The following is a 118,110-nucleotide window of genomic DNA, read 5'->3' on the forward strand; positions in this document are numbered from 1 at the left end:
GGCCTCTCACTGTTGTGGCCTCTCCCGTTGCAGAGCACAGGCTCCAGACGCGCAGGCTCAGCGGCCATGGCTCACGGGCCCAGCTGCTCCATGGCATGTGGGATCTTCCCTGACCGGGGCACGAACCTGTGTCCCCTGCATCGGCAGGCGGACTCTCAACCACTGCGCCACAAGGGAAGCCCTCCCACCTTGATTTCTGAGCCTCTTCGAGCACCACCTGGTTAACAATCAAATTCATACCTGGAATAGTGTCTTTGACCTTGGGCGAGTCTGCCCAAGTGCCTGGCCATTTTGTGGGACTCTGGGAGAAATAGCTTTGTTTGGAAACACGAAGAGATTGGGGGCTCCCTGAAACATTGGTGGGTCATATCTATACATGGGGCTTTTGTAGATTAAATAGTTTTTCCTGCTGGCCGCTGTCAGATTGGACAAACGTGTCTAGAAGGAATCGCATAAGCCCCCCACCTGAGCACCCACTGACCACCACGGCCCACCACAGAGGCCTCCCCATGCTTCTTTGCTCCCACGGTCACGGCTGTGTCCCCAGGTGTTGTTTTGCTTGGGTTTCTGTCTGCTTGTTTTCTGATCCAGTCCAGGATCTGATCTTGGGTCCCAGGGGCCCTTTGCCCTGCCCTTGGTCTCTGTTCACCTGGGCATTCCTCACAGCCCTGGCCTTGACATTGGGGTACTTTGCTTCTACCATCGATGTTCCTCACCTGGGCCCATCAGCCTTCAGCCACCCATCGCTTGAGTGACACTGTCTCACAGAGTGAGGTGATGGAGAGAGCTCAGCCAGCTTGGAAATGGGGGCTGGATTCGAATCCAGGCTCCACCTCTCACTAGCCCTGGGACCTGGGCAGAGTGTTTAAGAAGATAGAACTTCTGTTTCCTCATCTGCAAAGCAGGGATAATAAAACCCTCCTTGAGAGCTTGATGTGAGGATTACAGTTTTGCAGGGCATGGGTCTGGCCGTCTACAGCAGTCAGTAAGTGACAGCCCGTGGCACGCCCTCACCCTTACTGCTGACAGCGGCAGCGGGGAACCTCTCTGTGCACCTTAGCTGTGCGCTGCCTGGCCAGGCCTTTGTAAACAAGCACACTTAGCCACATAACCCAAGGAGCTGATCAGGAGGGGTGCGGGAGAGGAACTCCTACCGCGTCTGGGCGTTTTGCTGGGACCTCTGGTTTTCTCATTTAATCCTTCAAGAGCCCTAGGAGGGAGGCATTATTATTATAATCATTTTACAAAAGAGGGAGATGGGACTCAGGGCAGAAGGTAGTTGTAGACCTAAAGGCTGTAGAGCTGGGATCCAAACCCATGCCTGGAACCAGGCCCAGGATGAAGGTCAGGTTTCAATGGAAAAAAGAAGGTAAGAGGTGACTTGATTTTGAATCTATGGACCCTCTGACCCTCAATCTGGGAACAGGGTCAGAAGCAAAGCCTGGAGAGGGGGCAACCCTGCAGATGGAGGTTGAGTAGCCCCCCTTGTGGGGTGGGGGAGGGCTGGAGGGGCAGGGAGATGGGCAGGAATTTGGAGGCCTGTGGCGTCTGTTTCACAGTGGTTGGCACAAGTCCTGTACTCAACCCATCTGCCAACTCAGCACGGCAGCACCCAGGCTACGAGGAAGAAGCAGGAGATAGAGGAGGAGGCCAGTGGAAGGGGGCCCTCCAGTCTCTGCGAACAGCACACTTGAGCCTGTCCTGTCTCTCCTGCCACCTACTTCCCAGTCCCCCTTCCTTCTTCCCTCCAACCTGCAGCCACCTCCCCAGTCACTCTTACGTCTCTCACCAACACCCTGCACCCTCATTCCAAAATCACTCCCTCCTTCCTCCCTCTGGGATCTGAGGCCCAGAGAGGTGGCTCACCGGCCTGGAGACACACAGCCAGTCCACTGCCAGGACCCATCTCCAAGCATCTCGAGACCCTGTTCCCTACCCCAACAGCTGCCTCATTCGGAGGGGGGAGTTTAGGCCTGTCTTCTTTTCCCTCCCCCACAGGGGAGATGATTCAGCCCCATAAAATGACAATGTCTGTCCTCCATTTATAGGCAAGAGGCTGCCTGGCTTTTATAGAACCTTCACAGCCAGTCTGCTCAAGGGAATGCACTCTATCTCCAATCTCCCCAAGCTGTGAAACCAAAATACAGAAACAAAGGCCCTTCCTCAGGGGCCCCTAATCTCCGGCCAATCGTGGTCACGGAGCCCTCTCTCCCTGATCACACTTGCCCGGCTCGGGTTTAAAGCTGAGGGCACGGCAGACAAAGAGGGCAGCGGAGCAGGTGAAGACAGAGCGATTGTGTTGCCTGTTTAGTCTTATGGTCCCAGCCAGCTGGGAGGGGCAGGAGGTTCTGTTTCACCGTGGTCGGGCACAAGTTCTACACATCAAGGCTTGTTAATCCACCTGCCGGCTCAGCACAGGGCTCCCGGGCCAGGGGCATCCATGCTAGGAGGAAGGAGTGGAAGACAGTGGTGGTGGTGGGAGGGGAATATAAGAAAATAACAACTTTAGCATCAATATGGTACTCACTGCCCCCCATATCCTCTGATGGCGGTGGGGCTTGGGGATGGAGGGTAGAGACACTGCAGTCTCAGACCCCCTCCATGAGAGCAGACCCCAAGCCCTGGCTCCCCCACCCTGCTGCCCTGTGACCGGGCAAGCGTCCCTGGAGTCCCCTGGGAGTTCCCGAATGCGTACCTGGGCCTCCTGGTTTGGGTTAGGCGTTCTGCTCAAATATGTGCTATTAATGAGGACGTCACAATTGGAGACCCATCTCTGGTGCTGAGTGACTCCCAGGCTTGATGACAGTCATTTGTCACCCTCATTAACAAGTGCTGCCTCGTCTCTTGCAGATGCGTGACAAATGTGGCGGATACAGCCACCCGTAGCCCTGGGCAAGGAGCTGCCCATGGGGCTGGAGGAGAGGGAGAGGCTAGACTCTCAGCTCGGTGAGCTCCCACCCAGCCCTGCTGTCCCTCTTGGGCGGCACCTGCTCTCGGAACATGTAGGGAGGCAATACGGCCGAGGGGTTAACACTGGGCCTTGGCATTGGATGACTTTGGGTTCACATCTTGGCTCTGCCACTTCCTGTGGGTAACCTGATCTCTGTGAGCTGCCACGTCCCTATCTGTATGAAGGTGAGAATAAGAACAGTTGCACAGAGCTTCCAGCAGATCAAATGAGGTCAAGCTGTAAAGCCCCTGCTACACAGGGCCACCCGCACACAGAAGTGGGTATTATTACCGAGGCGTCGCATAAGGCAGAGCACAGAGGGTGTCGGACCAACATTGCCTCGTGAGGATGAGAAAATTCTGGCCCGACGGCACTGCTTCTGACAACCAGGGCAGCCTCTCCCTCCATCACTATTCTTGGAAAGACACTCAGAGCATCTCTGGAATTCCAAGGTACCTTATTTCCCTGCAGAGAAAGGGAGAAAGGAAAGGGACCTGCTTCATGCGCTCAGGAACCCGGGCTCCCAGCAGGGCCGCAGCAGCAGCAGGGGCAGTCTGCTGATGTGCCCCAGGCAGGACACGCATGTTCCCTTGGAGGAGCTGGAAATGGCCGGATTCCTCTCACACAGACTCTGTAATGATGTCTGGAGCAGATGGCAGGGGTGGGTGTTCCCAGCTGGGGTGACAGAGCCTCATTTGCCTGGAAATTCCCTCCAGTTCCAGGGAATCCCTTCCAGATGTTCTCACCCACAACCTCGCTGAACAAGAGCAGTGGGGACCTAAAGAGCCAGAGCTGGAAAGCTGAGCCAGCCTTTTACACAGGCAAAGAAAGCAGCCACCCATAAGTTCAGGCCAATGGCCGCCATATGTCCTCAGGAACCTGCCTACCACCACTTATACAAATCCAGGGCTCCACTATTAGATAGCCATTCCTTTGGATAAGGGAATTCTCTTCCAGGGAGAACGCCATCATTTCATCTCAGGGAGTTCTCTTCCAGTGTTTAATCCCCCTGCAAGGGATAACACATAAACCCTTGCCACTCAAATTGTGGTCCAGCAACACTGGACCACTCCCAGGCCCCACCCCAGAGCTACTGAATGAGACCGAATTTTAACAAGATGCTGCACTAAATCATTATTGTCCCTTAACTTTTTAGAATGCAAGCTCCCAGAGGGCAGGGGTTTTGTTCGTTTTGTTCACTACTATGTTATCAGTGCCCAAAGAGTTCCTGGCACAAAACTCGTGGGAAGATTTTTGAATAAGTGAATGAACACTATTTAGAGCCTAGTTCCCAATAGCCCTGAGGGAGAGGTACACAGGATGGGTAAGTTTTGATGTGGAGGGAAGGAGGAGGAATCAGAAGGGGACAGTACCAGGGGACAGTACCACTCCGAGGAGAGGGGGCTGGAAAGGAGGAGAGGGCGTGCCCAAAGTGTGGGAGCCCCCAAATACGCTTGATAAGTACTCCCAGACCCAGAAGGGAAAACAGGACTTGGGAAGAAATGAGACAAGTCCCTTCTCCCCCTTGAGGTCCTCTTCCTCAATCTGACCCTGCCGGCTACCTCCCCGGGGGGCTTTCTCCTTCAGGAGCCTCCCTCGAAACTCCCGACACCTTCAATGCTGCTGAACATGCCCCAGATGCCCTATTCCTGTGAAGGTATGTTCGGACCCTCTGCCCCTGTGTAGGCTGCTCCCTCCATGTCCCCATGAGGGGCCTTGGCCAATGGGGTGGGTCCTTGGAGGTGGCAGGCCCCACCACTGACTACCTAGTGATTGCCAAGTCGGGGAAACTAAGGCCCAATGAGACAAAGCAACGTGGCCAAGTTCATTCAGGTAGGAATGGCAGCCTAAAGCCCAGGGCTCTGCCTCTTGGATGGGTGTTCCCTCTGTCCCACCTTTGGACAGCTCAAGTGTCTCTCCTCTGGGTAGCCTAGTACCTGGCAACTAGGAGGTGGGGGAATTGTGGAATGAATGAGTGAGAAGAGCCCCACCGGGAGCGAAGAGAATGCTAAGCGCTTTACCCAGGTTAGTTCTCTGAACAAGCAACCCTGTGGTGGGGGACACTATTGTTAGCCCCATTCGCAGATGAAGAAATCGAGGCACAGGGTGATTAAGACATGAAACTTAATCTTGTTGGAGCTGGGATTTCAACATGTCTCTGCCTAACACTCTAAAGCCCCCGGTCCTCATCAGGATGCCATGCTGCCCTCTTTTTCGGTAAACGCTTTTCTTTGAAAGAGGCCACTGCTGTCTGGATGACTCTGGCACAGGCTCTGAGCCGGATGAGCTTCTAATTCACTTTGATGGTGAGCAGAGTGTGTCCCCACTGGCTCATGCAGGAGCCTGAGACTTCAAGGAATTCTTTTGGAATCCTCCTGGCCACCTGGGAGGCTCCAAATCCCCTGATTCACTCTCAGTGGCAGCTTTGATTCAAATACCAGCTCTTCTGCAGGGTTTCATGGACCCTTCGGTCTAAAATAGGACCCCATCCACCCCACCCCTCTCCTGTCTTCTTTCCCAGTTTGATTTTTCTCCATAGCATAAAGCATTGCCTAACCCTATCGCGTAGCCGTGAGTGGTGTTTGCTTTTTAAAAGTCTCCCCACTAGGATGTGACCTCCATGTGGTCAGGGACATTGGCTAGTTTCCTGCTCTCTCCCCGGGGCCCTGGCTCTTAGTAGGTGCTCAGGACCTACTGACCGAATGAATGTATCATCACAACGTGATACAGAAACAGCGCTTTTCTAAATTGGTAGGAGGTCGTAGGGATCCTGTCAGAGCTGTGCCTCTAGGAGTTTGTTAGTAAGAGTGAAAAGCCAACATTTACCAGAAGTTTAAAGAAATCACAGTGGATGGTTTGCTCACCCGTGAACACTTACTGAGCACTTCCACACGCCGGGCATCTGTGAACGAGCCAAGCCCCCGACCCAATACAACCAAGAGTTGTATTTTAGGGGGAGATGTACGTTAAACAATCCCCACAGATAAATATTCAAACTGCATTGTAATAGTGCTGGAGCTGATGGGGACCCTGACCTGGTTTGTGGCGAGAAGCCCAGATTTGAGGATTTCCCCCGACAAGGTCTCTCACAGATGTCTGCATTCTCATGGGTCTTCCTGAGTGTCAGCGAGGGGGCCACAGCTGCAGCTGGCATGCCCAGAGCTGCGCATGCCCAAGGGTGGGTTTAGCAGGGACAACTTCCATCATGACTGCTGAGGGGAAGACTTTCTCCAGGGAAGGATGGGCCCCACAGGACGGGGTTCAGCCTCACAGCATTAGGGGGTCTTAGAAGTCATCCACAAAGGACCCTCTCAGTCCAGGCTCCAGGAGCCTGCTTCTCTAGCTATAAACATGAGAACAAGATCTGCTTCCTTACAGACGAGGGACTGAACAGGAAGACGCAGGGAGGGATGTAGCTCGGTGCCTGGCTCACAGGAGCGGCCTGTGTGCGTCTCTAAATGTGGGACGAGGTGGAGGTTCCTGGGGAGGGGATACAGTGAAGGGTCAATGAAAGGAGAAATCAAAGACAGGGACTGGGATTATTCCATCTGGAGAGCAGATGGCTCATGTGCCTCGGTTTCTTAGTCTATAAAATGGGTCACTGACCAGTTGTTTTCACATGAAGGGCAGAACAAGGAGAAACGGACTTTAACCAAAGCAGAAAGATTTGCAGTCAGATAAGAGGAAGAACTTCTTAAATCTAGAAGAAAAATAAATAACTGAATAAGCCAATGAGAGGGAGGGGTAGGCTCCCTTGGAAACAGAATGATAAAGCTGGAAGGGACATGTCACGCCCCTACACACACACACACACACACACCCCTTGGATTTTAGTGAGACTCAGAAGGGAGGGTGGCCTGCCTTTGGTCAACAGTGGTCAGTAGTAGAGCTGAGGGTGGAACCCAGGGCTCCTCACTCCAGATCCAGGGCTCCCTCCGTCTTTGTCCACCCCACCCCCAATTCTGTTTTTCTAGGAAAGAGTGCCTAACACTGACTGGGTACTCACCACATGCCGGGCACTCTTCTAAGGCTCTCGGTAGAGTGTTAGGATTAATCCTCAAAGCAATCCTGCCTAATTGACACCATATCACAGATAGAGAAACTGAGGCACAGAGAAGCTGAGCAACAAACCCACAGTCATTCAGCGCAACAGGGACAGAGGGAGGATCTGTTCCCCGGGCCTTCTGACTTACCAGCTGGCTCTGCACCCTCTCTGCTCCCCAGCCTCCGTCCCAGGGATGGAGGCCTCTTTTTTGTTGAGGCGTCTATTTGTTCCAGCAAATCAGAGCTTCTTCCCAACCTGTTCGGAGCAGTGACCGCCATGGTTCCGTGTGATCGCGCTCAAAGTCCCCGAGCACTTCAGAAATGACAGTAATTTCCCTCTTCCCAACACCCCGGGGGATGGTTTCAGGCAGCACTTCCATAGGGTCACACAGGGCTCCACACTTAGAAGGAGGCTGCCTTTGGGTCAATGCAGTCTTCATACTTTTTAAACAGGTGTCCTGCATTTTTATTTTGCACTGGGTCTTACAAAGTATGTCCCCTGCCCTGATTCCAGACAAAGGTCCCTGACCTTCGTCTGAAGGGGTGGGGGCAGTGCTATTACAATGGGAGGATGGCCACCCAAGGTCTTCTCTGGCAGCAGGGGCCTCAGCTCTATGTCCCTCCCTCTCTCTTTCTCTCTCTCTGGCTCACTCTCGCTCTCCTTCCCGCTGGCTGTGGATGAACCAGCAGGGTCAGGCACAGAGGATGCTCTCTCCAGGCTCAGAGGTGACGACTCACCCTCAGGCTTCCTCGACAGCCTCCGGCTTCTTACTGACCCTGCTGGGCTTGGCTAAAGGCAGCCCATCTGGCTGCCCTGAGACAAGAAAAGGCACAAGAAAGCTCTGAGATCAGGCCAAACAGCATGTGGGAGAGAAACGCAGTGAAATGCTACACGTCGGATAAAAGGATGTGACCTAATTAGATCTCAGACATAAAATCTTGAGTTAAAAGAAGCATTTTGCTGAATGATACGACATTGTGACACTCTTTATGTGAAATGAACCACACACATACACACACACTCACAAAATACTGTATATTTTCCATGGGCCCAAATATTTTTAAGTGGAAGGATCACACCAAATTCATATAGTAATTGTTACCCCTGAAGGTGGGGCATCAAAGGGGAGATGATCTGTAACTGTATAACAATTTACAAGGAGTTGGCCTGTGTGATTTTATTTTAAGCACGGACATTCCAACTACGGGGCACAGGAGCGAGGCCAATCCTTTCCTTCCCAGGGTTCCAATAGTGCCCACTCCCAGGCTGCCGGTCCCACAGCGCTACTACCTCCCTCATCGTAGGTGATGCCCACAGTAATGCCATGAGGGGTAGGGCAGTTGTAATTATTATCCCCATTTTACACATGAGGCAACGGAGTCAGAAAGCTTCAGGGACTTGGCCATAGTCACAGAGCCAGGAAGTAGCAAACCAGGACTCTTGGGTCCTCCAAACCGAGTCAGGTACAGAGGGGGTGGCCTGGCCAGGGTCCAAGCAGCCATTTATGCCCCAGGAGCTATTCGGGGTTTGCAGGGTTTACAGTGTCCTTCCAGGCAGAGGCAGCTTCTCCTAGACTTGCTCAGAGTCTCTAAGCAGACAAGGAAGGTGCCCCCTTGCCCGCCCTTCCCTGTCCTTCTCCTCCTGAAACCCAGAGGTGGTCCCCTTCTTACTGTCTCGTGATGCGAGAAGCCACACCCAGACAGTAACAGCCAAACTACTTTGGCTTCTCTTCTCAGAAACTTCTCTTCCTGGGCTCCCAGCCCAGCTGTCTCTCTATACAGACTAAACCTTCCTTCCCCATCAAAACCCAGTCCTGAAGCATCTGCTTCTCCTGACTGGCTCCCCCTCTGGCTCCTCCTCCTTCCTGGTCCCTGATTGGCTCCCCCTCTGGCTCCTCCTCCTTCCTGGTCTCTGATTGGCTCCCCTTCTCTGGCTCCTCTCTCTCTCTGGACCGGCCTCCATAACTTCTTCTTCTTTTTTTTTAACATCTTTATTGGAGTATAATTGCTTTACAATGGTGTGTTAGTTTCTGCTTTACAACAAAGTAAATCAGTTATACATATACATATGTCCCCATATCTCTTCCCTCTTGCGTCTCCCTCCCTCCCACCCTCCCTATCCCACCCCTCTAGGGGGTCACAAAGCACCGAGCTGATCTCCCTGTGCTGTGCAGCTGCTTCCCACTAGCTATCTATTTTACATTTGGTAGTGTACATATGTCCATGCCACTCTCTCACTTCGTCCCAGCTTACCCTTCCCCCTCCCCGTGTCCTCAAGTCCATTCTCTAGTAGGTCTGCGTCTTTATTGCCGTCCTGCTCCTAGGTTCTTCATGACCATTTTTTTTTTTTTTTCTCGACAGAGGTTGCCCGAGGCTGAACTTACTGGACTACTGGGCTGTGCTTCTAGAGATATCAGTGCCTCGCTGGCCACAGAAAAACCCACCTGAGGAACCTGTTAAACACCCAGAGATGCTGAGTCATTAAGTCTGTGGTGGAGCCCAGAAATCTGTAGTTAAAATCCCAGGTGACGCTGGTATTTAAAAATCCCAGGTGACGCTGATATTCAGTGAAATTTGAAAATCACCAAACCTTTGAGTCAAAAGTTAGGGAAACCTAGACCCAAAGAGGTGAAGTTGCTTGTCCAAGGTCACACAGCTAATAAACTGAAAGCAAATATTTGGAGGCTACTCATCCCCCACATGACACCCTCTGCATGCTGCAGACACATGTGGCACAGAGGCGCGTATACACCCCACATATCCCCTCCAGAGCTGAGTGTCTAGGCTCATGTCCTGGGACCTGACTTAAATCTGGTCTCTTTACTTCTAGGCCACAGGACCCAAAGTCGGGGCCAGAGTAGTCCCTGTGGAGCGTGGAAGGACGGCAGTTTCTTGGTGAAAGGTATCACCCCTCAGGGGCCAGGACCTGGCATTATTCTGTTGCCCAGTCAGGGCCCAGGTAACACACCAAGCAGTGATGAAACTTGAGCTGCCCCTCCCTGTCCCCAGCTGTCCTGGGAGGCTCCAGTGGCCTGGCCCCTCAGCCACCTTCCCCAAGATTCAGGTGTCACACAACTGGGCCCCAAGCCAGGCTTCTGGTTCCCAGGCTCCCTCCCTCTCCCTCTCAAGCCAGTTGGGATCCCAGGAGATTTCAGTTCTCTCTGTAGGAAATGGCTGGGAGGCTCGGAGGGCAGTGGGAGGGTGCTGAGACCGTGGGGCCTGCCCTGGGCCCCAGGAGACCCTTTCCCTCTACCAGCAAGCCCTGAGTGGACAGGCTAGGTCTTCCAGGTCCTGCCACTCTGTACTGATGCTCCCAGGCCCTTCACTGCCAGCCTTGTGCCCTAGTGCCCCTCCCACCTTAGCCCTTGTCCTGATTCTCCTTGACATACTTGCTGATGGTCATGCCTTCCTAAAAACTGCAGTCCTGAACTTTCTAGTGTCCAGGGGAATTCTGAGAGCCAGTCCTCTGTTTCTCTGGCTCTGGGAACTGTTTATATTATCCTTGCAACTTTTCTGTAAATCTAAAATTCTTCCAAAATAATTGCATTCTCCGGATTGTGACCACACCCCCTCCTCTCTGGTACCCATGGTGGGGAGAGGGGGGCAGCAGAGACAGAAAGAAGGGCTATAAAATTCTTGACTCACACCAAAAAGAATGGCTAAAATAACAACAACAACAATAATAATAACTGGACAATACCAAAGCCTGGCTGAGTGAAGCAACTGGAACTCACATGCGTTGCTTTTGGGGAATGCAAAATGGTACAGCCACTTTTGAAAACAATTTGTCAGTTTCTTATGAAGTTAAACATACGCTCACCATACAACCCAGCGATCCAACTCATAGGTATTTACCCAAGGGAAATGAAAATTATATACATACAAAAACCTGTGCATGAATGTTTATAGAGACGTTATTCATAATCACCAAAAAGCCCCCCAAAGATCTTTCAACTGGTAAATGGATAAACAAAATGGCATATCCATGCAATGGGATACCCATACGCAGCAGTAAAAAGAAATGAAGTCTTTTTTTTTTTTAAGATTTTTTTTTCATGTGGACCAGTTTTAAAGTCTTTATTGAATTCATTACAATATTGCTTCTCTTTTATGTTTTTGGTGTTTTGGCGGCGAGGCGTGTGGGATCTTAGCTCCCCGACCAGGGATTGAACCCGCACCCCTTGCGTTGGAAGGTGAAGTCTTCACCACTGGACCACCAGGGAAGTCCTGAAATGAAGTTTTGATTCACGCAACAACATGGATGAATCTCAAGTGCATCTTACTAAGTGAAAGAAACCAGACCCCAAAAAACTACATGTCGTGTGAGTCTATTTATGTGACTTTCTGGAAAAGGCAAAACTGTAGGGATGGATCAGTGATTGTCTGGGCTGAAGATGGGGGAAGGGTTGACTATGAAGGGGCAGGTGGGAATTTTGGGGGGTGATGGAAATGTTCTGTGTCATGATTGTGGTGATGATTACATGATTGTCTGCATTTATCAAGACTCAAAGACATGTACACTATAAAGGCTGAATTTTACCGGATGTAAATTATACCATAGTTTTTTTTTTAAAGCCTCCCTCATGTCCCCACCTCACCTCCACAGTAGCTTTCTGCCACATCCCTGAGGCCTTAGTGCAAAAACCATAAAACTAAACCATGACTAAATGCAGTATGGGATCCAAGATTGGCTCCTGGAACAGAAGGAAGGATATTAGTGGAAAACCTGGTGAAATCCAAATAAATACTAAATCCAAATACTACTAATAGTAGTGTACCAATGTCATTTCTTTGTTGTGACAATGTATCATGGTAATGGAAGGTGTTAATATTTGGGGAAATTGAATGAGGGGCATAAGGGAACTGTTTATATTATCCTTGCAACTTTCCTGTAAATCTAAAATTCTTCCAAAATAATTGCATAATATAAATAATATATCCAATGTAAATAATGTATATTGTATATATGTAATTTTAAAAATCATTTTGGAATAATTAGTCCCAGCTCCTTTGCATAGAGAAATGAAGACACGTTCACACAAAAACGGGTACACAAATGTTCATAGCAACTTTAATTATAATAAACTGGAAACCACCTAGTTGTCCTTCAAAGGGAAATGGTTGAACTGTGGCATATCCTACCATGAAATACTAGGCAATCAAAAGGAATGAACTATTGATACACACAACAACCTGGATGAATCTGCAGAGAATTATGCTCAGTGAAAAAAAGCCAATCCCCAAAGGTTACACACTGTATGATTCCATTTATAACATTCTTGAAATGACAAAATTATAGAGATGAATACAGAATAGTGGTTGACACCCATTAAAGAGAGAGTAGGGTGGAAAGGGAAGTAGATGTGGCTATAAAATAACAACATGAAGATCCTCGTGGTGATGGAGATGTTCAGTGTCTTGCCTGTAGCAATGTCAGTATCCTGGTTGTGATATTCTTGTATGCTTTTGCAAGATGTTACCATTGGGGAGAACTGAGCAAAGGGCACGTGGGATTCCTCTGAATTAATTCTTACAATTGCATGTGAAGGTACAATTATCTCAAGACTGAAAGGTGTAAATAAATAAATTTAAACTTGGGAGAGAGGGGGAAAAAGGAAAAATAGCTGCTACTTCTCCAAGATGAAATAGGAATGGCCAAGGCTTCCAGACAGGCACCTGGACTCGCCTAGGATAGACTCGTGGAATCAGGAGAGTGGTCAGCTTCCTCAGTCTGCATCCGATCTCTTCCCTTCTCCAGCCTCAGGCAAGTCCTTTCACGCTCTCTCTCTCCTCTCCCCCGCCCAAATGGGGAGAAGCGGAAAAAAACCTCTAGCACTAAATCAGAGATAATTGTTCAGACAGCGAGTGCCTGCTCACAAGAGGATGTGCATTTTAATGGGAACAAGCCCTATTAAGCTAAAAAGTGAATCTCCAATAGTGAAATTGCTAAAGCAGCGGAGGAGGGAAGGCGTTGAATCTCCAATAGTGAAATTGCTGAAACGGCGGAGGAGGGAAGGTATTGAAGACACTTGAAAGGAAGGGAGGACTTCTTTGAACTCAGGAAAACCTGTCAGGTTTTTCAGCCAGGCTGATTCAGGCTAGCTGTGCCCAGCGAGCAGAAAGCAGAGACCTGAGCACCTGGGTAGGGGACAGGAGGTGGCAGGATGTAAATTTCAGTAGTGGATGGAAATGATTAGAAGCAGAGAGAACTGGGATTTGAAAAATACAAGACATGTGTTAATTTGTCCAGAACCTTTCATCCCCTTTTTTTTCTGGACAGAGAACTGTCCATTCCTGCTCTAGTTAGGGGATCTGCATGGAGTGGCCATCTTGCTAAAAATGATTGGTCTGGGTGTGATCACCTGATCAAAGCCTGGCCATTCATGGTCCTTTTCTGCTTCTGGGTCTCAATGATTGGTCGAGAAGGTGATGGGTAACCCAAGTCTGGCCAGTTGGAGTCTTTCCTTGTTAGTGTGTTTGTAACTGGAATTGGAGAGAAGAGCTTTTGTCCTCAGTGGAGTATTAGGCCTTGGAATAGCAGCATGGGAGGAGGTGTCTGAGCAGGAGGCGACACCCAGGGGATCAGAGATAAGACAGTAGGAGTGAGGCCTGGTGGCCCCAGAGGCCCTGGTTCTAGTCACTGCTGAGGCCGGCTGCATTTCTGCCCAGCCAGTGGTTTGGCTACTTGAGCCGTTAAGTCCCCTCCCTCCCCTTTTCTAGAAGCTGGAGCAGAGATGGGTCTGTACCAGGGGGAGGGGGTGGCTTGTGTGTGTGTGTGCAGCTGGCTCCCCACCAGAAAGTTCTGCGAAAAAGTCATCGGGGCTGTACTGAGGCTCTGAAACCCTGCACGCTGGAGAAGAAGATGCCGAGGAAGCCATACGTAGGGACAATCTTCCCACTTACTGAGTACCTGAGCTGGGCCAGATAGCACACCCTACAGAGTAGGTATTATTAGTCCATTCACAGATGAGAAAACTGAGGCTCACAATAGTACAGTAAGTTACTCAAGGTAACATGATAGTAAGAGGCAGAGCCAGGGTGGACACTCAGTTATTTCTGACTTGCAAGCTAGTTTCTTTCCAGTTTGCCACCCTATTCTCCAGGAGCACGAGGACTGCTCGCTAAGCAAGTCCCACCTGCTTAGGTTAAGCTTTTTACTATCTCAGACATCTCAGTTACTCTGAACCTGAAAACCAGAGGGTCCTGGTAGCCCAGGGCCTTGGTGGGTAAGATTTGGTGTCAGGTGGATGTCAGACAGTGTCCAGGCTGGATAGGGGACCCTGGGAAAGTTCCTTTACCTCCCTGAGCCTCAGTTTCCCCATCATCCACTGAATGAATAATAGTAACGCCCTCCTAGGGTCGTCATGTGGATTAAATGTGACAATGAATGGAAGCTTCTTAGCATATAGCTAGCGCTCTGGCAGAGCTCAGGGAGCAATCTCTGATCATTATGAAAGAGGAACCCAGGGCCAGACAGCTCCTGTCACCCTGTCATTCGTCTGATGTCCCCATTCCCCCAGGCTCTGACCTTCCTCCCCTCAAGCTCAGCCCTGCCCAGGCCATTCTTATCTAAACTTTCCCAAATGTCATGTCGCTCTTCGGTCTTTTTCTTCTTTATGCTCTGTGTCTTTATCTAGGTGACATTTTTCTTTCCTTCCACAGGGACTGTTATGAGAACAGGAGTGAAAATAACAACAGGGCCTCTGGCCAGGCTCCCTCCAAGAGCAGGAGGATATTTGGGCCTGGAGGCCCCCAGAGGGAGTCCCCAGGGAGAGGAGGGGCGGTGGGGGGAGAGACTGAGCTGAGGGAACACTGTGGGCAGCTCCACAGCTGAGTCAAAGGGCAGGCCTCCGTCTCCAGGAAAAACTCCACTGATGGAATCTCTCTTTTTTTTGGCCTCACTGCGCAGCTTGCGGGATCTTGGTTCCCTGACCAGGGATTGAACCTGGGCCCCAGCAGTGAAAGCGCCGAGTTCTAGCCACTGGACCGCCAGGGAGTCCCCTCCACTGACAGAATCTTAATATGATGAGTCAATGAAAATCAGCTCTGGAATTTTTGACAAACCTGAAGCCTTCCATGTAGGAACCTGGGGAGCAGATGAAGGAAACTTCTAGCACTTTCTGTCCACATGCAACTGTGCTGATTAGCTCAGTCAGATCAATGCTGTGGTTGGTGGACCCCCTTGTCTTAACAAGGGGTGTGAGGATTGTCTCTATGGCACCTGGTGCCCGGGACACATCAATTAGAACCTCAGTGAGGGTTGAATTCAGTGACAGAGACCCCTGCTCTCTGGAGAAATGAACAGCAAGGCCTTCGGAGAGGAGGTGTGAGTGGATGGCAGACTCACACCTCCCCATCCTCCAGGAACTGGCCACCCTCAGGCCTGGCCCCAGCATGCCCCAGCTTCTTCCCCACTCCTGGATTTAGCTAATTGGAGCAAAGGAGGACATCTGACTGGAGCTAGCCAGCCAGATTCTTCCTGCCAGGAATTTGAACTTTTTACCCAAGAGGATAGCGGGTGAGAGGCACAAATGGCGGCCCCTGGGTTTCTTACTCCTGAAGCCTGTCCATGGTCAGTCCACTGGGGGCTCTGCTTCTAGTTATCTGCGCCCCGAGGCCTGGCATGACAAAGCAGCCACTCTCTCCTTGTTCAGGGGGTTGTCATGACAGCAGGAAAGAGGAACATGGCCTTCCAGAAACAGACCCAGGAACAAAGACGTGCATAGAAAGAGTTTATTTGGGAGGTGCACGGAACACTGGTGTGGAGTGGGAAAATGCAACAGGGACAGGAAGCCAGCTGCCACTGTGGGTGGACGAACTTAATCCCAATGGGGAATCCCAAGTATGTGCTGAGGAACCTGCCTGCTAAGGGTGAGCCCACCTGAGGGGTGAGAGAGCTGGGGTATTTACATCTCAACTCCCCAGTCACTGATGGGGGCTGATGGGGGGGGTGGTTTGTAACTTCCGGGCGCTCGGGCCTGTTGAGAATGCAGGCAGACTGTCTTTTGGGGTCTAGAGAAAGTGCTCAGGCACCGAGATGCAGACGCTGCAGGTAAAAGAAAGGTCCAGGGGGTATGGGTGGGGGGCTGATGGAGTCCGCCTCCATGGGGAGTCATACTTAGCTCTTCAAGCTTCCACCTCGAAGTGATGCTCTCGTTTCCACACACTTGTCATTGGCCAAAGCCAGTCATGTGGTCATGCAGCGCTTCAAAGGCATGGAGGACGCAGTCGTACCGTGTACCTAGATGGTGGGACACCAGGGTGTTGGTGCACAGCCTACCGACAGCCACAGGGACCCAGTCTGCACTCTCACTGCTTCCACAGAAAGCGGCTGGACGGACTCTGTCATGAGACACCAGCAATCTTGTCCACTGGCCACATCTGGTCGCCTGCTGGAACTGCTTCCAGCTCCTCTCCTCCCCCCTGCAGCCCATTTTGGGTTTCCTCTCTCTGTTCTCTCCCTCTCTCTTCTCAGCAAAGTCATTTCCCGGTTGACCCTTAGCCCTCCCACCACAGCTGCCCCAGGAGAATGTCTCAGCTGTTCCTGTCTACCTCTCAGTCCAAGTAACCAAACACTCTGCAGTTTTCAAGCTGCACAGGCACCCCCTCCTTCTCCACCTCGCCTCATGTAAGGGGCTCTATCTTCAGTTCAACAGATGAGGAAACTGAAGCACAGAGGAAGTAAATGACCTGCTCAAGGATCCATGGTTCATGGAGGACCTGGGATTTGAAAGGCAGGTCTCCTGGCTCCTAGTCTAGCGCTCAGCCCTCCCCACATGGCTTTTCTGAGGTCAGTTCCTGACTCCACCCACCATCCTAGGGCCACCAATGACACCTTCCTCTCACCATCCTAACTGGCAAGCACTCCGTTATTCTGTTATTTCACAACTCCATGCCTTCACCTGTGCTATTCTCTCTTTGAAAGCCCATCTCCATCTCCAACAACCAGAGGGCAATCTTGAAGTTGTCCATCTCCCTCAGGCCACAAGTGCAGGAGCCCCTGGGTCGCCACCCTGCAGGCTGGAAAGGCTGGCAGGTGAACTCCTTCCACCTGTGGCTACAGCCTCTCAGATGCCAACTCTGTGGCTTATCGCCTAAAGTGCGGCCTAAACCTCCCTCCTTCCCATCAGCTCACTCCATTAGTTCAGTTACCTGCACCGGTGAAGCTCCACGTGCCTGTCAGTGTTGGCAGCTGGCGGCCGAGCCAAGGATCCCGAGCTTGCTGGCTCAGCCCCACCCCCTCTCTTGGGAGGGCAGGTGCCATCACACCATTCAAACTTTTCTTTCTGCAGCCTCTGCCTTCTATATCCCTAAGGACACTAGAAACTGCACTTCCTGGGGCATCCGTGTGTAGTCTCTATGCCGCACACTTAACCTGCATCGTCCTCCTCAACATGCACCCCCCATTCTATGGATGAGAAAACGGAGAATGAAATACATAAAGAATCAGAGAGAAGACTGTTCATTTCTCCACTCAAAGACTATTGATTAAGTACTTAACCATGTGCCAGTCGCTGTTCTAGGCACCAGGGACAGACAGACACAGGAGATAGATAATGAATGTCAAGTAATGATAACTGCTCTGGAGAAAAATAGAGCAGAGTCAGGGGATGCAGAGTGATGGCGGAGCTGCTTTAAAAGGGTAGCCAGGGGTTCTCTCTCTGAGGAGGTGATATTTGTTCAGAAACAACACCTGAAGCCCACGCACCTAGAGCCCGTGCTCCACAATGAGAGAAGCCACCGCAATGAGAAGCCTGTGCACCGGAATGAAGAGTAGCCCCCGCTCGCCGCAACTAGAGAAAGCCTGCATGCAACAACAAAGACCCAACGCAGCCAAAACTAAATAAATAAAAATAAATTTTTTAAAAATTTATTAAAAAAACCTTTGGGAGAAGAACATTCCAGGAGGAGGGAACAATGCATGGCAAGGCACTGCAGTGGGCATGAGCTTGGAGTGTCTGAGGAGCAGCAGGAAGGCCGGTGGCCAGGACAGAGTGAGGGAGAGGGAGAGAAGCGGGTGAGTGCAGAGGGGGGCCAGACCGTGTCGGGTCTTGTGCGAGTCAGGGTAAGCCAGCTGCTGTAACACATAGTAACCCAAGTTTTAATGGCTCAACACAATAAAGGTTCATTTTTTATGGCTTGGGCAACAGCTCAGTTATTGTCTTCAGAGTTGGAGTAGAGGGTGTTTGTTCCACACGCCCAGGGATCCAGGTGCCTCCTATCTTGGGGCTCTATCAACTTCTCAGAGTCCTCATTGGATCCCCCATATCTAGCTGGCAGATGCTCCCAGGGATGGGATGCAGCATGTGCACCACAGCACATGGGGAGTGGGGGGCCGAGAGTAGGTGGGAGACCTGCAGCTAGAAGCCAGCAGCCTGGATTCTGGTCTCATCGATGATGACCTTGCCGTGTGACTGCGGGACCCTCATCTGCCTTCTCTGGGTGTCACTGTTCTAGGTGGTAAGTTTCGGGGGTGGGTGGCTGTTGGACCTGATGACATTCTGTGATCTGAGCTGCTGAGGAAAGAAACCTTGTTAGATCCTCAGGCAGGAAAGCAGGACTCTACTCCCAGCCCAGGCTAGCCCAGAAGCGAGCAGAGAGAAGAGCCAGCTTTAGGATGGATAGAGGCAGGAGATGGTCCCAGCCTCTCTGGACAGGGGCTATGAAGGAGGCCGCTGCAGCGGGGCAGAAGCAGCTCATTGCACATGTCTACAGCAGTGTATACCAGCCTGCTCGGGGCAGAGGGGGTCCTCACCCTGGGAGGACTTCCCGGAGTGAGAATTCCTCTGGTTGGGAATGAGTGAAGCCTTGGGCAGACAGAGAACCATCTGGGCTCATTTCCACCCATGCACTCATTTCCTTCCTCATCCATCCTTTCCCGGAAGAAGATAGGGCTGTGATTGGGACCCAAGCTCAGGCTCATCCAGCCTCCCTTCTCTCCCCGGTGCTAGCCATCTCCCATCGTGGTGCATTCCGACTCCACACCCCCTGCTCCCAGGACTGAGCTCCTGCTGCCTTCTTTGGTCTAGAGAATCACAGCTTCTCATAAAACTGCAACATCCTCTCGAGGTGCTTCTGTTGTAGCCCAGGACACACAACCCCATCACAGGCTCTCAAAATCCAGCTTCTGATCCCTCTCCATGAGTAACTGTACCCACCTGGTCACAGCAGTCAAGTCAAAACCCCATGTCATGGTTCCCCTGGAGGGAGGGGCCCTGTGTCACCAGAAGGAACATGAGACAGGGCCTCTGGGAGCCAACAGGCCTGGAGAGGCCATTGGGGTTTCTGGCTTCCGTTCCATTTCTGCCCATCTTCCAGGCAGCCTGGGCAGCTGGCTCACTGAAGGCCAGCCTCTTAACTCATAGGCTGACTGCCTCTCTCTGACCACACCTTTCATCAATTCCAGGCCAGCCCCGGCCAGGCAAGGGCCTCCCAGCTGGCCTTGAGCTCCTCACCCACCCACTCCTTTCCAATCTCCACAAGGAACCCTCTCTGCAGCTTTGATTTTGGTTCCTCTTCCAAGAAGCCTCTTCTGGGTCTGTCTCTTCTTCCTCAGAAAGTGGTGCCAGGAGGCCTCTTTTATCCCTTGCTCTGAGATTCTCTGCTACCCCTCCTCTTCCTCCAGAAAGCCTTACCTGAGTAAGGGAGAGAAAGGAAAAAGGAGTCACACGTAACTGCCCGGCACCATCGCGTCTCCTCTGCTGGGCGCTCCATGTCAGGACCAGAGGGGGCAAGCGGCGTACCACCCACACCACCACTAAAACATCTTCCTTTTGCGAATCAGTCAAGCTCTTTCTAAAGTTTATACAGAAAAATCACCAAGCAAGAATAGGCAGAAACCTAAAAGAGAATAGTGAGGGGGCTCATACCGACGGGATATTTAAAACAGTGTAAAGCTATGGTGAGTAAAACAACATAAATAGACAAACAGATCAATGGAACAGAAAAAAAACCCAACTCTATCAGGAAAACAGCAGCAGCAATTTTGTATGTGGTGAAGGTCGTGTTTCAAATTACTGGAGATGAGATGGATTATTTATTGTGTAGCATGGAACAACTGGAAAAAAAATTTAGATCCCTGTCTCACACCTTATACTAAAATAAATGTCATATCCATCAAAGGCTTAAACAGAAAAGAAGAAAATGACACCAGAAAAATAATATTGAGATTTTAAACGTTAACTTGGAGGTAGGAAGACCTTTACAATGTGATACAATACCTAGAAGTCATAAAGAGAAGGTTGATAAGTTGGACTACATAAAAGTCAAGAATTTCTGCCATGGGAAAGAATACCACAAGCAAACAACAAGCTGGCATCTCTTAGCACCAGGCAAAGGGGTTGTTTTCTTAATATGTAAAGATTCCTCCAAATCCATAAGAAAAAGGAACAGCACTCCAGATGCAAAGTTAGCAAGTGAAGAGTATAAACAGACAGTTCACAAGGAAGGAAGAACAAACAGCTCTCAGACACATGAAAAGATGCTCAACTTCGCTCATGAAAGAAAAGCAAATTAGCCTACAAGGAGACAGCACTTTTTTTCACCTATCAAATCAGCAAAGATAAAAAATATTTGTTAACACACTTTTATATTGCTATATAACAGAGTGTAAATTGGTACAATCTCTGAAGAAGGCAATTTGACCCTAACAAAATTAAAAATTCATATGCCCTCTGACCCAGAAATTCTGCTCCCAAATATTTATCTCACAGATTAAGCACAGAAGTGGGTACTTGCAGGGCTGTTGTGTTGAAGCACCTCTTGTAAAACAAAAGGTTAGAAAATGATTTAAATTGTTAATAGAGGATTTACTAAATGAATTGTCCATAATATGGAATACCAGTAACTGTCTCAAAACTGTTTAAAAAATGTGGCTACTCTGTGCCAAACTGGAAAGATTTTCAAGACAAGTAAACTAGAAAAATCAAGGGGCAAAAGAATGTGTATAATATGTTACCTTTTCTGGGAGAACAAGAGTAATTTCCTCCTACGTGCACTGATTGACATAGACCGTCTCTGGAAGGATCTGTAAGAAAGTGGAGTGGTGGCTGCCTGTGGGGCGGGCCTAGGTGTGTGAACTGAAGGTGGCACTTTTCAGAGGAAACCGTTTTTGTAAGTTTTGGATTTTGTTCTGATTCTAACAAATAAAATCATTGAAAACAAAACCAAACCCAGTTCTTCCCATAGTCTAACAGCTTTCCTGTCATGATTGACCCTTATTTCTTGCTCATCATGTGTTGGTCTTCTTATTTCAAAGGCCACTCTGGGGTCTTCCCTGGTGGTCGAGTGGTTAAGACTCCGCACTCCCAAAGCAGGGGGCGTGGGTTCGATTCTTGGTCAGGGAACTAGATCCCTCATGCCACAACTAAAAGAGCCCGCATGCCAACTAAAGACCCTACGTTACCATGCGGCAGCTAAGACCCGGCGCAGCCAAATAAATAAATATTAAAAAAACAACAACAAAAAAATACCCCACTCTGATGGTTGGTGCCCATTACTCTCAAAAGCAAAAGCAAAAAAAAAACCAAAACATTTCCCGTGGGACCCCACCCACCTCTCAGAAATTAATGAAAAAATCTAGCTGCCCCTCCCACCACCCCAGCCCTAGCAAATTCCAAATCCCCAGCTGTTTCAAAGCATGGGCAAAGCCAAGGCCTGGACAGATTCGATTCCTTGGTATGTGTGTCTGGGGTGGGATGGTCTGCGGGGAATGAAGGGAATCTAACCACATGGGCGTGAATTTTCCCGGCTGAGAAGTACCTCATCCCCAGTAGAAAATGGAAACAGTTCCCAGGGAGCATGTGATTGCCCCAAGGCATCTGGCAAAGTTCCTGTTTGACCTGGAAAGTCATTCCTCCTTCCAACCATCATGTCCTAATCCCTTGCTTCACCAGCCAGCCCAGGCTGGGGTGCAGGGTGGCACCAGAGGGAGGGGAGCACACAGAGAGGCAGCGTGGCCCTGCTTGGAACAGCAGCCTGGGGGAGCCACAAGGAGTTTAGAAACGGCTGATGGTTCCCATGCCTGACTGAGCAACAGAATCACTGGGGGGAAACATTCAAAAATACAGATTCCCGGGAACTATACTCAATATTTTATAATAATCTATGAGGGAAAAGAATCTGAAAAAAAAAGATACATAGGTATGTATAACTGAATCACCTGCTGTACACCTGAAACTAACACAACATTGTAAATCAGCTATACTTCATTAAAAAAAACACCCTTTCATCTTTAAAAAATAAAATAAAAAGTAAAAAAATAGGGACTTCTCTGGTGGCGCAGTGGTTAAGAATCTGCCTGCCAATGCAGGGTACACGGGTTCGATCCCTGGTCTGGGAAGATCCCACATGCCGCGGAGCAACTAAGCCCGTGCACCACAACTACTGAGCCTGTGCTCTAGAGCCCGCGAGCCACAACTACTGAGTCTGTTTTCTAGAGACCGTGCGCCACAACTACTGAAGCTCGCGCACCTAGAGCCCGTGCTCCACAGCAAGAGAAGTCACTGCAGTGAGAAGCCCACGCACTGCAATGAAGAGTAGCCCTTGCTCGCCGCAACTGGAGAGAAAAGCCTGCGTGCAGCAACGAAGACCCAATGCAGCCAATAAATAAAGTAAATAAATAAAATTTTTAAAAAGTAAAATACAGTTTCCCAGGCCCCCTCCCCCCCTAGTGAAGCAGATCTTCCAGAGGATGGGGCCAGGAATTTGTATTTTAAAATATTTTTCTAGATGATTCCGATGCAGCCCACCGTCCAAGATGTGCTGACTGGGCCCCCAATCTAGGCCAAACCATTTATGGGACAGGTGGGGAAACTGAGTCACATAGAGTAGTAATTCGCCAAGGTCACCCAGAGAGCTGGTAGAGTGTCACCCACAGTCGAGCTTGTGCTGTGTGAACGTTCAGCACAGAAGTGTCCGGGAACTGATGGACTGCAGTCTCACTTAAGACCAACACCATGTATCAGCAGGGTGGGAGGTGGCCTGGCTGAGGTGTGACTGCAGGGACTCTCAACTCCAAAACCCTTAGTGGAGCAGAAAGAGGAGTTCACATTTCATGAGCATCCACTCTGTGCCACGCACTGTGCTGCACCACCTTGCCCCCAGTGTGCGTGTACTGATCACCACCACAGGCAGGCGTTCACACCCATTGTACAGAGGAGGAAGTTGAGGCTGAGTAATGCCAAGAACTCGTGAAGGCCCGGAGCCAGTGAGGCATGGAGCTTGTTGTCAACCCCGAGGTCTGTGGCTCTGAACTCAGTCTTTTCACGGCCCGACTGCTTTTCCCCAGATGGGGCTCTCAGATGGGATCCCACCTTGGACACCCAGGAGGCATTTGTTCCTTCGTTGACACAGAGTGGCTTCCCAGGGCTGTGAGCAAGGGTTGAAGCCACACAGAGCTGGGCTCAGTGCCTCTTACTTGCTGTGTGACTTTGGGCAGGTTACTTAACGTCCCTGAGTCTCCATTTCCTCGTGTGTAAAAGAGGTATAAGTTCAGCTAGTCCATAGGTTATTGGGAGAAGTCATTTCGTCATCAAAGTATAATGATATCTGACAATTCTTGAGCTCTTCTGATGTGCCAGTCACTGCACCGAGCACTTTATAAGCATTACTTCCTTTTGCCCCCACAACAGCCCTAAATGCCAGTGCTATTACTGCCTCATTTGATTTATGAGAAAACCGAGACTCAGAGAGGTTAAGTAATTTGTCCAAGGTCACACAGCAGAGTTGGGACTCAAGCCCAGAAATGGAGCTCTTAGCTACCACACTTTGAACTACATTTCAGTGCCATGCCTGGCACAAATGAATGCGAAGCCAATCCTAACTATTAGTAATATTAATATCCTGCCTCTGTCCTCAGAACAGAGAGCAAAGTTCGGGGTAAGAGGATATTAGTGAGGACATGTGGGAGAGGAGAACATATCTTAGCCCCTAGGAGGCTGATGTAGGTCACTGTGGCCCAGTTACTGATGTGAAAATAGGAGGTCTGTGCTAAAAAAAAAAAAAAAAAAAAAAGTCGCGTGGTCCCTGCTTCAGCAAAACACTCCTCTTGCCTTGTTTTGTCCCTGCCTGGTGAGATTCTATTTCCAGTTCCCTTTTGAAGAGTGATCAAGTCACTTAGGTGAGAGCCTGGCCACGTTATGAACACCAGGTGTAGCTGGGCTGACCCAGTCTGGCCTCGGGTAGTGAAGGAAAGTGTGAAATTGGCAGAGGGCTGAGAAATCCAGACTGTCACTCACTGCCCAGCGCTTAATTGCTTTAATTAAGGTTCAGGACTGCAGGTCAAAGGAACACATGATCATGGTTAAGGGGTGTAAACAGGGTCTTAAATCAATTTGTGATTAGGACTTCTCTGTTACTGACATCAGCTATTGGGTCTTTAGCTTGTGATGAATGCATTCCTGGAGAAGAGCTTTGTCCTAAAGGAGGCTCCGGGGCAGAGTGGGGGTCTTGGGAAAGCTGTTTGGAGAAGGTGTGACTTGCACACAGTCATGAAAAAAGATATGTGGGGATGGCAAAGAAGAAAGAAAGAGGAAAACTAGTTTAGTGCCTACTGTGCACCACGTTCATTTACATTCAGAACTCTGGATCATCCTCCCAATAATACTTGGAGATAAGTATGTGCTCCCCATTCTGCAGATGAGAAAACTGAGGCCCACAGCTGGCTCTAAATCTGGCCCGAGGTCACAGGGCTAAATAAGCAGCAAAGACGGAACAGAAAGATTAGCCAAGCGCCTCCCATGTCTGCCAAGTGCTTTGCCACTAATGTTTTCACAAACGTAATATTTAGGAAAACCCTAGAGCACGGGTGTGCTTCTCACCATTTTACAGAAGAGAAAACTGAAAACCAGAGTGTTTAAGGGGCTTGCTGGTGAGTGGTCTATGTTACAGTAAAATTCACGTTTTTTCCCGGTACCTCGGAGTCTCAGATTGCAAAGAATCCACAAATCTGTAGTGTATCAAACAACGACAGAATAAATACTACAGCTTTCGTGTTTGTGATTTTCAAATGTTTGTAAACTGCTGTTACATTGGATAAAAACAAATCAATTTTAAAGGGTAACAAATTCAGAGTTGCTTTTTCAACACTGTGTCCCTCCCCCTAATCTGGTCCCAGTCGATGGTGACCAAAATAAAACTGCTGAACCTTGGGGGTCTGAGACATGGGTTGATGATGTAAAAGGGCTTTCATAATGGAAAAAGTTGGGGGAACTTGCTTTGCCCTCTTTGGTAGGAGCATGTCTGGGAGGAAAGTGGGTACTCTTCCAAGGGAATGCATCTGACAATGGGGGGCCTGGACAAAGGGGCAAGGAGATACTGCTTCAACAAGGGGGTGGAGGCAGAGGGGCTGGGAAGGTGTATTCACTCTTCTGTGATGATGCTGATTCTGTGACAAGCCACCCCCCAGATCTCAGCGTCTTATAACAATGAGCTCATGAGTCTGCAGGCCGGCTGTGGTGGGATTCAGCTCTGCCCCACCTGTCTCTCATCCCGGGACCCAGGTTGAAGGAGCAGTGGCTGCACGAGGCATGCTCTTCTCAGGGTGCAGGGCTGGAGCCCAAGAGGCCAAGCCATCCAAGCAAGCACAGTTAAGACCTCCGCTTGGATGAGCTGCAATCTATCGGCAAAGCCACAGTCGGCAGGGCAGGGCAGTATACTCGGCTGCACAGTGACGCCGGGAGAGTGATATATGTTGAACGTAACACAGTATTCCATAAAGCGTGACTCTGCCTCCAGCCACCTGGGCGGGAAGGTCTGGAGGATCATTCTAGGGGAGCAGGTCCCAAGAAGCCAGAATTTAAAATCTGCAGTAGTTTTAGACCTGGACACCCGTGGCCATCACCTAACAAGTGTCAGGGATGGAGGCCATTTGGGGCCCTTTGCTGGGCCTGATTCTGAACCTGCTCTGCCCTTTGAGTTGTGGCTTCAGGCTTGGAGCCCCAGGATAGCTCAGCCAGTCCCGATCCAAGACTGTCTCCTGCCTCCCCACATGCCCATCTCTGGGGATTGCTCCCCAGCCAACTCGTAAAACATTCATTTCCCCTAATTCAAATATTTTCACCCATTAGAAGACTTGTTAATATTGTGTTTTAAGAAGCATTTAAAAGAAATCGTTCTCTGCTCTGGCTGGAGCCGTAGTTCGTAAATTATTGATTTCTGCCTTCAGGAGATGAGGATTGTCTTCCTTCTTGAACAGAAAAGATATTGCCCTGGCTGGGGTCTCAAGAGAGGCAAGTGGGAGCTGGTGCAGGAAGAGGGTCTTCACCCCCACCCAGGGCAAGGGAAGGAAGAAACATGCCCCGTTCTGTCTACCCTAAACGGGGTTCCAGTTCCTGGCTTTTCTCACCCTGGTTTGGGCAATGGGCCTGGCAGAATTCCTGCACTGCCTCTGGCCAGCTGTGTTACCCTGGGCCAGCTGCTTGGTGTCTCTGGGTTGTAGGCAATGTCCCTGTAAATATAGAGAATAGTGCTGCCTGCAGCTCAGGGCTGTAGGGAAGTGAGGAACGAATGAGATGATGCCTGAAGGAGTCACCATTACCCCCCAGGTCCTAGTAAGTGCACTTTTCTTCCTCCTTCCTGGGGCTTTAAGTTCCATCGGAACAGGGCACCCTGCACCTGCAGGCACCACATGCAGGCTCTGAAATCAGCGCTGGACTGTGCCTAGAGCAGGAAAAATTTCCAACCTGGGTTCGCCAGGGAGGCCCTCTGTGCTGCCTAGAGGCCCCCGCAGCGCAAGCCAGCAGTGCCCTTGAGCCTGGCTTGTTCACCCAGAGGTAGGAATGACCTTGATGAGGGTGTCTCTGAAGTGTGGGAGCCAGCGCAGCCCGCAGTGCTCAGTGCCAGGGTGGGAGCCGCTGTGCAGTCTGCCTTCTCCATGCCAGCCTTTGCCCCATCCTGTCATCCGCAGGGTGTCTATTAGCATCTCTCAACTTTTGCAAGGCGTGGTAAATCAGTCTCCCTGTATGGCAGTATTCACTGGAGACCAGAGAAAGGGACGTGGAGATATGGAAAAAGGCAGCTCAGAGCCCCAGGGAGCAGGGCTGGGGAGCACGTTGAGCTGGATCTGCTCGAGCCCAGAGGAGGAATCTGGGCATTTGACCCACTTTCCCTGCCATTGGCCATAGTCTGGGGTTCAGGCAGGGGGAGGTGGCAATGGGGGAAATGGGTGGCAATGGGGTCCCTGGCAGTGAAGGGCATGCACACTGGACACCAGGCCCTGGCCCAGCTTTGCTTCTCCCTGAGTAGACCAGTGCTTGGGCACACCCAGAAAGCCAGAATCAGAGCATCTTAGCCCCTGAGTGGAGAGACCTGGGAAGCCTGGAGTTTCTCAAGACAGTGACCCAGGTGCTCAGTAAATCATTCCTAAATATCAAGTGCAAAAGCTTTGAATGTTGTGATGTAAGTTAGGACAGAGGCGAGGGTATCCCTGCAATGCCATTTTTGGTCATCGTTCTGATGAGCTTTTTGGAGAGGGGGATAAGGGTTTGTGTTACTACAGCCCCTGGAGTAGTCCTGGAGTAGCCAGAGGGAGAGGCAAGCACGTGCACTCGTGGGTGGAAAAAGATAGACTGAAAGTCATTGATCTGGTTCAACCTCCCCAGTTGAGTGAAGAAACCCAGACAAGGTAAAATGTTTGGACAAAATCACACAGCAAGTTAGGACCCAAATTCCTATCCAATTCCTCTTCTGCTTCATCATTCTTGAAGAGCCGTAAGAGAGAAGGAGAGGAGGGGTGGGATCAAGGGGACGGAGAGACTAAGGAAGTATTCTGGCAGGAGATGGGGCAGAACTGAGCTTTGAAGGATGGGTGGATTTCAATCAATGGAGAAGAGCCCGGCGGGGAGACGGCATGGGCAGAAGTGGGCAGGGCAGAGGTAGACATTGAGGGTTCGTGAGTGAGTAATGCGACAATGAAGGTAAAGCTTAAAGTTCAGGCAGGGTCACTCTGGGAAGGGCCCTGTTTCCTTTTCCCAGGATCTACCCTGGGAGCCCTGCCTGCAAAGTGGTATCGAGGACTTGTACTCAGCCCCAGCCACTTGGCCTTCTCTGCCCGACTGCCTTTCTAAATCAATTCTCCCCGCCCCCTGACATGAAAGGGGAAGCCATACACCCGCCAGCCATGTGCCATGTGACTTTGCCCCCCTCCAGGCCACAGGGGCTTGGATGAGCGGTGGACGAGTGACTGCTTCATCTGTAGTCTGATTCAAGGGCACCAGAAATGCGCTCTCTTGAGAACATCACTGAGACACACAGAAACTATGGTCAGGAATGTGGACTGCAACCAAAAAGCTGTAACACAGGGAGAAGGCAGGGGCAGTTAAAATAGCTCTGTGCAAAGTGAATAGTCTGCTGGGCCCCAGGAGAAGGGCTGGAGTCTCAGACCTTCCAGCTCAGCCTCTGAGGCCCATCTCTGCTGCCCTGAGGTTGCCTGTTTTCTTTGCCAAACAGCAACACACCCAGGCAGTCAGTGAGTTACAGTTCCTGGTAACAAGCATGCCTTAAGTAGAACACAGCTCAGCCAGGGCAACCAGCCTTAGAAGTTGTGGCCCCAGCAGAAGCTACCCTAGTCCCCTGCATCTTGAATTAGCATCAGTGGTCCAGTGGGTAAGACTCCGCGCTCCCAGTGCAGGGGGTCCGGGTTTGATCCCTGGTCGGGGAACTAGATCCCACATGCATGCCACAACTAAGGGTCCGCATGCCACAACTAAGAGTCTGCATGCTGCAACTAAGAAGTTCAGATGCCACAATGAAGACCCAGCACAGCCAAAATAAATAAATAAAATAATAAATAAATATTTTTTTAAAAAAAAGACTTTAAAAGAAATGATCTCCATAGAGGCCCTGCTGCTCTCCCACCCCAAATGGCTGTTCCCCTTGGCCTTTGCCACTGTTGTTCCCTGTACACTTAGAGCCCAGCTCAAGACTCACTTCCCCCAAGAAATCTCTAATTACACCATCCTCACCTGACGACACCATCACTAAGCCCCAGACAAAATGGTAGCGCCAGAATGAGAGGGGCCATGAGAGGCAGCCCTTTATAATTTACAACATGCTTTAACTTCCATCGCAGGGCCTGAGTTTCACAGCTACTTGGGAGGATGCGGGGAGCTGCCTTATCTTCTCTTTACTGCTGGTGGGGAACAGGGCTGGGGCTCAAGCCCAGCTCTCCCAAATCCCATTCTGAGACCTTGTCCACTTCATCTCCTACAGTGGGTAACTCACTGCTGGGCATATAACTTGTCCTAAGAGCACTCAGAATTGTCTTTGTTAATTCACTAATTCAACTAAGATTTATGGAGCACTTTCTTCATGCCAGGTGCTTTTCTAGATACAGGAGATACTGCCATGACTAAAACCGACAAAAATCCCTACCCTTGTGAACCCTGCATTCTAGTGGAAGGAGGTATCCAATAAACATAAGAAATAAGTATAAGATACAGCATGTTAGATGGTGATAAGTAATAATGGGGAAAAAATAAAGTAGAAAAGGAGGATAGAAAATGCTGGGTGTGGGGTGACATTTTAAAATAGTGTGATCAGTGAAGCCTTACTGAGAAGGTGAAATATGAACAAATATTTAAAAGAGGTAAGGGAATTGGCCACCCAGATATATTGGGGGTGGGAGGGGAGCCTTCCATTTGAAGGGAATGGCATGTGCAAAGGCCCTGAGGCAGGTGATTGCCAGTCCTGCGTGGCTTGTGGCAATACCCCCTGCTCTTTTTCCTTGTATAGTTTGGCCTCTTCAGTTTATTTTGTCCTGCTGCTCCTTTCAAGGTGCTGGCCACAGAAGGAAGGCAACATCTTATAGCAGCCAAGATAATATTCCTAGCCCTATTTTCCAAAAAGAGAGGCCCAGACAGGCTATTGCTATGTCCAGTGACTAAGACAGACCCTTAAGAGTCTTTTTCCATGGCAGACTCTGCTCCAAAACTCAGGCCAGGACACTGGCCACTAGCTCCATCTTCTTCTGATGGATGTGCACCCAGTTCAGTAGCTTGGGGGTCATTGGCTACAGATTCCCTGAGACTTCTGTTCACCAACCTCACTGACTAAGAAGGACTAAAGAGATGAAGACAAAATACACAGGGAAGCACCAAAGAATGCAGATGGGACAAGATCAGGAAGACAATGCCGTATACACGAGTGACCTCAAGAGAGACCTGAGAATGTCAAGCCATCAGTGGGTACCCCCACTCCAACACCCCTGAGTTTCCATATTTCCTTGAGCAGGTAAGAATGTGCAAACCCCTTGCCTTCACCCACACTGTATTCCCTTCCCTGAGTCATATTCTCTTCGTCATCTACTCCCACTCAGAGTGACTCACTCATGTCAACAGACCCTGCATGCTTTCCCTACCCTTCCTGCAGTTCCCAAGACTGGCCCCTGGTGCATAAGGGGCTGGAGGGGGCAGGGAGTGGGGAGATTCAGCATTGGCTCCAGTGTTGATGCTGCTGGGCAGGGAGCAAGAGGGAGACCTGGAAATGAAGTCTCTGGAGCCCCCGAAAGGGAAGGCTCATGGATTTCTGCTAAAGGCAGAAAGTAGGGGAAAATTAGGGAAAAGTAGGGTAGAAACTGGGGCCGGAGGCAGTAAGTCAGAGATGGCTGGATTTACATGACTGGTGCAGTCCCGCTGCCCATCCAGATATGGCTGACTTTCCTCTGAGAAGGGCTTAGACTCTCTCCCAGGTACCCCTCCCAGCATTTCTTCTCCTGTCCCTAGCCATACCAAATGTGGCAGAATTTTCAGGGATGTCTAGGGGACACAGAATCCACTGGGACAGCAGTTGAGAATAATGAAACTGATGGACTGAAGAGAAAAATATTCCATTTCTCTTCCCCAACCCAGTATTTACCAAACATTGAAGCCCCATTCTCTTTTTTCCTGGCAGGGAAGCAATTACACAGCCTGACAGCCAGTCCCTGGGGCCTGGGCTGAGTTGGAGCTAATTACTAATAAACATTGAACTAATACTCTGGACCAAATTAAAACTAATTTGGATCAAACCAAAATGACTCAAATGAATTCCATCTCCATGGTCTCCTCCACACATATTCACACACTCACACCAACTTATGTCTGAGCCCTAAAGTCTCCCCAAATTTGGGAGTCCCAGGACAAAAACCCAACCCACAGAGACATGGCATCAGGACCAACATCTCTCTCGTTCTTATTGGAGTAACTCTAGATTCCAGCATGCAAGGCCCTGGTCGTCTGCCCACCCCACAGTCCTGCACCTCACCGGACACATCTCACACTCTCTTCAATCCTTTTTAAAGACATAACTAAGAAACCAATCATATGTTTACATTTCAAACGTAGCATTAGCACTTAAATTTAAACTGCACTGCTGCAGCCCTCTGGAGCCCACTCAGCTGTCCTGCTCCCCAAACACATTCAACTTGCCAATGACTGCTTCTGTCTTTACAATGTATGAGGACCCCCATCTCTCTGCAAATCCTGATTCAGTGCCTCTTCTGAAAGCTTCTATGAAGAAACCTTCTTGGGGAATCCTTGTCACGCACTGAATCAGGGTTTATGTCTTATCCCACATTCCCACCTGCACAAGCCTCCTCTTGGCATTACTTAGCCCCTTCCTGAAGCCTTGAGAGTGAAACCTTTGTCTGGAGGGGTGAAGATCTATTCTTTCTTCTCTATTTTCTCCTTCCAAGGTGATGAGGCTTTGGGGCTGGTCATACCCACTGCCTTTTCTCTTGAGAGTTAATAGAAATTAAAAAGGGTCTTGCCAGTGAGCCTGGCTCTGGTTAAGGTTTCAGGAAAGAGACGGGTGTAGGGTTCCTTTAGGGTCCGTGTTATCTAACCCAGCTCCACTGGTAAGAAACCAAATAAAATTGAAAGCAACAGTCCCATATGAGAATAAAGAGTATGCCCATGGATGGAAACTTTCCAGAGTGTTAGCTGTCAGGAAGTTAAGACTTCAGGGAGTGAGCTCGATGAACGGGTTCCATACATGTCCAAGGTGAGTAACGACCTAGCCAACATTTTCCGATTCACAGACTACAAGGATGAACCAGCAGGAACACTGCTCAACCATCCAGTCAATTCCTCTAGTTTAAAGGAGAAACTGAGACCAATAGACGTGCGACCTGCCCCTCATTCAGCAAGTTAGTCAGGGATCAGTGTTTTGGTCTGACGAAATACCAACTTTTCCAATTCCAGTGATAGAGCTAAAGCAATTCCTTTCCTCTGTGAGTAGTAGACCTTCACAAAGATACAGTCTGGATGAAGACATGGGCAAGGTGCCTCCTCCTATCCCTCCTGCAAATGAGTGGGGAAGGCAGGGAGGTCCCTAGCTAAAGAGGGAGAACCAAGTTGCAGCCTCTCCCCGTTCAAGGCAAGGGAGGGCACATGCTGAGGGTGGAGAAGGGGGATGGGCACTGTCGCCATGGGCCCAGGTCCTGAGAATGCTGCGGGCAGAGGAGGGATTGAGGAGGGACAGCACTCTCTCAGCAGTGACCTTCTGGAGCCTCCTGCTGAGAGGGACAGCTGGGCGTGACTATGACAAGCAGGGCTTGAGACCATGGCCATGCAGTCTGGGGCTGGGCACCCAGACAAAAATTGCCCACCGATCCTTTTTGTATTTTTATATAAATTTATTTATTTTTGGCTGCATTGGGTCTTTGTTGCTGCACGTGGGCTTTCTCTAGTTGCGGCGAGCGGGCTTCTCATTGCGGTGGCTTCTCTTGTTGCGGAACCCGGGCTACAGCCTTGCGGGCTTCAATGGTTGTGGCACGTGGGCTCAGTAGTTGTGGCTCGTGGGCTCTAGAGCACAGGCTCAGTAGTTGTGGCACACGGGCTTAGTTGCTCCGTGGCATGTGGGATCTTCCCAGACTAGGGCTCGAACCCGTGTCCCCTGCATTGGCAGGCGGATTCTTTTTTTTTTTTTTCGGTACGCGGGCCTCTCACTGCTGTGGCCTCTCCAGTTGCGGAGCACAGTCTCCGGACGTGCAGGCTCAGCGACCATGGCCCACGGGCCCAGCCGCTCCGCAGCACGTGGGATCCTCCCAGACCAGGTCACGAACCTGCGTCCCCTGCATCGGCAAGTGGAGTCCCAACCACTGCGCCACCAGGGAAGCCCGGCAGGTGGATTCTTAACCACTGCGCCACCAGGGAAGTCCCTGCCTACCAATCCTTTTTAAAGACATAACTAAGAAACCAATCATATGTTTACATTTCAAACGTAGCATTAGCACTTAAATTTAAACTGCACTGCTGCAGTTAGATCAACTGATTTTATATCCAAGACCTTTAGGCTTTAAATACTCTAGGGAAAGATATGGTGACTAAAGAAAGAACATTTCATTATAAAGTGGGGTTCCCCCCCCTTAAAGGGCATAGTTCCTAAAACAGGGCTTGTCTCAGGGATCTCTTTAACAAGATGGCCAGAGCCCTTCCCCCTGTGCAGTTTTCTGAGACCCATCATTATATGGACTGTTTAGGATTAATCCTGTGTGTTCTCACATGCGTGTTTTATTGTCTCCAGCTTGATTAAAAGACTGTTTATGGCAGGAACTGGGTTCCCTGTGTCCCCTGGGTTGTTCATAGTGCACAGCTGAGTGCCAGTGCGTGAACAGAAGCTCAGCGGCTGATTATTTCTGTGATTGTTTTTCAGCACCATGGACAGAACCTCGCCTCTCTTCCTCCTTTTCCCAGGCTGTTTGATTTCTTTCAAGACAAAGCCTCCAGCTGCCTCCTTGAGCGCTCAGCTCCCCTCAAACACGCCTTTCTCCTGGGGGGACTGCACCGGGAGCCAGAAGCCACACCATGCCAGGTGGGAGAAGAAAACGTGGGAGAAGGACCCTGGAAAGGAAGGGATTTCACTACATTGCTTGCTGTGCTTAGAATGAGAAGACCACCTGAATTTTGTGTCCCAGCCAGAGCCACAGTCCCCAAGCACCCCCAAGAGCTGCAGATACGCATCTCAATAGTGCCCAACATGGTCTGTAGTCACGGGGTTATAGGCCAACAGAACACCTGGCCACCTGGGGTGACGCTGGGATAGAGCCTGGGCTGGCCTGAGCTGGGGAGACCCTTGGCTTGGCAGAAGACGGACGGGATGAAGAACACATTTGGAATGCAGATAAGGAGAGAGTCAAAGGCTGATTGGGAAGGCAACCTCAGTCATTAAAGTCGGCAAAGCCCTGGGCAGGGGACAAGACAAGGGGCCAGCAGCTGAGGCCTGCAGGGACAATTCAGAGAAGATTCAAAGTGGAAAGTGCTGGCAGGTTCAAGACAAAGGTTGCAAATAATACTATGGGGCTGGGAGTTTCCTCTGGCTTTTTGATATTAGCTGTGGGGTGGAGATGGGTCACCACTTTAAAGAAGGGGTGCCAGGCTTCCCTGGTGGCGCAGTGGTTGAGAGTCCGCCTGCCGATGCAGGGGACGCGGGTTCGTGCCCCGGTCCGGGAAGATCCCCATGCCGCGGAGCGGCTGGGCCCATGAGCCATGGCTGCTGAGCCTGCGCGTCCGGAGCCTGTGCTCCGCAATGAGAGAGGCCACAACAGTGAGAGGCCCGCATACCACAAAAAAACAAACAAAAAGGGCTTCCCGGAGGGGTGCCAGTGTGACACATCACATGGCAGGAGAAAGATAGAATTTTCAGTGGGCAATAATCCAGCACCCAGTAGAGGTCAGATACTACCATTCTAAAGCTGGAATTAGTAAATTTGGTAATCCATGATCATTTCAAAAATCCGTTTGCTTACGGCATCTCCACTGTGGTGGATGCTCCACAGGCTGAGATAAAACAAATACAACCAGCACAACACACACACCAATTCCATTAAATTTATTGCCTCTCCTCCTCCTTTCACATTCTGCCTGCCCTTCAAGGCCCACTTGGAATCCTTCCTCATTCAGGAAGACTTCTAGGGCTAGAGTTAGCCTAGGTGCCAAGCATTTGTTTGCTGAATGGATGAGTGGATGGCCCTGGTGAGCATCGAATCTGGTGATTCTCAATTTTTTTGTATTGTCTTATAATAGGTTACCTGGGAAACAGACTCTGAAATGGAGATTTGTAAATTTCAATAAATTTACACATAGGAAACTTATTGAAAGTACTTTTGGCAGCAACACCTGGGAGTGAGGGCTGGGGAGGAGAGCGAACAAAGTGGGACTGGGCAGAGAGAGGAGTTGAACTGGGCTGAAGCGTCAACAAAATTCTCAGCCAGTTCTACAGGGAGCTCTGGAGCTGGGATGACACTTCTGAGTTGTCCTGTGCTGAGGCAAAAGCGATGGGTATTTACATCCCCACATTCAGAGTTGGATGCCGGCTGCCCCCAGGAAGCAGGAAGGTGGCATGACCTTGAGTGAGATGGCTGTTTTGGCTGAGGGCAAGTCCTGGAGAGGGACTCAGCTGACAGGCATCTGCCAGCACTCCCAACAGCTAGAGGAATGAAGACCTTGGTCCTGAAGAAGAGATCAGGGTGACACCTCACATCATCCACTACGTGGACCAACAACTTGGACCAACGGTTTGGACCACACTGGGTGGAGGGCACATATCAGAATCCCAGGAGGAGGCATAAAGAGTTGTCCAAGATGTTCTGTTACAACCTTACCCCCCCAAACACAGAGGCCATCATGATTAGGAACTGCTGATCTACTCCCACCTGCCCTGAGACAAAGGAGGTGATGTGCCCAGGGACACACAGCAGGTGAGCGGCTAGCGTGAAAGGAGCCCAGGTATTTGTGGGCTGCCATTGGGGTATGAGCCGCATTTCCCAAGTGAGCACCAAAAAAGCGGCACCCATGCCGCACCTGCTACTCAGCCTCTGTAATGATAAAAGCCTAGTAGACACCTGGTCCAGAGAAGATGGAGATGTGGTTGGCAGGTGGGGGTGGGAGAGGAGGTGCGTATGTCAATACGTGCGTGTGGAATTGGATTGGTTTTTAAAAGCAGTTATCATGTATGGATATGACCTTTGTGCTGTGTATACGTGACTTAACCTGAAGAACAAATCCTCTGATTCTTAATTAACCTTTTCATTTGAACCCCTTGACCAAGAAGCAAATGGAGGCTGGTGAACTGGAAATGACAGCCTCACCTCCCCCATGCCCCAACCTGGCCAGCCACCTAGGCTGGTAATTACCTTGGCCAAAGCTGGGAACTTTTTACAGGCTGATGAACAGATGAGCTCCTGCTAATAGCTGTGATAACCACAGAGCCCGGTCCTACCCTCCTCTCTTTCCTGATTACCTTCTGTGAAACCACAGAGCAGACGGTAAGAATATTTCTCTCTCTCTCTCCACCTCTCCCTCCCCTTTCCCCTCTCCCTCTCTCTCATTTCCTCCTTTTAATAAAAAGGAGATCATATAGGCTGAGGATCAGGAGAAATAGCATAAGGAAGGGAGACATTTGCCTGCAGAAGGCTCTCCCCTCCGGAAAACCAGATGCTTCGGCCATGTCCTTTAGCAGACCTGGCGAACGGCTGATGTTTCTGGAGAGTGCCCCTCAGTAGATGTCAAAGCAATTGGGAAGGCTGGCTCCTGGCCCACAGTCACATGGAGCGGGTGCGGAGGTGTCAGCAAGGTCTTTAGCCCTCAGGGCTCCCAGCAGAACTGAGCAAGGAGCAGCAGGGAAGAAAGGGAAAAATCGATGGGACAAAGAAAGGGATAGGAAGAGAAGGATGGGAGAAGGATGCAAGAGAGGAAGCAAAGGTTAGATACAGGGTATTATAGGGGGTCTGGGCATAGAAAACATGTCCTAACAGTGGCCTGGGTCTCTGCCACATCCCCCTGAGTTGGCTCGTTGTTTCTGCCTGGACTGTCTTCCCTGTGTCACTCGCCTCAAAATAATTATATTTTATAGTGATTCTATAATGGTGGAATCACATAAGAGTGCTTACTCTGGGCCAGGCCTGTGCTGAGCACTTTGTGTGTGCTATCACGAGTGAAGCCCAAGAAGCCCTACGAGGTAGACACCATTCTTCCCATTTTACAGGTGAACGAGCTAAAGCACAGAGAGGTTAAGAAACTTGCCCAGGGTTCACACAGCTAGTTCGAGATGGAGTCAGGCTTTGGAGCCAGGCAATCTGACTCTAGAGCCTAGCTCTTAATCATTCTGCCCAATTCCACCCAATTCCAATCCCCCAGAGCTCTGGGTACATTTCCTGTACCCAGATGTGCCTGATGTAACAGAAAGAGCATTAAATTTGAGCCCCAGCTCTGCCCCCACCCAGCTGTGCAACTGTGAGCCAGTTAACCTGCTTGTGCCTCAGCTTTCTCATCTGTGAAATGGGTATGAGAATACACATCCCGCTTACTGCACAGTACAGGTGCAGGGATTGAGTGAGATTATATTTGTGAAGGCTCTATGAAGCCCCCAAGGGCCTTGCGTTTGTCCACTTCCATTTTGTGAGCTCCTGCCAGGACATGGATGATCCTTGCATGGCTTATCTGAGCCCCTCTCACATGTGGTGGGCGCTCAGGAATTGTATGCTTCCTGTTGAGCAAATGAAGAAAGAAACAGAACACCCAAATCCTCTCTCCTTCCTCCTCCTGCCTCTCCTTCCTCTGCCTCCTGACCCCCCGGTCCCCTCTCCCCTCTCCTTCCTCTCTTCCCCTTCCCCTTCCTTCCTCCTCCTCCTTTTTCTCCTCCCCAAACCCCAGCCCGGCCCAGTATTCACATTCTAATGGGAAGACATCTGCCCTCTCTTTCCAATCCATCCCATGCTTTGCTTTGAGACCAAATTTTCAAAAGTACAACTGAGACCCCATCACAACCTGCTCAAAATCCAAAGTGCTCCGAGGAGAAAGTCTGAGCTTCTGAGCCTCTGCAGTCGGGCCCCACCTCTCTTTCTTGGCCTTGTTTCTCAAGACTTTTTTCCAGGATATTCCAGTCCTCACTCGCTTCTACTGTCAGTTTCTTCACCTGTAATAACATCATAGGTAATGAGCTAACGGTGCCTGATACATGGTTAGCGCTCAATAAATGTAATCAAGATGTTCAGTGAGGGCTTGCTCTGCTGTCTTGGAATCTCGCCTGAGGCCCCAAGGCTGAGGACTTCAGGTGTGAAGTGCCCACACGTTCTGAAGGGAGATGCCGAGCCACCCGGGTAGGACTCGTTAAGACTGGCCCCATGCTGGTTCTACAATGCTTGCCCCTTATACATTTCGGCCCGTGTGGAAGAGAAGGCTAGAGATGGAGGTGATGGGAGGGAGGTGGGTTTTTTCAGACTCCTCGGCTAATGGTGAGAGCTGGGGTAACCACGGACCCACCTGTCTCCATCTCCCCAAACCAAGTGAGGGCACTCCATTGGCCAGACACGACTGTGGACCTGGAATCAAAGATATCTTGGAAAAACTTGACCTGTGACCTCCCCTCCCCGCCAGAGCTGAGAAAATATAGAGACTAGGGCCCAACTCGCCCCTGAAAAAGTCTAAAGTCAAGAGACCAACTGGAGCAGACTGTGTCAATTAAGAGAGACCATTGAGCAGGGAACAATCCCCACCTGCCGGGTTTAGTGGGGCAAAGATGCCAAGTTTCTCCGAGGACCAGGTGGATGCAGGGGGAGGTGGATGGACAGGACCTGTGTTGAGACGGCGCACCCAAGAGGCCCCAAGGACCATCTCCTGGGGCGGGGAGGCGGCCCTGGCAGGAGGAGGCTATGTGAGTGACGAGGGGAGGAGCTTCTGGGGAGTCACAGAGTGGTCAAGGACCATACCTCACCCAGGGTGGTAGGATCGCTGGTTACTGTTTATTTATATTATCTTTTCCAGCACTAATTCTCAAACCTCCTCTAGAGGAGTGCTCCAGGTTAGACTAATATCCCACACAGAGTGCATTTCCCTTTGCTTATATTCTTTCCCCTGCCTGGAATGCCCATTCCACTCATGTCTACCACTTAAAACACAATCAGTTTCTTCAAGGCCAGGTTCAGTCTTGCTCCCCTGATGAAGCACTCGCTGATCTGGCCACCTAGATACCTGTCCTTTCTTTGAATTTGCTACTTACAGTAGCCATAGCTAGTTGCCTATGCCAGTATCCGCTGTCTTCTTATTTAAAAACAAAACCTCTTAATTTTAACTGAGTGGCACATGGCCACTCAGGATAAAGACTGATTTTCATAGCCTCCTTTGCTGCTAGGTATAGCCAATTAGATATAAACAGCAGTATTTAGAGCCAGCTTCTAAGAAACTTCCTTAAAAGTCTGCCGGTGTGTGTCCTTTAGCCCTGTTCTTCTTTGTTCCTTTATCCTTTAACATGCCTGGAATGCAGATGTAAGGTAGGGAGCTTAGCAGCCATTTTGGACCATGAGATGACCTTGGGGAACGGGAGCTACATGCAAGGATGATGGAGCAAAAGGAGAAGTATGGGTTCTTGACACTATGGGGCTATACTACAAGTTCTGGACTGCCTACCTATGCATTTTAAAAGAGAGAGAGATACTTCTATCCTGTTTAGGCCACTATTATTTTCAGTTTCTTATAGGAAGCAGCCAAACCCAATCCTAATTGATATACTGCCTAAATTACACACAAGCTAACACGGGTGAAAGTACCCAAAATAGTAAGTCCCATATGACAGCATATCTTTTCTCTCCTAACCTGTGACATCTCTGATATCATAGATTTACACAGTCTTTATACTGTCAATCAACTATGCATAGGTTTGTGTATCTCCAACTGTCTAAATATAGCTCCTATTATATAGTGCTTTTCAAAGTTATTTTCCTCCCGAGCTTCTTTAATCCTTCAAAGAATACATTACTTTTAACATATCTTACAGATGTGGTTCTGCAGGCTCCAGGGGAACTGAAGCAGGTCAGGTACCCAGGTCTGCTCTCTCCAGGTCCACTGCTGTTCCTCCTACCTCATCCCTACAGCCACTAGAACTAAGCTTCTTGATTCATTGTCATGTTTTTTCCATTACAATGAATGTGAACATTCTCTGGTATGCACACAGTAGGTGTTCAATAAATATATTATATGAAACCCCAAGAAGTTAAGTAATGCATCCAAGCGAGTTTCCGAGATACATCTCAACCAGGGGCTGGCAAACTAGCCTGCAGGCAATCTGGCCCACAGTCTGTTTTTGTAAAGCCCATGAGCTAAGAATGGTTTTTATATTTTTAAATGGTTATGGAAAAAGGAGAAGGAGAAGAAGAAAAGGGGGCAGGGGCAGGGGAAGGAAGAGGACAGGAACATGTAACAGAGACCACAGACATCCTGCAAAGCTTAAAGTTATCTGGCCCTTTACAGGAAAATTGTGCTGCCCCTGGGCTACTCCATCCTCGTGCAGCTAGATGTTTTATCCACTAGCAGCGCCTTCACCAGCTGCTGTCCCCTGAGAGACACGATGCCCAGAGAGCTTGGAGATCCTGCAGAGAGAGCCTGTGGGATTGACCTTCAGCCCTCTTGTGCCGGCCCCGGACGGAACCCCCAGGCCCTCCCACTCTCCGCAGCACCACCTCCTTCGGGATAGATGGGGATGAATGTTCTATCCCCCTCAACCACCCTAAGACTTGGAAACCTTTCTGATTCACTGGTCAAATACTCAAGCCCAATTGATTGAAAATTCATTGGCTTTTTTCCTGTAAAAAGAATAAATAAGTAAGCAAACCTCCGTGGCTGAGGCTATAAACTGAAGTGTGAAAGCCCAAACAGGCTGAAACCATCACAGGAAAAACCCTCAGCTCCACAGCATTTCTATTTCCAAAACTACCAGCCCTCTAGAAAGGAGGCTGAACGAGGTTGCCATTTCCAGTACCCCTGGCAGCATGTCCCCCATCAGATCCCTCAGTTATTCACTCAGTAGATGTTTCAGTGGTTAAGAGAACGGGGTTTGAAGTCAGACGATTTTTACCAGCTGTGTGGCCTTAGCTGGAGCACTTAACCTCTCTGAGCCTTGGTTTCCTCATCTGTAAAATAAGAATATTCACATTTACCTAGTAGGATATGCAAAGCACTCAATAGAGTACCTAGCCCTGGAGTGCCCAGTAAATGGAAGGTATGTATGTGATATTGTTACACTGACCAGCCCTCACTCTTTCTCCCCTCCGTCTTCCAACCCTCTTCTTTATTTCTCCCTCTTAATCACTCCTCAGTTACATGCGAAACCCCATCCTGGAAAGCAGTCCAACCTACCTCTCTAACTTGGCCCTCTCCTTTCTGGCCATGCCCCCAGCCTTGGCACCGAATCTTCCTTAAGCTGGCTCAGACCATCATCCTCCACGCCTCCTGCCAGGGGTCTCTCCATTCTTCTTTTCCTGCCTGTTGTCCAGGCCACCTTTTTGCCCTTTGCTGGCACATTGTAAATCTAGAAGCTAAAAAATCCATCTTTTATTTGACGTAGCATCTTGAGGAATTCGTCCGTTTTGAAAGCAGGGATTATGCCTTTCTTATTCTACTTACATCTCTGGAGCTGGGCCCATAGTAGGGGTTCAATGAGCATTGGCTGGTAGCCTGGCCAGGAGAGCAGACAACGACCAGCTCGTGGCCAGAGTGTCCCTGTCCCGTGACAGGTGTGAATCCCAAGAACCACTTGGACTTAGGGACTGGGCCAGGCCCAGACAAAGTTGTCCAGTTGGAGGGCTGCCTGATGTAATAGAAAAACATGTGGATTTGGAAGTGAGACATGTCTGGTTTGAATTTTGGCTTCACCTCTGTCTGTCTGAGTGTACTTGGACAAGTTGCGTCAGCTCTTTGAGCCTTGATGTCTTTATCTATAAAGTGGGATCAGTCTACACTGAGGTGCCTATTTACACCCACTAGGATGGCTATAATCAAAAAGACAGGTAATAACACATGTTGGTGAGAATATGGAGAAACTGGAACCCTATACACTTTGAATGGGAAATGGTGCGACCACTTTGGAAAACCATCTGGCCATCGCTCAAAAGTTTAAACACAGAGTTACCATATGACCCAGCAGTTGTATTCCCAGGGCTCTACCCAAAGAAATAAAAACATATGATCACACAAAAACTTGTACACAAATGCTTATTAGCAGTGTTATTCATAATAGCCAAAAACATGGAAACAATTCAAATGTCCATCAACTGATAAATAAACAAAATGTGGTATACCCATATAATGGAATATTATTTAGCCAGAAAAAGGAATGAAGTACTAATACATACTACAATATGTTTGGGTTTTTTTTTTTTTTTTTTTTTGGCCGCACCGCGAGGCTTGTGGGATCTTAGTTCCCCCACCAGGGATCAAACCCATGCCCCCTGCAGCGGAAGTATGGAATCCTAACCGCTGGACCGCCAGGGAATTCCCTACCTGCTACAACATGGACGAGCCTTGAAAACATTATGCTAAGTGAAAGAAGCCAGACACAAAAGATCACATATTGTATGAAGCTATTTACATGAAATGTCCAGAGTACGCAAATCCATAGAGACAGAGAGTAGATAAGTGGTTGCCAAGAGCTGGGGGAAGGTTGGGGGCTAAGAGTGAGGAAAATGTGCTTTTTTGGTGGGTGATGGAATGTTCTAAAATTATACAGTAGTGACAGCTGCACAACTCTGGGAATAGAATATAAACCATTGGATTGTACACTTCAAAATGGTGAATCGCATAGTCTGTGAATTTTAGCCCAACAAAGCCATTATTTTTTAAATGGGGTGGGCAAGACCTCCCCACCCACCTCTCAGGGTTCTTGTGAGGCTCAGAGGAGGACATTGTGCAGGGTCTTAGACACCGTGTCATGTTAGTACAAATAGGAAGGCTGGGGCCATGGCTCTTCATACAATGGAGCAGTTTGCTGCCCTCCCTTCTTTTCTGCTCTGACTTGGGACCCCCCAGGGTGAGAGTTGCTAAGGAGTGACACTGCCATCTGGCAATGACAAGAGGAGGTTCTGGGCCTCCAATATGTCCATCCACCCCAGAGCCGGGGAGGCAAGAAGTGTCTCCTCTCACACTGCAAACTGGGAGGGACCTGACCCCACCAGGACACTCGTTTGTGTCCCAAGGCTGCCTCTCACCTCATCAGAAAGCCTCAGAGCTCAGCTTTCTACCGGAGGAGGGAGGGGCCCGTGTAACTTCAGATCTGGGAGTAACTAGGAGCAAGGTAGGGGAGAAGAGGAGAGCTGTGGGTAACAGACCATACTTTGTTGTTGTTGTTGGCTGCACCGAGAGGCTTGTGGGATCTTAGTTCCCCGACCAGGGATTGAACCCAGACCCTCGGCAGTGAGAACACAGAGTCCTGACCACTGGACCTCCAGGGAATTCCCGACAGACCATAGTTTAAAGAAAGGTGGCTTCAGCCCTCTGAAACCTTTAGCAAGCATCAAATGCTAAAATAATGATGACAATGACTAATAGTTACCACGTGAGCATTTGCTAACTGCCAGGTACCATGCCAAGCAAATACACATGTATGTAATCATCACAAAGACCTTACGAGGCAGGGACATTGTTGATTCCAGTTTATAGAAGAGAAGATTGAGGCACAGAAGTTTCAAGTGAACTGCCCAAGATTGCACAGCTAGAAATGACAGAACCAGGATTTGAACCCTGGTAGCCTGGCTCTACTTCCTGTTTACTCATATGCTCTGTTAGACTGTGTAAACCCTATAGGCTGCACACAATGGAAGACCAAGGTTATTACTAAGCCTGTTCAATGGCCCTCCCCTCAAGGAAGTAGGTCTCAAACTTAACCAAGCATCAGAATCATCTGGGGGTGTGTGTGTGTGAAAAATACAGAGTCCTGGGCCCACCCCAGCGAAACTGATTCACTGAGCCTGGCAGACCAGGAATCTGCATTTGTGACCAGTATCCCAGGTGACCCCAATGAAAGCTGTTCCGGACATACTTGGAGACACTTGACCTCCCTGAATCAAGAACCAACTTTTGGGCCAGGCTGGCTAGGTCTGCCCCACGAGGTGGACGCTCCCTGCTGAGGCAACGCCACACTTATCCCAACCCCACTGCCCTCATCCAAGTCCTACCCATCTTTAAAGGCCCAGGTCGAGTTCTACATAGTGTCCTACGCCCTCCACAGGAGTTAGCAGACCACTCTGGTCTAAGTCCTTAACTCCTTATAGAGGAACCCGCACTGCTTCAGAACCTCATTCTAAGCTGCCTGATATTCCTACCTCAGCATCCCGTGGCTACAGGCTTTTTCTGATGAACTAGATCATTGCATGTGCCTTAAATGTAGAAGCTTTTATTTTCCTTGTATGTGTCCCCCACAGCTCATAGTAGGTTAGCATTCAGTAGAGACCTGTGGATTTGGTTACAGACCTCAAGTGCCAATACGCTCCTATTGCAATGATTAGCATGACCAATGTGCACAGCTGGCCAGTTCAACGTCTGCCTGCCCAGGGTCCCAGTCCAAGGGTCTGGATCCTTCCTCCATGGGATCCAGGTGATTTCTCCACGCCAGGCACCATTCTAGCACTGCGGGTCCAGAGGATGCACCCTCTCTGAGGGCTGACACAACCAAACAGCTCATTCTAATACCGCATCTTTGGGTGCAATTTTTCCCCCTGGGGACATCTGGCAGTGACTGGAGACATTTTCAGTTGTGACAACTGGCGTGGTCGGGCTACTGACATCTAGTGGGTAGAGGCGAGGGATGCTGTTAAACATCTTACAACGCACAGGACAGCCCTACAACAAAGCAGCCCCCAGCCCCAAATAACAGTTCCGAGGTTGAGAAAGTCTGCTCTAACAGAGTATGCCAAACCTGCAGCATAGCAACGACCGATGTTATTAATGAGAACCCAGAGGAAGGAACGATTAACTCCCAGGGAGTATAGGGGTGTTGGAGACGGATCGCAGAGGAGATGCTCAGTACCTATGAACTGACTGATGAGCGATGGATAGGAAGATTTTACCAGGCAGAGGCAGGGAGGAAGGAGAGGGTGCTCCTGGCTGCGAGGTGTCAGAGTGGCTGGCAGGTTTGGGAAGCTGTTGCTGAGTACAATGTGGCCAGAGTGCCTGGTGCTCACCACCCAGCACATCTGCTGCCATCTTATTCCCTCACTCATTTGATCAGCAAACTCTGACAGAGTGGCACGGGCAGCTCTGGCCCTGCTGGAATCATCCCCGATTCCGAATTAGTGATCTCTGAGCAAACAAGGTTTACTTCAACGGGTGTACAGGGTTGAGCTGAATGTGGCCGTTGAGCTGCAGTGAAAGGTGAGACCCCCTAGGTCTGCAGCTGTGAAAACATAGCAGTGGTATCATCTTAAAAGGCTACCATCTGAGGTTGATGTCTTCCTTCCCAGAACAATGAACGAGGGGTTTCCTGCTGTGGCACGTGAGGAAAATGGGTTTGAAAGAGTGTACGTGCTTCTCAAAGTTAGATAGGAATGAAAACACATTACAAAGCAATTCTGAAAAAAAAGAAGTAATTCTGGTAATGTTTGTCTCTTTAAAAAAAAAAATAACCAACTGTAGATGGCCCTGTTTATTTTAAATAGGTGTTCTCCTTGATGAGCTCATTTTGCCATCTCCTCTCATATCTCTCTTAGGTGTCTCTCTCTCTTGCTTTGGCTTCTCCACCTCTGTCTCTCTTCACATTGAGTGCCTGTGCGTGTGCATTGTGTGTACACGCTTCTCTTTTTTTGTCTGCATTTTTGTTTCTTTGAATCTGTTGCTCGCATTCTCTCTCTCTGCCTCTCTCTGGGTTTCGATATTTTTCTTATTTCTAGTCACCTGTTTCTGAGTCTGCTTCTCTCCCCCTTCCCCATTCCTTGAACCTCTTTCTCCTCCTCTGTCTTCAGCCTCTCTCAATAACTGACCACAGTAGATAACTGAAGTGTATTTCTATTACTGGTTGTATTTACCGACTAGAGTTACATGCTCCCCATTCTTGATTTTTAAAAGCAATCGATGGAAACGTTTTCTATTTCTCTCACCCTAATGTTCCCTGAAGGAAGCTGCATTTTACTTTCATCTTCCTCCATTGATTTATTTTTCTATTCTGTGGGTCACCCCTTGAGAGGAAAAAAATATAAGTTCTCCACTGTCCTTTCGCTGTATTTCAGCGACGAGCTGGCCCAGGCCCAGGGGGTGTGGAGGCACCGAGGCGCGTAACGCTGGGGAGACAGCAGTGAGGCTCTGGGTTGGGGGTGCCCCAGTGCGCTGCCACTGAGGGATTTTCTTGGTTGATCTGATTTTATCGGAGCCAAAACGTGCTTTGAGTTTAACAGGCAGCTCTGGAGGAATATCTACGGATTCCTAATTCATCACCACAGACTCCCCCTTCTTCAGTGTTGCCTGTAGTGGCTGGAGAGGGATAGAACATGATTGAAGATAGTCTCAGGGAGCAAATCTTTTACATCTTAAAAGGAGAGAGGGGCTTCCCTGGTGGCACAGTGGTTGAGAGTCCGCCTGCCGATGCAGGGGACACGGGTTCATGCCCCGGTCCGGGAGGATCCCACATGCCGCGGAGCGGCTGGGCCCGTGAGCCATGGCCGCTGAGCCTGCACGTCCGGAGCCTGTGCTCCGCAATGGGAGAGGCTACAGCAGTGAGGGGCCCGCGTACCGCAGAAAATAAAAAAGGAGAGAGATTTTCAGCCTGGCAGGAACATTGAACTAGATCCAGGAACTCTTCGAAGGTTTGCACTTTCCTCTTTGGCTCAGAACTTCGATATGCAGGATGCCTTTTTTGCTAGGTTATCGGGTCCAGCGCTCCGTTCGACCTCTTGCTGGAATTGACTTCTCCATCTTTCTGTCCTGGCCCTCATCCTGTCACTCCTGGACTCTCCCAGGGGTCATGATAAATAGAGTCACAGGACATGGAACATCGGGGATGAAAGGGTCCAGGCTAATTGCCTCGCCTGATAAAGGAGAAAACGAGTCTCAGAGGATGGAAATGATTTGCCCAAAAAGCACAAGGCTACCTGGTGGTGGATGTCCCCAGTACCCCCTACCTGGCTGGAGTCTGTGGACTAGATCCCCATCTCTGCTGACAGTTCCAGGATCTGGGGCACACGGCCAGCCTGGCAGCATGAGTGCGTCCATATGGCAGCCCTCAGGGACCATCCCCATGCATACATGATGCTCACCCCCCAGAAGGATCACAGATGACTCCCTGCCAAAGTGAAGGGGAAGGAGGAGGGGAAACTGCTGAAGCAATCACTCCTATGTCCACTTTCAGTCTCATTGAATTCAATTTCATTTATTGATGTATTAGTGTAAGCCAGGCTCTTTGCTAGAACTGGGGACAATAGGAAGTTGAGAGCTTTAGGCTGTAATACTGAGGTACATGTGAGGTGACAAAGGGGCAGAGAATCAGTCCTCTCTCCCAACTCAGTTGGGTAGGGGGGTGACTCCAGGAAAGCTTCCTGGAGGAGGTGATGTCACAAGAAGTAACTGGACTAACGTTCCATTGGACCCTTCCTCCGTGAGCTCCTGGTCAGGGCCTTCTAAGGAATACCATGGAAATGAAAGGCATTTTGACATATTAGCAATTCAGATCAAAGCACTTAATGTTTCCATCTCAGTCTCCAGACTCACTCACAAGCTGTGTGGCTACAGGCAAGTCACGTGACCTCCTGAGTCTCCCTTGAGTGCTCTGGGGCTGGGGTGAGTGTCCAGCTAGATGGATCTGGGAATGCAACTTGCACATTTTAAAGTGCTCCGACACTGTGGGCCATTATAGCCCTTAGGATTCCATTTAAATCCTCTGGCCTTGGAGTGCAGCTGAAAGCAAAGCCATACCCCTTCCCTGGAGGGCACAACAAAGGAGCAAAGAAGTAGGGCCTCAGACCCAGTGTCCTCGGACTCACCCTGAGCCTCTCCTGGCCTCCGTTTCCTCACCTGAGAAATGAGGGTGTTGGTCTTTTCCTTTAGCACGCAGAGGCCTGCGTGACCTCTGACCCTGACTGCCACTTCAGGCTAAGCCCCTAGCTCTGCCACTCTGGTGCACCACAGCGAGCAGGGGCTCTGCTCCATACAGGAACCAAGATGCTACACATATACAATAGAATATTACTCAGCCATAAAAAGAAACGAAATTGAGTTATTTGTAGCGAGGTGGATGGACCTAGAGTCTGTCATACAGGGTGTAGTAAGTCAGAAAGAGAAAAACAAACACCGTATGCTAACACATATATATGGAATCTAAAAAAAAAAAAAAAAATGGTTCTGAAGAACGTAGGGGCAGGACAGGAATAAAGACGCAGATGTAGAGAATGGACTTGAGGACATGGGGAGGGGGAAGGGTAAGCTGGGACGAAGTGAGAGAGTGGCATGGACATATATACACTACCAAATGTAAACTAGAGAGCTAGTGGGAAGCAGCCGCATAGCAGAGGGAGATAAGCTCCGTGTTTTGTGTCCACCTAGGGGGTGGGATAGGGAGGGTGGGAGGGAGGAGATATGGGGATACATGTATATGTATAGCTGATTCAGATAAAGCAGAAACTAACACACCATTGTAAAGCAATTATACTCCAATAAAGACGTTAAAAAAAAGAACCAAGATGCTGGAAATGAGCTCCATCCCCAAAAAGAGAGTGCAAGGGGAAAAAAGATCTGCCATTTTCCTCAAAATAAAAACAGAGGCAGATGGCTGGGAGGGTTTTCATGGCTAATTAAATATGCTTTAGCCTCTAAGTTAATTATGAAATGGTTCCTGCAGGGGGAACTCTGCTTTGCATGGAGTGGGTTCAGGTAAGTAGCCTGGGGAGGCTGCAGGGGCCCCCTTTGCATCTCTCTCCGACATGAATAAAAGGTCCTCCTGTCTAGGCCTCAGAGGCAACAGCAAAGGCCACCAGTTCAGGGGGTGACAGGAGTCACTCACTTCCCCAGGGCATTTGTAAAGAGAGAGGTACCAAACAGCAGAGCTGGGACTCCATAATTTCCTTTCGGAGAATTTCTTCTAAGGCCATTATCAGAAACCCAGACAAAGATTTCCTGGACGAGAATATTTGCCACAGCACCATTTATAATCGTGAAAAATAGGAAACCGCCTAGACGCCCGCAAATAGAGAACTGGCTACGTAAATTCTGATACAACCAGACAATGAAATATCATGTAGTCATTAAGATGGCGTTTTTGAAAACTAGATAATGACATAGGGAAAAGCTCTGGTTGTATAAAATGAAAAGAGCAAGATGCAGAATTGTATATAACGTACCACCTAATCTTATAAATAGTTGTGCACAGGAAAAAAAAAAGGGGTGGCACGTTAAACGCTAATAATGATTATTTTTGAGAGAGAAGATTCTGGGAGCTTTTGCTTCTTTCCATGAGCACCTTTCTGTATTTTCTTAATTCTTTGCAATGAGCATGTATTACTCTCATAGTCGGGAAAATAATAAAATTTTGTAAATGCCAGAACCACTTATAATGGATTTCCGAGTGGGCCTGAACAATTTTTCACACCTCCTTTGAAGTCAATGAACTTTACTAAAATGTGAGATTCCAGGATCGATAAAGCTGGGTAAGAGTTTATTTTCTAGAACTCTCGAGGGCAGGTGCTTTCAACGGGCAGCACTGCACGTTAATTGCCCATTCCCACTGGTGGAAGGAGTATGACATGGCGTCTGGCTCTGTCAGCTCTGACAAATGCCCAGGGGTCTGGGGGAGAGGAGGTAGGCAGGAGTTCCTGGAACCACCTAATCTAAGGACTTGAGGCCTTGGGACTAACGAGGTTGGCAAGCATACAGCTGAGGGGTTCCGAGTAAGAGAAATCTTTATGGTCTGGAGAAGCATAAGGATGAGAAGAAGGTCAAGGGTGAAATCCCAGTCTGGCCAGGACCATAATACTGGACTCTCCTTGGTCTCTGGAACCTCCTTGGAGTCCCCAGAATTATGTAGGGACAGTGGTAGCCAGGCTGACCTGTAGAAGCTGAGAAGGTATGATTGACCTCACATGCCTACTGGCAAGACAGGCATAGGGGATGGAAATAGAAAAAAAATTCACCAATGTTCATATGATCCAAACACCACTTGACATTATGACAGCTGCCACCCCCTGTCAATTTAGCAAGCCCCCGTCACTAAAACAACTCACATCCCAGAATTTAAAAGTAGGGGGCGGGCTTCCCTGATGGCGCAGTGGTTGGGAATCTGCCTGGCAATGCAGGGGACACGGGTTCGAGCCCTAGTCTGGGAAGATCCCACATGCCGCGGGGCAACTAAGCCCGTGAGCCACAACTACTGAGCCTGCACTCTAGAGTCCGTGAGCCACAACTACTGAGCCTGTGCGTCTGGAGCCTGTGCTCCGCAACGGGAGAGGCCGCGACAGTGAGAGGCCCGTACACCGCGATGAAGAGTGGCCCCCGCTCGCCACAACTAGAGAAAGCCCTCGCACAGAAACGAAGACTCAACACAGCTATAAATAAATAAACAAATAAATAAATTTATAAAAAAAAAAAGTAGGGGGCATTACCACAAGAGGGGAAGGAAGGAATTCTGTGTTTTGTCCTTATGAAGCGCTCTCTGGTGATGGTACTCCGTCTCTGGGCCCAGTGGTTGCTTCTATATACAAAGCCATCCCATTATTATGTGAAAGTCTCCATCAGGACTCTCTTGATGTTTCATTGCCACTCATGCTGCTCAACGTCACATGTGTCTTCTCCAGTTTCTAGAATCTAGCCAACAAAGTAAGGAGAATACCAAGATCACATAAACCCTAACTGTGAGGAGAATGAAGAACTCCAACTCGACCTAACTAACCACAATCACAGGAGACGTCAAAGAAATGAGGGATAAAAGAATTAGAGATGTTAGTGAGGGTTATCAGCTATGATGCAAGACACTCTCCAGGGGAACAAAAGAAGGGAGGGGTCCAGGCCACAGTGAGGAAGCAGCCTTGAGTATCTGCTGTCCCCTGTAACTTCTTAAGCAGGGTGCACAGCAGAACTCACCACAATTCCCCTTAAGAATCACCTCCTTTGAAGCTTCTGCTACAGGAAGGAACAGCAATTATGAAAAGCACTCTCAAATCTCTCTCCCCGCAATCCAGCATGACATAGACCTGGCCCATCACCAAAACTTTTCAAAGTAGCCCATTTTCCTTTGAAGACCATCTTAATTTTAAAGTGAATTTTTTAAAAAATATGACATTTTATAAATGGTTGCTTTATAGCCAGCTCTCTTGGAATGGGTCTTCTATTAAGGGGAAGGCTACCTGTCTCCAAGTTCATGGTAACAAATTGTGCTTTCAACAAACAGATCATGACCTGAACCCAGAAACATGTGCCAGCCTCAGTGGTCTTTGCCTCTCGAGCCATTGCCATCGTCATATTACATTGGACTTTAACATCCCTAAATTGATTTTCCTTCGCCAGATTTGGATTTTGCACGTATATTGGCAAACATGTTGAGCTGTTATAAGGTGACACAAACCACCAGCCAACAATCCCATTCTTAAAGCATCCCCATTCCATTTGACCTGTGCCATGTGACATGTTGGTGCAAGTGTTTGAATACGTTGATTGTGTTTATTGATGCAAAAAATGAGCAAAACCAGGAAATTAAAAGTGCAAGTATTAGTAATAAAAAACAAAAGTTTTCACAAACTTAATATAATTTTGAAACTAAGATGAAAATCATCAGGATGCTGAAAGCATCAAATCTTTAGGTTCAATGAGTGTTCATTGGTCCTGAGCCTATTGATTGGATTCACACGTGAGGGAAAGAAAACAAAGTCTTGGGAATTCCCTGACTTTGGTCCAGGGGTGAGGTCTCAGCACTTTCACTGCCAGGGCCCGGGTTCCTTCCCTGGTTGGGGAACTAAGATCCTGTAAGCCGCATGGCAGCAGCCCTCCAAAAAAGTCTTAGAAATAAATAGTCATTAATTGTGTCTTAGAGGCAAGATATAATTAGGGAGTCGATCATTCTTTTCAGAGTAAAGAATCCACCTTAAAACATACAACAACAATCATTAACGCACAGAGTGCAATAAGATTCTGTTCTAAGGCTTTAAGTGTATTCAGTCACTTAGTTTGCACAAGAATCCTTCAAGGTAGTTACTATAATCATTCTCAGTTTCAGAAAACTGAGGCACAGAGAGCTCTCGGCCAAACACCAAGAAGTGGCTGATTTATGCCCATGCAACCGGGGTGGCTGTCAGTGTTCTGAACCACTAGACCGCATTGCCTCTTGTATAGAATAAGGGCATCATCCAACTGTGATACATTTGATATTCATAGACGCTTTCAGGAATTTGTTACATGTAAAAAAATAAGGTAAAGTTCTACTGGGACAGGGCAGTCCTTTAGGAAAGCTCCCTCTTTGCTGTACTTGGCTTTCACGAGCGCGCTGTGGTCAACTTTCAGACCTCATATCAAAGCAGAATCGAGGAAGAATTTAGAAAAGATCAAGACAAAAGTCATTTCTGCCGTGATCAAGGCCATTAGCCAAAGAGCAATCCTCTTTGTACTTCATGTTAGGGAGCTGAGTTCAGGTCCAGGAAACATACAAAAACTCCTACACAACGCAGAACCCATGGCCATTAGATTTCTACAAAAGCCTTTGAGAAGGGGCTGCTGAGATGCAGGATGTCTGCAGGGGGCAGATGACTTCCCTGTTGCTGGGAACACTTCCTGTAGCCTGGGATGTGGCTGGAACGCGAGGCTGGTCCACTTTGAAATGCAGGGAAACCTGTCTGCCTGGGAGGGTGAGAAGGATAGAGGATGCACCTGCCGGGCAGGTCTGATCTCAAATCTCCCAAAGCAGGTTAAGTGTTAGGGTTTCAACGTGAAGAGGTGAGCGCTTCTTCAGGGTGAATGCTGACAGCCCTTAAACTTGGAAACCAGATTTGCTGGGACTAAACATACATGGGAGCCCAGTCTGGATAGCCTGGTACCAAGGTGGGCCCTTTCATGGGTCACAGACGCCCTTCGAGAAGCTGCAGACACTCTGGGGGAAAAAAACGTACGTGCGCACATACGCATAAGGTTTCACATACACCAGGCATCCCAGAACCACCACTCCCTCCCCAGACAAATACCATGTCCCCTCCCCAGACTGAAGCATCCTTGCAGAGAGAAGGGGCATTTGGGACGTGAGCTGGGAAGGCTAAAGGGACAGAGCAACTTGGGTCACGTGACCTGTCCGCTGGTTCAACGCCAGGTCCGGAAGGTTACAAAAGGTCTCCTCACCAGGCCCTGCCCGTCAGAGCCCCTCACAAGCTGTTCTCATTCACACTCTCAGCATCTTGCGAGAGGCATGGGGCGGCAGCCTCATTCCTCCTGTGGCCATTCAGGGAGAGGTGAAAGCTGGATGCCTTGTCCATCTGTCCATCCTGGGGCCTGCCCTACCTGCCTGTCTCCACACGTCACCCCCCCCACAAGCTGTGCAGACACCCCTATCCATCTGCCTTTCTTCTACTCCTAGTGTGGGAGTGGGTGCAGGGGAGTGGGGCTGTCTACAGAAGGGGTTTCAGCCCTGGGAGCGACCCCGGACTCAACCCACTTGGAGAGAGGCTGGTGAAGAGGACGACGCAGTACGTGGACTGGGGAAGAGCGGAGGGCTTGGAAGAGTAGGCGTAGGGGCCCGTGGGGGCTCTTCAGGAAGAGGGTGGGGGCAAGGTGGGGTGGGGCTGCAGGAAGCTCCCTGGGGAGCTCCACTACTTGTGAGCGTGGAGCTAATGGGGGCTGTCAGCCGAGGGGGTGAGAATGTGCGCTGGGGCGGGCAGGGGGGCGCTGAGATGGGAGCGGGGGTCGTGGCCAGGATGCAAGCTGTGGATCAGAGAGACATGGCTGAGGAGTGGCCCATCGAAGGCCTGCATGGAGCTGTGGGGAGGGGTCCTGGAGTGGCATCTGTCCTGGCCTGCAGAAAGAGGTGTGGAAGAAAGAAGTCAGATGCCAAGGGTGATGGCCAAGGCCCCAGGAGATGGACGGAAACTTCCGGCAACTGCTAAGCAACCTACTTCCCGAGACTGCCCCAGATCCCTGTGCTCCTGACCTGACTCTCCAGGAGAGAACCCACCCCTGAAGGCTGGGTTTGCCCCTCGGCCAATGCTTCCCGCGTCGTGTCCCCGTAAGTGGTGAGAGCCTCACACCTGAGGGTCCAGGTGACAGGATGGCCTCAAGGTTCATCACCCCAAGCACATGTTTCTTGAACAAGTGCCCGCTGTTGGCCTCTGTGTGGATAAAGGTGACCAGAGGAGCTAGGCCAAGGGCAGGGGATGATGCCTGGGTGCGGGTGTCTGTGTGTCCAGCGGGGGGAGGCAAGGGTGGGGTAGAGGGTGCTCTCGAGGGCTGCTGCGAGTTTGCACGGGGCCCCCAAAGCCAAGCTGCTGAAACTCATCCTTGGGTCGCTAGATCTCTAGCAGACAGGGCCACCCTACTCCGGGGCACCCTACAGAGCGAAGGCTGTGTGGGCCTTGTGCACGCACCTTGTATCAGAGCATTGAGGGCCAGGGAGCGGTAGCTTCAATCTTCTCATGGATGTGTAAGCCGCCTGCTCAAATTCTGTGCAAAGCTCTCAGAAAGGGAGGCACTTGCCCAAGGTTACCAAGATCATGGAAGCAGCGTGGAGGATGAAAAAGCACGGCCAAGGGCAGACAGACTGCTCTCAAGTCCTGGCGCCTCCACCGACCAGCCGAGCAGCCTTGGTTAAGTGATTTGACCTCTCTGAGCCTCACGTGCACAGCAGGCAGGATAAGAGCCCTAACAGCAAAGGAAAGGGCGCACCTAAAAGCGCTGATCTCCAGACCTGCAAATGCTGGTTCCCCGTCCACCAAGCGGTGGCAGGTCTTTCGGTATCACACCTGCCTCAGTTCTCTCACTACCCTCTCAGCTTGTAGAGGGTCTTTCTGCTTTTGCTTTGTGTATTAGTTATCTATTGTTGTATGAAAAAAAATTATCCAAGGGAATTCCCTGGGGGTCCAGTGGTTAGGACTCCAAGCTTCCACTGCAGGGGGCATGGGTTCGATCCCAGGTCGGGGAACTAGGACCCTGCAAGCCGCGTCCCATGGCGGAAAAAAAAAAAAATTACCCCCAACTTAAAACAACTGTACAGGAAAAACACACATCAAGCAAGTGTCTGACACCAGCTGGTGTCCTACAATTTCACTCAATTCTGACAGGATCTACCTGGAAAGACCATCAGATCCCACAGATAAAGGCCTCAGTCCCACAACACTGACCCCTCCCACACACACACCTCCAGAGGCCGATTGCAAAGCCCAAGTTGTCTCCTGTACTTCTGACAAACTGGTCATAAATCAGGGCTCCTAGGATCTCCTTCTTGGTCCCCATCTTCAATAATTCGCTAGAATGACTCACAGAACTCAAGGAAACACTTACTTGCATTCACTGGTTTATTACATAGTAAAGGATATGGTAAAGGGTACAGATACACAGCCAGATGAAGAGATATACAGGGCAAGGTCTGGAAGTGTTCAGAGTGCAGGAGCTTCTGTCCCCATGGAGTTCGGGTGTATCACTCTCCCAGCACGTGGATTTGTTCACCAACTGGAAAGCTCTCCGAACCCCAGATCTGGGGGATTTTTATGGAGTCTTCTTCATGTAGACACGATCGATCACTAGGTCAATCTCCAGCCCCTCTCCCCTTCCTGAAGGATGGGGAGATGGGGCTGCAAGTTCCAAACATCTAATCGTGCCTTGGTTTTTCTGGTGACCAGCCACCATCCTGAAGGTTTCCAGGAGCCCACCAAGAGTTGCCTCATTAGAACAAAAGACTTTCCTATCATCCAGGAATGTCCAAGGGATTTAGAAGCTCTGTGTCAGGAACCAGAGACAAAGACCAAGATATATTTTTTCCTATTATTTCACAACAAATATTTCTTATCTCATAGCTTCTGTGAATCAGAGTTCAGAAGCAGCTTGGCTGGGGGGTTCTGGCTCAGGGTCTCTGATGAGGCTGCAGACAAAACATTGGTCTGGGCTGCCGTCATCTGAAGGTTTGACCAGGGGTGGTGGTTCTGCTCCAAATGGCTTATTCACGTGGCTATTGGCCAAAGGCCTCCGTTCTTACTTGCTGTGGCAGGAGGCCCCTGTTTCTCACCAGGTGAGAGTTTCTGACCATCTCTCCATTGGGTGTCTTGAGTGTTCTCACCACATGGCAGTCAGCTTTCTCCCCAAGAAAGAGAAGGCAACCATGGCACCTTGATGACTAGTCCCAGAAGTTACATGCTGCTGTTTCCACTTTCGTCTACACATTAGAGAGAAGTCACTAAGTCCACCCACATTCAAGGGGAAGGGAATCAAACTCCACACCTACAGGATGGAGTATCAAAGAACTTGCATACATGTCTTAAAACCACCACATCTTGGCTTTCCCTACACAGACCACAAACAAATGAGCTAGGGACCCTCCAGCCAGTAGGAGCCCCTCAGCATCTGGAGGATGTGGTTGAAGTGGGGATAAGATATCCAAAATCTGAGGACATTTGGAAGGTCTCTAATAGCCCTCAGCAAACATCCCCTGGAGGACACAGCAGAACTGGCCAGAGTGGGTGAAGGCCCCACCCACACCATCCTTCCAGCCCCTTCCTGATGTCCTGAGTCAGACTGGGGGTGAAATGTTGCTCATCCATGTTTCAAGGGGCAAATTACTACTATTTTGGGCATAGCTGAGGCAGCCAGTCAGGGCTGCACCTGAAATGCGGGAGAATCCTTGCACCCAGTAGGGGTCCCTCTAGTCAGTATTTCCCATCATCCCTGATGATGAGAATCACGTGTGCCCCAGCTCTAACCTACTGCATCAGAATTTTCAGAGCAGAAGACCAGTGACCTAGAGAGGTGACAAAGTACCCCAGGTGACTCTTACCATCAGGGACGTTTGGGAAATTATAGGGCTGATGGAAAGAGGACAATCCAATGAGGAGCCACAGCTAACTTCAGTTACTGAATCTGTGAAATGGGAATAACCAGGATTATGTCAATTGCCTAAAGGCAAGCCTGGAACAAATGGTTTCTTGGGGTTCCTTTCAGCTCTGGACAAGAGCAGAGAGGAAGTGTGAGAGAGATTTTGGCAACTGGAACCAGTAAACTCCCTCAGGGAAAGAGACTGTAGTTAAGGCCAATGAAGCAGGCATGCCCGTCTTTCTCTTGAGTGCTGCGACTCATCTGAGGAGTTGGTGTCACAGGGCCTCCTGGGGTCCCTGGGGGCTGCCCACCCACTCCGCAGCTCTGGCAGGGGAAATCTGTCAGCTGGGTTTGGCAGCTCTCCCAGCACCAACCCAAGAAGGCTCTGAACAGAAATGAAATCTGCCTTTTCACTCCAGAGGATGCACTCTCCTCTCCCCCATGAGTCAGCCACACACATGCAAACCCAGAATATTCTGGGTGGACAGATGGAGGGAAGATGGGAGGGAACCCAAACCAGCCTGTGGGGCAAACTGGCAAATCCAAGGACTTTGGTGGCAGAGAGACCTGGGTTCAAATCCTACCTCTACCACCTCCAGGCTCTGTGACCTTGGGCCAGTTTCATGGTCTCAGTTTCTTCCTCTGTGAAATGGGAATAATAATATCATTGTGGCTGTTACGAAGAGAGGTAACAGAGCATAGTGGCCAATAGCTCAACTCTGAAGCCAGACTTCCTGGGTTGAATCCCAGCTGTACTACTTACTACCTGTGTAATCTTGTGCAGGTCACCTAACCTCTTTTTTTTAAAAAACATCTTTATTGTACCTAACCTCTTAAAGCCTCAGTCTCACTAACTGTAAGATGGGAGTAATGATAGTTCCTACTGCAGATGGTTGCTGTGAGGATATGAGTTCAGTTATGTGAAGCACTCAGAGTACAGGCACACAGTAAGCGCCACGTACGTGCTCTCCGTATAAAGGAAGGCTCCGGGATACATGGAAACTGCTCTCGGTCACCCTAGAGCATGGATGGGGAAGAAAACTGGACTTGACTGAGCCCCAGCGACAGGCCACTGTGCTAGGTGTTTCCACATCCAAGTCTTCCTCCTGCTGTCACCTCCCTCCTCTTCTGGTTGCTTTCCATTCCACTACTCACCCCCCATGAAGTCGTCCCCTCCTCCTGCCCACCTCCTGCCAGAGATGGGTTACTTTGACAAACTTGAACCAAGGTCCTCTCATATCATGAAGCCCCATGTAGAGTCCCCAGGAAGGGGCCAGGGTGCTGGGGGCTTGGGAGGTAAGACAAAGGAAGAGATCAAAACCCAGATCTCAGGGAGCAAAGGACATCATCCTTGGAGAGGCAGGTGTGGCAGTAGGCCAGGTGGCAAGCCAGTGACCATGCAGACGGTGACAGTGCTCTAAGGCAGTGCTTCTCCATGCTGCCTGCACCTTAGCCTCAGCTGGGGAGCTTTAAAAATGCTGATGCCTTTGTCCTACTCCATAGGGTCTAATGTAATTACCCTGGGATGTGCCTGGGCATTGAGAACTTTGAAAGCTCCCCAGGTGATGCTCTCGTGCAGCCAGGGCTCTGGAACAGTGGTTCTTAAACTTCAACATGTATAAAAATCATCCAGAGGTGGGCTTCCCTGGTGGCGCAGTGGTTGAGAGTCCGCCTGCCGATGCAGGGGACACGGGTTCATGCCCTGGTCCTGGAAGATCCCGCATGCCGCGGAGCGGCTGGGCCTGTGAGCCATGGCCGCTGAGCCTGCGCGTCCGGAGCCTGTGCTCCGCAACGGGAGAGGCCACAACAGTGAGAAGCCCGTGTACCACCGAAAAAAAAAAAAAAAAAAAAAAATCATCCATAGGGCTTTTTAAAATACAGACTGCTGGGCCCCACCCCTAGAGTTTCTAATTCTGTAGGTCTCAGGAGTGGCTTAAGAAGGTGCATTTTTAACAAGTCTCCAGATGCTGCTGATGCTGCTGGGTCCCTGGGACTACATTTTGAGAACCGCTATTCTAGGGCAGGGGTCAGCAAACTAAGCCTCTTGGGCCAAATCCACCCTGTGGCCTGTTTGTTATAAATAAAGTTTTATTGAAACACAGCCACACCCACTCATCCACATATTGTCTGTGGCTGCTTTCATGATACAACAGAGTTGAGTAGTAAGGACAGACTCCATATGCCTTGCATAGCCCCAAATGTTCATTACCTATCTCTTTATGGAAAAACATTTGCCACTCCAGTTGTAGAAGCCACAGGTGGTGGGATCCTGGGTCCCTGAGTGACTGCCTGGAGAAGAGCTTTCTTACTAACCTTGGGCTGTTATATGAGGAAGAAAGAATATCAACCAACATTGTTTAAGCCACGGTATGTTGAGGTCTCTTTTTACAGTAGCTTAGCTTCAGCTACATTCTTTTTTAAAATAAATTTATTTATTTAATTTATTTATTTTTGTCTGTGTTGGGTCTCTGTTGCTGCGCGCAGGCTTTCTCTAGTTGCGGCAAGCGGGGGCTACTCTTTGTTGCGGTGCGCGGGCTTCTTATTGCGGTGGCTTCTCTTGTTGCGGAGCACGGGCTCTAGGAGCGTGGGCTTCCGTAGTTGCAGCACATGGGCTCAATAGTTGTGGCTCGCGGGCTCTAGAGCGCAGGTTCAGTAGTTGTGGTGCACGGGCTTAGTTGCTCCGTGGCATGTGGGATCTTTCCGGACCAGGGCTCGAACCCGTGTCCGCTGCATTGGCAGGCGGATTCTTAACCACTGCGCCACCAGGGAAGTCCTGTCAGCTATACTCTAACTCCTGGTTCCAGCACTTCCTGGCTGTTCTATAGCCTCTCTGAGCCTCAGTTTCCTCATCTGTAAAATACGAATAATAATATCAACCTTATGGGTTATTGGAAGAATTAAAAATATGAATCCCTGGCTCATAGAAGGGGCTCAACAGATCCTAGTTCCCTTATCCACTACCCAGTGTGCTTGGGGAAAGCAGGTCACAATCTGACACGTCAGAGAAAAACTGCTAAAACCTCTACGTGCTTGTTTTGCTCTTAAACCAGAACACACTCCATTTCCCCACTCCCTGCTGCAAATGCATACAGCTTTCTTTTACTTGGAGGCTGGCACAGCTGCTCACTTGCAGAAGTGTCCTGCTCCGCTCCAGTGAGCCGATCTTGGAGCTACTTTAACATAACAGTCTCTCCAGGTGGGAGACCCTCTGACTGGGCTAGAGGTTGAGGAAACTGGCTTAAGCGGCCACCCACAGCTCCGGAGGGGGCTGCATGGGAACACTTCATACCAAGGTCAGTAATTACACAATTTCTACTTGGTCCCACTTAGTGCCAGTCATGGAGTGGGGTTGCCTTTCCCCACTACTGGTGGAGAGTAGGTTGGTTAGTTCAAAAGCATGCTTTGATCATCTGCTGATTGTTGGATACAGTGCCAAGGAACTGAGGAGGAAGAAAGAAGCGGGGATACAGTAAGAAACAGACCAAGAAGCACCACTGTCAGCAGCGCTTTGCAGGAGCCAGCTAGAAGCCAAGAAGTAGCCAAATGGGAATACTCAGGGATGCCTGGGGCCCTGAGTAAAGTCCATTCCACACCTGGCCGCTCACCTAGTCGCTTGGGGAGTTGTTAAATATACAGATCCCCAAGTCTACCCTGGTCCAACGAGGCAGATTCCCTGGGGTGAGGACCCAGGACTCTTTAGTTTTAACACACTCCCTGGGTGATTCTGGTGGTACCAGCATAGCACTGGTCTGAGGATAGATTTTGAGGAAACACTACACTAAATGTAATAGGAAGGAGCACGTTGATGCCCACAGATCTGGGTTCAAATTCTGCGTCCAAGGCACAAAAAAAAAGACCAAGCATAATAGAAAAAAGTGATGAGTTGAGCTATATAAATTTTTTTAAAAACTTCTACCATTCAATTATTATTATTATTTCTATCTATTATTATTTTCATAATAGATACTATTATGAAAATGAAGAGACGAACCACAGACTGATATCTGCACACAGCATCTGCTATGGGCCAGGCCCTCTTCGAAGGGCTTACTTCATCATCACAATTTTCTGTGGTAGGTACAATCATTGTCTCCATCTTACAGATGAGGGAACTACGTTCCAGCAAGGTTAAGCAACTTGCCTGAGGGTGCACAGCTAGAAAACTGGCAGAGCTCGTCACCAGGGCTCTGCACTGCCTCCCAGCTCAAGCATGATGAACAACCAGAGCAGCTTGTAGGTACCTATTATGGTCAGGATTGGCAGAGGACACTCCAGTTCTTTCCTTGATTGAAGCAGAATTTGTTCTTCGTTTTGCAGACCTTGGAACTCCTCTGGGACCCCCAAGCTGTTTTCACCATACAGGAAGTTTGGGGTTTGGCATTGTCTCCAGCCCTTTGTTGCTATTTGCAGATGGTCTCGTCCTCTGTCTGCAGCTGCTCAAAGTTCACCTGTGCAACAGATCCTCTAGGAACAACGTTCCTGAGAGGTTGGTGCCCTCTGAGATAAAATCCACAGGATGCCAGCTCCTGAAGGATGCCAAAGCGGTGGCCCCCTTCCTGGTGCCCCCTCGACGCCACACGCCTGCTCTCCCTTCAGCAGTCAGTAATCGTGGGAGGGGAATGATGATCGGCTCCTCTGGGCAGCAAGAGTAACTCCCTGATTGAAACAGACCCTCCACTGGACAGAAAGGCGACTGCCTCAACCTTTCCCAAGTAGCATCATTAATCATCCCCCAGATTCAATAGTCCAGGAACGTTCAACAGCCCAAGAACGTCCTTTCTTAGCCTGGCGAGGAGTGCCATCAGTCAGAAAGGCAGGGAGGGGTGGGTATATCAGAAGACCTCTGGCACCTTCATAATTGCATGAGTAGCAGCCAGCTGGGAGTGGTCCAAGGGGGCTGAACAAAGGAAGCAGGCTGGATAAGAGGGTAATACTGTGGAGGGGCAGTTTGGAGCCACTGCCTCCAGAACCTTCTCTGAGTCTGGCCCTGTGAAGAGTAGAGAAGGAGAGGGGAAGAAGGGAGACCTCAAGTCTCAGCAGCAGCTGCAGCTGGTCCCTCCCATCCAAGGGGCCAGGATATTCTAGAACTACTGAGCCTGCCCAGGAAAGGTTTAGAGGTTGATGATGCCCCTAGCATGAGCACCTACGTGTCTACATCTTTGTCCAAGGCAGAACAACACCATCTGGCTGGGAGACGAGACGTGTATTCAACATAAGAGCTGAGGACTCAGGGAAGGGCTCTCTGGAGGGGCTGCAGGGAAGAAGTAAGCCATGAAAGAAATGACACTTTGGCCATGAGGAAGGCAAACACAATCCAGACAGAGAAAAAAAAAAGTTCATTCATCCATTCAGTGAGCACTTATTGACCTACTATGGTCGGGCACTGTTTTAGGTCCTTGGGATACAAAGGTTTACAGAATGGGACCTGTCTCCTGAGCAGGCCAGGTTTAGGGTGAGGCCAGTGGGCAGTGAGCACTTATTGACCTACTATGGTCGGGCACTGTTTTAGGTCCGTGGGATACAAAGGTTTACAGAATGGGACCCGTCTCCTGAGCGGGCCAGGTTTAGGGTGAGGCCAGTGGGCAGTGAGAGGGCAAAACAAGGAATCACTGACTCTCAGGGGCCAGCCCTGCCCGCTCATGACTGAGAATGACAGCCTCCTGGAAGCTTGCTCCCTGGGTACCTTGCCCATCTCACCCCATTCCCGGCCCTCCTCCTGGGGGACTCATAGTTCAGGACGAGCAAAGGTCTGAAGGTGGGATGCTGTGACCTCCTTAGCGTGGCATTCAAGGCCCTCGGGATTTGGCCCCATCTACCGTTTGAGGACCATCTCTTGCCCTCTCTCCTTTAAGCCTTTGCCCAGCCAAACCATGTTTATCTTCTGAATACGGTGTGAGCCTTCGCACCTCCATCCCCCACCCGGAATCCCCCACCCCCAATCCCGCATTCCCTGGCCAGGTCTGGCCCCCTTCAGGACTCAGCTCAAGCAACACCTGCTCTCTGGTGCACCCTCAACCACCGGAACCGTAACTGACAACCTTGGTGCCCAGGGCAAGAACAAAGACCAGCTTGGTAGCCCCGGATATGGCTCAGGGGTGGGGAGCAGGCTATTATTAAGTATATGCACCTGGAAGCTGCCTATTTTAAATTACCATTCTTCCTACCAAGTGTCTCGCTGTGTAGGAGGCATGTCCTGTCATCAGGTAAATATAGTAACATTTTTCATTACAAAATCTAAAATCATTTTTTCCCCAAATATCACAGTCTCTCTATTTTTTTTTTTTTTTTTTTTGCGGTACACGGGCCTCTTACTGCTGTGGCCTCTCCCGTTGCGGAGCACAGGCTCAGCAGCCATGGCTCACAGGCCCTGCCGCTCCGCGGTATGTGGGGTCTTCCCGGACCGGGGCACGAACCCGCGTCCCCTGCATCGGCAGGCGGACTCTCAACCACTGCGCCACCAGGGAAGCCCAGTCTCTCTATTTGACGAGTCTGGGATTCCAGCCCTGGCAATCACTCCCCACGAGAAATGAGGGTTTCCCTCTATGAGCTCTGAGGCCCCCTGTGAGCCCAAGCATCCCGTGTCAGTCTCGGAGCCTCCCCTCCCGCCCAGGGCAGCCAGCTGCGGATCTCCAGACAAAGCACAGGGCCTGGCGCGGGGTCAGAGAGGTGACTGAGCGGGCTCAGGGGTTGTATCGAGGAGACCACCTGGCTCAGAGCGTGAAACAAGATTGTGACCAAGACACAGGCAGGTGCCATTCAGGGCAGAGAGGCCTGACCACAGGCCCCGAAAGGGCTCCCCTGATTCAGAGCAAAGCCAAGTGCCTCAGAGGGGCGGAAGGGGCCGTGAGGCTCAGTCACCTGTGGGGCTGGCTCCAAATACAGGCTCTGCCGGCTCTGATGAGAGTCTCCAAGCATGCCAACAGATGTTCCGTGGAGGGGAGAAACCGCAGAGAAATTACCACCCCAGTTGTGACTTCTCCCATGGAACTAAAAACAGCACATCTACCCCATGCTCTCTGTCTCCAGATGGATTCCGAAGCCTCTCTGACCTGAGGGGGCTGGAGGTGGGGCAGACACTAGCCTGGGGAGGGGTCCCTGGGGGAGGACAAACCTGGGAGCTCAGAGAATGAGTGGCACCCCCAGACTGGGTCTATGGCCTTGGAGGAAAATCACAGTGTGCTCCCTGTACCGGCCCCATGACACCCTGATCCCAGGAGGAGCATGGGAGAGCTGCGGCAGGGGTCCTTGTGCCCCTTTATTTGGATGGGGTAGGTCAGGCACGGGTAGATTAGGGATCATAAGCAAAAGGTGAAAAGCCAACACTTTTTCCCCGGTGGCCCACCTGGCAAAACATCTCCGAGCCCCGAGAAAGCAAGTAGAGAGGCTAAGACACGGCTTGAGAAGCCTAAATGAGAAAGTCACGGGAAAGCATTTTGTCAACACTATTATGCTGTTATTACAGATGCACAGGGTGACATCGGGATTCTCTATAACCGCTTTGGCTTGGGTGGACCCCAAATCACCCGTAGCTGCCCCCCCTCCAGACCCACTAGCTCTCCCACTGCTGAGACCTGCCTGTGAGGACACAGGGGAGCCCTTGCCTCTCCCTAGCCGGTCCCCTCCTTCTCCTCCCCGCCTCCCTGGGCCGTGGGCAGGCTGCCCAGCACTATCAGGCAGGGTGGCTGCTGTGGGCTCAGACAGCCTGGGCCCAGCCTTGGCAGTGAGCGAGGGGACGGATTGCAAGCTCTGGGGTAGGAGCTGCTGCATCAGACACACGCAGAAGGGTGTGACCATGATGGGCAGGGAGCGTTCCCAGCCCAGCCTGGGGCCAAGGCACGTTTCCGCCCAGGGCAGCTGGCCTTAGGGGCAGAGAAGTACAGGGTCCCCAGGAACCCCTGGAGGGCTCCTGTTGACAAGTCTCAGCTTGGCCAACCACGGCTTCCTGTTCCCCACAGCGTCGGATGCGAGCTCTCTAGCCTTCTCGCCACGGCCCTCCCTGCCCTGTCTCTCTTTGATGTTTATCAGAAGTCACTTTCTTTTCAGCCAGACTGGCTGTACCTACTGTGTGCCACGCAGGGGCCTAGGCACCTAGGGCGCTACCAATGTAAACGGCACGCCTGCCCTCACACAGAGGCCATTTCCCCAAAGTAACAGAAGGCAGCGAGAACTCCACCCGCAGCTGAACAGAGCTCAGCAACTGGGACAGGGGAGAGGTTCTGGGAGGCAAAGTCTGGAGGTGGGCAGGGCTGGTGGTATCTGAATGGCCCCTCAGAGCCAGATCTCATCACAGCTCAGTCACTCCCACCTTGGGGCCTTTCCTTAACCATTCCCCGTGCCTGGAATGCCCTCTATCTTCCTATTGGGTTCCTGCCTCTCGCTTTGCTAAGAATACCCCACATGACGCTATGAACGGCTCAGAAGTGCATCTAATACCAAGAGGAGATAAAAATACTGTAATAGTGCCTGTTGTTTAGCACTAGTTCTGTGCCAGGAATAACGCTAAACATTTACATGCATAATCTCTTCTAGTCCTACAACAGTCTCACAAGGAAGGTATTTTTGTCCCCATCCTATAAATGGAGAAAGTGTGTCTCAGAGAGGTAAAGTAGCTTGCTCAAAGTCACACAGCTAGTCGGTGGAGTTCTGTTTCCCGCTAAAGCCCGCATTTACAACTGCCGCCTGTGCTGCCTCCCAAACTGGGTAAGCTTGAAACTCCGCTTCTCCAGAGACACCTCAGGGTGTCCCCTACATCACATCTTCAACCCAGTTCATAGACAGGCCATCTAAATCATAGCAGTTACAGACAGACAGCAGGTGCCCTCTTTCCAGCCCTGAGAGTCTCCTCGGGTCACGGACAGAGGGCTGACTAGAGTCAAAAAACCGGATCCTAATGCTACTTTGCCACCTTGGATGAGTCCTCCAACTCAGACTGATGGTATCAACTTGGACAACGTGTTTATTCTCCCTGGACTCTGGTTTCCTGCAATATAAGATGATGCTGTTGGATTGGGGCAGTGGTTCTCAGGCAAGACTGCCTCAACCCCCCAGTGAGACCCAGGACAAAGAAAGGTGCTTTGGCCCCCAGGTCCGCCTCCCTCCAGCCCCCAGTCCCTCTCGCCTTGAGCCGCCCTCTCTGCAAAAGTGTGAAAATGTGAGCAATTCTCTCAGCAAGGCAATTTCCCTCGGCCCCTCCACATCTTCAGAACTGCAAGGCAATTTCCCTCAGCCTCTCCACATCTTCGGAACTGCAAGGCAATTTCCCTTGGCCCCTCCACATCTTCGGAACTGCACTGCAGGCTTTTTCTTCACTGAATGTGCTTCCCGAGCCCCAGCTCAGTGGGCAGAATGGGGCTTTGAAAGGGGGCCGTACCGGAAGGCTGTCCCTTCCCTCAGTGGGATCAGCTGATGATAGCGATGGGGGAAGGGCACCAACAGTTTTTTCCACTCCCGCTGGGGACAGTGAGAAGCATGCAGTGAGGTAAACAGGTGAAGGGGTCTCCTGTGAACAACACCCCACCCGTATATACCCTTAAGAGTTCTTCTATTTTAAGAACTCACTGTGAAAAAGTATCCATTTTGTCCCTGTATAACTATGCCCCTTCATCTCAGCAACTAAGATCAGTGGTTAAAAGTGGACTTTCTGAAATCAGCCTGTCTGGTTGTCCAGCTCCCCCACTTTCTGGCCTAGCTGTGTGACCTCAGGCAAGTTACTTTACCTCTCTGAGCCTCACTTTCCTCACCTGTAAAGGATGATTATTGTACAGCTTGGCAGAAGGGCTCGATGAATTGTAGCTTCGGTGACTCTCTTACTGTGGGAGACACGGAGACTTGCCACCCAGAAACCCCTTCAAGGAAGGGGTGGCTGGCCAGCTTCAGGGGGCTGGGAGGCGGGGTGTGCCGGGTAAGCACACAGCTTCAGCTACAGAGAGCGGTTTTGCCCCAGGTCAAGCCCCTCCCAGGGCAGCCCTCATCGGGTAGCTGAGCAAGAAGGGGCGCCATCATGTTTTGGGGTGCAGGGCACACTGACTGCTTGCTTCAGAGCCCCACCCCACCCCGGGTTGGCTGAAACTTTGTCGGGCCTCACAGTCCCAATTCTCCCTTTGCCTGGCCCTGCTGCTTCCCCTTCCCTCTATGGTTGATCCCCAGTAAACTCTGTCCCAGCCTCTGCTTCTGGAGAACCCAACCCATGACATATGTCATTATTCTGTGCTAATATAACCAGTGCAATAGGCTCTGGGTCCAGACTTTGCCACAGCTCCCAGTTTCCCTGGGTTATCCCAGCAGGTCCAAGATGTCTGCAAACCATAGTGCTGGGGCCGTGGGGACCAAGGCAATGCCAGTGGTTGATCAGATGGTCATTGCCTGCCTCAGAAATGGGCACCACGTGCCAGATTAATCAGCCCCTTACCGGAGTTCAGTGGAGCCCTTCCTTCCCTCTCTCCCTCCTTCTCCCTTCCTTCCTCCCTCCCTCCCTCTCCTTTCACCTTCTTCCCTCCTTCCTTCCTCCCTTTCCTCCCTCTCTGACCAGGCATTATGCCAGATGTAAGGGCTCTGGGATTATTAGGGCAGGGAGCTTACAGTCTAACATGAAAACAATTCAATTCAGCCTGATAAGCATTCAGCTAGAGGGTGCCGTGGATGCTCAAAGGGGCACCCAGAGCATCAGGGGAGGCTTTCTGGAGAAGGAGATGTCTTCCTTAAGTCCTGAAGGGCAGGTAGGAGCTGGGCAGCCAAAGAGGGTGGAGGGAGATGTTCTAGAGAAAAGGGGAAGCTCACGTCAGCCTGAACCAGGTACGCATGCACTTGCTGGGATGCTGTCAGTCTTGGAGCCTCCCCTCCCGCCCAGGCCAGCCAGCTGTGGATCTCCAGACAAAGCACAGGGCCTGTTGCAGGGTCAGGACTCAAGTTCAAAGAGTCAGCAGAGTTGCCTTTGGACGTGGCCCACTTGTTTCCTGAAGATGGTGTTAAGTCACCCTTTGAGCTTGCCTTCTTCAACTCATAACTCAATGGCTTTCATCTCTCCCTGTAGGTCCTCATGCTCTAGCCTGTCCCCTTTCCACACACCCTACCTCTGCAAACACACAACAGAACAGAAGTCCTTAATGCTCCTTCCAGCTGGGGTGGCAGGTGACGGGTTCTGGACACTCTGCTCCAAAATACGGCACCTTGGCATATCAAATATTTTAAGCTGAAAGTTTGAGAAAACATCAGAAGCAGGAAAGTATCTCTGACCTTCCCCCGTCTTTCTCCCCTGAATCAGGTCCTAAGATCCTCCCATGAGAGGTGCCCTCCCTATACCCAGAGGAAAGGAGCATCCTTATCTCCAAGACAGAGGGACACCGAGAAGAATCTGGACGAATGGGCCTTGCTAAGTCTCCCCCAGTTTACTACACTTGTTCATACTCTTTGACCTATCATATTTCAACATGACTGTCCACTCTTCAGCAAACCTAGCATGAAAACACCCAGGCTTAACGTTTCTTTGGGTCTTCATTTCCTTACGAAGGTGCTGGAATCATGTAAAACTTAGGTTAAATAAATTTTTATGCTTTTCTCCTGTTGTTCTGTCTTTGTCAGTTTTGTTTTCAGACCCAGCCAGGGACCCTAAGAGTGTAGAAGACTTTTTCCTCCCTCCACAGGCCTGGGGCTAATGTCCCCACACCTCACGTGGTGCCTGTAAAAAGCCTCCACATTCCACATGCCTGAGACCCCGGGTCCCTCTCCAGGCTTAGGGGGCTTGCTGTCCTAAAGTTGGCCAAGCAGTGGATTGCTGCAAACAGAATCTTATTTTCTGCACAGAATCCATTATAAAGTCAGAGATTATTTCCAAGGGAGGTGGAGAAAACCTTAACAAGTTGGTTTTTCAATGGTCTCCCATCGTGGTGCCCTGGCAGCTTTATAGGAAATGGGAGATATTGCCACCACCTAGTGAGTCACAGCGCCTCTCCTTAATCCAGGATCATCCCTCATTTTTCTTTTTTTTTTTTGCGGTACGTGGGCCTCTCACCGTTGTGGCCTCTCCTGTTGTGGAGCACAGGCTCTGGATGCGCAGGCTCAGTGGCCATGGCTCACGGGTCCAGCCGCTCCGCGGCATGTGGGATCTTCCCGGACTGGAGCATGAACCCGTGTCCCCTGCATCGGCAGGCGGACTCTCAACCACTGCGCCACCCGGGAAGCCCCATCCCTCCTTTTTCTTTTCCTTTTTTGAAACAGCTTTATTGAGCTATAATTCACATACCATACAATGCACCCATTTAAACTGTATAATTCAATGGCCTTTAGTGTATTTAGAAAGTTGTGTACCCATCAACACAATCAATTTTAGAACATTTTCAGGGAGTTCCCTGGTGGATTCAGTGCTTTCACTGCTGTGGCCTGGGTTCAGTCCCTGGTCAGGGAACTGAAATCCCACAAGCCACACGGCCAAAAAAAAAAAATTTTTTTAAGAACATTTTCATGACCCCCCAGAAGAAACCCTGCACCCTTTAGCCATCAACCCCCAAAACTCCCCACCCCCTCCCCCAGCCCTAGGTAACCACTAACCTATTTTTTGTCTCTATTGATTTCCCTATTCTGGACATTTCATGTAACATTCCTCTTTTTTTTGGCCATTGTCTAAATCATCATCCTCATCATCACTATCTTTTGTAGAGCCCCTTACAACTTGCAAAGTCCTTTCATATATATTATTGTTGTAGACTAATTGCAAAAAACACAAAGACAAAAACTAGCCCAATTTTTCCTCCTTCCCTTTGTTATTCAAATAGGCTCCTGCTTGCTTTGGCCAGTGGGATGTTAGCCAACAGGAAGGAAGCAGAGGCTTGAGAAAGTGCTGCAAGTTTCCACTTCCTCTCCTGCTCCTCTGCTATCTCCCTGTAAACATACCTGGGCTGCCCTGTGGAGAAAGAGAGGTACGTGGTCCAGCTGCCCCATCACCTCAGCAACAGCCAGCCAATCACCAGCCCTATGAGGAAGCCAGCCTACATCACGAAGGCACAAACTTGCGAGCTAAAGAAATGTTTATTGTCGTGTGCCGCTGAGGTTTTGTGGTTATCTTTTACTACAGCATTATTGTGGCAATAAAAAACAATTATCTCATTTGTTTCTTATCACAATCCTGTGAGGCTGGTAGAGTAGAAAAATAAAATCTAAAATTAAGACATGAAAATATAGAAGAGGGAGGAAACCAGCACACATTGAACATCTACTCTGAGCCAAGTCCCGGGCTTGGAATTTTCCCATATATTATTATCTCATTCGATTCTCACAACGAACCCGAGATCGCTGTGTTACTGGAAGGAATGCTGTGGCTGTAGATTACAGTGTGTCTGCTAATGTCTTATGGAATAAAGCTTCTTCACCAGATCAGAAAAGAAGTCTGGAGAGATCCCAGGGTTGATGCAACATCTCAACAAAGTCACCAACAAAGTCTCCATGGATAACCAACAAGGACCTACTGTATAGCACAGGGAACTCTGCTCAATGTTATGTGGCAGCCTGGATGAGAGGGGAGTTTGGGGGAGAATGGATACATGTATATGTATGGCTGAGTCTCTTTGCTGTGCATCTGGAACTATCACAACATTGTTAGCTGGCTATACTTCAGTACAAAATAAAAAGTTTAAAAAAAAACAATAAAAAACAACCCAGCCTCCTATCTTTCTGCCCCACCATCCTTGCTGTGTTAGCTTTTCTTTCTCAGGCTTATTACTTTATGGTTGCAGGATGGCTGCCACAGCTCCAAGCATCACATCAGCACCCAATCTCATTCATGGCAGGAAAATGAGAGCAGGACTTCTTGGCATGTGAAGAAAAAAAATCCTCCCCAGAAGTCCCCCAGTAGCCTCCCCTTTATATCTCATTGCCTAAAACTGGGTCACATGCCCACCCTGAAACTAATCAATAACAAAAAGAAAATGACATGACCGTGCTTGGAGTAGACCAATTGTACTTTATCCACTGAAATTTCAGGAGGGACCCTCCTTCCCAGAGCATGTTCCATCTAAACAAAATCTAAGGAAAAAGGAGAGATTAGGTTTTGGATGGGCAACAAACACGGTGACATCCACAGGTATTATTATTTCCCACTTTACAGATAATGAAACTGAGACTTGGGAGTTCAAATAAGTTGCCCGATGTCATCCAGCTGAGAATTGGTAGAGCTAAGATTCAAATCCAGCTCTGTCTGGCTGCAAAGCCCTTTCTTCTACATGGTAAGGGCCTTTGACCAAATTTCCGCAGTTAAGGATGCCAGGGCAGGGCTAGAACCTGGGTCCTGGCTGGGAGCGTTATTCTCACCACAGCTGCCTGTTTCTCCCTTGCCTGGGCACTCCCTTCATACACACATTCCTGTCATCCAACTCCCTTCCTCCTTCTCCCCTTTGAATATTTTCAGTGTCTCCAGAGTGGCCATGGTGCCACAATTTATGGCGAATCACAGGAGGTGCTCCCACGCATAATATATTCCAGCCTGAGAAGCCTTCAGTTGTGGCTTCAGGGTCTGTAAAATGATTTAGCCCTATCTCTCTCTCACGGTCGATCCAGAAGACTGTGCATCACATTCCCAGGAATAAGGATACTCAACCTTATGTACCTGAGCCTGGTAATAGATAGCTCCCCCTGACTGCCCCAACCCCCTGCCTACTCTTCTCCAGGAGAAATGGCCTCAGCTCCTTCAATTCAGTGAAGTTTACCATCTTCCTACCACCTTTCTGGCTCTCAAAGAAGTATTCCATGGATGCCTTTTTCTGTCCTGATGACAGCTCTTTAATCATGCTTACTGGCTGCCCTGTACCAACTTCACTCGAGGGAGGTCAGTTTGATATCCAGAAAACACCCTCATGGATGGCTCCCCCTCGACCTTCACTCTCACCCTCTCACCATCCCTGGGCCTGGGAGTCTGCTGGTTTCACACAGGCCTGTCACAGGGGCTGTGAAATGGGTTCCTACTCCTTTGCAAATGGCTTCTTCTTAGTAGAAAACACACACACACACACACACACACACACACACACACACACACACACTGACAGGCTCTTGGTGTCCACTCAAACCTCCTTCCCCACCCCAGTCCCTCCCACCTGGCCTGGAGACGCCCCCCTAAACAGATCAGTCGACTGGAACAGAGGCCAACCTGCCAGGCCTGCCCCCCACATCTGTCCTGGAAGAAACACACTTCCTGAGCACCGAATTTCAGAAGCTCAAGGAAGAATCTCAAGGTTGAGTCACACACAGGTTGGACTTGAAAAAAGATACAGAGGCCAAAGAACTACAGAATATAGAAGATAAAACCAGAATGGGGAGAATCTTCAAGACCATCTAAGCCGGTGATTTTCAAACTACTTTTCAGCAGCAGAAATTTGGTCTTCCAAATGAGATTGAGGCAGGAGATAGGTGGGCCCCAGATACTCCAAGATGAAGATAATAGCAAGAGTGAGAGAGGAGCTGAGCCCTGCCCGGATAAGAGACCACATATTTCTCATTCTCAAAGTCAAGGAGACCTCCCCGACTCCACATGAGCAGAAAGGCTCCTTGGAGGTCAAAACGGGAGGGGACGTCAACCTCCCCCATAGTAAGTGATGTCAACCTACTCATAGGCCTCTTCGTTAGAATCCATCTTGGCTGAGAGATGCGCACGTACACAGGGGAGGATCCTGAGATAAACCAAATATGGACTCAGAACCAGGCAAAGCAAGATGATTGGCCAAAGGAAACCCAGAAGAAATGCCCCATATAAGTGATTCAAACTACCACGAGGGCGCAACTCTCTCTCTGAGTCGCCCCTGTGTGTCTATTCACACGTACCCATTTTCCTTCCAATAAACACTTTACTTGTTTCACTACTTTCTGTCTCTTTGTGGGAATTCATTTCCACAAAGCCGACAGGTCAGGGTATCGTCACTGGCCACTGGTCCCTGGTGATCTGGTGGCTAGAATTCAGCGCCCTCGCTGCTGCAGCCTGACTTCAATCTCTGGCCAGGGAACAGAAATCCTGCTTCCAGATGCTGCAGGCCGAGGCCACTGGAGATCAAGATGTTTATACAGAACCCGAAGACATAAAGGCAAGTGAGGCCACTCTAATTAAGCAGAGGTGATGGATTTGACACATACCTTGACCCTCAGCAGAACCCTGGGTTCTGTGGGACACGCTTTGAAAACGATTGCTGTAGTCGAGTCTTTCGTTTTACCAACGGGGAAACAGAGGCCCAAATAAAGGAAGTGATTTGTCGTGCAAAGTGGGCAACCAGGCTGGAGCTGAGATGCCGGAATCTGTTTGCCAAACCCAGGAGCTAACAGTTGGTCAAGGTCTCCATGCTAGAGTTGGGGGAAGGGGAGCCCAGATGAGAGGCCCTTCACCCCAGAAGAGAGGCCAGGCTTTTGGTCTTCTTCCCTCACACCAGGCCTCGGGGGAGTATTCCCAGGGCAATCTTCATCACACTCAACTCCCAACATCCATTTAACACACTAAATGAGATACCAGTCTCTCACCAAGAATAGATCCAAAGCGGAAAGCCAACTGAAGCTGGTCCAAGGCTACACTGGGACCTCAATGTTTGTGATGCTGGCAGCCAGGGGACACTCGCTTTCTAGATGGAGCAGCGCGGCTGGGCTGAGGGTCTGAGAACTGAGAAGAGGAAGAATCACTGCCCTCCTGTCCCCTCCCCTCCCCACCCCCAGCCTCACAAGATCTGAGGGAGGGGGAGTTTAAAGTATAATTGAGGTATGGGGGTGCTACTGTTATATAAATGAGGAAGGGAAAGGACAAAGCAGGGACCTCCTAGGACAAAATGTACGGAGTACTACCTTGAAGCCTAGTTCTCAGATCGGTCCCCTGGCAGTAGTGTCAGCACCAGTTGGGAATTTGTTAGAAATGCATTTTCCAGGGCCGCAGCCCAGACCTACTGAATCAGAAACTGTAGGGGTGTGGCCCAGCGGCCTGTGTTTTAACAGCCCTCCAGGGGATCTTGTGCAAAATTTGAGAACTGCTGCCTTAGCACCTTGTTCCTGAGTTACTGCAGCGACACTTGGGCTGAGGAGACTCGGGAGTGAGAATGGGGCCATTTGAGATCAGGCCCTAAAGAGAACAAAACGTGCTGGGGGTGACCCTGCAGGGGCCGCTGTTAAGAGAGGAAAAAGAATCTTGTTTTAAAAATCACAAAATCTGGCCAGGATGTGAAGAAACTGGAACCCTTGTACTTTGCTGGTGAGAATGTAAGATGGTGCACCCTCTGTGGAAAACAGCTTAGTAGTTTCTCAAAAGGTAAACCCAGAGTTACCATTTGACCTAGCAATTCCACTCCTAGGTATATCCCCAAAAGAACCGAGGCTGGACGCAAGGTGGGTGAGAGTTTGGTCCCTCACACAGTGTTGCAGTGAGCAGCTCCCATCACCTCACACTTCACCATGTCCACGGCACCCAGACCATGTCTCCTGCGTCCACAAGGCCCGAGATGGAGCCCTGGACAGGCCTGGGCCTCCCACCTCAGCTGCTTGACCTGAGGGGAAACCAGGTGGCCTGGGTCACTGAAGACAAGGGCTGCTCGGAAGGAGTGGCCCGGATGTGAATCTGGGGAACACATGGATGCCCAGCGTATCACCGGTCTGACCTTACCCAGAAGACCTCCACCCCAGATCATGTGGGCTTTAAATTCAAGCTAACCCCCGCCCCCTGCCTAGATCCATCCAGCACCTGCTAGGCTCTGAGGCTTTTTTCTGTGGTCTAGAAAACACATCCTTTCCTTTCAAGGGCTTTAGTTTCCTGCTCTATAAAATGAGGCATATCTCCAGAGTCCCTCCTGGCTCTGACCTAGGACTTTCAGGAGAGGATCATGGCTTATGCGGGGCAGGGGTGGGGAGGCTTGGGTGAGAATGGGGGCGGGGCAGGAATGAACTGGAACCGAAGGTGACCGGAGGCCTCTGGTGAGGGGGTTGTCCCAATCTCTTCCCTTCACATGATCAAATGATCGTGAGTTAATCCACAGACACCATGCGGGGCCTGGCACGTAGGAAGCTCTCATTCATTGTAACCGACAACTATTACGATTGCCGGTAGCCCTATCCTATAAACAGTCCTCTTGCTTCATCACCAGTATGCACAAATGTTTGAATTGCTGCATCATCGAATCAAGAATTGCTGAGTCATTGAATCCACAGCAGGCAGGACCATCAAAAGGGAGCAGTCTCTCCAAGTGGGAAGCATTGCTGAGTCAGTGCAATGTACCCTCCTGAGCCATGCCTCTACCCATGCTGCCCTTGCTGCTCCTAGGTCTTTCCAAAAGCCAAATCCCACTCTAAGGTCCAATCCAGGGAGGTGCTGCGTGACCACGACTTCATCTGACTCTCCCAACAACTCTAAATAGTTCTCATTACATCCCACTGAAAATGAAACTGAGGTTCTCAGAGGTCACACAGCCTGGTCTCACACCCCAGTCTTTTTGGCCCTAAGGCCCATGGCGCTCCCACTTCTAGGTGGCCTTCCAGCTTCCAGACTGAGCTAACCTTTCCTCCCTCGGTGTGGCCTGACCTTTCTTTACCTTCCTTTATAGCACTTACCACATCGCATTGTCATTTCTCTGGGCACCTAGGCCCCTAGACTTGAGAGTCCCACACGGGCAGACAAAAACCATGTCTAATCTTCCTCTTGTGCCCCACACCCAATACAGTCCCAGGCTCACATTGGGTCCCAGTCAGGGGCTCTGAATGGGTCCATACATTGGAGGCTCTTGCTACTTGCCAGGGAGCGTCACTGCCACAGGGGCAGGCCTCTTAGAGGAAAATGCGTTCTGAGGTTCAAGTTTCCATCTTCTTTTGGGTACCCCATCTCCCTCTAAAGTTGGGAGTGGCCTATATTTCCCACCCTCCCAGTGACCCAGCTGCCTGCTTTCTCTGGTCCCCAGCATGGTCTAGAGCAAGGGTCCCCAACCCCCAGTACTGGTACCGCAGCCTGTTAGGAACCGGGCCATGCGGCAGCAGGTGAGCGGACGGCAAGCGAAGCTTCATCTGCCGCTCCCCATGGCTCGTATTACTGCCTGAACCATTCTCCCACCCCTCCCCAGTCCGTGTAAAAATTATCTTCCACGAAACCGGTCCCTGGTGCCAAAAAGGTTGGAGACCACTGGTCTAGAGTGAGGGTTTCTGTCCTGGGTCCTGACCCGTGGGAGAATCGGGAGAGAAGTCAGGCCCCTCTTTGCAGAAAAAATTCGAAGCCCAGCCACGTGAAACTTTTTCACGTACAGGAAATTTGCATATATCAATGGTTTGGCATCTCCCAAAGTCCATCAATGAAGCCCCAAAGTCATTTAGACCCCAAATTAGACGTCCACCCAAGAAGTTTGGGAAGCAACTAGTGTAAACAGCAGAGGGCAGGGCTCTGAGGCTTCTGGGTAGAAATCGGTGTCATAGTGAACCCTGGAGGAGACCCCAAATCAGCCTCCCCACGCCTTCTCTGGCCACCCTGACATCTCCCCCGCCTCTTCCTCTGCCCACCTTCTGTGGCTGAGAAAACCTCTCTTCTTTCCCTAAGAGTCTTCTTACATGGAGGTATATCTAACGTGAGTAGTTTTGCATTTGCTTCATCAGGAAGGCTTTAAAAATGCATTTTCGGGTCTGTTCAGTACAGTGTGTCTCCATGTAAAAACTTCCAAGCAAGTCACTTTAAGGAAGTTGATTGTTTTTATTCCTTCCGTCCAACCTTGCCAGGCCACGGCCCAGTGCAAACCATGTGAGAACATCACAAACCATAAAGCAAATTTGGGGCTTCCAAGAACCCTACCTGCCCAATTATCTCCATTCTACCTAACTGATTGGGACCCCTGGCTAGCACCTGTGCGGCTGGACCAAAGGATAAACTATGAGATGTCAATGTCCCCTCCTGTCCCCCAGACCCATAGTGACATTGGCCACCGTGACCAAAATCACCCTTTACAGGGGTTATTTTCTCAATTTTACAGGTGAGGAAAAAGAGGCCCCGGGAGATGAAAGTGTCTGTCAAGTTGTCCAGCAAATCAGTGGCCTGGTCTTCTGACTAGAGAGGGGGCCTCAGAAACCACTGCTGGCTTGTGACTCTGTTGGTTAAAAATTCTAAGAGAAAAGAAAACACTTGGAGGTTGTATACAGGACTTAGCATTGCTCTGGAGTTTCCCAGACACCGCAGTTTGATCAGCTCAAAAAGGCCCAGACAGTGCTGGGGACAGCAGTGGGGACAGGGCTGACAGCTGGGCTCCAGACCAAGCGTCTGAGCGCAGACTGCTGACTCTTTGCGGTGACACTCTACTCCAGCCCCTGGAGAGGAGTGATGTGTCTGACGGGGGCGCCGCAGGAAACAGCCGAGCCTCCCAATCCACAGCAGGCTTCTGCAGGAACATTTCCTTTTAGAAGCAAGACAGAGAGCAGCATGGATTTCTCCTCCAAGCACAGGGCCTTGACGTCCACAGAAGAATGCCCTTGTCCTCAGGTCACACGTGGCCCTGCTCTCCCTTCTGGCTTTCTGTGCCCGTCCTCCCCCTCCTCCTTTGCCCTGATGCTGCCTGCACAGACCCAGGAGCCTCTCAGATCAGGACCGACACCCCCTGGGCTGATGCCCAACTCAGCCCTGCGACAGAGGCAGATACTGAAGGGCCCAGCCCAGTGCCTTGTACACGGTATGCATTCAACAACTTTTTGCTGAGTTAAAGAGCTGGGAAAAAATCATGAGGGTGATCTAGAATCTGGAAGAGCAAGTCTGTTGGGGGCGGGTGTGTGGGAATCGATTGGTTCCAGTGAACAATGGGCCTCTCCTGGCCAGAGGAGTTTATGCTTGAGGCCCTCTACTTGCACCCAAAGTGGTATAAACTTCAGGCTTCACAAAACCTGGATCCACCCCTGGTCCTTGTGCTCCAGCTTTACAAACTCTGAGGCCTGCATATTTGAAAGCAGAATCCCAGCATTAGGTGGAATTCCAAAAGATTCTCTGGTTCATCCCGCAAGCAGGTAGACCCATGAACTCCCAGGACCTCTTTTCTCAGGAATCTGCAAGGGTAGATGTCACCTCCCAATTGCCTTTCTAAGGTTTGATTCCCTTAAAATCAAGACAGTTCTCTTTAAGTCTGACTGCTGCCTCCTACTTTAATGGAACATCATTTCCTCCATTCAGGCTTTGTGGATACAGAGACCATACTTCCCCTTCCCCTAAGAATATTGGCATCTCCCTCAGAAAACCTAGTAGACAGATGGCAAAGACAATGCGGCGTCCTTACCACACTACGTCCTCCTCCAGAGCACACAGGAAGACCTCCTTTCCCATCCCTCCTTACAGGTAACGTGGGGCCATATGACAGAGTTCTGGCCAATGGTTATGGGTAAAAGTGATATAAACCCCTTCCAGTCTCAGCCCTTAAAAACATCTTGCTTGAACTTCCAGTTCTTTCTCCCCTTCTGCAGAACCTTGGGAAAAATGTGTATTCCAGACGATACAGCTGTGAGATGGATGTAGCCCGGGTCCCTGAGCCACCTCTTGGAGGGAGCTACCAAGCAGGGACAAGATGGAGAAATTAGGGAGGAATGAACTTTTACTGTGTTAAGACACTGAAATTCCAGCATTGAATTATTACCGCAGTGTAGCCTAACCTATCCTGATTAATACAGTCGTGGTCTCTCCCCCCAGCCCCCACTCTCTCAAGTTTAGGTTGCCTCTTCCATGGCAACTTAGAAGTTCACACGAACACGAAGTAGGAGAGCGAGGGATGTATCACGACAGAAATCACTTTAAGGAAAATGAATTCAAATGAATCACTAAACCATCCCTGAGCCTCCTCTCCCAGTTAAACATCACCAACACCTTCAAACATTCCCCTGGATCCAAAGTCCATCCCTTTGATCATCTAAGGCTCCTTTTTCAGGATTTCCCTCAGTTTCCCACATCTTTTTTAAGAACCAGTGACCCGGATTAGAAAGATCGCTCTGATAAGAAGAGACTCTGTAACATATTTGGTATAGAATACAGGAAACCTCCTCTTGTTTTTCCTTATGTCTATAGCTGCAAAAACACAATATAGCATGAAAAATCTTTAATCCCACAGGTTAAACCTGGCAAATCAAGCACATGGATTTATCATTGTTTCTTTCTGAAAGTCCACTAAAATGTGCGTCAAGGTATAAAAAAGGTATAAGCCCACAGGAATGAAAAGAATAAGAGAAAAAAAACTAGCAGAAGACAAAAGATGTCAACAGATTTTTGGAAGATGGAAAGCAGGTGGAGGAATTATCAGAGCTGAGAAATCTGAATACCATGTGCCTACACAGGGGGGATGCTAATGAGAATGGAGCCAGTTCAAGCTGTGGAATCTTGGCAAGACAAAGCGATTGCAGGTACCGACCGGGGACCACAAAAGACAAGGATGAGTTGTAGAAATGGAAACTGGACAAGTTCAGCCCAACTGGAAACTGGGGGATCAGCAGAAAAATGCCCAAGGTCCCCACACCCATTTGGTACAGCTAGGTGATCACCTTTCCCTACCCCAGCAGGGGGTTTATTCGGTGGAGAAACTGAGAGTCTAAAGCCCAAATCGGGACTTCCCTGGTGGCACAGTGGTTAAGAATCCACCTGCCAATTCAGGGGACACGGGTTTGATCCCTGGCCCGGGAAGATTCCCACATGCTGCGGAGCAACTAAACCCGTGCGCCACAACTACTGAGCCTGAGTTCTAGAGCCCGTGAACCACAACTACTGAGCCCGCGTGCCACAACTACTGAAGCCCACATGCCTAGAGCCCGTGCTCTGCAACAAGAGAAGCCACCGCAGTGGGAAGCCCGTGCACCTCAATGAAGAGTAGCCCCCGCTCGCTGCAGCTAGAGAAAGCCTGCACGCAGCAACAAAGACCCAACACAGCCAAAAATAAATAAATTAATTAATTAATTTTAAAAAATTAAATACCTCTTAAAAAAAAAAAAGAACAGGAACAGTAGAGGAGAGAGGCACCAGAGGGAAAATAGGAGGACTAAATGAAACCCTATCTACAAATGGTTGTACCCCCAGGGCCACACAGCTCCGAGGACATTGGCAACTGATCTGCACGACGCCACCCCATTCACCCACCCCCACCCCAGAGAGGTGGCTGCTGGATTCTTCTTTGGAGAAATTGAATGGCCCCTAAAAAAGACCTGCTACTGACATTTGGGGAACCCCAAAGAAATGGCCTCTATACAGCTCCTATGGTGAAGCTCATCAACTGACAAATGACACCCGTGCAGAGAATGTCCAGATGCTTCTTAATACTTTACTCTTAAATATTAGTGGACTGCGAAGGATAACCAAGAACTTGAGAAACATCGGCAATATGAAGGACAGGAGCTGAAACCAGCTGATCACCAACCAAAGAGAGGAACCTGGAGGAAAGAAAACATCAAAGAAGTGGTCACGGGCTTCCCTGGTGGCGCAGTGGCTGAGAGTCCGCCTGCCAATGCAGGGGACACGGGTTCGTGCCCCGGTCCTGGAAGATCCCACATGCCGCAGAGCGGCTGGGCCCGTGAGCCATGGCCGCTGAGCCTGCGCGTCCGGAGCCTGTGTTCCGCAACGGGAGAGGCCACAACAGTGAGAGGCCCGCGTACCGCAAAAAAAAAAAAAAAAAAGTGGTCATGAATATCTTCAGAGAGATAAAAGGACATATTTCATCCATGAAACTAGAACAAAAGACTATACGAGAAGGAATAATCCAAACTGGATTGTGGTGATGTTGCACATTTCTGTAAATTTACTAAAAATCATTGAATCATACACTTAAAATGGATGAATTTCATGGTATGTAAATTGAACCCTCAAAATACTGTTGTATGAAAGGGAATAATCAGAAAAAAAAGGAGCAAACCCTTAGATATTGAAAATATGATAGCAGAAATAAAACAGTCAATAGAAGGGTTTGGAAGATAAAGGCAAGAAAATCTTTGAAAGTGGAAAAAAATAAAAGTATGGAAAATAAGAGAGAGAAAAAATAGGGAAAGCAGAAGATCTACCTGGGAGGCCCAACAAAAGAAAGAGAATAGAGAAAATGGAAGGGAATGTATTATCAAAGAAATAACACTAAAAAATTTCCCAGGACTGAAGGACCTGCATTTCCAGATTTTGAAAGTCCATTGAGCATCCAACACATGAATGAATGGAGGCCCAGACTTCTTTCATGGTGATGTGTATGAAGGTAAAAGAAGATATTAAGTTTCCAGAGGGGGGGATAATATCAGATTGTAAAACAAAGAGATCAATACTAAGAATGGCATCAGACTTCTCATCGGCAACTTTTCATTCTAGAGGTCAGAAAACAACAGAGGAATACATCCAGAATTGCCCCCTTCAATGGTAAAAACAACAAACAAAACTAATTTTAGAAAGTAAGTCTTGGGTGAGATCAAACGTGTGTGTGTTTGTGTGTATGTGTCTGTGTGTCTATGTGTGTGTCTGTGTGTCTATTTGTGTGCATGTGTGTCTGTGTGTGTTTGTGTGTGTCTGTGTGTATGAGTCTGTGTCTGTGGGGGTGTGTATGTGAGTCTGTGTCTGTGTGTCTGTGGGGATGCGTGTTTCTATGTTCATCTCTTCTGGCTTTCTCAAAGACCCTCTCTCTCAGGGCCTCTCTCTTCTTTCACGTCATTTTTTCTGCACACTGCCCTCCTTCCTCTCCCCTTCCTGTTCTCTCCTCCTCCTTGTCTTTCTTCCTTAACTGACCATCACAAAGAACGGGAGGAATTTTTTTCCTAATTGCTTCCTTCATTTGTTGTCATTTTCTCTTCTTTCTTCTCCATCTTAAGATCAAACATACGGAACACTTTATGTTTTTGATTACAAAATTGAAATAAAGCTGCCTTTTGTTTTTTCCCTCTGTAGTCTGTGGGAGGACTCTCCCTGGGTTTCTGCCTGGGAGATTCTGTCTCATTTCCACCTTTGGTGGGTGCAGTTCACGTTTTGTGGATCACCTCAGATGAGAATAAGAGCTAGCTCTGAGCTCAAATTCATCGTGTACATTTGGAGACAATTCCAAACGGGTCTCTCCTAGTTCATTAGGAAAAAAGAGCTTAAACTTGGTCCTCAATAGGAAAAGATCCCCTTGTTCTTGATCCTTCTACCCAGCTGGCCTTCCAAACCCCAAGCCCTCACTAAAGCGGTTCTGTGGCTCTAGGCCAGGCATCAGGCAGGGATTGGATCCTGCTTAGTGTCGAGACTGGCAGCAAGAACAATCCACTCCTCAGCACACATTTGTGGAGTGCCAACTATGGGCTCGGCCCTGGGATACAGAGACACCTGAGACTTGGCCCTTATTCTCAAGAACTCACTGTGTGTGGCAGGGGAACAAACACCTAAACAAATAACCATCACCCACCATGACCACTGTGGATGCCAGAGCAGCACGGAGAAGGTAGGGATTCCCTCCATCCTGGGGCACTGAAGAAGGCTTCCCAGAGGAGGTGACCCGGGAACCGAGTCTTGAAGGACACGTGAGTCACCATCGGATGGAGAAGGCCCAAGGTAGGGGAGGGCAGGCTTGGCAGAGCGAACGGCCTGTGCAAAGGCACTGAGGTGTGTAAGGACATTTCTGTGTGACCCAATTGGGGGGAGGGTATCCCAACTCTCCCCTCGGAGCTCCCCAGGCCCCCGTGACATGTGTCACCCTGTCAGGGGAGAGACAGCCGTGTCTGGTCCTGCATGATTCCATGGTGTCCTGTGAGTGACAGCTCTGTCATTAGCAGGGCAGAGGCACGCTGTCCCTGGATGAGGAGCTCAGGATCTGACGGCCGTGCTGTCAGCCACCAGCCCCATTCATTCCCAGCCAGACGCTTACCTCCGCTGCCCCCTGCCCCTCCGCAGAATCGCCAGCTCTCCCGGGAGGCTAAGGGCGGGGGCAGCCCTGTCTCTTTGGGGGCTGGGCTGGACCGGTCTTCAGGGCCGTGGTGACCGGCTCCATGGTAGCAATGGTAAAAACAGCAGCAGGGTGGACAGATCACAGCTTTGGAGAGTCTTGTCCAGGACTCACTGTGTATTCCATCTCTGTGGCCCAAAACCCTCCCCTCCCCAGTGCCTGGCATGTGGCAGGCCCTTCATACGTGTTTGCTGAAGGAAAACTGTGCTAGGAAAGGGAAGAGGAGAGTAAGAGAGAGAGACAGACAGAAAGATTGATTTTCAGATGGGAGAGAACGAGGTGAGGTGTTGAGAGCACCGAGGACCCCGGGCACACAGTGGTTCCGGATCACACATACGGGGCACGTGTTAAACTCCAGGCCCTACTGCAACACCTTACACGAATTAACTCCATAGACCCTCACAACAATTCCATTTTGCAGTTGAGGAAATTGAAGCCAAAAGGGCTAAGTAACTCGCTCAAGGTCAACTTGCTAATGCACAGGGGAGCCGCCTGGCCTCAGAACCCGCTCTTCTAACCGCGCAGTGTGAGAAATGCCGCAGCCGGGGAAGGGAAGGATCCTCATGGGACACAGAGGAGATGGCGCCCCTGGGGAACGGGGATCACTGACCAGGAGGGTGAGACAGTGCCCTCGCGGATTGCTCAGCGCAGGCTCTGGCCCTCAGGCCTCTGCACAGGCTTCCTGCAGACCCGCTCCTGCGCCCACTGGCTCCTGCAGTCTGCTGGCCTGAGCGCTCCCGATCAGGAGTGTGGTGGTCTCCAGGGGGCCTTGGCCTCCACTGCCAGTTGTGGGTCAAAGGAGCTCGGCTCTCAAAGCCTCGGACACCATCTCTTTACAAAAACAGCTGTCCAGACGGTCAGCTCACTTTGCCCAGTGCCCAGATCCCAGCCAGCCGGGCTGCCCCCAGGGAGTCAGCTGAGTGAGGGTGGGTTCTCACAGTGGCTTTCAAAGGCCACCAAGAAACCCTCCTCTCCAGAACCCACTATCACTTCCCTCCCATGGTCCTCCCTCACTACCTGGGCCTTGTATTCTCCCTGGTCTGATGTCCCAGGCCATCACCTCTTCTCCTCACTGAATAGTAATCACCCTCATTTGAATCCCTGGTCTGATGTCCCAAGCCATCACCTCTACTCCTCACTGAATAGTAATCACCCTCATTTGAATATCACCTTGTGCCCGGCACTCTGTCGAGCCCACTGCGTGACTCACCTCGTTGAGTCTTTGCTGCTGCATCCTAGAGGGCAGGTATCATTCTCTTCTCCGTGCAGGAGGGAAGGGAGGTGTAGGGCATCCCCTGGTGGGCTGGGATTCCAACCTAACCTACCTGTTGGAGCCAAGCCATGCCCTTCAGCCTTTGTCTTCTTAGTGACGCAAGGGGTCCTGGGGCCCCTCTCTTTTAGCACTGGCTTAGATACCTTCTCAGACTACAAAGCTTCATCTCAGATGAGAAATGAAGTCCGAACAAGGATGTTTCCAAGAGCAGAGATGGCAGCCTCTGTCACAGGGGAAGGAAGCCCACGGGAGTCATCTAAGTGCTAAGATGCCCCAAAGGGATCGAAGGAGCGGCAGACACATCATGGGCTGCAGGGGTTCACAGGGGTCAAAGGGCATGGCCAAGTAGGAGAGGCGGGGGCAGAGGAGGCCGGGGACACCCACTGCTCCATCCACTGGAGAGGGCAGAAAACGAGAAATAGAGGACTGCAGATTTTAGCAGATAACTGGCCCTACAAGAAAACAAAGGTGGCAGTGGGAGACATTTCGTGCGGGCACAGATTCAGGATGTACAGGAAGTGGAAACCCAGGCTGGACTCACGGATTGCCAAACTCCCGGGTGTGGTCCCACCTGCCCTGGTTTATCACTAGCACCACTCTCAGGGCCAGAGTGCCATCTACAGGGAACCCTGCATCAACACGGAGGCTACTGGGGCTGATCTTAAGGGTTGCTGATCATCAGTCAGTGTCTGGTAATGACTGTGGGCTACAAACCAGCGCCCAGGCAGCTGCCTAAAGCTTAGGGCAGTCACATAGTCACCACTCCTTTCCAGCAACCTTCTGAGTAATTCGGGAGGATATTATTGTACCCATCTTATGGATGGAGAAACTGAGTCTCAGAAAGCTAGAACCTAACTAGTTGGCAGTGGAGCCAGGCAGGGATTCCAGCTCAGACCCTTTGACAAAAAACTCTGTGCACTACAGCTGTCTCTCTTGTCACAGAAGAAAGAGAAGAAGTGTGGTGGATGAGATGGGATGAATGAAGTGAAAATCTGCTGGTTGGAGGGGTCAGAGAGCAAGAATTGGTGGCTTGGTTCTGTCACAGGCAGAGAGGACCTTGAACCTGCCAAACCATACCCACCCCAGCCAGGGAGACCAGACATCCCCAGACAGCCCATTCTCCTGGGTCTGTCAGCAGATTAAACACATGAAATTGAGCTGTTTAAGTGGGATTGTTGAGGGGGGTGAGGCGGCGTTTTTAAACACCTCAATAACTGACAAGATAATTGAGAACACTCTTTTTTACTCTCTTTGGCGCCTGTCTTCACAGCAAGTCCTCGTCGGCCAGAACTTGGAGGCTGAGGCTGTCTGCCCTAATGAGGAGAAAATACTCAAGTTGTCTAAACTCACTGATTTTTCTGAAATTTGAAACTTCGAATTTCCTGAGCCATGCTCTGTTAATTGGCCATCCAGATTCTCGAGCTTGTGTTTAAGTGTCATTGATACAAAACAAAGCGACCCAGTCAAGTTTACAATGACAGCTGTGCATCCGTTAGCCACATGGGAAGGGTTGACTCAGAAGTGGTTCACAGTGAATTTATTTATTCCCGGGACAACCTGCTTTTACCACCCAACTTAAATCCCCCAGGAGTTTGTCCCAAGACTAGAAGGTAGCTGCTATAATATCCCAGGCTAATTGCAATATTATCCTAATGGAAGCCAATTACAAGGAAGATCGGCCTCGCCAGCCAACGCTTCCTCTCCTACACCCAGAGCTCACAGAGGTAGATTCTACTGTTCTGGATAACTTTGTCATCTGATTATCTATAATGCAGCTCTTTTTCTTTCTAATTTCCACTGTTGCACATTTATACTCCCTAATTAGTCACCAAGTATTTATTGGTTGCCTTCTGCCTGCTCATCCCTATGATGTTTGCTTTGGAATGGAAGCCCTAAAAGAGAAATATTTGCTCCTTTGGGGCGTTAGCCTCTTCTGGGGTCTTTAGTTAGACGAACAAGTAACATATATTGAGCAGTCTTTGTGTGCAAGTCACTTGCCTGGAAATCCTCACATCTGAGAATGGATCCGTTGTGGAGAATTTCTAAGGTCGTTAAAGGAGAAAGAACTAGAAATGATATCGCCTTGGGACTTTTCTCTACACGACCCAGCCAGAAGAGCATAAGGAGAGAACTTTGATTTCATTCACTAACTCACCAAATATTTGTTAAACACCTACCCAGTGCCAGGTCCTAGGAGGCAATTTCACAAAAACAAAGGGATTGCAAAAACGGAGCCCTTATCTCCAAGAGTTGACAGCACAGCGAGGAGGCTATATCTTTAGGATTTTTTTAATGCAAATCACAGCATGGAACAGAGTCAAGATTCAGGAGTGGTGAGGAAATTCGGCTCTGGGGAAGTCATAAGAAAGACTCATTCTGCTAAAAGTACAGCGTCCTGTAAGTTTCTACCTATTTATGGCCTGCCTCAGTCCTCAGCAAGTTGAGAAAATAGTAGAGAGCCACTCCTCTGGACTCATTTCTGACCCTCATTGTTGAAAAGAAGAAATGATGGTGCAGTGGGGTTCTCCAAAGAAACAGAACCAGTAGGATATAGAGTGATATATGAGAGGAAATTTATTATGGGAATTGACTTACACAATTATGGAGGCTGAGATGTGCTGTGATCTGCTGTCTGCAAGCTGGAGGACCAGGAAAGCTGGTGGCATAAAGAAGGCCAAAGGAGGGTCAGACTGGTGTAAGTCCTGGAGACCAAGGCCAAGAACCAGGACCTCCGATTCCGATGTCTGAGGCCAGGAGAGATGGATGTCTTAGCTCAAGAAGAGAAAGAATTCGCCTTTCCTCCACGTTTTTATTCTGTTCTAGCCCTCAGTAGAATGGATGATGCCAGCCCACACCGGTGAGGATGAATCTTTTTCACTCAGTCTACTGAGTCAAATGCTAATCCCTTCTGGAAATACCCTCAACAGACATACCCAGAAATACCGTTTTACCAACCAGCTGGGCATCCCCTAGCCCAGTCAAGCTGACTAGTAAAATGAACTTTCACAGATGGGCTCACAGCGGTACAGCCCCCATCTGGAATGATGTCCCTCCACTTCCTGACCACGCCCAGCTTCCCAAACTTTAACGTTTGGACTCCTTTTCCCTGCATCCTAGGGCCTAGGTCTCGACGCTCAACCTACCTCTCCATCTTCTGCATCCTTCCTTGGTTAATTTTTAGCTTCTCGCTTCTCTTACAAAGACAACATTTAGCCTGAGTCGTGACCTTGCATCAACCCTTCAGCCCCAGGGAACCACCCCTCCTGCAGGTCTTGGAAGGCAGGACTCCTCCCAAACCCGGATAATTCCGGCTTCAGAGGCAGGACCCACCCATCCACGAGAGGGTAATGAGACGCAGCTTTTAAAGAAATGCAAGTGGGGAATTCCTTGGTGGTCTAGTGGTTAGGACTCCGCACTCTCACTGCCAAGGGCCTGGGTTCGATCCCTGGTTGAGGAACTAAAATCCCACAACCTGTGCAGTGTGGCCAAAATAAATAAGTGAAAAAAAAAGAAAAAGAAAAGAAACACAAGTGATTGCACCAGGAGCTCACGGCTAAACCCAGATTTTAAGAGGCTGCGAATGAGAAAAACTAAAGGACAAATTATAAGAATGGATAGTTTCAGAAATGTTTACTAATGAGATGAATATGTGTTAAGTCATTTAGCACAGTGCCTAGAACGCAGTAAGTATTCAATAAATATTAAGTGGTATTCATATTAGTAGTAGTAGTATTGAATCTCAGAATGATGAGAGCTTATAATAAAATGTAAATGTAACAAAAGCAGCCTTTAAAAGCTAAAATTTTTTTCAGAGCAAGAATAACAGTCCAAGGCAGACGATGTGATGTTAATAAAACACTGAAAAAAGTTAAAGCCTTATTTCTCCTAATTTTCTTCCACTTCCTTTGTTAAAGAAAATAATATTCAACCTGGAAAGGTTAACAAACATGATTATGGAATAATGGGGACCCAAGACAGACAATGCAGCACTCAAGGAGAGCCTTGCTGCTTTGCACGAGCTCTTGATTCCAACTAAATATATCTGAAAAATTTCCAGTATGATATAGAACCCCTACTGGTAAATCTTGAGAAATCAGGAGGCTGAGAGGGGTGGGGATAAATTGGAGATGCCCAGATTTGACGGAGAAAATGGATTCCAGAAATTACAGATTGGTATGTCTGCTGTTGATCTGTAGTCAGCTAGGTTTTGAGCCCTTATCAAAGATGGCAGGTGTTACTGGTGGCCAAGGTGGCTTATTAAGGGTAATTGGCCAAATTGACCTCATTTCCATTATTAATAGATTGGTACATGGAGGCATTGCTATACAAATTGTATACTTAATTTTAGCAAAGCACCTGACAGAATTTTTCAGGATTTCTGATGGGCAAGATGAAGAATAAGGGCTAGGTTTAAAGTATGACTACCAAATTGTAGGTGGCTGAATATCCACATCTGAAGAATTAAACAGGGTCTTCCCTGGTGGCGCAGTGGTTAAGAATCCGCCTGCCAACGCAGGGGACACAGGTTCGAGCCCTGGTTCAGAAAGATCCTACATGCCGCGGAGTAACTAAGTCTGTGTGCCACAACTACTGATCTTGCACTCTAGAGCCCATGCGCCGCAACTACTGAGCCCACGCGCCACACCTACTGAGGCCCTCGCACCTAGAGCCCATGCTCTACAATGAGAAGCCACCGCAATGAGAAGCCTGCACATTGCAACGAAGAGTAGCTCCAGCTTGCCGCAACTAGAGAAAGCCCACGCACAGCAATGAAGACCAAACACAGCCAAAAAATAAATTAAAAAAATAATAATCAAAGAGTGCCCAATCCAGAGCACATTCTAGGCGCTCAGTAAATATTTGTTTATTTATTTATTTATACAAATACATGAATGAATCAAGCTAGAGGGAGGTTTCTGATGGCATGCCCTAATCTCGTTCAATATGTCTTATCAGTGATTGAGAGGATGACTTATGAGTCATGATATCAAATTTGCAGAAAGTCAAACTTGGAGGGAGAACTGGTACATTCAATGGCAAAATCCAAGATTCAAAATGAAGCCAACATACTCCCTCTCATGAGAGCACCGGAATCACAACTAGCTGCTGAACAATCATCGACAGGAAGACACTGGAACTCACCAAAAAAGATACCCCACATGCAAAGACAGAGGAGACGCCACAATGAGACGGCAGGAGGGGCACAATCGCAATAGAATCAAATCTCATAACTGCTGGGTGGGTGACTCACAAACTGGAGAACGCTCATACCACAGAAGTCCACCCACTGGAGTGAAGGCTCTGAGCCCCACATCAGGCTTCCCAACCTGGGGGTCCAGCAACGGGAGGAGGAATTCCTAGAGAATCAGACTTTGAAGGCTAGTGGGATTTAACTGCAGGACTTCGACAGGACTCGGGGAAACAGAGACTCTACTCTTGGAGGACACACACAAAGTAGTGTGCACATCAGGACCCAGGAGAAGGAGCAGTGACCCCAGGGGAGACTGAACCAGACCTACCTGCTAGTGTTGGAGGGTCTCCTGCAGAGGCAGGGGGTGGCTGTGGCTCACCGTGCGGACAAGGACACTGGCAGCAGAAGTTCTGGGAAGTACTCCTTGGCGTGAGCCCTCCCAGGGTCCACCATTAGCCCCACCAAAGAGCCAGGTAGGCTCCAGTGTTGGGTTGCCTCAGCCAAACAACCAACAGGGAGGGAACCCAGTCCCACCCATCAGCAGTCAAGTGGATTAAAGTGTTACTGAGCTCTGCCCACCAGAGCAACACCCAGCTCTACCCACCACCAGTCCCTCCCATCAGGAAACTTCCACAAGCCTCTAAGATAGCCTCATCCACCAGAGGGCAGACAGCAGAAGCAAGAACTACAATTCTGTAGCCTGTGGAACAAAAATCACATTCACAGAAAGATAAACAAGATTAAAAGGCAGAGGGCTATGTACCAGATGAAGGAACAAGATAAAACCCCAGAAAAACAACTAAATGAAGGGCAGATAGGCAACCTTCCAGAAAAAGAATTCAGAATAATGATAGTGAAGATGATCCAGGACCTCAGAAAAGAACGGAGGCAAAGATCGAGAAGATGCAAGAAATGTTTAACAAAGACCTAGAAAGAAACAGAGATGAACAATACAATAACTGAAATGAAAACTACATTAGAAGGAGTCAATAGCAGAATAACTGAGGCAGAAGAACAGATAAGTGACCTGGAAGACAGAATGGTGGAATTCACTGCTGCGGAACAGAATAAAGAAAAAAGAATGAAAAGAAATAAAGACAGCCTAAGAGACCTCTGGGACAACATTAAACATAACAACATTCGCATTATAGGGGTCCCAGAAGGAGAAGAGAGAAAGGACCAGAGAAAATATTTGAAGGGATTATAGTCAAAAACCTCCCTAATATGGGAAAGGAAATAGCCACCCAAGTCCAGGAAGCACAGAGAGTCCCAGGCAGGAAAAACCAAGGAGAAACACACCGGGACACATAGTAATCAAATTGACAAAAATTAAAGACAAAGAAAAATTATTGAAAGCAACAAGGGAAAAACAACAAATAACATACAAGAGAATCCCCATAAGGTTAACAGCAGATTTCTTAGCAGAAACTCTACAAGCCAGAAGGGAGTGGCATGATATACTTAAAGTGATGAAAGGGGAGAACCTACAACCAAGATTACTCCACCTGGCAAGGATCTCATTCAGATTCGATGGAGAAATCAAAAGCTTTACAGACAGCAAACGCTAAGAGAATTCAGCACCACCAAACCAGCTCTACAACAAATGCTAAAGGAACTTCTCTAAGTGGGAAACACAAGAGAAGAAAAGGACCTACAAAAATAAACCCGTAACAATTTAAAAAATGGTAATAGGAACATACATATTGATAATTACCTTCAACGTGAATGGACTAAATGCTCCAACCAAAAGACACAGGCTCGCTGGATGGATACAAAAACAAGACCCATATATATGCTGTCTACAAGAGACCCACTTCAGACCCAGGGACACATACAGACTGAAAGTGAGGGGATGGAAAAAGATATTCCATGCAAATGGCAATCAAAAGAAAGCTGGAGTAGCAATACTCATATCAGATAAAATAGACTTTAAAATACAGAATGTTACAAGAGACAAGGAAGGATACTACATAATGATCAAGGGATCAATCCAAGAAGAAGATATAACGATTATAAATATATATGCACCCAACATAGGAGAACCTCAATACATAAGGCAACTGCTAACAGCTATAAAAGAGGAAATCGACACTAACACAATAACAGTGGGGGACTTTAACACCTCACTTACACCGATGGACAGATCATCCAGACATAAAATTAACACAGAAACAAAAGCTTTAAATGACACAATAGACCAGATAGATTTAATTGATATTTATAGGACATGCCTTCCAAAAACAGCAGATTACTCTTTCTTCTCAAGTACACATGGGACATTCTCCAGGGTAGATCACATCTTGGGTCACAAATCAAGTCTCAGTAAATTTAAGAAAATTGAAATCATATCAAGCATCTTTTCTAACCACAACACTATGAGATTAGAAATCAATTACAGGGAAATAAAAAAAACACAAACACATGGAGGCTAAACAATATGTTACTAAACAACCAAGAGATCACTGAAGAAATCAAAGAGGAAATCAAAAAATACCTAGAGACAAATTACAATGAAAATACGACAATCCAAAACCTACGGGATGCAGCAAAAGCAGTTCTAAGAGGGAAGTTTATAGCAATACAAGCCTACCTCAAGAAACAAGAAAAATCTCAAATAAACAATCTAACCTTACACCTAAAGGAACTAGAGAAAGAAGAACAAACAAAACCCAAAGTTAGCAGAATGAAAGAAATCATAAAGATCAGAGCAGAAATAAATGAAATAGAAACAAAGAAAACAATAGCAAAGATCAATAAAACTAAAACCGGTTCTTTGAGAAGATTAACAAAATTGATAAACCATTAGCCAGACTCATCAAGAAAAAGAGGGAGAGGACTCAAATCAATAAAATTAGAAATGAAAAAGGAGAAGTTACAACAGACACTGCAGAAAAACAAAGCATCCTAAGAGACTATTACAAGCAACTCTATGCCAATAAGATGGACAACCTGGAAGAAATGGACAAATTCTTAGAAAAGTATAAACTTCCAAGACTGAATCAGGAAGAAATAGAAAATATGAACAGACCAATCACAAGTAATGAAATTGAAACTGTGATTAAAAATCTTCCAGGACTTCCCTGGTGGCACAGTGGTTAAGAATCTGCCTGCTAATGAAGGGGACAGGGGTTCTATCCCTGGTCCGGGAAGATCCCACATGCCGTGGAGCACCTAAGCCCATGCACCACAACTACTGAGCCCACGTACCACAACTACTGAAGTCCATGCGCCTGGAGCCTGTGCTCCGCAACAAGAGGAGCCACCGCGATAAGAAGCCCGCACACCGCAGTGAAGAGTAGCCCCTACTCACCACAACTAGAGAAAGCCCATGTAGAGCAACAAAGACCCAACGCAGCCTAAATAAATAAATAAATTTTAAAAATAAAATAAAAATCTTCCAACAAACAAAAGTCCAGGACCAGATGGCTTCACAGATGAATTCTATCAAACACTTAGAGGAGAGCTAACACCCATCCTACTCAAACTCTTCCAAAAAGTTGCAGAGGAAAGAAAACTCCCAAACTCATTCTGTGAGGCCACCATCACCCTGATACCAAAACCAGACAAATATACTACAAAAAAAGAAAATTACAGACCAGTATCACTGATGAATATAGATGCAAAAATCCTCAACAAAATACTAGCAAACAGAATCCAACAACATATTAAGAGCATCATACACCATGATGAAGTGGGATTTATCCCAGAGAAACAAGGATTCTTCAATATACACAAACCAATCAATGTGATACACCATATTAACAAATTGAAGAAAAAACATATGATCATCTCAATAGATGCAGAAAAAGCTTTTGACAAAATTCAACACCCATTTATGATAAAAACTCTCCAGAAAGTGGGCATAGAGGGAACCTACCTCAACATAATAAAGGCCATATACGACAAACCCACAGCAAACATCATTCTCAATGGTGAAAAACTGAAAACTTTTCCTCTAAGATCAGGAACAAGACAAGGATGTCCACTGTCGCCACTATTATTCAACATAGTTTTGGAAGTCCTAGCTACGGCAATCAGAGAAGAAAAAGAAATAAAAGGAATACAAATTGGAAAAGAAGAAGTAAAACTGTCACTGTGTGCACTTGACATGATACTATACATAGAGCATCCTAAAGATGCCACCAGAAAACTACTAGAGCTAATCAATGAATTTGGTAAAGTTGCAGGACACAAAATTAATGCACAGAAATCTCTTGCATTCCTATACACTAACAACAAAAGGTCAGAAAGAGAAATTAAGGAAACCCTCCCATTTACCATTGCGACAAAAAGAATAAAATACCTAGGAATAAACCTACCTAGGGAGACAAAAGACCTGTATGCAGAAAACTATAAGACACTGATGAAAGAAATTAAAGATGATATCAACAGATGGAGAGATATACCATGTTCTTGGATTGGAAGAATCAATATTGTGAAAATGACTATACTACCCCAAGCAGTCTACAGATTCAATGCAATCCCTATCAAATTACCAGTGGCATCTTTTACAGAACTAGTACAAAAAATCTTAAAATTTGTATGGAGACACAAAAGACCCCGAACAGCCAAAGCAGTCTTGAGGGAAAAACACAGAGCTGGAGGAATCAGACTCCCTGACTTCGGACTACACTACAAAGCTACAGTAATCAAGATAATATGGTACTGGCACAAAAACAGAAACATAGATCAATGGAACAAGATAGAAAGCCCAGAGATAAATCCACACACCTATGGTCAGCTAATCTATGACAAAGGAGGCAAGGATATACAATGGAGAAAAGACAGTCTCTTCAATAAGTGGTGCTGGGAAAACTGGACAGCTACATGTAAAAGAATGAAATTAGAACACTCCCTAACACCATACACAAAAACTCAAAATGGATTAGACACCTAAATGTAAGACCGGACACTGTAAAACTCTTAAGAGGAAAATATAGGAAGAACACTCTTTGACATAAATCACAGCAAGATCTTTTTTGATCCACCTCCTAGAGGAATGGAAATAAAAATAAACAAATGGGACCTAATGAAACTTAAAAGCTTTTGCACAGCAAAGAAAACTACAAACAAGACGAAAAGACAATGCTCAGAATGGGGGAAAATATTTGCAAACAAATTGATGGACAAAGAATTAATCTCCAAAATATATAAACAGCTCATGCAGCTCAACATTAAAAAAACAAACAACCCAATCAAAAAATGGGCAGAAGACCTAAATAGACATTTCTCCAAAGAAGACATACAGATGGCCAAGAAGCACATGAAAAGCTGCTCAACATTGCTAATTATTAGAGAAATGCAAATCAAAACTACAATGAGGTATCACCTCACACCAGTTAGAATGGGCATCATCAGAAAATCTACAAACAACAAATGCTGGAGAGGGTGTGGAGAAAACGGAACCCTCTTGCACTGTTGGTGGAAATGTAAATTGATACAGCCACTATGGAGAACAGTATGGAGGTTCCTTAAAAAACTAAAAATAGAATTACCATATGACCCAGCAATCCCACTACTGGGCATATACCCAGAGAAAACCATAATTCAAAAAGACACACACACCCCAGTATTCACTGCAGCACTATTTACAATATACAGGTCATGGAAGCAACCTAAATGCCCATCGACAGATGAATGGATAAAGAAGAAGTGGTACATATATACAATGGAATATTACTCAGCCATAAAAAGGAACGAAATTGGGTCAAGTGTAGAGATGTGGATGGATCTAGAGACTGTCATACAGAGTGAAGTAAGTCAGAAAGAGAAAAACAAATATCGTATATTAACGCATATATGTGGAACTGAGAAAAATGGTACAGATGAACCAGTTTGCAGGGCAGAAATAGAGACACAGATGTAGAGAACAAACATATGGACACCAAGGGGGGATAGTGGCAGGGTGGTGGTGGTGTGATGAATTGGGAGATTGGGATTGACATATATATACTAATATGTATAAAATGGATAACTAATAAGAACCTGCTGTATAAAAAAATAAATAAAATAACATTCAAAAATTCAAAAAAAAAAAATGAAGACAACAGATTGGGATGATGGGCCAGGGCCTAGAAGAAATGAAAAGAGACAAGTGTCATTAATGAGGTTCCTGAAAGCAGCTGAACAAATGTAGAAGAGGGATGTGGCTTCACAGCAGTTCATGGAAGAGATCTGACAAAGAGATTGGAAATGATCAGAAGCTAATGTGTTACATTAGCATGAAGTATCTGCCAAAGCACAATGGCAACCTTCGGCTATACAGGAGTTTCGAGGAAGAACAGTCCCAGCGCACACTGCTCCAGCAACAACAGCTCGTATTTATTGAGTGCTTACTGTATGCCAGTACTGTGCTGTGCCTACGAGTGATTTCTTGTATCGTTTTGATCAAAAAGGATGTCAATCATCCTGGCAGAGGGAAAAGTCTGTTTGTATGTAAGACTGAGCAGAAATATAATGTGTGGAGTCCGTGAATTGAGGGCAACATCATAAGAGACAAACAGTGGTGGTGGGAGAATTAGGGTGTTTACATTCCTGGGACCCTCAGGGGGAGGTGAGCAGTGAATCAAGTTAGATTTCAACCAAATGGAGCCATTGACCTGACTAAGGCTGAATTATGTAGACCCAGCCTAGGGGTCTCAGTGTGGTGTCCTCCTCCTCAAGTGAATGCGTTGCAAAGAGAAAGGGCTGGAATAACAATAACTAAATTGTGGAGCAACACATTGTCCAGTGAGCCCCACCCTGGGGGTTGTTTGGGAGAGGGGTTTGTGCAGTGGATAAAGGGTGAGATTAAGAAGACATTCTCTTGAAAACAATGCCATGGGGACTTCCCTGGCGGTCCAGTGGTTAGGACTCCATGCTTCTACTGCAGGGGGCATAGGTTCGATCCCTAGTTGGGGAACTAAGATCCCGCAGGTCGCACGGCATAGCCAAAAAAAAAAAAAAAAAAAAAAAAGCCATGAAAAAAGAAATAGGTGGACAGACTGCTACAGCTTAAAAAAGATTAAAGAAACATAAACAGGGACTTCCCTGGTGGCTCAGTGGTTAAGAATCTGCCTGCCAATGCAGGCGACACGGGTTCGAGCCCTGGTCCGGGAAGATCCCACTTGCCGCGGAGCAAGTAAGCCCGTGCGTCACAACTACTGAAGCCCATGTGCCTAGAGCCTGTGAAACAAGAGAAGCCACCACAATGAGAAGCCTGCGCACCGCAACGAAGAATAGCCCCCGCTTGCGACAACTAGAGAAAGCCTGTGCGCAGCAGCAACGAAGACCCAGCGCAGCCAAAAATAAATAAATAAATAAAAATTTTTAAAAAAATAAACAAATGTAACGGATAAAACTTGATTGGATTCTGGTTTGGAAAAAAAAAACCTGCTATAAGTGACAACTGGTAGACAATTGAGAAAATTTAAATATGAACTGGAAATGAGATATTACGAAATGAGTAGAGCTTTTCTCAGGTGTGATAATTCTCTTGTGTTTATGTTCAGAATATCTTCACGTTTAGGAGATCTGGGCTGAAATTTTTAGGGGTAAAGAGTCGTGGTGTTTGCATGTTATTTTCAAATGAATCAGCAAAAGAAGTGTATATAAACAGAGATCTAAAGAACCAATGGAACAAAGTGAACAATTGTTGCATCTAGGTGAAGATTTTCTAAATCCTGCTTTCAACTGTATGTTTGAAAATTTTCAAATAAAAATGTTGAGGAAAGAAAAAGAAGGGAGTTACAAATATGTAAGGAAGTAACTCCTTGAGCGTCTGAGTCAGGCCCATCAGCTGATGTTGGTTGCCACTCCTTCCCCATCACCACACCCCCTCTACCAGGGACCAAAGCTCCTTGGGAGGAAAGCCCTGTAGGCAGAGATGGCAGATCCCCTTCCCCTACTGGTTTGTGTGTATCCACTGGGCTGATTAGCAGTTGTGACAGCTTGCTATTCTGGATTGCTGTCCTTTACTCTAGCCATCACCAAGCCAGGCCAAGCCCACCTAAAGGGGTTGGACAGCAGAACCCCTCAGAAAATGAGAGTCAGCACCACCCTGACAATAATTCAGATGGAGACATTGAGGCTCAGAGAAGTTTGTACTTTTAACCATGGTCATACAGCTGGCCTGTAGCGGAGTGAGGATTTGAATCCAGAGAGCCTTAACTCTAGGATCCAATCTGTTAACCATAGTACTGGGCTGGCATCTGCAGAATATCGGGCCCACCACTGGCCCCGCATTTTAGGAAGGATGCTGACCGATCAAAGCAAGTATGGCAGGGAGAGCCACTAGGAGAACAGGAGAGGCTGGAAATCTTGTCCTATGAAAAACCTTGGGGACTTCTATACAGGATAAAAATGACTTGGGGGGAATGCAACGACTGTCCTCAAGCGCTGAAAGAGATGGTATATGGCAAAGCAAAGAGGTTTATTCTGCACAACAGGCTAAGAGATAGATTTCAACTTTCTAAGGATTAGAGAGAGTTATCTCAAGCCAGAATGGGCTGCTTTATGAGGTACTAAGCTCCCTGACACTGAAAGCGTTCAAGCAGATGCTGGACAGCCATTGGTCAGGCTTTCTACGCTGAGATGCTACTCTCCCTCTCTTCTCAAAGTGCCTACAGCACTGCTGAGACCTGCCGAGTTGGCACCCTCATTGCTATTGGTTTCCTGATTATAAACTTCGTACAGCTTTACTGAATATTCGCGTATCATACAATTCACCCACGGTAAGCAAACAAGTTGATGGTTCTTAGTAAATTTATAGTTACACAACCATTGCCACAATCCAGTTTTAGAACACTGTGATTATCACTTTTGCTTCCCAAGAACATTATCAGCATCCAGGGTAGGTCTGGGTCTCCACTGGCCTCAGCGCATGTCTGTGCCCTGGCTCTTCCCCTTCATCCACTGCTCATTCCCCTGGCGTGTCAGCTGACACAGCTCTGCGCGTGCTGCTGTGTCCCTCCCCAGACGTCTCCACTGGGCACTTTTGCTGCCTTCCCTCCACCTCTGGCAATCTCTGGAGGCCAGAGCCCACGGCAGTAGTATGTACTGGAAGGACATGGGCCCTGGTGCCCCAGACCTGCATTTGAATCATGATCACGTGGCCACCAGCAAATCACTTTGTATCCTTGAACCTCGGTTTTCCCCTTTGCAAAGCAGATATAATACAAGTGCCTTGCTGGGTGTGATGATTAGACATGATGTGTGCAAAGCACCTAGAAGAGTACCCAGTATGCTCAGTAAATAGCAGAGATTACTGCTTCACGATTACAATTGTCGGGGCCACCTTTATAATTATTGGCAGTCAATTCCTGGGTGCTCTGGGTGCCTACTTTGTCTTTCTCTTCCAGGCATATCCCTGGCTGTAGTTTTCTGGGTCACTCTTGCTGTCCAAGCAAGAGGATGGATTCTCCCACACTTGGGAACCCGGTGACCCACCCCGGCAAGGGCTGCGTGTCAGTGGGGTGGCGCAGCAGCACCACCTAGTGGCAGTGAGCTGCAGCAAGCTATTTACCGACCAAATTAGTAGCTGGTCTAAGGATTTGGACACACCTTGGAAGTCACCTAGTTCAGGGGTCCCTCCAAGGCTTGCGTGTTGGTCACAGCATCCTCCTAGAAGCCTTCCCATGCCGTGCATTAGAGTAAAAGAATGAAAATCAAAATAGGAGAAAAGTTCTTAACTGTGATACTCCTCTAAGTTCACCTGGTGGTAAAAAGCAAAGTTTAAAAAGTGTCCCCACCGGCCTTCCCTGGTGGCGCAGTGGTTGAGAGTTCGCCTGCCGATGCAGGGGACACGGGTTCATGCCCCGGTCCTGGAATATCTAACACGCCGCAGAGCAGCTGGGCCCGTGAGCCATGGCCGCTGAGCCTGCGTGTCCGGAGCCTGTGCTCCGCAACGGGAGAGGCCACAGCAGTGAGAGGCCTGCGTACCGCTAAAAAAAAAAAAGGGTCCCCACCAAATCTAGATAGAACGCAGACCAGTGGTTAGTAAAGGCCTACGGCCGAGAGGTATGAAAGAAATGGGGAGTGACTGCTACAGCCTACAGGGTTCCATTTCAAGGTGATGAAAATGTTCTAAAATTGACTGCAGTGATGGTTGTACAAATCTGGGAGGATACTATCGAATAAAACCAGCGAAGTGTAATGGGGGAACTTTATGGAAATGTATCTGAGTAAGGTTGCTGCCAGAAAGGGTGAAAAGAATATCAAAAATTTCAAAAGAAAAATGGGTCCTCAGAGCATATTGTCAGATTTTCTGTGTACTGTTTGACAACCTCCAGATACCCGTGGACAAAGGACTCAGGTCACTTCAAGATGTCATGCTTCCTTTCACTTGAAATCTACCTCCACAGGAGTATAAAGCTACCTGTCTTCAGAAACTCACATGCAAATATTCTCAGCCCTGTTGAGGCATTTTAAATAGATCAAAGTACATGACCCACAATATACAGAACTGACTCATGGACCCCCCCACCATTACCCCATATTCTTAGTATTCACACAGAGCTGTACCCCAGGTAAGCCTGGGAACTTCCTTTCCAGGCAAGGAAACTGGGAGTCAGAGGTTGAGTCCAGTTGAACCCAGCTAGTGAGCGAGCAGAGCTCGAATTTCAGCCTTGGCCTTTGATTCCAGATTCAGAGCTCTCGCCATTCTGATAGGACAACCATACATCCCCTTTTATGCCCCATGTCCCTGCATAATTATTAGAAGCACCTCTTTCTCTCTCAAGGTAATAAATTCCAGTCACCTAACTCTGGGGCAGTCTTTTCCCTGGGGCTCTGCCTCATCTGTCATCAGGCTGATGCCTCAGGACTGAAGCTGTGTTCAGGCCAACAGCACCTCAGCACTTCCCAAAGCACCCCCCAGCTCCCCAGACCCCTCACCTGCCCAGAATGGGTGAATCCATAGAAACAGGAAGTAAATCAGTGGTGGCCAGGGGGCCGTGGGGAAGGGAGGAACAGGCATTGGATGCTCATGGATCCAGGGTTTCTTTTGGGGGTGATGAACAATTAGTAGGGTGGTCGCACAACTCTCTGAATGTGCTAAAAATCACACTTTAAAAAGAAAAACAGTGAGTGTGGGACACAGCAATATGGTTTTTTAAATAAGCATCCCAAATGGTCTTATTAGCACTTCCCATGGTTAGAAAAGGACAGAGGATTCAGCAGGATTAGGTGAATAGAGTGGGAAAGATTAAACAGAGCCCCCCATCCCACCCCACTTAACTGTTCCTGTAAATAATACTGATCAGTTTGTGGCCAGCACTGCTATTCACACCTTAGACATCAAGATATCCCCAGGGAAACACCGGGCAAGGCATACAAAGGTCTCACAACCCTATGAGGTAGGTATTATCCTCATTTAACAGTTAAGCAAACTGAGGCTCAGAGATATGAAGTCAAAGAGTAACAGGCCTGAGGCCAAGCAGCTAGTGAGGACACAGCTGGGATGTGAACATGGCTTTCAGGGACCCAAGTCTTTGCTCAAACCCAGTACACTGAAGTGCCCCCCTCCATAAACCCCAAATGACCAGCTGCAAATTCACAGAAAGAGAAAGACAGTAGTTGAAAGTGTCATGTAAGGTAAGAATGGGGAGCACTGCTGAAAGCAGAAGGGCCGGGACAGCACCTCTGCGGGCTCTGCCTTTCGTACCAAGTGCCCTGGGAGTTTTCAACAGCAAGTCTGCTAAGATGGAGAGGGAAAGGGATTTTATAGTAGTAGCTCGAGACATCCAGCACATGGCTGTCCTCTCCTCCTCCAGAGCAAGTTCTTTACTGTCCAACCCATCAACAAGTGTTTAATGAGGCACCATACCACATACACGGTACTAAGCATAAACACAAAAGTCTAAGACACAGTCCCTGCCAATTTGAGGCGTACAATCTAAATCTTTCTCAGGACTTAACTCCATGGTTAAAAATCAAATCTGGACTTCATTGCCAGTATTGCAAGGAACATTCTTTAAAGTCAATGTTTTAAGGAAAAAAACTCCACATTTATCATGGCACGAAATTTCTTCCTAGTAAGAGCAACTTCATTGTTATCAGTAAACAAGGTTTACTTTTGTTAAAATTCATCTTACATTCTCCTCCTCTGTAATCTGAAATGAAGATTTTTTTTGAAAAAGGAATTTTAAAAGGTAGTAGTGGAACAGCTTAGGTACAAATGTGGCCAACAGGTGTCTGAGCAAAAGAGCTCTAGACTACTGAGTGAATCCAGCTCATTTCCAGGCCATTGTTACAATTTTGAGGATAACATAAAGCACGTTTCCACGGAAGACATTGCTGCCAACCAGAAGAAGGAGTCAGTGCCACGGAGAGTGGTCTGGACGAGACATTCTTCATAGCGAAATTTAGCACCAACCAACTCGGCTGCTGGGAGTCTCGTTCCCCGAATGAACCTCTTGATTCTCTCACAAACTCTCAGAACTCACAGGTGTGTGGTTCTGAGAACACAGCTAACCTAAACTGCAAGTTGGGCTAAGATACGATTCCAGCCCGGGAGCGAGAACACTCAGCGCAGAGGCGTGGCGGCAGCAGCCTCAGGACACAGCCATGTAGGGACACAAACACGACGGCGCCTCCCCTCCTTAAAGCAGCCCTGCGAGCAAGAGTCTTGGCCGTGCACTGGGTTCCCACCCCCAAAAGGGTCTCCATTTGGCAAATACGAGGCAAGGAAGGGCAGGGCTAGATGATTTCTACTGTTAACGGAGTCTAGTGTTACAGGGGTTTTTTCTAATGAAAAAAGATCACTGATTCCTCCCAATGAAGTACATTAAACCAGGGTGTCTGGGCTGGAAAATAACTTAAGCTCAGATCTTAACATCTTAACATCTTAACAACTTAACATCTGCGGTAAGCAAGGGCCTTTTTGTCTTTGAGGATCATTTGCTTTAAAGCACTGAGAAGTGAGCTGCTAGCTCTGGCAGTGATGGGAAAGAATGACAGTTCCTTCCTTTTTACGAAAGGATGCCAAGTCTGACAGGACCCCCAGGTATGCAGAGAGCCCACACCTGGACTAGAACCACACAAAGGAAGTCAGTCCACAGCCCACCCTCCCCCTTCTTCCCACCACGAAGACCACTCTGGCTATCGGGCACCAGGGAGCCCTCGGGACTCCTCCGTCGACTGCAAAACTGGTCACCAAAGCTATGGAAATGGAAGGTGGCATATAAAATGTAACGCTGGCTGTTTGTACCATGTAGGACTGGTTTCCTTAGAGGGCGTATAAGGCACCATGTGGGAAGCTGCTCCCATGCCTGGCCACGCGCCCACGCTCAGCTCCTCACACGCACACACGCACACAGCAGAGGCCAGCTGACTTTGCCACGACGCACAGGGAACGCAGCGCTGCCCGTCACTTCTGGGTTTTGAGCTGGTTGGAGAGCCAGTCCAGGCCTTCGTAAAGCCCATCTCCACTGGTAGCACAAGTAGCCTGAATGTACCAGTTTCTCTGGCGGAGGGAATGTAAACCAAGCTTGTCCGTTATCTCTGCTGCGTTCATAGCATTGGGAAGATCCTTGAGAGAGAATATTCAAAAGTCAGTTGACAAATGTTATATCCTCATAATGGAACATTATGCTCTTCCCCCAACATCTGCCCTTAAGCCACAGTCTTATCTCTAGCCTTCCAGTGGCTCAGGCTCCAAACCTTGAAATCATCCTTAATTTTTTTTTTTTTCTCTCTCTCTCCTCTCACAAACTCCACATGAGGAAATCCTACCAGCTCTACCCTCAAAATATATCCAGAATCTGGCCACTTCTCACCACCTGCACAGCTATACCCGGATCCCACCACCATCACTTCTCACTTGGGTTTTACTGAAATTACTTCCAAATTGGTCTCCAAGCTTCTGCTCTTGCTCCCAGAAAGTCTAAACACAACCCAGCAGTCAGTGAAAGTCAGTGAAAGTCATTCTTCTCTCAAAACCCTGTGACATCTCCGTCTCTCTCGGGGTAACAGCCCGAGTCCTCAGGATGCTCTGCGAGGCCTTCGTGACCTGAGCCCCGTGACCCCTCCTAACTGTCCTGCTCTACCTACAGCCCTCACCACAAGTTACTATATTATAAAATTGACTTACTTAGTGTGTTTATTATCTGCCTCTCGTAACTAGAATGCAAACTTTACCAGGGCAGGAATCTCTATCTTGTTCTCTGATGTGTTCCAAGTGCCTAGAACTATGCCTAGCACGTAGTAAGCTCAAACCAAATTTGAATAAATTAGCATTAAAGATCAAGGTAGATCTAGACGCAATGATTTGGAAGGACATCAAAGATATGCTAAGTGAAGAAGCAGGTTACAAAACAGAATGCAGAGGGCTTCCCTGGTGGCGCAGTGGTTGAGAATCTGCCTGCCAATGCAGGGGACAAGGGTTCGAGCCCTGGTCTGGGAAGATCCCACATGCCGCAGAGCAACTGTGCCCGTGAGCCACAATTACTGAGCCTGAGCATCTGGAGCCTGTGCTCCGCAACAACAGAGGGAGGCCGCGATAGTGAGAGGCCTGCGCACCACGATGAAGAGTGACCCCCGCTTGCCACAACTAGAGAAAGCCCATGCACAGAAACGAAGACCCAACACAGCCATAAATAAATAAATAAATAAACACATTTGGGGGGAAAAAAAAGTTATATAAAAAAAAACCAGAATGCAGAATATGATCTCCAGAATTTAAATATGAATACAATCATATAACTGCTCATATAGGCACAGAAAGTTTTATCTCTGGAAAGGAATATAAGACATTTAACAATGTTTTACCCTGAAGCGTGGGGCTAGAATGTTTCACTTGATATTGTGAACTGTCTGCATATTTATACCATGAGCATGTTCTGCTTTTATAATTAAAAAGAACAAATGTCATTTTCTTTTATGAAAGTCCGTTGTGTTCACTAGTGAACTTCAAACTGACATCGAATCTAATGGCCGAGTGAATGATGATCCACCCACCATTTAAAACCATGTTTACAAAGAGCTAGATGACAAGAGAAAATGCCTTCAATAAAGGGACAAAACAGGATGCAACACTGTCCAAACAGTACGATCTCGATTACATAACGAATGTACGCATGGAGGAGAAAGTGCGCGGACACACATCAAAACATGCCCCTGGTTTATCTCAGGCTGGTACATTCCACAGGATTCTGCCTTCTTTTCCACGCTTAGTTCAGCTTCCTGAGGCTGGATGTTTCTATACCCTCCTCCTACTCCTCTTTCACTGCTTTTGGTTATATTTACACAGAAGCTGAGTTGCCCCAAGGATAGACCCCAGATGATCCAATCTCATCTCCTCCTTTGCTTCCCCCCATCCCCAATCCAGTCCCAGCTGCACTGGCTGCCTTCCTGCCGGCCTTCAGGTGTCATCTTATCAGATGTCATCTTATCAGAGAGGCATTCTAGTCCTTCCCCGCATCTGCCCCCTCCTCCACGACACTCCCCCCAGACATATTACCTGTGGTTTATTGACTGACTCTCCTCCAACTAGAACATAAACTCCATGAACACAGGGATTTTTGTCTGTCTGGTTTACTGCTATGTCTATATCACCAATACCTAAAACAATGCCTAGATCTTAGTAAATGCTCAGTCGATATTTGTTGAGCGAGTGAATGAATCTAAGACGTGCTAACAAAGAGGTGGAGAGAAAGGCTAAGGACAGGAGAGAGGAAGGCAGGCAGCTAATTAGATATCTCTGTTTTTAAGTGAGCAGCTGGCGGTACCTTTCAGTCCCAGGATTCGGAAAGCCAGCGACATACCTGTTTATTCACAAACACCAATAAAACTGCATCTCTGAGCTCATCTTCGGCTAACATTCTGGTTAGTTCTTCTCGGGCTTCATTGACGCGCTCTCTGTCATTACTGTCGACCACAAAAATCAGACCTAGAAAGAAAGCACAAGTGTGTTAGTAATCTGAACCTGGGAAGGCAGCTGTTTATATCCTTACAGCGTCTCCCTGCTTACACATGTGGTTTCACCGAAAGCAATCAATACAGAAGGATATATAATCTTTAGAGTTGGGAAGCCTCCTGTACACCCAACTAGCCTTTTTCAGAGGCATCATAGCCCTTCACCAGATTAACAATAATAAGAATAGAGAGAGAAAAAGTTAGGCTTATTTTTAATCACTTCATTTCTACATCATGCCTACATGATGAAGACCCAATAAAAATCTATGGACATCCAAGTTCAGACAAGCTTCCCTGGTTGGCAATGCTCTGCGTATGTCACACAGCGATGTGCCAGAAGGGTAATGCATTCTGACCCCATGGGAAGAGGACGATGCAAGCTTTGTGGGTGGTACCTCTCAGATCTCGCCCTATGCATCTCTTCCTTTGGCTGGTTCATTTGTATCCTTTTGCCATAACAGAACTGTAATTTTAAGTATAGCGCTCCCCTGAGTCCTATGAGTCGTTTTAATGAATATTGAACCTGAGGGGATATTCGGAACTGCCAAATTTGCAGACAGCTGGAAAAAAGTGAGGGTGGTCTGGGGAGTCCCAAATTTCCAGCTGGTGTCTGAAGTGAGGGAGTCTTGTGCCCTTAACCTGTGACGTATGGCCCATCCCCAGGTAGTGGTATCAGAAGTCTTCCCAGCATCCCACACTATACATCAGCAGAGGAATCCCAGGAAGCAAAAGACAGGTCAGAGAAAGGGACCACCACACTGTATCTCAGGAAAGGTGGCTGAAACCTGCACAGATCTGGTCACTGCCACATTGGCTGGAGGCAGAGGCGGGGCCAATAGGATCTCAGAGGAGGTGCCCAGGAGGGATCCAGCACACACTCCAGACACAGGATGCAAAAGACTCTCTTAGCAGTAGTCCACGTGACATTAATCGTAATAACAACTGGATGGTTAGCTGACAATAAGCCTTCTGTGAGACAAAAATGGGAAGTGGCTGCCAAAAGAACTAACTTGATCCTAGGCTGTATCAACAGTAGTGACAGCAGCTCAGTTTCTAAAATACGGGCAACAAAAAGCCAATGCTACAGTGCGTCAGTCAGAACATCCTGGGAATGTTACGTGGTTGGTGCTGGACCCCACACTCTAAGACACAAGCGAACTGGAGGGACAAAGAATGACTAGGATGGCAAAGGAATTAGATACCATGACATATGAAAAACAAATTTATATAACTGGAAATATTTTGCCTGGAGAAAAGATTCATTGAGGGGACTGACAGCTGTCTTCAAATATCTAGAAGCTGTGACATAAAGAGAGGTTCGACTTGTAAGTAGATGGAAGATCAGTGGGTAAAACTACAGGAGGTCAAGGTGATACGGAGTCAAGAGAAATGCAGGTGCAATGGGCTGCCTCAGGAGCGTGCCTGTCCCTGAAGATGCTTGTGCCCAGCTTAAGTGGCAACTTGTGGGGACACTGCAGAAGGGATTGTGCTGACGGGAAGGGCAGTGGAATGAGAGGACCTCTGGGTTCCTTCTGACACTGAGATCGCACCACCACGTCTAGGAGGGAAAATCTGTGCTGGCCCTCGGCCCTTTCCCTCTGTGCTTCCCAGGCCCACCCAACAGCTGCCTGACCAGCTGTCTGGAGCAGCCCACTCTGGCAGACAGGAGTGCCCACAGCTTCTGAATGTCTGGGGCTTACATGAGACTCAAAGTCATGTCTGTTACATCACATCAGACCAAAAAAATGAAGAACATTCAAAACTCCCCCCCAAAGATTCGACAGGCTGCCAGTAAGCTCTGGACTCTGATCACAACTAAGCAAACGAGGTTATCCTGCAATTTGAGGAGATCCTTAGTCTCCAATGCAAAACTGACAGGGTGGAAGCTGACATATTATCCCTTTGCCATTCCTAATAGAAAGAAAGGTTTATAAATATTAGGTCCCATTTTATACTGTTTTTATTTAGATCCTTATGTGAGAAACAAAAGAACCTAGCCATCAGACTGACTACACTTCTGAACTAAGAAAACCTAGAAAAGGTAAATTTACAAATGAATAGTATGCTGTAATTTGTTTTTAGAAGTGGGGAGAAGAAAATTTAAATTAAAAAGGACAGCCTGGGGCTTCCCTAGTGGCACAGTGGTTGAGAGTCCGCCTGCCTGCCTATGCAGGGGACACGGATTCATGCCCCGGTCCGGAAAGATTCCACATGCCGCGGAGCAGCTGGGCCCGTGAGCCATGGCCGCTGAGCCTGCGCATCCGGAGCCTGTGCTCCGCAACGGGAGAGGCCACAACAGTGAGAGGCCCGCGTACCGCAAAAAAAAAAATAAAAATAAATTAAAAAATAAAAAGGACAGTCTGACTGTTGGGAAGTTGGCAGGAAAAATAGGGGCAACATGCAAGATTACTAATGGCTGAAGTGTTTGGACCCACCAGACAGCAAATCCATTCTTCAAAAGTCACCATTTGCTAATTTCATGAAGAGTCTAAACCACCCACCACGAGGTCCTAGAATACAGCCAGTTAGTTCTCCACCATCACAGCAGTAGTTACTGAAACTCAATAAAATTAGGCTTGTTATAGGACTCCTTTGATGTAATATAACTCACATTCTAACTGGATCACTCTGACTCCTTTGTGAGGAAGACTTAAAGGGTCAATGGAGTGAAAAGGAGCTCATTTAGGCAGCTCTGCTGGGGTCCAGGGGACTGGAGGGGCAGTGGTGGAGATGTGGTCAATTTTGAACATAGTTTGGAGAGAAGCCAACAGGATTTTCTAATATGTGAAGAGTAAAAGGAAGAAATATTACTCAGCCATTAAATAAAAAAGAATCTTGCCATTTGCAGCAATAGGACGGACCTAGAGGGTCATGGTGATCATTTTGTAATGAACAAAAATATTGAATCACTATGTAGTAACCTGAACCTAACATAATATTGTAGGCCAATTAATAAATAAAATAAAAATGAAAGGAAAAAATATGAATTTATCTGTAATAAAAATCACCTTCCCTTTGGCGTAGGGAAGGGGCATGGAGAAGAGAAATGTAGTAATCCTTCTCATCCACGTTAATTACGACCACAAGCCCAGGGAACTATACATCCACAGAAAAATGTGGGCAGCACTTTAGTATTATGCAATTTTCAGGGACAGCAAAAAAAAAAAAAAAATTAGGCTTGTTATAAATAGAAGATTGAAAACAAACAGGCATTTCTACTTGGTGACTGAGTGTGACAACTCTTAATAAGGTGGGTAAAGGGAACCCTGCCTGAGAACGAGGACAAAAAACCTCTAGTAATTTGGACTCTGTGACAGTTAATTTTATGTGTCAACTTGACTGGGCCACAGGATGCCCAGACATTTGGTCAAACAGTATTCTGGGTGTGTGTGGCAGGGTGTTTCTGGATGAGATGAACATTTGAATCAGGACACTGAGTACAGCAGATTGCACTCCTCAGTGTGCTCTAGTCCAATCCAATGAAGGCCTGATTAGAACAAAAGAGAGGACGAAAGAATTCACTCCTCTTGGAGCTGGGATATGCATCTTCTGCCTTTGGAATGGAACTTAATCATCAGCTCTCCCGGGTCTCCAGCCTCTGGCAACTGCAGATCCCGGGACTCCTCGGCCTCCACAACCATGTAAGCCAATTCCTTATAAGAAATCACATACAAGCACACATATATATACACAAAAACATATGTGCAAACATGTATGGATAGCCATCCATCATACTGATTCTGTTTTTCTGGAGAACCCAGACTAATACAGGCTCCTGAGTGCCCACTACCTTCCAACCACAGAACTAAGCATTTTATAAAACTAATCTCATTCAAGCCAAATGATCCGGCACAGTAGATATTCACCTCCATTTTATAGATGAGGAAATCGAGACAGGAAAGATTACCTAACTTTCCCAAGGTTTCATAGCAGAGCTGTGGTTCAAACCCACATTTTCTACTTTTATCACTGGTGAGGAATTACAATAGTTTGACCAATATGGCAAGTGCCAATCCAGGTTAAATGGACACTCTGAGTATCAAAAAGCATATTGTCTGCAACGGATTGAAACACAAAGACATAAAAATCTAAGAGTCATCATGGAAGGTTGCTAGGGTATCGAGTTGTTTCTCTAAAAATCAATAAAGGGAAAGAATTAAATATTTTTCCTGCCTTTCTCATATAAACTATATTTCAGAGAAAGCAAATACCTGATGAAGGGATTCTTTGTTTAGAAGGATTTCAGCTTAATAGACTCAGATGGAATGACAGAAAAAAATGGAGGGATAAACTGTTGGAGAGTAGCAGACAACTAAAGAGACATAACAATGAAAGGCAACGTGTAAACTTTGATTCCTTTGCAAACAAATCAAATGTGAAAAGGACGTATTTGATACAACTGGAAAAATCTGAATAAGGACTGGGTACCAGATACTAAAGAAAGAATGTTAATTTTGGAAGTGTGATAATGCATGGAGATTATGTTTTAAAAATGTCTTTATCAGTTTGAAACAAACACTGAAGGATGTATGAGTAAAAGGCATCATGTCTGGCATTTGCTGTAACACACTCTGGGCAAAACGCTGATAACTGTTGAAGCTGGGTGATGAGTACGTGGGGATTTGTTAAGTATCCTCTTCCTTTTTTGCTTTAAATTTTCCACTAACAAAACTGAAAAAAGAAAAGATAAACGCTCTATTTTGAGGAAAGACATTCTAAATCTATAGGCTAAGGAAATAAGTACAAATAGAGTTAAGTGTTAAAGGTAATACCTAAAATAATGATACAAAATATAAAGGGACAGTCGACTCGGGTATTTGGTCTGAAAATATCAACAAATATGGGTCTTTACTATGAAACACATGCAATGAAAACACCATAGGTAGTAGAATCTTCAAAATTAAAAGAGTCCAAATAAATTCTAAAATAAGTATGTAGATGCCAGGTGGTTATGATTCTACGTGAGAATCAGGGTGTAAAAACTATATGAACAGCTTACAGATATCTTGACAGGTGATACTCTGTAAGGTGTATCATTTATCCAAAATATAATCAATGAAAAAAACTCAAATAGATTGATAGGGGACTGGGACACGTTAAAACCCCAAATTTTAAGAAACCAGTGATAAGGAAATAAGGTAATGATCTGGGATATTCATGCTTATTCCAGCACTTGTAGAATAACAGTGCAGTAGGGAGGCACTGTGGCCACAGAGGATGCTGGGATTTGGGATTCCAGCCATCCCTGTTCACTTCTTTCTCTCCATAGGGATGATTTTCAAATATTCTCCACAGGTTTAAAAGAGTGTACTGAATTCAAGTTCTTCAAAAATTGGTACTTCATCAAAGGCACATACAACTTTCAATTAACCAAAAGATGAAATTCATTAGAACAACCATTTTCTAACTGTTCTGGATTAAGAGGAGATTCCTATATAAGGCATTAACGCCCAAGTACTTTTTCAAGGAAGGCAGGGACCACTTCTCAAAAAGAAACCTCCCCAGTAAGTATAAGTGGGTCAGCAGAAAAGAAGGAATGACTGACAGTCCAAATAAAGCAGCGCGCCACAAGGTTTTGCTTCAAGCATCGACCTTTAGGTGCGTTTAACAGAAATGGTTGCAAGGCTAGAACTGGATAATCTCTACCTTGTGTGTTCTGGAAATAATGTCGCCACAAAGGTCTGATTTTGTCCTGGCCACCAACATCCCAGACTGTGAAGCTGATGTTTTTATATTCTACCGTCTCCACGTTGAAACCTGAATTGGGAAGGTGGAGAAAGTGTTTAATGAAGACTTCTCCTGGTTCAACAATTCGAAATAATTTCAGCTAACATTTGGACAGTACTTTTCATTTACAACGCAGCTTGCCGGTCAAAGATCCATAGCTTACAAAACAGAATGTGTTAGTCGGCTTTCTCCCCCACGCATTGTGACAGGTGTCTCCAACCTTCTCCACTCCCTCCGGCCTCCCTCCTCACACCTCCCCTCCCCTCCCCTCCCAGCAGCTCTTCCTGCATACTTCAGAGCAAACAGGAGCCATCAATGGGACTGCTTCCACTTCCCACCACACACTGTAGAAACCCAACTACATCTTCACCCACCCTTTTCTCCCTCCCTCTTGGAGCAATGGAAGGGGGCAGCTAGCTAATGCCAATCCCATCCCCCCCATGTGCTGGATCCAATTCACCCACGCTGTCCGGAACCTTCAAAATCTCCAACCTGTTTAAGTCTTTTGCATCTTTCAAAAAAGATGACTCCACACCTTCGCGCGCTGCCACCCTCCATTTTCCCTTTTAAAGTCAAACTTCTCTAAGACGTTTAGCTGCCTTCACTGGGCCAACTTTGTCAGCCCTCACCCAATACACCTTAGTTCTACTTTACCATGTGTCGCTGGTTTTGCCAAGGTCAGCAAGGTCACCATGTCAATAAATCTGACAAATGCTTTCCAGTTTTTATGTGATTTGATTTTATATCTGACACTACTGCTCACTCCCTCCTTGAAACTCTTCCCTGGCCTCCCATTTTTCTTCTGTTTCCATGGCTGTAACTTCTCAGTCTCTTTAGTGAGCTCAGCCACATCTGATTGATCTTTAAATGATGCTTAGTTCAAAATCATTTACATAGAACTGTTGCACATAACCTAAACATCCATCACTGAAAATTTGTTAAACATATAGCCACATAATGGAATACTATCTAGTTACTAAAATTTCATGTTGATCTGTACTGATTATTAAGCCCCCAAACATAGTGGCTTAGAACAATGATTTTCCCCCCTACCCAATTCTGTGGGTTGCCTGGGCTTCCTCTTGTAGATGCATTCAACTATTGAGTCCTTTGGGGGCTAGGCTGGACTTCTCTCTCTCCAGGTGGTCTTTTTATTCCCAAGGAGCACTGAGCTTCCTCACGTGGTGGTGGTAGTGTTCCGAAAGAACAAACCCCAAGACACAGCACTTATCAAATCTTTGTGTGAATCACATTTGCTGATGTGCCCTTGGCCAAAGCAAGTCACACGGCCAACCAAGCTCAGCACCACTGTGGAAGGGGACTGCACAGGGGTATGGCTACTGAGTGGCATGATTCATTGGGCACCATTAGTTGAACAATCTACCACAAAATCAGTATCCAATTCATTCACCAAATATTTCCTGGACATCTATTATGTGTCACGCATTTTGCTAGGCGCCTGGGGACAGTGGTGAACAACGCAGACATGATTCTTGCTCTTATTCACACTTTTGGAAGAGAGACAGTGAGCAAGCAATAACAAATGTGATCAGAGTTACTAAGAAGTTCAGGTTGCTATGGAAACTTACAACAGGGGAAAACCCGTCCAAGGGATCAGGAAAGGCGACCCTGAGAAATGATGCTTAAACTGAGACGGAAAGAATGAGCTGGCATTAGCTACGTAAAGGGGGGAAGGGGGGGTAAAAAAGAAGGCAGGAAAGCATTCCACAGAGAGGAAATGACATAGAAAAAGATCCAAACACATTGTTTAACGCAGAGTAAGTTGGAAGACAGCATGCATATGACTTCACAAAGATATTCACCAAAGTCACAGTGTTTTTTAACACTCGTTTAGATTTTTTTTGTATGTATGACATTATGGAAGCATGAATTATTTTTATAATTGGAGAAAACCAAGTAATTATGCTATTTCATTTTGGACTAATAACATTTTTAAAATTATGGGTATGAACACTTTCTCCATCTGGTTTCCTGTTCCTTCAAGTGCTGCAATCTCTGCAGCTAACTGCCCAAGTTGGGAGTTGATCGTTGGTTCCTGTGCCTAGTCCAACATTCGGAACACTACTGACATCCACATGCCGTCCTGGGGAGGCTATTCTCGCTCAGGAGTTTGGATCTGGAGGCGGCTGATGAGGCACAGACTAAGTGCTGTCAAAACTGCCTTTGAGGGGCTTCTCTGGTGGCGCAGCGGTTAAGAGTCCGCTTGCCAATTCAGGGGACATGGGTTTGAGACCTGGTCCGGGAAGATCCCACATGCTGCAGAGCAACTAAGCCCGTGCACCACAACTACTGAGCCTGCGCTCTAGAGCCCGCAAGCCACAACTGCTGAAGCCTGAGCGCCTAGAGCCTGTGCTCTGCAACAAAAGAAGCCACCGCAATGATAAGGCTGTGCACCACAATGAAGAGTAGCCCCCGCTCACTATAACTAGAGAAAGCCCTCGCACAGCAACGAAGACCCAATGCAGCCAAAAATAAATAAAATAAAATAAATAAATTTGTAAAAAAACAACAAAAAAAAACCCTGCCTTTGCAAAAGTCTTAAATAGCTGACAAAACACAGTGCTGGTTCGCAGGAATAACTACACCACCAGATAGTCAGTCCTCCAGCATTTGAACAAATCAGATTCTTCACTTGACCACCAGCTCAAAAAAAATCATACTACATCTTTAAACAGTTGGAACATACTTGGTATGGAGAGATGCTTCCACTTAGAAAGGCCAGCTGGAAGAAAGATGGATTTTAATAATCATTATCTTTTTTTTTTTTGGCCAAGCAGATAGGATTAAACTTGTTCCACCTAAATGTGTTCGTATGACTCCCCTGTAAACCTAGCAATGTGCCAGAGATGCCAGGGAGCAATTAGGAAATTGTATATTACCTGGTTTTGGCCTCAAAACCGCTCTTGGGGTGGACAAGATTTTCCCCCAAAAAATTCAATAATGCAAGAAGTATGTAAAAGTATAACATACTAAAGTGTAAACTGGTCTTGTCATAGGTCGTTAACATACCTATCGTAGGGATGGTAGTCACAATCTCTCCCAGCTTCAATTTATACAAGATGGTGGTTTTTCCAGCGGCATCCAAACCCACCATAAGAATCCGCATCTCTTTTTTCCCAAATAGACTTTTAAACAGTTTTTCAAAAACGTTCCCCATTGTAACTGAATTCTGTGACCTGAAGAAAAAGAAAGGCAAATCAAGTAATTGTTCTTTGCAGAGATATAGAAACATAAATACAAGATATATACATGAAATACAAGTCTCCATTAGAGGCGGCTCCTAGTAAATACTGAACAATTTTAAGTATAGTTTGGCCAGTAAGGAGTAGAGTATCTTGTTTTCACAGGGAAACTCAACTAAGCCTTTTGATGCCTTGCCAAAAAATTCTCTTTTCCACTGCAGCATCCAAGTGGGATACGTGAAGCACAGTCTCAATGGTGGCAGGCTTTAGTCATCTTAAGTATGAAAGCAATGTCACAACAGACACAACTAACACTTCTGAAAGGAGAACTCAGGACGCAGAGAACCAGTTTATTTTACCCGATGTGAAGCAAAGTCTTTCAGGCCGGTTAAATATCAGCACCTTTTAGAAATTCAGTAGCTGCCTTTGGCTAGCAGACAGTATCAAGACCCAGAAAAGAACCTAAAAAACTTCAGAGGTGAGGAAATACAGCACTGGGAAACTGCACTGCTAACAGAGAAATTAACTAGGCAAAGAGTAGAGGAGACACCATAGCATCCAGTGTCGACCATCACCTTACTCTTAATTATTTTTAGCTTTTTTGGAAACAATTCACGCACATATAAACATAAATGATAACGTACAGTTCAGTGAAATGTCATGAACCAAATCAAAAAAAGATGATTACCAGCGACCCAGATCTCCTTGTGCCCCTTCCCAGTTGTACTGTCTACAACTCTAACCTTGCTCCTGGAAGTCTACAAAGATCCTTCAAAGAGAAGTAAAAAAATCCTCGTTTCCCTTTAAACTGCTAACCATAGGAAAACTTTATTCCTGGGCAGAGCAGGGTTAAGACAGAATAAGGACAGCCCATCTCCCATTCATTGGGACCCTAAGGACCTCAGAGGGGAGGTCACCAAGTTCCAGAGACCCACCTCTGAAATTCAACTGTGTCCTACAGTAGCTTAACTTCATGGATGATGTCTAAGCACACACCATTTTATTCTACGACCTGAGAAAAAGAGCAGAGCATTTATCCTGTACATAAATTAGGTACAGGGGAACTGCTACAACCAAAGAATAATGATGAATGTTTTAATCATTCATAGAAGGGCCATACAGAAAGTATATAGAAGTCCAATGCACTATGGCACTCAAAATCTTGTTGGGCGACAAAACTAAAGATTCCTTATCTTCGTTTCCGAAAAAAGATAAATCTCACAGATTAGAAAAAAACAGTGAGGAACATTCTGGGGGAGGGAAGGTACTTCCCACTTAGATGTCCTATGAAGCAAATACTTGATTCCTCCTCCCAACTACAGCACACCTCCAAGGTTTTCCCTCTTGCTTCTCTTTTCCTCTTTTTCCTACTCATCTGCCAGAGGCGGCCAGAGCCCGCTGCGCTGCTAGAGACCCTCTGGAAGACGCCGGCGACCCTGGCGCCTCTTTGGCACGCTCACCTCCCCTACCACAAGAACCAGCTGTCCATCAGGAAGAACTGCGTGGAGATCTCCAGGACACGAACCAGAGCGGGTGGCCAAGTGGGCGTGCGCAGCGGACAGGCACGCGCGCTGGGTCCCCGGGGAAGGCGTCCGAGTGTCCTTTCTGCCCAGCCGCCAGGCCGCTTCCTCTCGGCCTCCGGGCCCCGGGGAGAGCGGAGGGCCCAGCGACGGACGAGCCAAGCCTCTCTCGATCCCCGCAGCCCCTGGCCTACACGAGGACGGAGAAGGGACAAGATCCTTTTCTGCAAGCCACCCGCTGCTCTCTAGCTTCCCGACCTCTGACGGTGCGGAAATCCAGCCAGGCCTTGAGTGCCGCAACCCGCTCTCCCTACTCCGCGACTCACCGGTCCCCAAACTGACCACGGGTACCAATACCGCGGCCTTTAAAGGATTTCTGATCCTCTCTGCGAAATGGCGACAGGCTTGGGGCGGGAACAGTAACCAACCAATCACCCGTCGCCTCTTGGAGCTTTTGTACCAGTGAGCGCGAGGTTCCATGAGTGACAACAAATCTTGCCAATGCAAAGGACAATAGGAGCCGGGGAGGGAGGACACCCGCCCCTCGCGACCTAGGCGACGGCACGAAGCTCTGGAAATGCCGGCTTAATCTTCCAATGACAGCTCACCGGGTCCTGGCGAGACACGCCCATATGCCCCGCCCCTAGGCTGTGCACGACCAATCAAAAAAGTAAAAAGATTTCCGGTTTGCTCCGCCAATGAACTCGGAAAAATTCAAAGGATTGAACTAACCCCATTCGGACCAACTGGGTAGGGGCATGTGGGCGGGGCCAAGCTCATAGTGCTATTTAAGGAAATTTGCTGAGGTTGAGCTAAAAGTAGAAACTATTTTGGGGCGTTGTTTTGTGAGGGAGACATCCAGACAAGACACCGAAATTAGGCATAAGGAAGGTTTCCTGTTCAGTCTGAAGCTAGACAGCCGCCCTGCTTTTGAACAGGTTTTCAACAGTTGGGGAAAATACTAGCCACCTGCACCTGCGTTCAGGAGCACAGAACCACAGTCCTCAATTCCTGAGAAATACTCTCAATCACTCAGCCCCCTAATGCCAACTTGGTTCACTAAAAAGTTTACAAACGCCCGTAAATGGTACATAACTGTTCCTAATGGTACATAAACAGAGAAACTAACATCTATTGAACGTGGTATGTGCCAGGAAATATGTTAAGGACTTAACCTGCGTGACCACAAAGCCCCGTTAGTTGGAATCTACTATTATTCCCATTTTACAAAGGGGAAAATTAAGTGACCGGGCAGAGTTTTAAGCCTAGGTCTGTCTGATACCTTAATCTTTTTAATCAAATGCTTTCCTGATCACAATGACTGTATATATGAGGGTAAATATAAGTACATATGAGAGGTTTTTCTACATGACTCCTTTAAAATTATAATATTTTTTCCTAACTATAAAAAAAGTCATTTTAAAAAATATAATGGAAAAAAAAAGACACTTCCCACGAGAGAGAGAGAGGAAAAAGAGGAGGAGGAGGAAAAAAATTGCCCATCATCCTATCATCCAGAGGCAATCACTGCTACCATTTTGGTTTATTCCTTTCCAGTCATTTTTCCATGAAATTTTTACATAGTTCAGATTATGAATATGTACAATTTTGTCTTTTTCACTTAATATTTTAATTTGAGCATTTTCCAGATTGTTTAACATTTTTCTTACAAACGTTTTTGATAGCTGTGTGATATTCCATCATATGGATATACTGATTTATTTAATCATTTTCATGTAGTTGTTGAAGAAAAAAATTAATCGGTTGATCTAAGAAAGACATGGACAATTTTATTAAAGCCAAATTAAGGATCATAACCCAGGAACAGCCCCTCAGAAAGCTCCAAGAACTGTTCTGCCCGTTAAAGTTCAAAGCACAGTTATATAAATTTTTTGAGACAGAGGGGGCTGTACATTAAATGATGTATTACTTTTTATAGGTTTTTTAAATAAATTTATTTATTTATTTTTGGCTGCATTAGGTCTTTGTTGCTGTGTGCAGCCTTTCTCTAGTTGCAGGGATTGGGGGCTACTCTTTGTTGCGGTGCCCGGGCTTCTCATTGCGGTGGCTTCTCTTGCTGCTGAACGTGGGCTCTAGGCACACGGGCTTCAGTAGTTGCAGCACGAGGGCTCAGTAGTTGTGGCTTGCGGCCTCTAGAGCGCAAGCTCAGTAGCTGTGGCGCCAGGGCTTAGTTGCTCCGAGGCATTTGGGATCTTCCCGGACCAGGGATCGAACCCGTGTCCCCTGCATTGGCAGGTGGATTCTTAACCACTGTGCCACCAGGGAAGTCCCTAAATGACATATTATTGGCAGTTTACAGAATCCAGATCTATGTGGACAAAGCGAGTAGTGGGTCATGGGTCACGGTGGCCCCTTATAAAATTAAGCAGAGAGGGGAGTTGTCTTGGTGATGCTAGGAGAATGTTGCTATTTATGGTTGAGCAGGTATTTCTGCTGATAAGGAGGTTTGGTGAATGTGTAACGCAGATACACAATCCCTAGTAGAGGGGAGAGAGGAGGCCCAAGGGCAGAGAAAAAGACAATTTTTTTTGGCCGCGCCACGCAGGTTGTGGGATCTCAGTTCCCCAACCAGGGATCAAACCTGGGCCCTCGGCAGTGAAAGCTCGGAGTCCTAACCGCTGGACCGCCAGGGAATTCCTGAGAAAATACTTTAAGTTTAAATTTTCCTTGACTTGCTTTAGAGTACAAATTTGTATTTCAT

General features: G+C 48.2%; 1 protein-coding gene across 9 annotated transcripts; it reads right to left on the bottom strand.

Annotated features, from left to right (window-relative positions):
* Positions 1 to 15,737: 15,737 nt before the first annotated feature.
* LOC113606677 (ADP-ribosylation factor 2) lies at positions 15,738 to 115,812 on the bottom strand. Of its 9 annotated transcripts, none has more exons than XM_027081341.1 (5): positions 115,329 to 115,708; positions 113,696 to 113,862; positions 110,585 to 110,695; positions 104,788 to 104,912; positions 15,738 to 16,235 (listed from the first exon to the last, which is right to left on the bottom strand). In XM_027081341.1, exons 2-5 carry the CDS (start codon positions 113,841 to 113,843, stop codon positions 16,182 to 16,184), a joined length of 438 nt encoding a protein of 145 aa, XP_026937142.1. In that variant the 5' UTR covers positions 113,844 to 113,862; positions 115,329 to 115,708; the 3' UTR covers positions 15,738 to 16,181. The 9 variants fall into 9 exon arrangements, with proteins under 9 accessions (XP_026937142.1, XP_026937140.1, XP_026937141.1 ...); XM_027081339.1 differs by lacking the exon at positions 15,738 to 16,235 and adding an exon at positions 37,680 to 37,885; XM_027081340.1 differs by lacking the exon at positions 15,738 to 16,235 and adding an exon at positions 50,319 to 50,517.
* Between the last annotated feature and the right edge of the window lie 2,298 nt (positions 115,813 to 118,110).

This window comes from Aethalodelphis obliquidens, unplaced genomic scaffold (genome assembly GCF_003676395.1).
Source record: "Aethalodelphis obliquidens isolate GAN/ISIS:26980383/991018 unplaced genomic scaffold, ASM367639v1 scaffold44, whole genome shotgun sequence".
Classification (NCBI taxonomy): domain Eukaryota; kingdom Metazoa; phylum Chordata; class Mammalia; order Artiodactyla; family Delphinidae; genus Aethalodelphis; species Aethalodelphis obliquidens.

Coding starts and splice junctions, on each gene's coding strand:
- LOC113606677 (XM_027081338.1), bottom strand. CDS start 113,843: ATGGGGAACGTTTTTGAAAAACTGTTTAAAAGTCTATTTGGGAAAAAA. Junction 104,913..110,584: donor TTATTTCCAGAACACACAAG/GTAGAGATTATC, acceptor CTTTCTTTCTAG/GTCTGATTTTTGTGGTCGAC. Junction 102,555..104,787: donor TGGTGTTTGTGAATAAACAG/GTATGTCGCTGG, acceptor TTCTCTCTCAAG/GATCTTCCCAATGCTATGAA.